The 144179-nt window shown below is 37.7% G+C and overlaps 1 long non-coding RNA gene across 1 annotated transcript; it reads left to right on the top strand.

The window, feature by feature from the left end:
• Positions 1-31735: 31735 nt before the first annotated feature.
• On the top strand, positions 31736-92279 carry LOC124505749 (uncharacterized). The gene is made up of 3 exons (XR_006960706.1): positions 31736-31906; positions 32232-32333; positions 92058-92279. It is a non-coding gene; the product is annotated as an uncharacterized LOC124505749 (long non-coding RNA).
• The last annotated feature ends 51900 nt before the right edge of the window (positions 92280-144179 follow it).

The following is a 144179-nucleotide window of genomic DNA, read 5'->3' as shown; positions in this document are numbered from 1 at the left end:
GTTGCACTATATGCTAACTAATTTGGATGTAAATTTCAAAAAAAAAATAATAATAATAAAATTTAAAAAAAAGAAATATGCTTTGTAACAGAAAATTTGCAACAGAATTTTATGTTGGTTACCTGACCTTCATTCTGTCAGCATTTCCAATATTTGTGTAAACCACTAACTCCCTGAAGAAAAATTCTCCATTTTTTAAAAAAGACTTTTGTTTTCCTGACTGAAGCTAACTGATACATTATCATTCCACCATTCCTTCCCCACCCACCAATTTCAACAATGCACAATGAGTCATCTCATTTCCCATTTACCAGAAAAAAAAAAAAAAAGGCTACATGGAAAAATTCCTGGCCTTGTACTGATTATATGTGTGTTTGTATTTCGTTGTAGCTCGTTCTCTTCTATTTCAAAGGATGAGGTATTTCTCCCCCTGTTGAAGGCTAATTCTTCTATTATTAGTAATCATTCAGCTACTCTTTCTCTCTTCTCTATCTACATTGTTTGTTTTTCTGCCTGGAATGTTCTACCTCTGCCTTTTAAGTTGCTTTTTTGTTAATATCATATGAACATAAAATATCACCCATACTAAACACAAGCACACAGACAACGCACCACATTCATCAGGATGGTTAAATTACACATAAAAGCATTAAAAAAAAAAGCTTTGAAAGTAGTTCAAAAACTTTAATGGCTTAAACAAGACTTACCTCCTCCCCACTCCACAGGTCCATTGTTAATGGCCCAAGACCTCTACCCCTCCTAGTCCTTCAGAGACTGAGGATGACAGAGGCTCCCCCATTTTAACTCAAGGATTCAGGGTTTAAAGTCGCGGACAGAGTTCTACTAGGAGTCACATGTCACTTCTTTTGTGATTTTATGGCCAAAGAAATCACCTGGCCATGGTCTAAATTCAGAGACGGGGGGATCAGAAAGTGCAAACGGATTGAGAGGGGTTCTCAAAATATTGTTGAGCACAACTCGCCTCCCACAAACACACACCCCTTTCTCAACCCTGCACAGCTGTCTCCCACACTGCACACTCAAACCACCTTCTTCATCAGCGGTCTGCATTTTACCACCTGCATTTCCTGCTCAACAAAGTACTGCCTAGTTTTTTCTGGAAAGAGAAATCTAGTGGGCCATAAATTCCCTGGGAGTGACTAAAGCATTGCTTCACTGTGTTCTAGAATCTAATGATGCTATGGAGAAATCGAATGCTATGCTGATTCTCAATCTGTTGTATATCATTTTTTTCTCTCCAATTTTTTGAAGGGTTATTATCTTTGTACCTAGTGTCCTAATATTTTGTGATATAGGCTTTTCTTTTATAGCTTTTCGTTTTTCATGATGTGAGTTTTTGGTTTTTTTTTAAATTTATTGTTCTGGGTACTTGGTGGGCCCTTCCAAGTTGGATTTTTTAAAAAATTATTGGATGATTTTCTTCTGCTTCCTCAATTCTCTGGTTTTCTGCAATTCCTATTAATCTTAGATTGATGCTTTAATTTAATTCTTTTTCCTCTTTTATAACTTCAACGCTGCTTTCTTATTCAGTGCTCTCAGAAAGCTGCCTTTATCTTGTAATTCTCTGTGAAGATTTAATATCTTTCATATTCTTCATTTTTAAGATTATTTATCCTATTAATGCTCCTTTTTATAGCATTTGTTCTGATTTTATGACTGCACTCTCTTCTTTTACATTTTTGAGTGCATTCATGAGTGCATTAGTGATTCTAGTGGAGTTTTCTTTTGCTTTCTATACTCTTTCATCTAATTTCTTTTTTTCTGTACATTTCCTTTTGCTTTTTGACCTTTATATTAGAAGCTTTCTTTAAAATTTCAGTTTAATCTTGGGTTTCAATTCTTTTAAATGTGTTTAGGAAGCTCTGTATGTACAGGCAGGTCTTGACAAGAAGTAGACTTCATCGTGGAATGCTTGGGTAGGGATCTTAGAATTTTCTCAGGAAACCCACTGACTGTAAAAAATGATAAATCCTTTTTTGTTTATTTGTTTCATGGTCATCATTTTACCAGAGAAAAGTCATCAGATATCCTGCCTTGCTGGTGTAATGAGCTGTCAGAATTCTGGGAGTCTATTTTAGTTATCTTGCTGCGTAACAAATTAGTCCCCAAATTAATGGCTTAAAATAATGTTTATTATCTCATGGTTTCTGGGTGCAGTTTACCTGGTACTTTTGGCTCTGTCTTATAAATAGGGTGAACAATATCCCAATTTGTCCAGCACCTTTCTAGCCTTAGCCATCAAAGTGTTGTTCCCCAAGAAACTGCTGAGACCTGAGAAAACAAGGGCATCTGGTCAACCCACAAGCTTGCGGTCATCTTTGTGCTCCACTGGGAAGGCTCTGTTTCTAGCTCAATCACACAATTGTTAGGAATATTCCGCTCTTGAGCTGTTGCATGGAGCCCTCCCTTGGTTTCTTTCTAAGTGGACCTCTTCATAGATCTTGCTTTATCAGACTGAGCAAGCAAGAAGTCAAGAAAGTGCCAGCAAGAGGGCTAACAAGACAGAGATCAAAGTTTTTGTCACTTAATCGTGGAGATGACATCCTATCAGTTTGCCATATTCTGTCAGAAGCAAGTCCTCAGGCCCAGCCCACACACTAGGGAGGGAGGGAGACAAAGACTTGGATACAAGGAAGGGAGGAACATTGAGTGCCATGTCAGAAGCTGCCCTCTGCAGTTGCAGTCTAATAAGGGAATGGGCCATGCAGAAAAGGGATCTAAGGGAGACTGTTAATTAGTTCACATGATTTCAATATTACCTTTCACTTGTAGCTATATTCAGTGTCCCTCTAACAAAAATCTAATTCAGCTCTTCCTGAGAGTTACGCTGTTCTCCAGAGTACAGGAAGGTGGTGTCACCTGTAGTGTGGGGTGGAAGATGGGATCTGGGAGTAAAACGGATCTGATACAGAATTTCAACCAACCCTCGTGTCACTATCACACCCCACACACCCTGTCTTCTGACCTGTTTCAGCCTTCAACTCAAATCTTCCTGGGGTTCTGAAACCCAGATTGCCCTGCTCACTGCCATCACCCAGCTACTGAGGCACTGGGCTTTCGGCTCCCCCATGTAAGATGTGTAGCTATCACCCATCTAGCCATTTTCTGTCTGCATACAAGTAATGTCATCCTTTTTCTCTTATTTTTTTTCTATCTTACTAACTTTGTCCTTGTGACCTCACGCTTTTTATAGCCCTTTTGTTTCAAAATAGCGATGTTTAAAAGGAAAGCGTGGTAAACACTTGTTTAATCCACCAGGTTAAATTAGAATCCCTATTGTTTCCTGAAACTCTCATAAAGTGCCCTCTTTTCAGCTCCCACCGTCATTGTTTTATTTATGAGTCAGCAGTGCCCGGTCTAGTCACTAACACATAATAGGTATTGAAAAATAAATACTTGGATGAAACCAAATCAACCTGATTCTCTTAAGCATAATGTGATAGAGTCCCCAAGAAATCTTGACACAGGAAGCAAGCAAGCAAGCAAACTAAAAAGCACCCCTGACCTACTGTTCTCAGATGTTAGGAAGCAAGATAAACAGCACGAGGAATTTTGTAGAATGGTAGAGCCCTGAAACCAGGGATGTTTGTCCTATCCACTGTCATATCCTCTCTATCAAGAACACTGAACGCCCTATAATGGGTCATCGATGAATATCTGTTTCATGCATGGTGTGTACAGACAGAAGTGCATTGTAAAATGAGAATACTTGGACGTGAACGGACAATCACTGGATTACTTCCAGTAAGGTAGCTATCCCCCACCGAGCTTCCACTTCTTTAGCTCTAAAACATCTACTACGATATTCGCCCAAGGATGTTGGCTCCGCGGACATTCTGGCATAATGTATGTCAATGCACGTGGACAAATTCTGGTGCCTCGTACTTTCTTAAAATAATATATATTTTTTCTACTTCTAGTGCATGAACATGACATTCAACACATAACCCGATACTATTCCACACTATGTTACTAAGTATAAATTCCAAACCTCAGATTATGCCATATTTTACGTCAGGCACGAACAACAAACCTTTTCTTCCTTTTAAGGGTTTGGTATGTGTGCAGAAGGGGAAATAGAGTAGTCAGTCGTGAGGATTTTAATGGCAAACCTGACATGCCATGAGGTATCAGTTGGAGATTCCCTCATGCTGGCTAGAGGGTTGCAGAGAAATTTATCCTCTCCCTGGTGATTTTTCCTGTCATTACCGCCAATTGTCTCCTTTAGCAGACGTGGCGCTCCCTGTATCCAAGACCCTGATGCAATTCCTTTACCCTCCCTACATGCCTCCACACTGACCACTTGCTGACCTCAGCCCTATAAGTCAAAGTTGGAGCTAATAAAAGCTGGCAGATACCTAAACTCCTAATTGAATCTCTAGGTCTTTATTGACTTTTCCCCCCTCCTCCCTCCTTCCTCCTTCTTTCTATCCCTTTTATTTTAGAAAGAAGTTTTTCATTAGTGAATACAAAATATTTAGGTGTCTGGCATCTCCAGAGTGGTAGTGATTGCATTGTGCATTAGCTCGAAAGTTCATTCCCAGCTTAATAGGCTTAAAGCGGAATGGATGCACTTTGGCTAAACCAGGAAGGCTGATTGCTACCTAAATAACTAATTCATCTTCCTAGCAGATGGATGTCAAGGATATTCAAGAGCAGATACACCCAAGGTCACGCCAATTAGTTGTGGAGAAGAGCTTGACTAGAAGGTAATTTGGGATACAAACAGCCTTCATTTCCCAAACCTAGACCCATAATGAACACCTCACATGGTTGAAAGGCTTTGGAAAGACATCCAACCTCTCCCAGGCATGTGGGAACCTGGGGATGAATTCTTCACAAAATGAATTCATAAAAAGAATTTCCACACATCTGGAAGAATCATCAGCACACAAGGGAATTATGGACGTGACACCCTCTCTTTAACTTTTTTGCTGCTGGCCTTTCTCCTTTAGACTTTCTTTGCCGGTCTCACCTTCATGCCGATAGATCAATAGTGATTCTTCACAAGGCTCGAAAAGGAAACCATGGATGATAAAATGAGAGGCCTTAAACATTCATGATATTATTTAGTACCAAGACTGGGATGATGCTCTAGAGGAGGCTGTGCATACTACCTCTTTTAATTTAATTCAATTTATTTTTTTTTATATGAAGTTTATTGACAAATTGGTTTCCATACAACACCCAGTGCTCATCCCAAAAAGTACCCTCCTCAATACCCATCACCCACCCGCCCCTCCCTCCCAATTTAATTCAATTTAAAATGGAATACCACCATTCATAATCCACAGGCAGCATCCCACGTATATGAATTTTTATCTCACAGGAGAAGGCAGCTACGCAGATCAATTAGCTCCTACTCTCCAATTCCTGGAAACTACTGATCCAACACCATCAGCCAGTTGCCAACCATTAATGGTGACTAGTATTATATGTAAGACAGCAGGGTATGTGATTGCTTCTACCTAAAACTTTCCTTTACTTCTCTGGTGTAAATAGGCTAATAACGTCATCTGGTGATGCTTTCTTTTTTTTTTTTTTTTTAATTTTTTTTTTCAACGTTTATTTATTTTCGGGACAGAGAGAGACAGAGCATGAACGGCCGAGGGGCAGAGAGAGAGGGAGACACAGAATCGGAAACAGGCTCCAGGCTCTGAGCCATCAGCCCAGAGCCTGACGCGGGGCTCGAACTCACGGACCGCGAGATCGTGACCTGGCTGAAGTCGGACGCTTAACCGACTGCGCCACCCAGGCGCCCCTGGTGATGCTTTCAAATGACTTTACCGGCAGCCAAGATTGGGCGCCTTTCTAGTTTCCCAACAGCCAAGACTATGTCAGGAGCATCTTCTGGACCAGGTGTAAGGTCCTCAGGGTTCTTGATTTCCCTGGTTCTATCTCAGATCTAACGGGCAAATCTGCCTAAGAGAGACGATCACAGAAAGCAGACAAAGCCAGAGCAACCGTTTAAGCCCAAGAGTATAAAATGTCTTGCAGACGCAATTGATGTTCACCGGAACCTTTGTTATTTCCACCTGTCATAGATGGTCTCCTGCTGCGTCTGTAGCCCGACTTGTGCTTAGGTTTTTCCATTTTGCTGGGAGCTCTGTTAGGCTAATTTGATATTTTAAAACTCTGTCACTGCTGTTTGCATTTAATATGTAACTAATCAGTCCTGCAGTCTGTTGTGCCCTGCTGTTGCTAGCAAAGCTAAAATAGGACGTTTTGATTAATTTTTTTCTGTTTTTTAGCAATATGTTCTGATAACTTCTAATATATTGACTCTGGGATATTTGAATGTATGTTCTGAGTCTGATGTTGTATCTTGTGGCTGGTGTTCAGTTATGGAGACAATGCATTTCCAGGATGAAAATGAATTCAGTGTATAACATGCACATATAGAACCTTGGAAAACCCAGAGTATGGCTATCCAAAGCATAGAATATTGGAAATATTGTCCTGAATACACATCTCAACAGTAAAATACACTATGGAATTTCTGGAGATCCTGAAGGGAAACCATTTTAAAATGTATTCATATTCCTTTTATGGCCATAATGACTGCTCATATTCTCTACAAAATCCTGTCACTTTAGAATCCCTTAACCATTGACTCATTTCCCATTTTGAACATTATAAACCACATACGGACGCCCCATTACAATTCTGTTATACCTTTACCTTCAGAATACTCACAGTAATAGAAACATACATTTGATTGGTGTGGGAGTTATAATTATATTGCAAGCAATAATCGATTTCACTTCTGCGAAATTTTAGCCATAGTTTCCTTAAGGGTCCAATTGTGCCATGGTCTTCAAACATACTTTATGGAAATATATACTCAAAGTTCAAAATTCCTGCATTGCATAAAATTAGGTTAACATTTTTATAATTATAATAGTGTGTACATAATAATAATAATAATAATATCTATTTAACACTTACTGTGCAGAAGTTTGTTCTGCAATGTTGTACAATATTCAATGGCTCATTGGTTTACTCAAATACGTGGCTGTTACATTGCCTATTTACTGTCACAGAGTTAACACTTTAATGAGGTGAAAACACATGATAATATGTTTATTTAAAATGTGGAACACGGGGCGCCTGGGTGGCGCAGTCGGTTAAGCGTCCGACTTCAGCCAGGTCACGATCTTGCGGTCTGTGAGTTCGAGCCCCGCGTCGGGCTCTGTGCTGACGGCTCAGAGCCTGGAGCCTGTTTCCGATTCTGTGTCTCCCTCTCTCTCTGCCCCTCCCCCGTTCATGCTCTGTCTCTCTCTGTCCCAAAAATAAATAAACGTTGAAAAAAAAATTAAAAAAAAAATAAAAAAATAAAATGTGGAACACGTTTTAAAAAGGAGAATGCGAATTCTGGCTTGGGCTGCCCTCTCCAGAAGAAAGATCACTGTTAGAAACGATTTCACTCTCTCAGCTTTGGTGAATTTCAGTGAAGAGACACTAAAATGGGGAGGAGACGCATCTTGGGTAATGGAAGTACATGGGCCATGGAAGGGTTCAGGAAAATAATCTGAAATACAGTATGGTACCAACTTTCAAGTAGTGTATTCTTCAGTTATTATAAATAATTCATGAGCCCCTATAGAGGTGACATACATGTCTAGGCTGACACGTACACCCAACCAAGAAAGTAAGTTTAAGAAGCAATGCATCATAAATGGAAGAAAATAAATATAAACATTAAAAAAAATAAAGTCCATTAAAAACAAAACAAAACAAACAAACAAACAAAAACTCCTGGGCACAGAGACTCTAACGAGCTTGCCTTTTCCCTTTTCTGATTTTGTCCTGTATTCTTTATTATAATAAATCATAGCCATGAAAAACAAAAACAAAAACAAAAATGAAATACTGGATGAAATAAATAGATTTATACTCCAAAGCTTCTCTTTTATACTACTATGAATCTTCAAAACTTTAACAGGCAATTAGCTTTTGTTTTAAACCAGATCTTCTCCCTCCCTCCCTTTCTCTCACTCGCTCTCACTTTTGCTCTGTCTCTCTCTCTGTCCCCCCCCCACCCCCAAACTCTCTTTCTGCAAGGGTTGGATGACTAAATCTTCTTTGGAACATTACTCTGGGAAATACTACTTTATACCATTTGAGTATTATTCAGAATTAAACATACAACAGTACTTATAAACACCTACTTATTTAGAATGGTGTTGCATCTTGTTAAAAAAAAAAAACAGTAACCAAGTAGCTGAAAAATAAATGACAATATGAAAAAGATTCTCCCTAATGAAATAAGGCACTGCGCACAGAAAAGAACATCACAGCAACATGAACCTTACCATGATGTTGCTCATAGAGATGATCTCCGGACTATTATCTTGCTGATTATTATGAAGACCACATGTGATGGATTATATAAGAGATTTATAAATTTGTACACAATATAAAGGTATTGCTTATTCTAAGAAAAACAGTATGATATTATTAGTGAAATTTGAAGTTATAAGATCAGAGCTGAAACGCCAGTAATATAATACCAGTGATCACACAGGCATTCTGGAAAGATAATACTTCATATAACACAGGACTGAAGCAAGAATTGGAGGACAGATATGTGAATGTACTTGGGAAATCTTAAAGCACTACAGTAAGATTACTCACACTGAGGTTCATGGATATGAACTTGAGGAGTCGCTCTAAGTTTGTTTGTTTTTGTTTTTGTTTTTTTTGAAATTTATTTCAGTGATCATCTTACAAAATTTACTTTTTATAGAATTGACAGGATTTGTTTTTACTCCATGAAACTATTTTACAATGATAGTCTCCTATCAAAAGGCATTTTCAAAATATAAGAAGACCTTGTTTTCTTAAGTCAATGCTTCTCAGACTGAGATCCATGACTGCATTCGTGAGGTCTGTGTGAAACAATTTTCCTTAAAATGGGTCTTGGCAGACAGTTTTGAGAATCACTACCCTATAATTACTACAGATATTACAATATCAATAACCTTTTTTTAGTGTTTATTTATTTTTGAGAGAGAGAGACAGAGGGCGAGTGGGGGAGGGGTAGAAAGAGAAGGAGACACAGAATCCGAAGCAGGCTCCAGGCTCTGAGCTGTCAGCACAGAGCCTGACATGGGGCTCGAACCCACAGACTGCGAGATCATGAGATCATGACCTGAGCCGAAGTCGGACACTCAACCGACTGAGTCATCCAAGGTACCCACTGTAAGTTAACTTAAAAGCAGTAAGGAAGAAGTTAAGTATAATGACTTTATATCATTATCAATGAGAGTTAACTTTTTTTTTTCCCCTGTTAAACTTTTTTTTTTTTTTTTTTTTTTTCCGATGTTAAATCTGTTGCCACACTGTTAAATGTCTGGGATTTCTCTGGTCTCAAAGTTCTGGTAAATACCAATGGTTTGTCTGCCCTGAGATGGGATTTTTCTCTTCCTGAAGGACACAGGCAATGTTCCAGTTATGATGGTCACCAAGGTACTCAGAGTCTCTGCCACGGAGACACCAGTGAAGCAAAGCCTTCTCCAGGTAGGTGTCTGTGTTTCCTCAGATCTGCTACTCCAGGCCTCTCTACACAAGATGTGCTCCCTAGAGCACACAAGTATTCTCAGTAAGAGAGATGGGGATTCACAAAAGGCCCATGTCAACACCTTCCATAGATCTGTATGCTCTGGAGATCGGCCAGTGACGTGCAGAACTTTCCAGAAGCTTCGATGTTTCTGGCAGTAAAGGAGGGGATTCTTACACTGTTAGTATTTAAAAGTGAATTTATCAGTCACCACTCGTGATCTGCAGCTTTAGATACCTGGTGAATGGGCTCTTATTTTATTTATATACAAATATATTTATTTATATATATACATATATATGATTATATATGTGTGTGTGTGTGTGTGTGTGTGTGTGTGTGTGTGTGTATGATATGGAATTTACAGAATTTATTTTTTATAGAATTTCCCAAATTTACTTTAACAAAAGATATAAAAATCTTTTTTTTTCTCTTTCTCACTGACAAAACAGGGCATAGTTCCTCTGAATTGCATAAGAACAAGTTATGAAAGATTAATAGAGCTAAAGATTTCTAGTTAATGAGAATTCTTTTCTCTGAAAGTCAAATATATATCTTTGAAATATAAAATACATGTATATTTGACATGCACTCAGAGCAGGTAAAACATTTGAACAGATACAAATATTAGTGAGAATTAAATACTTCTCTTGCTTCCCTGTATGACTGTTATAATTTTTCCATTACAAGTTGAGTGAGCCCATTGGGTTTATTTTGGGTCTGAAGGTGTACAGATTAAAAGACCTCAATAAGAGAAGAACAATGGCACCATAACCGATTTTAGACTCAGTTCATTTAAAAAAGTTTCATCTTGATGAATGTAGTATCAGGACCATAAAATAAAAAAAAATACATTATGGTTAAAAATTTATTGAACACTTACTACAAGGCAGGTTCCCATCCCTGTGCTTTGAATTTTACTCCTACAATAAATTCAACTTGCAGCTAAAGAAACTGTGGCAGTATTAGGTAAGAAAGTGTCAGAACTGGGGTTCCAGCTTGAGCAATGTGTTTCCATTGTTTTTAAGCACAACTGACCACACATAACAGGAAAGACTGGATTTTAAAGCCAGTCTACTCCTGCTCTTACGTTAGTATTTTAAAACATGATGGATCAGAAGAGAATTAGCATCGTACTGAGAAACTGAGGACACGGATGCAAATTTTACCAGTTACAACCATGACTATGATGTGGAGAAATCATTTAACCCATGGGACTCCATTTTCCTCATTTGAAAGTTGAAAGGGTTGGGTTAACTCCCACTGATAGTAAATGCATGGCAAACACGATGCTAATCCTTTAGTCTATATTCTTGTTATGAATCATTACACACTCATTTCCACCAACTTGGCACACAGAATTACAACCTTCTCCACCCAGCTTTGCCTCATAATCTCTTTTGATTGACTGGAGTTTGTGTGTGAGATAAAGCCAAGCCTGCATCCCTGGACAATGTGACATAGAAGCTCTCTTCCAGCTCTAATATTAAACAGTTCTATGTGTTTAATAACATAATTATACAGCTGGGGCATATCAGAGTATGCGCTTTGAAGTTGGAGAAAATGGAGAGATTCAAAGATGGGCTGTGAGGAGAGGGAACTGAACACTAAGAAATATGAAGACGCTGTATGAATCTCGAGAAATATTTTCAAGGCTGACTCATGCCTATGCCTTGAGAAGTAGGAAGCCTTCCCCAGTGAGAAAATTTACTTCCCCATCTAGGCTCTACTCCGTTTCTCAGCATGAAGCCAGAACACTGAATTTATTAGCAGTACAATGAATTATTTCATTTAATCACAGGCTTGGATCATGCTGTCGAATCTTCTCTGTAATTGTTCCATTTCCTACAAATGTGGATGGGTTCTCATCTACAATCTCATTTTTGCTTTCAGACCACATGCTACCAAAAAGCAGGAATGTTATCCTGAATTATATTTAAACAGCCCCATGTACTTGGACTCTTAATAAAAATTATTCAATGATAATATAAGGAAGAAAGAAAAGGTTAAGAGAGAAAGGAGAAGAGGAGTTTTGACAGGCACATGATTCAAGACACCCTTGAGTTTTATCCAATGGAGGTCTTACATATGAGAAGCGTAATGGGTTTAAAGTTCTAAAATAAATCATGTGTGCTCTAATTATTTTCCCTTTATTAGAACACTTATTTCTATGAATAGTCCATCTAGATTCCTTGCAGCTGTTTTTAAAAGCTAATGTGCCTTTATCTTGGGTGGATCTTTCTCTGCCGAGAAAGCCAAGGGATAGTCAGGATAAGGAATAGGAAAAAAGAGGATTATACAAGACTGTTTGGGCATGCTTTGAATCTTCTGGAGGCTGGAGTTTTTAGAGTTTTGGAAATCGCTTTTTCTGAATGCATCATCTTCCAGGTCCCCAAACTGTAGGCAGCTGGATAAAGACTCAGAGATTCAAGGTTCTGGCCTAACTCAATATACCAATCCAATTTAAAAAAGAACAATATATGGGTTCTTTCAGGAAAACTAAGAGCAAATTGTATAAAAGAAAGGGTAACAGGGGCGCCTGGGTGGCTCAGTCGGTTGAGCGTCTGACTTCGGCTCAGGTCATGATCTTGTGGTCCATGAGTTCAAGCCCTGCATCGGGCTCTGTGATGACAGCACAGAGCCTGGAGCCTGTCTCAGATTCTGTGTCTCCCTCTCTCTCTGCCCCTCCCCCGCTCATGCTCTGTCTCTCTCTCTCTGTCAAAAATAAATAAACATTAAAAAATAATAAATACAAAAATAAAAAAGAAAGGGCAACAGATTTGTGCTCTTGCGTACAGGGGAGTCATCTGTATAAGGTAAATCCTTCAGCTGAGAATGACTTTATAAAAGCTAGATTAGAAGGACCCTGAAGAGAGGGGAACAGATTAAGTCTAGGAAAAAAGTTCTTCACTGATCCTTTCATTCAGGGATTTTCCAATGCATAGCATAAGGCATAGAAGGGAAACAGAACATAGCACACAAAACCTTTTGGAAATAGCATGAGATCGAGAAAACAAACTGTTAAGCATCATGACTAATTAGTTACTCAGGACGTGCATGGCCAAGAACATGGAGAAAAGGTCACCACAAAGATGTGATGTAAACAATCTGTGCAACTTTTGTTCTCAAAACTGTATTGTATCCTACGAAACATAAGAATAAGAGAAAACAAAAAGAAAGCGGTATCCAAGAAGCTTTAGGTAGTGTAATAGGGTACGGGAATTTAGACAAAAGAAAAAATGTCCTTCATGGATAGAGGTCCCTGGAAATATCCCCAACTTGCATTTTTGAAGTGTGAAGTGTCAAGTTTTAAAATAAAACTAGAAAGAAGTCCAATCAAAAGCCTGAAATTCAGCATTATCATCTGTCCCTCAGTACATAAGTGTGATGTGCTCTCTCTCAAGGTGCTAATCAGAAGGAAATTAAATCCACTCTGGAGGAAGAAATATCATCTGAAGCCTACACAATTTCCTATGCATGATTTTTGCATCCAGATAAAAATTATCAGGAATACCAGGATGCAGGAACAAGTGACTAAGAATGAATAGAAAGGAAAAAAAAGTTACTTGAAGAAAATCATAAGCATTCCTAAATACAGGAGTTATTTGGCACAGAATTTAAAATAACTACCTTTAAGGGGCACCTGGGTGGCTCAGCTGGTTAAGCATCAGTTTCGGCTCAGGTCATGATCTCACAGTTTGTGAGTTCTAGCCCCGCATAGGGCTCTGTGCTGATGGCTCAGAGCCTGGAGGCTACTTCAGATTCTGTGCCCCCTTCTCTCTCTCTGCCCCTCCCCACTCGCACTTTGTCTCTTTCTCTCTCTCTCTCTCTCTCTCAAAAATAAACATTAAAAAAACTACATTTTAAATGTTCAACAAATCAATGAAAAGATACAGAATTCCTCAAGAAAGCTAAATAAAATTTGTAAATAACATAGTGAAAGAAAAAAATAAAAATAAATATATAATTATTAAATAAGACATCAATAGATACTCGTATCAGTAGATTAGAGAGAAGGCTGTTTAAGCGGGAGACAGGTAAGTCAAAAATATCAACAAAAGCACACAGAATAGCAGAATCTTACAGGGCACATCAAAAATTTAACATACTGCCATTGGGACACTGAAAGGAGAAAAAGCACAATATTTAAGAAACTGCGGCTGAGAATTTTCCAAAACTGATGAGGGAAATAAAGACACATATTTAAAAATTTTTTTTAAATGTTTATTTATTTTTGAGAGAGAGAGACAGAGGATGAGTGGGGAGGGGCAGAGAGAGAGACACACACACACAGAATCCGAAGCAGGCTCCAGGCTTTGAGCTGTCAGCACAGAGCCTGATGTGGGGCTCAAACCCACGAACTGTGAGATCATGACCTGAGCCGAAGTTAGACGCTTAACCGACTGAGCCACCCAGGTGCCCAATAAAGACACATATTTAAGGAGCATTATGCATTCCATGCATAAAAATTACAAATAAAACCACACCTGGGCATTTTGTTGTTAAACTGATGAATATCAAAGGCAAATAAAATATACATAAAACAGAGTAAAAGAGAGAGATCACCCTCAATAAGACCAACATCCATCACTTGGCCAGACATAAGTCATAATTGTATTCTTTTTTTTTTTTAAACGTTTATTTATTTTTGAGACAGAGAGAGACAGAGCATGAACGGGGGAGGGGCAGAGAGAGAGGGAGACACAGAATCGGAAACAGGCTCCAGGCTCTGAGCCATCAGCCCAGAGCCTGACGCGGGGCTTGAACTCACGGACCGCGAGATCGTGACCTGGCTGAAGTCGGACGCTCAACCGACTGCGCCACCCAGGCGCGCCAGTCATAATTGTATTCTTAAAGTGCTAAAAATATAATGTCTGATCTACAAGTGTATACCAAGCAAGAATACCCTTCAGTACTTAAAGATAAGTTTCTGCTACTTGATATGGTGGAAAACTGGCATAAAAGACTGGTTCTCCTGTTGTCAACTGCTATAAATTGAACAAAATATATGAGGGCTGCTAGAAATTCTTTGACAACACCAGGCATATGAATTTAAACTTTGAAAAAAAGGAAATTTATGGGTTGAGCTCCATGATTGCAATGTCTCTTTACCTGAGATCCCATTTTCCAACTATAGCAAAGTAAGCTGGAATGAAACACGGTGCCTCTTAAGAGTCGAGGAAGCACAAATCTGAACTCGAGGGAGTTGAAGAGTTTGGAATATTTGCATTGGCTCACTAAAAACTAGGGAGCTAGATGGAGAAAAGTTTATCCAAGAAAAGAATCAAAAATAAATCTAATTCCCCACAGTTATAAAGAGGAATATCAAATAATCATATCAATAGATGCAAAAAAGTCATGACAAAATTCAATGCACACTTGAACTCTCAGTAAACTAAAAATAAAATGGAATTTTCTCAAATGACAAAGAATTACACTGACAAATTTTCAACTGACATACTTAGTAATGAATGACTGAATAATTTCTAGCTAAAATCAAAGAGAAAAAGAAGCATGAATGCCTGCTTCAATACTTCTGTTAAGTGGTGGAGGTTTTAGATAATGCAACAAAGCAAGAAAAATAAATAAAGGCATAAACACCTGGAAAGAAGTAAAACTGTTTCTGTATGTAGATACTGAAAATTTTCCTTTTGAAAATGGAATCAAGGGAAGCCTGTCCATTAACCCCACTTTTAATCATCACTGTAAGGGAATTTTTATTGAACACATAAAGTATGAAAAGGAAAAAAGACTGTAACTAAAAATATTTAGAGGAGTGTTCTTCATAGATGTCATAGTTGCGGATGTAATAAATTGCAAAAAGAGTATAGAAATCAACAGCTACAATCAATGCAATCAATAAGTAAAATTATCAAGGGCTGGCTATAAAGTCAATATATAAAAGCATTTATATTTATATACATAGAAAAAAAAACAAATGAAAAATCAAATTAAACAATTTATACAATTTACAAATCACTGAAGACTGAAATAATGGAGGATTGTAGAACGCGCAATACCTACTGTCAAGACATTCTACAGACCTAAGAATTGACAATGCAGTATTTCCCAATTACAGAAATATATGCTAACAGATAAGAATATAAAGTCCAGAAACACACACACATACATGCACACATATGCACATCCTCATAACATACATAATAATGTGGATTACAGCAAAGTTGCCATTGTAGAACAATTTGGAAGGGATGATATTTTTGATAAGTGATGCTAGATCAACTAGACATCTATTTGGGGAAAAGCTATTCCACATGAATTATAAAGCAAAAAAATATATAAACTACAAAACAATAAACCTTCTTTATTCCAAAATAAAGATAAATTACATACCAAATACTAAGTGATAACCAAAATATGAAATAAAAACCAACGAAACTCATAAGAATTCATGAAGTTCATGAATTCACAATTGGTGGCAAAAGATTTCATCAACAGGACCCAAAGTGTACTAACAATAAATCACAAGATTATCAAATTATACTACACTGAAAGAAAATCAGGTCGTCTGGTCATCAAAATAGCTGTTAACAGAGTGTCGTGAAAGCCAAAATGTGGAAGAAGGCGTTTGCAAAACAAGTCTGACAAAGGATTCACATTCAGAGTTTATATACAAAAAGTCAATAAAAGAAATAAAAAGGGACGCCTAGGTGGTTCAGTAGGTTAAGTGTCTGACTTCGGCTCAGGTCGTGATCTCACGGTTTGTGGGTTCGAGCCCCGTGTCGGGCTCTGTACTGAACTCTTGCTCACAGCCTGGAGCCTGCTTTGGATTCTGTGTCTCCTTCTCTCTCTGCCCCTCCCCGCTCGTGCTCTGTCTCATTCTGTCTCTCAAAAATAAATGTAATGAAAAAAATTTTTAAAAAGAAATAAAAAGATAACCTCATAGAAAAATGAGCAAAGATGTTAACTGATCATTCATGAAAGAGTAAATTTAATTGCTAATTAATATATGAAAAGATAATCTACTTTATAAATCATCAAAGAAATGTAAATTCCCACACTGAAACCATTATATCTCACCAGAATGGCTAAAATGACAAACAAAAAATATTATGTTTCAGGGAATGTGTGAGACAGCCAGAATTCTTATACACTGTTGCTTATGGTACAAATTGGTATCACTATTTTGAGATTTCTCTGGTACATACCATTTATATATATCCTTCCAAAATACTATATGAACTAAAAGAACTAAATAAACAACCAAAAGCAAACAAACAAAAACACAAACATGTATCAATTTGAGTGATTTTTAAATGTAATATACTCATATACCTGAATACGAGCAATAATGAAAATTACTAAGTAATCTCGGATATAATATTGAGAGAAAGAAGTCAAATACAGAAGAGAAAAATATACCAGTGATCTTAAAGGATACCTTTATATAAAGTTCAAAAATAATACAAGTCTACTATGACAAAATGAGGAGTTCTATGGATCTAGTTCCCAATGACATTGGTGAATATTTTAAAGATAATAACCCCTGGGGCACCTGGGTGACCCAGTCGGTTAAGCATCTGACTTCGGCTCAGGTCATGATCTCATGATTCGAGGTCAAGCCCCGTGTAGGGCTATGCGCTGACAGCTCAGAGCCTGGAGCTTGCTTCAGACTCTGTGTCTCCTTCTCTTTACTCTGCCCCTCCCAGCTTGAGCTCTCTCAAAAGTAAATAAGCATTAAAAAGAATAAAATAATAATATTATTTATTATATATTTATTTATTATATATATAATATAATAAAAATAATAAAATAATAAAAGATAAAATAATAACCACTTACAGTCTCTGGAAATGACTCTAAAGGCATATCACACATGAAAAAAACATTTATTCAAGAAAATCTACTACAATTCAGTATATTCTTATTGAATATAATAATAATCTGATAATCTGTGTTATTTAAACTGAAACCCATTCCCTTCCTTCCCCCTGCCAACTCAGCAAGATGGAAGTGTCATCGCATACGTTGTCAGACAAGAACACACAGCCCTTCCCACAAGCTCCGATTTGGAAGCCTATCTTCCTGGAACCTGCAGGACGTCAGTATTTCTCATCCTCTTCCCAGCTGGCTGTTCTAGGTGAGTGAATCCAAGACTTGAAGGCTCTCTTCTTACATCTAGCCTTACTCAATCGATGGAAGCTCCACCCTGGGCATAGAGCCAGTGGTAATACTGGAACTCTCATCACCCCTGCCCCTACTCCTGAGATACTGATTTCACACCAAGAGCGACAAGTTGAGACCTGAGGCCACTAACCTACTCCTCCACCAAACAATTATATCCTAAAGCTGGAATGTCACTCAGAGAGAAGTGTACCATTGTTCCCAGTCCCAGTCCCAGAACCCTGGCTCACAAAAATCACCTGAGAGAGGAAGCAGGATGTAAAACAGATAGCTCCTAATCTCTTCCCAAAGGATCTATCTTAATTTGCACCACAATATAGAGAAGCGCAAGCCTAAGAGCATACATATATCAACAGAAGATATTATGGTCAAGGACACTTGGAAGGAAATGAAACAAAACACTATGAAATAACCAACAGTCAACAGAAAATCAAAAGGGAAATTGTGAAATATTTTATATTTCCAAGTGAGTGGAAATGAAGATACAGTATGCCAAAACTTAAACCAATTTATATTTTAAATGCCTATATTAAAAAAGCAGAAATAAATCCAATCAATAACTTTACCTACCACCTTGGGACAATAGGAAAAAAAGCAAACTAATCTTATAGCAAACAGGAAAAACAGAATCAAGATTAGAATAGAAGTAAATGAAATAAAAATAGACACAATAGAGAAAATCAATAGAACAAAATATTCTATAAATAAAATCAACAAAATTAAAAAATCTTTAACTAGATCAAGAAAAACAAAGACTCAAGATGTATGCATTAAATGTGTGTACTTTCTGCATCATATCAATCATACCTCATTTTTGTATCAAATTAATTATACCTCAGTATATCAATAAAACTTTTAAAACTAAGACTCAAATTACTATAATCAAATGTGAAAGAGGGGACACTCTTACCAACCTTAGAAAAACAAAAAGAGCCATAAAGAAACACTGTGAACAGTTGTATGCCAGTAAATTAGATAAATTGAATGAAATGGAGAGATTTCCAGTAAGATATACCAAAACTCATTTAAGAAGAAATAGGCTATCTGAATAGACCTATATTGAAGTTATAATAAGAAACCCGCCCACAAAGGAAAGCCCAGGCCCAGATGGTTTTACTGGTGAATTCTATAAAACATTTAGAGGAGAATTAATACCAATTCTTCATAAGCTCTTCCAAAAACTAGGAAAAGATGGTTCACTTCCCAACTCATTCTATTACCCTGATGCCAAACCAGACAAAAATATCAGAAGAAAATAAAACTACAGACCAAATCTCTTATAAATATATATGCAAAAAGTCTTTTTAAAAAGAATTTTCTTAATGTTTATTTATTTTTGACACAGAGAGGCAGTGTGTGAGTGGGGAAGGGGCAGAGAGAGGAGACAGAATCTGAAGCAGGCTCAAGGCTCTGACCTGTCAGCACAGAACCTGATGCAGGGCTCAAACTCATGAACTGTGAGATCATGACCTGAGCTGAAGTCAGATGCCCAACTGACAGAGCCACCCAGGCACCCCTATATGCAAAAAGTCTTAACAAAACACTCACAAATGAAATCCAGCAACATATGCAAAGGATTACAGACTATGAGAAAGTGGAACTTATTCCACATATGCTTAAGCTTGGTTTAACATCTGAAAACCAGTAATATGCCATATTAATACAATAAAAAATAAAAGTAATATTAGCATAAAGAAGAAGGGGCACCTGGGTAGTTCAGTTGGTAGAACATCTTACTCTTGATTTTGGCTCAGGTTATGATCCTAGGGTCATAGGATCAAGCCCCACATCAGGTTCTGCGCTGAGTGTGGAGTATGCTTAAAATTCTTTCTTTCTTTCTTTCTTTCTTTCTTTCTTTCTTTCTTTCTTTCTCTCTCTCTCTCTTTCTTTCTTTCTTTCTTTCTTTCTTTCTTTCTTTTTTCTTTTCTCTCTCTCTCTCTCTCTCTTTCTCCCTCTGTCCCTCTCTGCTGCTTGCATGTGTTCTCTCTCTCTCTCAAATAAGAAATTAAATAAAAAATTTTAAAAAAACATAAAGAAGGATAAAAATCTTATGATCATCTAAATACATATTGGAAGACCATTTGATAAGATACAACATCCTTTAGTGACAAAGAACAGAAAGAAACGTCCTCTAATTGAGAAAAGCACCTACAAAAACCCCTCACAGTTAATATCGAACTTACTGGTGAAAGACTGGATGTGTTTCTCCAAAGATTAGCCAGGGGAACTAAGCAAGAAACATAAATAAAAGGCATTCATATCTGAAAGGAAGACATAAAACTATCTCTAGTCTCAGATGGCATGATTTTGTATGCAGACAACCCTAAGGAGTCCTCTCAAAAGCTATTAGAAGTAATAAAATGGTTCAGCAAAGCTGTAGGGCACATTAGTAATATATGAAAGTCAATCTGATTGCTCTACACTAGCAATAAACAATATGAAAACAAAATATAGCAAACAATTCCATTCATAATAACATCAAAATTAATAAAATACTTAAAAATAAATGTAACAAGGCAGTATAAATTTATATTCCAAAAAATACAAAAAGTCACTGAAAGAAACTGAAGATCGAGTAAATGGGGAGAAATCCCATGTTCATAAATCAAAAGAGTTAATACTGTGAAGATGCAGTGCTCCCCATTTTGGTTTATATATTAAATGCAATGTCTGTCAGAATCCCAGTAGATTGCTTTGTAGAAATTGACTAGCTGATTTCAAAATTTTTATGGGATTACAAAAGACCCAGAGTATCCAAAACAGTCTTAAAAAAAAAAAGAAAAGGAAGATTCGCATTTCCCAATTTCAAAACTAACCAGAAACTAATGCTAAGAAAAACTTACTGGCAGAAAATATATAGATACATGGGATAAACTGAGCGTCCATAAGTAAAACAAGACATCTATGGCCAAATGATTTTCAGTAAGGGTATTAAGAGGGTATCCTTCAATCAGGAAAGAATATCCTTTTCAACAAACGGTCAACTGAAGGGGCACATACAAAAGAATAAAAATTGAATCTTTCTTTATACTATGTATAAAAATTTACTCAAAATGGGTCAAAACATAACGGCTAAAGCTAAAATGATAAAACTCTTACAAGAAGATATGAAGATAAACCTGTATGAACTCAAATTCAGCAAACATATTCTTAAATATGATACCAAAGAATAAATAACAAAAGAGAAAAACTGATAAATTGGACTTCAAAGACATTGAAACATTTTCCTTCAAAAGGCACGATGAAATAGTGAAAAGATAACCCATAGAATGGAAGAAAAATATTTGCAAACCATATATCTGTTAAGGAACTTTTTTACTGGAATATATGGAGAACTTTTACAACTCAATAATAAAAATACAAATAATTCAATAAAAATGGGAAAACCAGATAGATAGATATTTCTCCAAACAAGATATACAATTAGCCAGTAAGTACATGAAAACATGCATGACATCTTTAATCATCAGGGAAACGGATATCAAAACCACAGTGAGATACCATTTTATACCTACTACGATGATGAGGGGGAAAAAAAACAGAAAATAATAAGTTATAGAAAGGATATGAAAGAATAGGAACCCTCGTACACTGATGGTGGGAATGTAAAATGTTACAGATACTCTGCAAAAAATGTCTGGCAGTTCCTCAAATAACTAAACATACAGTTACTGTATGACTCAGCGATTTCACTCCTTTGTTTATACCCAAGTGAAATGAAAACATATGTCTATACAATAACTTGTATACAAATGTTTACAACAGCATTATTCACAATATCCAAAGGGTGGAAACAACCCAAATGTTCATCAATTGATAAATGTTAAACAAAAAGTGATACAGCCATCCAATAAAATATTATTCATCTTGTATTATTATTCATATTAAAACTGAATAATAAAAATACTATTCATTCATTAAAAAGAAATAAAGTATAGATACAGGCTACAACATGTATGAATCTTGAAAACATCACGGTCAGTGCAAGATGTGATTCCACTTATAGGACACATCCAGAATATGCAAATCTATAGATCCAGAAAGTACATTAGTGCTTGCTTAGGGCTATCATTCCCTATCCCCCTATATATAGGGGAGATGATAGCTTTTAAAAAATATGGAGTTTCTTTTTGAGCTGATGAAAAGGTTTTAAAATTGTGCTGATGGTTGCATATATCTCTGAATATATTAAAATACATTAACTTCTATACTTTGAATAGATGGATCATACAGTATATGAATTATATAATAATAACACTTTTTAAATTAGAATTACTTTATGTAGTGAGAATCAAAATGGTGGTCCTCTTCATTGGAAGTAATGATTGGCAACGATAGCAATAAATGTTTCTCGATTGCTTAGACTATAATATTAAGTTGATCTGGGTGGTTCACTCTAGTGCATCCAAGTAAAAAAAAAAAGTGATGATTTATATATGTATTTATACCAATGTTACTCTTATGTTTAAGAAAAAAAGATGACAACAAAACTCCACTGAAATAACCTTCAGCCTTTAGACTAGATGAAGTTAGGGATTGTTTCCCAATGGAAATGATTAAAAAACTGAATAAATATAACACTGCATGTCGACTATACTTCAATAATAAACATGCAAACAAAGACATAAATAAACAAATGCATAAACAAATTAATAAAATGCAAGCCGGATCATTTCCTTAGGGAAAATAATCAAGTAAAAATATGTGGACCAACATCTCACAGGATATTGGAAGCCCAGCAGCAAAGCATGGTGATCCCTGAAAGATTAAACAAAAAAAATGTTAGCATTAGGATTGGCCGTAGTGTGCTGCCTGGAGAGAGTTTTCAGGCCATAGGACAGTAAGAAGGAACCCACGCAGAGCCTGGTGGCCTTTCTGAGCTGAGGAGATGAAAAATGAGAGTTCTGGGAAATACAGGAGGCAAGAATATGTAGGGCAAAATTTCAAAGGGAAGAGTTATGCACAGATCCAGGTTTTCCCAGGATCCCTCTTAGGAATTCAGCTGACTACTGATGTGTGCAGGAGGCTGGGGAAAACTATCAGAGACTAATGAAAGAATCACCTGACTTAATGAGTACAACAATCTGTAGGGCTCACACTGGGCTGAAAATAGTGTCTGTTCACACTAAGCAGAGTGCAAAATCCAGTAACTCATGAGACATTATGTAGAGTGCACAGAAGGGTCACGCCTCAGTAGTGGGAAATAATTAGCCCACTCTGATCCCATGTAAAAAACTTTTTTTTTTTCAACGTTTATTTATTTTTGGGACAGAGAGAGACAGAGCATGAATGGGGGAGGGGCAGAGAGAGAGGGAGACACAGAATCGGAAACAGGCTCCAGGCTCTGAGCCATCAGCCCAGAGCCTGACGCGGGGCTCGAACTCACGGACCGCGAGATCGTGACCTGGCTGAAGTCGGACGCTTAACTGACTGCGCCACCCAGGCGCCCCATGTAAAAAACTTTTAAAACATTCCAAAGGATCAAACTGTTGCCAAGTTATTTAACTGTGTCCAAAAACAAATCTCACAGATATTTATAAGACTACAAAAATGTCCAGCATCTAATAAGGTACAATTTATCCTATCAAGCATTATTAGGCATCAAAATAAGCAAGAAAATGATCGATAAAGAGGAGAAAAACATTCAATTAAAACTGAACCAGATGGCTAGAGAAGCTAGAATCAGTAGTAAGGATCTTGAAACAGTAGTTATAACTATATTCTCTACGTTAATGAAGTTAAATAGAAATGTGGGAGACATAAAAAACTAAGTCAAAATTTTATTTTGTTAAATTTTTTAAGTGAAACTTAAATTTTTAAAGCAAAAACTATGTAAAGTCTGAAATGAAATATACACAAGATTAAAAACAGATTAGATATTGTAGAAGAAAGAATCAATTAACTTGACATGGAAGTAATGTCCATCGAAAATGGACACATCCATCCAAAACAAAACCATCCAAATAAAACACAGAGATGAAAAAATCTGAAGAAATGAGAGTGTCAATGATCGGTGAGCCAAATCCATTCAGCCTAATTATATGTGTAATTGCAGTCCCTTAAAGATAAAGGAGGAGATATCTGAAGAAATAATATCTAAACATTTCCAAACTTCATAAGCAGAAATACACAGAATCAGGATGTCTAGTGAAAGTCATATATAAGAAATCTGAAAAAAACTACATTAAGCATATAAGAATAAGACTGTAAACACAAATCATAAAGAAAAAATCTTAAAAGTAGCCAGGAAAGAAGAAAAAAACCAGAATAAATGGATTGTAACAGATTTCTCCTAAGAAATAATGCAAATGAGAAAACAGTGGAACAATTTCTTTCAAGTGCTGATAGAAAAACAAATATGTCAATCTGTAGTTCTATACCCAGTGAAAATATCCTTCAAAAGTAAATGCAAAATAAGGACTTTTTCAGATATTCAAAAGCTAAAAAAATTCTTCACCATAAGAGTACCACTACAAGAAACATTAAGGAAAGTACTATATGCAGAAAGAATCTAATACCAGACAGGAATATAATAACAAAAAGCTCCAAAAAGCACATGGGTACATACATGATTTTTCCCACATTATTTAAGTACTTATAATACTTTAAAAAATACTTAAAAAAGTACAATTGACTGTTTAAATAATGATAATAACAATATGGAGTGTATAGCATACAGATAAGTAATATATATACATATAAACATAAAGGTTAAAGGGGAGAAATGAAAGTATACTGCTGTAAAGTTCTGATACTAATGTAGCATGGCATAATACCATTTGAAGGTGAACTTTCATAAGTTAAAGATATATGCAAAAAAAATTAAAACAAAACAAATAATCTATGTATATATATATTTATAGTTTTGCATTTTACATTTGAGGCTTTGATTAATTTTTATTTTATTTTTGTGAAGTGTGTAAGGTCTAGATTATTTTTCTTACATGTAGACATCCAGTTATTCCAGCATCAGGTTGATGCTGGAATATATATATAAATATATGAAATATACGTATATATATGTATATGAAATATACATATATATATGAAATATATGTATATATATATATATATATGCTAGAAACTCCAAAGAAACCACTAAAATGATAAAGTGGTTATAGCTAATAAACAAAGGAAATAAAATTGAGTCATAAAAATATTCAATTAATCCAAAGAAGGCAGAAAAATAGGAAAAGAGAAGCAACAGTAAACAATTAGCAAAATAATAGTCATAAACCTAACCACATTGTAATCACATTAAATATAAATAGACTACCCCAATTAAAAGACAAGGATTATCATTTTGGTTTTAAAAAGTAAAATCTAATTATATGCTATCTACAAATACACTTTAAATATAAAGAAACTAATTAGAGTAAAAGGATCTTTAAAAATCAAAAGAAAGCGGGGGTGGCTACATTAATATGAGGTTAAGTAGATTTCAGAGCAAAAAACGTAGCAGGGATTAAGATTGTCTAATAATAGAAAGGGTCAATTCATCAAGAGGTAATAAAAAATTTAAGCGTTGATATACGTAATAATAGTTTCAAAATATATGAAGCAAAAACTAACAGGAGTCTCTCAGCAAACTAGAAATAGAAGAGAACATCCCCAACTTGGTAAAGAACATCTCTCAAAACCCTACAACTAATATCATATTTAATGGTGGGAAACGAGAAGCTTTCATGTGAAAATTCAGACTAGATGTCCCCTCTCACAAATCCTTTTCAACATCACACTGGAAGTCCTGGCTAATTCAGTAAGACAAGAAAAGGAAATAATAGGTATTGAGATTACGAAGGAATAAATAAAAATATATTTATTCGCAGATGACATTATTGTCTATGTAAAAAATTCCAAAGATTCAATTAAAAATTATTTCTAAGAATAAGCAACAATATCAGGGTTGTAAGCTGTACAGTCAACTCATCAAGAGGTCATAAGGTTAATACACGAAATTCAAAATTCAATTACTTTCCTATAGACCAGCAATGAACAAATAGAATTTGAAATTTAAAACACAATACCAAAATGGAATTCATAGGTACAAATCTAACAAAATATGTACAAGATCTATATGAGAAAAACGATAAAATTCTGATCAAAGAAGTAAAAAAAATGAAGATATACTTTATGTTCATGAAAGAAAGACTCAATATTGTCAAAATGTCAGTTCTTCTAAACTTGAACCATAGATTAGATCCTAGGCAATCAATATCCCAGCAACCGATTTGGTGGATACAGACAAACTGATGATAAAGGTTACACGGAGAGACAAAATACTTAGAATAGCCAACACAAAATTGAAGGAAAAGAACAAAGATGGAAGGCTGATTCTACCTGATTTCAAGGCTTACCAAAAAGGCACAGTAATGAAGACAGTATGGTGCGAGCATATGAACAGATCAATGGAAGAGAGCCTAGAGATACACCCACATAAATGTGGTCAATTGATCTTTGTCATGAAAGTAAATGTAATGCAATAGAGGAAAGATAGTCTTTTCAACCCGATGCTGGAATGACTGGATGTCTACATGTAAGAAAAATAATCTAGACACTACCTTACACCCTTCACAAAAATCAAATAAAAATTAATCAAAGCCTTAAATGTAAAGTGCAAAACTATAAACCTCCTAGAGGATAGCATAGGAAAAAAAATCTAGATGCCCTTGGGTCTGATAATGCCTTTTTTAGATATAATACAAATGTCACAATCCAGAAAAGAAATATTTGATTAGCTGGACTGCATTCAAACTAAAAAAATAAACTGCATTGTGAAAGACACTGCCAAGAGAAGGAGAAGACAAGCTACAGACTAGAATCAAGTATTTTCAAGGATATTTCTGATAAAGTTCTCATCCAAACAACTCTTAAAACCCAGCAATAAGATAACAAACATCCCAATTAAAAAAATTAAAAGATTTGTACAGACACTCCACTGAAAAAGACACAGATATGGCAAACAGACATATAAAAAGATGCGCCACGTTATTTGTCATTAGGGAATTGCAAATTAAAACAACAATGAGATACCCCTAACACATCTATTGGATTTTTGGCGAAAATCCAAAACAATGATAACACCAAATGCTGGCAAGCAGGTTTAGTAATAGGAATTCTCATTCTATTCTGGTGTGAATGAGAAAATGGTACGGCCACTTTGGAAGACAGTTTTTCAGTTTCTTCCAAAATGAAACATACTGTTACCATAGGATATAGCATTTGCATTCTTTGGTATTTATCCAAAGGAATTGAAAATTTGTGTCCAAATAAAAACCTGCACACAGATGTTTATAGCAGTTTTATTCATAATTGCAAAAACTTGGAAGCAACCAAAATATCACTCAGTGACTGAATGGATAAACTGTGGTACATCCATATAATGAAATATTATTCAGAGTTAAAAAGAAATAAGCTATCAAGCCATGATAAGACATGAAGGAACTTTAAAGTCATATTACTAAGTGGAATAAGCCAATCTGTAAAGGTTAAAAAACTATGCGATTCTGAGGGCATCTGGGTGGTTCAGACGGCTAAGCGTCTGACTTCAGCTCAGGTCATGATCTCACGGTTTGTGAGTTCAAGCCCCACTTTGGGCTCTGTGCTGACAGCTCAGAGCCAGGAGCCTGCTTCGGATTCTGTGTCTCCCTCTCTCTCTGCCCCTACCCGGCTCATGCTCTGTCGCTCTCTCTCACAAAAATAAATAAACATTTGGGGCGCCTGGGTGGCGCAGTCGGTTAAGCGTCCGACTTCAGCCAGGTCACGATCTCGCGGTCCGTGAGTTCGAGCCCCATGTCGGGCTCTGGGCTGATGGCTCGGAGCCTGGAGCCTGTTTCCGATTCTGTGTCTCCCTCTGTCTCTGCCCCTCGCCCGTTCATGCTCTGTCTCTCTCTGTCCCAAAAATAAATAAACGTTGAAAAAAAAAATAAAAAATAAATAAATAAATAAATAAATAAATAAATAAACATTAGAAAAAAATGTTTAAAAAAATTATATGATTCTATCTCTATGACACTCTGGAGAAGGCAAAACTATGAAGACAGCATAAAAGATCGGTGGTTGTCAGGGATTAATGGGGAGGGAGAGATAAACAGGTGAAGCACAAGTATTTTTAGGACATTGGAACTCTTCTGTATTACACTCCAATGGTGGATACATGTCATACATTTGCCCAAACCCACAGAATGTACAACGCCAAGAGCGAACCCTTTCATAAATTATGGATCTGGGGTGATAATGACATGCCAATTTAGTTCACAGATTTTTAACAAATGTACCATTCTTGTGTGGGTTGTTGATAATAGGGGAGGCTACACATGATGGGGGGATACAGGGAGTATGAGAACTTTTTGATGTTCTGCTCAACTTTGTGGTGAACCTAAAACTGCTCCTTAGAAAAAAGTCAAATTAAGGATTGGAGCGCTTGAATATGAACCAATTTAACCTGACATCCCACCCAAGAAAGAAAAATACATCTTTTTATACAAGTATACACTGAACATTTTCCAAAATGAACCGTATTTTAATCCATAAAATAATTAAGTTTAAAATATTTCAAGTCATACAAAATATTTTCTCTGGCCATAATGGAATAAAATTAGAAACTGAAGCAGAAAGATCTTTGAAAAATCTCCAAATATTTGGAAACTAAATAATATAATTCTAAATAACCAATGGATCAAAGAAGAAATCAAAAGGGAAATTAGAAAGTGTTTTAAAATGAATGAAGATACAAGATATCAATTATATCTCTGCATACTGGCAATGAACAATCAAAAATGTTAATTAAAGCAATAACTACCATTTATAATATCATCAAAAATATAAATCCTGAGAAATCTGATAGGAGATAAGTAAGACTTGTACACTGTAGACCCAAATAGATGGAGAGATATACAATGTTCATGGGTCAGAAAACTCAATATTTTTAGGATGTGAATTGTCCCCAGATTGAGTCTATACATTCAATACCATTTTAATCAAAATGCTACCAGGCTTTCTTGGAAATTGAGAAGCTAATTTCTAAAATAATTGTGCAAATAGAATATCCAAAACAACTTTGAAAAAGGGCAAAGTTGTAAGATTTAGACTACCTGGCCTAAAGGCACTATGATATTGGCATACCAATAACACAGCGTTAAAAGTTTGGAGATAGACAACACATATGTGAACAACTGATCTTTGACAAGATGCAATTTAAATTATTAGTCAAGAAATGACAGTCTTCTCAAAAAATATGCTGGAATAATTATGTATCCATATGCCAAAGTCTGAGGTTTGATCCTTAACTCACACCACAAAAATTAAATCCATGGGGCTCCTAGGTGGCTCAGTCGGTTGAGCCACTGACTTGATTTTGGCTCAGCTCACGATCTCACAAGCTCATGAGCCCTGCATTGGCTCCACAATGACCATGGAGCCTGCTTGGGCTTCTCTCTCCCTCTTTCTCTCTGCCCTTACCCCACTCGTGTTCTGTCTCTCCCAAAAATAAATAAATAAACACTTTCAAAAATTTTACTCAAAATAGATTATAGATCTAAATGTAAAACCTAAAACTCTCAAGCTATTATAAAAAAAATAAAAAGTCATTATGACTTTGGGGAAGTCCAAGAATTCCTCTAGAAAGCATTAAAAGCACAATCCACAAAGGAAATACATAAATACACAGAGGTTGGATTTTATCAAAATTAAGAACTTGCCTCTTTGAAACACATTAAGACAATGAAAAGAAACGCTACCAGCCAGGGGAGGATATTTGTGTATTACACACACAGTAAAGGTTTTGTGTCCAAATTATGTAAAGACTTCTCAAAATTTAATAAGAAAACAAGCAACCCAATAAAAAAATGGCCAAGTATTTGAGCATTTTAGCAAAGGTATGTCTTTCATAAATAAGCACGTGTAAATATGCTCAATGTCAACAGTCCACAGAGAAATGTTTATTATAAACACAATGACATGCCCCTTACACATCACTTAGATGCATGAGCATGAAGTATCAGTTTTATGATTCTGACACCAAAGAATAGATCCCATAGCACATTTTTCCTCATTTTTAATAGTTCTTTTAATAATTAATAACGGTTTTAAAAGCTTTCAGTAAAACTTGGGGGCACCATAAAGGGCGGTTGGGAAAAAGTGGGACTTTATTTCTGATCCCACCCTTTTAAAATTTCTGTTATCAAGCTACCATATTGATTCACACATTTTGTTTGCCACTTTTAATTATGCAGCAAATGTGAGAAAGTACTCGAGGGATATAGTTTCTCCTTCAGCTTCAGTATCATCCATATATTAGATTAGCCAAATGTAAGCAAGGAAAATCTAGCTGGCTGATAGGAGAATAACACGTGGATAAATTGAGGCAGCATTTTGAATGAACCCAAATCAAACCAATTGTGTTTGGTTACACAGACGTCCCTTGCCCTAGGTACAGATGCGCAAATAAAATGATATTGAGAATTTTTAACTAATTGGATTAATACAACAAGAAGTAAAACAAACTGGAGGCATTTTGAGGTCTGAACACACGAAGTGTCAGGTGGCTGCTGTTGCCATCTGATGAATATCCACTTACAGCCTAATTCTTAGGAGCAATTCCCAGCACTCCACGGGGCTGGCTGCTAAATGCATGTTCTTGGGTTCTGTGCTGACAGCTCAGAGCCTGGAGCCTGCTTCAGATTCTGTCTCCCTCTTCCTCTGCCCCTCTACTGATTTCTCTTTCTCTCTTTCTCTGTCTCTCTCTCCCTCAAAAATGAATAAACGTTAAAAAAAAAACTTTTTAAAATCCATGTTCCTCCTTGTCCTGGGTAAACACAGTGTATTGGAAAAATCCCTGGCCCCCACTCAACATGATCACTCCTGTATTCTCTTAGCCCCTTAAAACCTCAACACAAATCGCTGCTTGTATAACAGAAATTAATGGGGAAAAAGAGTTGCCCAGGTTTATGATGATGACATAGCCATTCCCAAAGGTACAGAATGCTCATATCATCTCAGAACGCAGGAGGGAACTGAGTGCCTTTCTTTTTCTACTGTAAGTTTCCTATCAGTAAATAAACAGGAATATAAGCCACAGAACAGAAAGTTCCTCCCTGAGGCAGGTGTTAGACCTGAAAAGAAACATGAAACCTGCACCTGTTTCTGGCCCCTTTCCAATCACTGACCTTTCAGTGCTTCCTCATCCTCAACTGTGGAAGGTACCCAGCTCTCTCCTAGAGAGGAAACTAATGATCTTCTTTTATTTATTTATTTTTTGAAGTGCCTTAAGGGAATTGAAAGCACATGCAAAATGGTTAACTCCTACTGAGACAAAAATACCATTTCCATAGTTTACGAAGCATGAGAGTATCACACAGATTCGACTCTTAATTTATTTGAAGAGAGATTTTATCCTCTCCCACCTCATCACACGTGCATGTGCGCGTGCGCGCGCGCGCGCGCACACACACACACACACACACACACACACACACATTTTCTCCTTACAGTGCATGGGTATCCCTGTTATATCATTCTTAAGGGAGGGAAATAGTACAAATACGACTCACAGTCAAGTTAGAAACTTAAAAATGGCATAGATAATGAAATAATTATAAGAACAATTCCTTTTAGGGGCGCCTGGGTGGTTCAGTCGGTTAGGCGTCTTGACTTTGACTCAGGTCATGATCTTGCAGTTTGTGGGTTCAAGCCCCGTGAAGAGCTCTCGGTGCTGACAGCTCAGAGTCTGAAGCCTGCTTTGGATTCTGTGTGTGTGTGTGTCTCTCTGCCCCTCCCCCACTTGTTCTCTCTCTCTCTCTCTCTCTCTCAAAAATAAATAAACATTAAATTTTTTTTAAAAAAAGAGCAATGCCTCTTAACACAGATTTCCCCATTTCCCTTTCTCTCTTACACAAGTCTTGCACAAGTGAATTCATGCAGGTGAAACATGTAAAACTTAAAGCATTAAACCAACTCTCACGATCACATAGGAAGCTTGCTTAAAGCTGGTGTTTCAGTATGACATTTATGAATTGACTGCCAGTCATGGGGCAAACTGCCAGTCAAGCAAAACTGAGCTGGTCGAGTCCACTCACAGTGCGTGGAACCATCATTCATCTGGGAAGACAACCCCAATCCGGGCACCGGTTTTCCACCTCAGAGAGAGGATCTCCAGCTTCTTTCTCATGTGGCTCGTCAGTAAGTTTATCAGGTGCCAATTTCAATTCAGCTTTCTTAAATATTGAACCATGTTATTTTGCATGGGTTTTTTTGTTTGTTTGGTTTCCCTTCTCGAACTAAAAGGCAGATGTCCACCATTTTTTGTATACTATGCTGCTTGACACTCTGAAGCATATGGTTAAGGTGCCTTTCAATTTTTCTGGATGAAGTAATCAAAGTAGCTCTCTCTGATGCTTAACAGTCCCTGTATGATCACCTCTTTCATCTTCTCCCACGGGTGGGAAGTGCCTAGGGGAAGGGTATGCTTTCAGACTTGGAAGAGTTGGGTTTTCTTTTCTTTCAGATCCCCTTGGTAATGAAGATCATTCATTGCCATCTGCTCAAGAAACACAGAGGTTATAAAATGTTGGAAATCTAGATTCCTGTAGAAGAAACTTATGGAAGGGTAAGACAAGGAGCCATTCAATTCCCTAGGCCTTGAGAGTTTAGCACATCAGATGGTATCTTTCTTACTGTCCCAGAGAGAAAGAAACCTTCTGTGTCTCTGGACCATTGGTTCTGACGCTCCCAATCTCAGCTCTGCAGCAACCACAGATCACAGGGAACACCAGGTGTTTTCCACTCGGGGAACTTGGAAGTAGAAGGCAGAACTCACCAAGGAATGTGTTTATGAATATTCCCACCCAGGGATGTTCTTCTTCAGTGGAAAACCTGAGACGGTGTATCAGCAAAGTGAGAGAGAGAGAGAGAGAGAGATACTCTGGGCTCAAGAGTCAGAGACCACTAAATTCAAACTACTATGCTTACGCTAGATTCTGTCTCTGATCTGGAGCTGATAAGTCTACCTCTCTGAGTCTCTCTTTTTTCCTCGGTAACACCAGTAGGACAATAACTTGGTCGTTGGTTATGGGGTGAAATGAGCTAATACAGAAAAAAAAAAAAGTTCCTTCTTAGAATGCCTGCCATTCCTAGTAGGTCCTCAGTAAACGTTAACTCTCCACCCTCCTGAACAAGCCGCTCGTCATTTCTTTTTTAAAATTAAGGCCTGGGGGGCGCCTGGGGGGCGCAGTCGGTTAAGCGTCCGACTTCAGCCAGGTCACGATCTCGCGGTCCGTGAGTTCGAGCCCCGCGTCAGGCTCTGGGCTGATGGCTCAGAGCCTGGAGCCTGTTTCCGATTCTGTGTCTCCCTCTCTCTCTGCCCCTCCCCCGTTCATGCTCTGTCTCTCTCTGTCCCAAAAATAAATAAACGTTGAAAAAAAAATTTTTTTTAATTAAGGCCTGGGCATTACTTGTAACTCGGAGCTTTTCTGGTTCTCATACCACGCAAAAGTGTAAACCCCTTTGTCCTCCGTCTCATTCTCAGATGCCAGGCTCTTCCCAGAGTGTCTAACTAGAGTAGAGGTCTGAAGTTAGGACACTCTCCCAAGGAGAAATTAAACACTGCATTCATTATGGCAGCTGGAAGGCCGCATTATTGCTCTTCCAAGAGGGAGAGATTTATGGCTCTACTTAATGAATGCTAATAGTTTTCTTATCAGTGGGTAGCAATACAAACATTTTTGTGTATGGTAAGGTTAAAGTAAACCTTCACAGTAGCTTTACAAAACTTGAAAGCTAGTGATTAGTTCTTGACAAGCCTGGCTAATAACAGGAGCTCCTGGAAGGCTATATAGGTCTCGCTTAGCCAGAATACATTATTCTTCAGTGTTTTACGATTTCACATCTGTCCTCTCAGAACTGGGCTGTCACATCAAGGCATGCGGCTTTTGTGCATTTCTGAAACCTCAAGGCAGTTGTACTCCAACCAATGTAATCTGGTTGCCGAGGAAAGGAAAGCCAAAAAAGCTTTCCTAATCAGTTTGCTTTGCAAATAAATTCGGAGTCAACTAACATTTTTTGGCCACCTACTATTTACGGAGAATGTTGTTAGGCTCTTTCGCATACATTTGCCATTTCATCTTGATAGTGCCTTTTTTAAGGTTCGGCTTCTGAGAAAACTGGAACTTTGAGAGGGTATGTGAGTTCCCAAGGTCATGCTTTTGAACTTGTATCTGCCTCTAAGCCCAATGCATTCAGCCCACGCAGTTCACAGTACATTTCAAGGGCAGGCAGCCCTTCTCCTTCAAGCCATCCATGATGAGGACATGATAAAATAAGGCTGGTGAACTCAAATTGAAACAGTTGTAGGAGTTGAGAGTTTCGAAGAGTCGATATTCTTCAGGTGTCTAAAAATGAAAGAGTGCGAGTCTTAAAGCTAAAATGGAGTGTTTTTATATTGATAAACAATAAAGTAAATTTACGCAAATTATACACTGACACAGATTTTAAATAATATTCTCTGACATGTAGTTAGAATAATAGCGGCTCAACAAAATAATTACATCCAAGAGCCAGCCTCATTCTTGTTCAGTCTCTCTGACACCTCCTACAGAGGTTATGATTCAGCCCAATAAAAGTCAGATATTTCATGTCAAAAAACCCATTACTCCAAAAATCACCCTGAACTTAATTCACTCCAAATTTTATAGCTTTTTCCCCTCCTCTTTCAAGAAATTAATAGATGATAAAATACCATACTAGTGTGAAGAATCTTAGCTTTGGTTTTACAAAGTGTTTCCACTTTTAGAAATGGTCTAACTTTGGGGAAGTTACTCAGTGTCTCTGAACAAAGTTTCCTTTATTTGTTAAAATTAGATTGATTGGTTATCTACTTCCTAAGGATCCTGGAAGAACAAAGGTCAAATTTCAGTTTATGGGCTGAAAAACCTCTGGCAACACCACACAACTAAAGATTTTTCCTTTTTTTTTCTTTGCAAAGAAACAAATGAAATTAACAAATCATGACTGATTTCTATTGCATTAAGGTGATATTCACGCCAAGAACCCAGTCCTTTTTCCCAGAAGGTAAATTCCACACCTTGCAACAAATGGAATACACAGTCCCTGCTTAGTGCTTAATGTTATTACTTAGTAATCAAGGTATCTACTGATTGACTTCCCTAAGATAAAAGTGAAGAAGTAACAAAGGAGCCTCAAGGCCACCAATTATATTTGCATCCAAGCTGGTAGGGACAAAACTCTGGGTCCGCACTTCCCATGCCCCAGTGGTGGGTGGTCTAAAACTGCTTGGATGTTTGAAAAAGAACAAATATCACAAGAAGCATGGCTGAAATCAGTGTGGGTAAAATATAAATATTAATCCTATTTTGTATAGATAAAAAAGATCCCAAGAAAATTACTTTGACTTGTCCAGATTCGTGGAGTCCTGAAACATCTGCCCTATTGTTTAGTTTAAAATATCAAGAATACAAGAATCATCCCGAATCACAGCATAAACTGAAAACAGAAGACATGTGCAAAGCCTCTAGTTCAGTGAAAGCCCATAATTAGGTATTAAGTGCAAGGTAGCTGCATTCCATTTCCTGGATGGGGGTGAGTGAGTAATTCTCAGCACAGCCATGAACAATCTGAACCACCAGCCATTCCTGTTCAAAGGGGCTCTCACTGTGCGAGTCCTCAGCAGGAAGGGAATTTCAGCTTGCTCTAACCTAGCCCAGCAGATCCAATACCAACTGTCACATGGACAAGGGAGGGATCAACAGAAGAGCCCAGATGTGTGGGGTCAAGACCTACTAAAACTGCATTTTTCCTGGAGACCACTAGGGGTCTCTACTATGACCTCTGTAACTTTTAGATCAAAAAAGCATCTGAAAGTACCTCAGCTATCTCAGGGCAACACTGGCCCCGAGAGGATGTGACAGGACCATCTGATTTATCGAATTACTTTCTTCTCACTATTCTTTCGAAGAGATCCAAATATAGTGTCACATGGCTTTTCATGACCACACGCAAAGATCATCAATGTCTATTTATGTCGCGGAACATACGTCCGCCGACAAAACCTTGCCTTGGGGAATGCCAGTAGTTGTCAACAGCTGCCTCCAGCTGGCTTTGCCACTTTAAATAGTTCCCTCGCCTCCTCTGTGCTGTTGTTAGAGGCAGTTTAGCTAAATTCATAGGACAGGTGAGGCTTCCTAGGATATAATCTGCCCTGCAAACCAACAGATTTAGAAAAAAATGTAGCTTCCACCGGCAGATGATAGAGTCAAGGTGTCAACTCAATCCGTTAGAAAAGTTTGTGTTTTGAAATCCTACCATTCTATTTAAATCACATGAAGTTGTCACATCTTGAACTCAACTCCAGTCACAGTCTTTTCTCTTAATGAGTCAACCACTGTATTATTCTTGGAGGTGGAGTCATTTTGGAAGTGGAGGAATATTACCCTTGCATGTGTCACAAGTTTGTCAAATTTCTCAAAGTCTCTGGGAACGAGGATGGCAGACACATTAAATTCAAGGCAAATATAGAAACTTGACAATAAAGTTGAGTTGCACATCTTTCACCTTCATAAACTGCCAAGCCTCAAATTTTGGAAGCCTGAAATACTAAGGACACTGCCATGAGAAACAGCTGACTTGCAAGAGAAACATCAGCTTCACTACCACTATCCCACTCCTGTCCTTAACCACCAGCCTCCCACCCCACCCCACCCCACCCCAGCCTTCCCTTGCCCCACTTAAACCTCAGGAAAACAATTCAGGGTCCACAGAATATGCTTGGGGTGAGATTGCCCAATTTGCCGGAGCGTCTAAAGCAGAAATTGTGTCCAGATTAGAATCTCCACCCCGGATTCTCCATCTTACTGTCAAGGTGCTTCCTGTCTTTGTCCAGCAGCACTCACGGAGCCCCCTTTGAAGAAGGCAGCATCTTGAGGCTGTTGAGAGCAGATAAACGCCTGTTGTTTTACACAGGCTGGGTGGGGGAATGGGTGTAAACCTCTTTGCTCTGCACAAAGGCAGCCTGATAATAACAAATTGCCTTGTCAGCCACAAGAGATACTTAGTTATTAATGGAAATAATAACAGATTATATCAGCTTTGCACACTATAATCAAAAGGATGATCAAAGGGAACTAATATTACAAACAGATACCAGGAAAGACATGCTAATGAGATAAAAACCACTTTTATCTCCCCCTTCCCAAATGCAACCGTGGAACGATCGTTGATAATAAATGACGTCATTTAAACTTGGACACTATTCTTAATACCTAATGTCCAGGCACACCACCGTGGCTTTTTTCCTGTTGCATAAAATTGTTTTCAATGTTAAAAAAAAGAAGACCTAATTGCATTCCGTTCACGTTATAGGCACACAGGATTTTGAACTAACTGATCCTAGCTGGTTCAGGCTAAAACTCCCATTGCCTCAGGTTGTGACTGCAAACATTTGCGCACAATTATTTGAGTTCGGTAATAATCAGGCCGGGATACAGGGCCTGATGAATCCCTCTCTGACTTGTCATTTAGGAGAATATTGCTATCACAATACAGAGTACTTTTCATATGTACCCAACCTTCCCCACCATTAAGTCAGCCCTTTGTTTATTCGAAGCACTTTACAAATATTAGTGTGCGCTAAGGCCATTCTCAGGAGGTACACAGACGTTTCTATCACCTCTACTTCTATAGAGAAAATGACAAAAGAGATTGTTGACCTTGGGTCATTTTATTCTTAGAAAATTTTGATTTGAAGTTTCACACTCAAATCACTGAATCTGCATTCTAAAACATGCACACAATATCTGGGTAATAATCTGTATGTTTTGCCAAGAATATTTAATTATCCTGACTTTATAAAAAAAATGAGGTTAAGAATTCCTAACATAGGTGGAAAATAGCTAAGAACTCGTTTCCTTGTAACATCTGAAAGAGGAGACCACATACTGATCTCTCCTTCCAACAAATAAAGAAGATGAAGGCCAGAGAGGTCGAGGTGAGAAGATATGGATTTTAGCCCCTGACTGCATCCTTAGGTTATTTTATGAAGTTGGAAATACAATAAATGCATTTAATCTTAAGAATATTCATTTTTTTTACAACGTAAGGATAATAATGCTTCTCCTTCCTCTGAGCATAAAGACAGATTAGAAGATTTCCCCTCATAATCTGTAAAACATACTATGTAAATATAAAGTCATGATGCAATATTGTATACCATCATCATAGTAACCATGTTTCAAAAGTATGTTATTTTTACTTTCAATAAAAAGTAGGGTAGGAGAAAACCTGAAATATTTCTGGAAGATAGAGGCAAAAGGATTCTCAATGAGGAACAAAATCAGAGTGGAAGAAAGAAATCTCGGTGGAAAAGAAAAACAGATGGCGACAGAGGTGAAAGTTATTCTTCCAGGCAGAGTTCCAGGGATGCTCCAAGACCCACACTGGCAGGTGTGGGGACCATGACTGGGATCTGGGTCAGAAAAAGATTAATTATAAAGATTACACTATATGAAATATCTGGGCCACATTCCCTACCTTCTCCTTCCCCCTCAATTTCTGTCCATACAGTGAGGCAAGCAACGATCCATTTGCCCCCATAGAAGAAAGTAGATGTATCAAAAGGACATGGGAACCTGTTTGAAAGCCATAGACAGAGCCACCTGAGAATCAAAATAAATAATTGTTGAAACACATTATAGTATATTGAATAAAGCAGGACTGCATGAACCCACACAATGTATGTAAGTAAATAAATAAATCTACCATATGTCAAAATATCAAATAATATTAACTACTAAATAAAATACTTACCAATAACATTAGAGAAAGAAAACCTTACAGACACCGTCTAAAACATGTGACAAAACCTAAGATCACCAGTAATGAGACAGATTGCATTGGCATCTTCCAATGAGCGTGCTAAGAGGAACCAGCTCACTGTCCTGGTGTTTCAATGGTGAAAGGAGATTCTAAACGGAAATAAGCATTGCTAAGAGAGCCTTTCCAAATAGGGTTGGGAAGGATTTTGAGGAAGGAGGGCCTGTGTTCCTCTCCTGTTTCAATTCTCCCAACATCCTGAACTATTATTGACTTTTGTCCATTGCAACTTGTGAGTTGCGAGCGGACCACCTCCTGGAACACATCCTTCTACTTTGGACTGAAATAGAGATGATGTAACACCTGTTAGCTAAATAGCCAATCCTGCATTAGGTAGTCAGTTTAACTGCCAGCAACAATCAAGATTGTTCCAAAATAACTCATGTCACCTTGTGGTTTTTGCGTTTATAGTAAGCCTGCACTCCTCAACTCTCTCAATTAGGAGCACACTTTCAATGTCAGTGGACTCTGTGTCTCCCGGATTGCAATTCCTAAAACCGCAAATAAGCTCTTTTGGTTGCTTTACAGCCTGGTAGTCTTCTTGGTCATTACTAAATTTACATAATCTGAATCTGATCATGAGTAACTTCACACAAACTTAAATTGAGAGACATTCTGTAAAAAAAAAAAAAATCCTGCCCTATTCAAAAATGTCAAGGTCATAGAAAATAAACGACTGAACATGTTTTCCAAATTGAAGCCTATTAAAGACATTTGACAACTAACCACTTCATATGATTTTGGATAGAATCATCAACCTGTAAAGGATATTTTGGGGACAAAGAGCAAAATTTGAATGGGTCTTTGAATTACAAGGTAGTTTTATCTCCATGCTGCTTTTCTGATTTTGAGAGTTAGTTTGTGGATTTCTAAGAGGTTATCTTTATTTTAAGGAAATGTGCACTGCAATACCAAGAAAGAATGAGGGCCCACATCTGCAACTTATGCCCAAATGGTCAGGAATTTTAAAAAATGCAATATGAAAAAATAAATTCAGTAATAAGATAAATAAAGATGGCACTATGTTAGCACTGGTAAGCCTGGGCATCAGGGGCTGAAGTGTGTGCTAACCTCCACTACCTCAGAATGTGGTTATATTTAGAGATCGCCCTTTAAAGACATCAATAACGTTGTATGAGGCAATATGGACCCTAATCCAGGGTGACTTGGGTCCTTATGAGAAGAGGAAATTTGAGGGGCACCTAAGTGGTTCTGTCCATTGATCCGGTGACTTCAGCTCAGGTCACGATCTCATGGTTCATGGATTCGAGCCCTGCATCGGGCTCTGTGCTGACAGCTTTCTCAGACTCTGGAGACTGCTTCAGATTCTGTGTCTCCTTCTCTCTCTGCCCCTCCCCTGCTTGCACTCTGTCTCTGTCTTTCAAAAAATAAATAAATGTAAAAAAAATTAAAAATTAAAAAAAAGTAGAAGAAATTTGAATGCATATAGATGCACCGGGGGGGCGTGTGCATAGAGGAAAAACCATGTGAGGACACCTAGAGAAAGCCACCAACTGCAGGCCTAGGACAGAAGGCTCAGAAGAAACCAAACCTGCTGACCCTGGAGATGGGACTTCCAGCCTCCAGAACTGTGAGAAAATGGATTTTGGTTATTTAAGCTGCCCAGTCTGTGGTTTTTGTGATGGCGGCCCTAGCGGTCTAATGAATTCGTATGTGTAGAGTACGCAGGCATTGTTTGTGCCCTTCTTGCAACTTTTATAAACAAAAGTTTGAAATTGCTTTTTAATTTCAAAATAAAAATCTGAAAATTAAAAAAAAAAAAAATGAACCCAGGGGCAGCTGGGTGGCTCAGTTGGTTAAACGTCCAGTTTCGGCTCAGGTCACGATCTCACGGTTTGTGAGTTCCACACTGACCTTGAAGAGCCTGCTTGAGGTTCTGTCTGTCTTCCTCTTTCTCTCTCTGCTCCTCCCCCCACTTGTGTGCGCATATGCATGCACACTTGCTCTCTCTCTCTCAAATTAAATAAATAAACTTTTAAAAAAGAACCAACTTCTGTATATTCTAACAGATAAACAAAAATCATTCAAGGAGTGTTGTTAAACTGTTTAAATCCAAGTCACAGAAACCATGTGTTTTAATTATTTCTTGGGACATAAAATGACATATGAGTATCTGCATAGAAAATGCCCAAGTGAAACAATGATCACGTCTGTCGAATGGAGTTAAATGAGAGAGAAAAAGAGGGCATGAACTTTATCCCTTATGTGATTTTATACTTTTCAAATGTTTCCTTTAAAAGAAAAGGTGTTACTTAAAAATACGATTAATAAACTACTCAAAAGAAAAATAATTCCTGTCTGAAGGTGAGCAGTCCAGGAAAAAAAAAAAAAAAAAAAACCTTCTCATCTTGGTATTTGAGGTAAAGGTGGGGCACAGCTGAGGGGGAAGGGTTAGCATTAGGCAGAGAGAGATAAGAGAGGCTCAAAGAGACAGACTGCAGCTGCACATGGGAGGCTGAAGAAGCAGTGGGGGGTTGGGGAAAAGATAAATAAATAAATAAATAAATAAATAAATAAATAAGTAAATAAAGGATAAAGGTATTCCAGACCCGCCTGGGCTAGGTGCCATGCATGGAGCCTCACAAACTTTCTGGCAAGGTCCCAATAAAAAAGTGAGGGGCAAAAATCCTCAGTGGTTACCCACTCAGGACACCTCTCACTCTTGAGAGCTTTATACTTTCTCTCGATAAACTCTATCGCTTTGCTCACTCTCTGTTACCCACAAGATTCATTCTTCAACTCCGTGAGACAAGGACCAGTATGTCTCCCACCCTCCTGTAACACAACCAGCCCACCTTCCCTCTGTCCACATACTCAAATATGCTAGAAAACATAGCTGCCCACATTCACGGAGCACTGGAGCACATAGCTGCATCTATATTATGTTATATAGTTATATAGTTACTAATAGTTTTTACATATAGATAGTTATATAAAATATATATGTCTCTGAAGTTAATAATACATACTTACCACTTTTGAGATATTTTTAAGAATACTATACCCAAGGGGCACCTGGGTGGCTCAGTCGGTTGAGTGTCCGACTTCGGCTCAGGTCATGATCTCACAGCTCATGAGTTTGAGCCCCACATCGGGCTCTGTGCTGACAGCTCAGAGCCTGGAGCCTGCTTCATATTCTGGGTCTCCCTCTCTCTCTCTCTGTCCTCCCCTGCTCATGCTGTCTCTCTCTGTCTCTCAAAAATTAATAAACATTAAAAAAATATTAAAAAAGAATATTATACCCATAATATAAGAACAGGTTACTATGAAAAAGGAACACTGGAGAAAATAAAGTGTTGAAAATGTGAAGTATGATTGCTTAAATTAAAAACAAAACAAAACAAAAATCAGTAGAAGAGCTGTAAGTTTAAGAAGTAAACTCTCCAAGGGGAAGACCTAAAAGGGGACCCAAAAGTGAAAAAATGTTAGGGATAGTTGGGTGGCTCAGTCAGTTAAGCATCTGACTTCGGCTCACTCAGGTCATAATCTTAAGGTTTGTGAGTTCAATGGTATCTACCAGAAAAGAGCTCACACACTTGTCTAGGGCCCAAGCTTTTGCAATTGGTCCCTGAGGACACCGCCAGATTACCTGCCCCAGGTGCTCAGTGCAGTGGTGCTTCTAGTCCTGCAGATCTGGACACATTCATGTATTTTTAAAAGCTGGTATCTGAGGGACTGTCTGCAAATCAGCCTGAATCTAGATGCTGAGATCTTCCCCTTTGGGACACTGCCAGCTCTTGGCACAAACTTAAGCACTGGGAGCTATTAAAAATGTAAGCATCTGCTTGAACAGGCACGAAGTTTTGAGAGACAGCCAAGTCCTAGGTCAGGGTTGACAACAAGGTTCACCTCCTACATGAGGCCACTCCTTCAAGACTGGAAGAGGTGGTTGCCTCCTCTACTATGTGGAAACCAACACAGAGTCAAGAAAAATGAAGAAACAGAGGAGTATGTTCCAAATGGAAGAAGATAAAATCTCAGGGAGGGACGCCTGGGTGGCTCAGTTGGTTAAACATCCAACTCTTAGTTTTGACCCAGGTCATGATCTTATGCTTCACGGGATTGAGACCCATGTTGGGCTCCATGCTGACAGCTCAGAGCCTGCTTGCGATTCTCCCTCTCTCTCTCTCTCTCTTTTTCTCTCTCTCTCTCTGCCCTTTCACCACTCAAGCTGTCTCTCTCTCTCTCAAAATAAATAAATATATATATTTTTAAAAAGATAAAATCTCAGGGGAAAAAATGAATAACTTTAATGAAATGGAGATACATAATTTACCTGATAAAGAATACCTGACAAAGTTGTCCTTTAGAATTAAAGTACAAATAAAGAGTTTTTGAGACAAGCAGAAGCTGCAGGAATTGATCACTAGACTGGCCTTACAAGGAATCTTAACAAAACTTCTTCAAGCTGAAACAAAGCGATACTAAGTAGTAACAAGAAAACACAAAAATATAAATCCAAGGGGTGAAGACACATGCATACTTAATTTCAGAATATTGGAATACTGTAATTTGTGATACATAAATCACCCATAAATCTAGTATAGAGATTGGAAGATAAAAACAGTCAAAGTAACTATGGCTACAACAATTTGTTAAAGGAAATACAAGGTAAAAAGATGTAAATTATGACATCATGAACATAAAATGTGGGCAGCAGGGAGACTAAAAATATAGAGCTTTAGTATGCATTAGAACTTAAGTTGCTATGAGTTTAAAATAGACTGTTTTAAATGTAAGCTGTTTTATTTAAGCTTACTGGTAACCACAAAGCAAACACTGATGATAGATACACAAGAGGTAAAGAAGAAGGACACACCTACCGCTACAGAAAATCATCCAATCACAAAGAAAGAGGCAAAGACAAGATGAAAGGAGCAAAGGAATTATAAAACAGCCAGAAAACAATTAAATAAAATGAAACAATAGGAAATCCATACCTATCATTAATTACTTTACATGTTAATATCCTAAATGCTCTAATCCATAGACATGGTGGCTAACTGGATATAAAACCAAGACCCAACCACATGCTGCCTACAAGAGACTCACTTCAGCTTTAAGGACATATGCAGACCCAAAGGGAAGGGATGGAAAAAGATATTCCATGCACCTGAGGATCAAAAGAAAGTAGAGGTACCTATACTTATACTAGGAAAAACAAAAACAAAAACAAAAACAGATGTTAAGTCAAAGACAGTAAGAGACAAAGAAGCTCATTATATAATAAAAAGAAGCTTCAATACAACAGGAGGGCATAACATTTGTGAATACCTATGCCCCCCAGCATCGGAACACCTAAATTTATAAAGTAAATATGAATAGTCCTGAAGGGAGAAGTGGAAAGTAACACAATAATAGTAGGGGACTTGGATACCCCTCTTTTCACAATGGATACGTCATTCAAATAAACAAACAAAAATAACAAAAAATCATTGGACTTAAGCTACATGTTAAACCAGATGGACTTACCAGACATTTGCATGTTACTTCCAACAACAGCAGAATATATTCTTCACAAGTGTACATGAAACACCCTCTAGGATGTATATGTTAAGCTATAAAGCCAGTCTTAATATATTTAATAGGATTAAAATCATATCGAGTGTCTTCTCTGACCACAGTGGTATAAAAGTAGAAATCAATTACATGGAGAAAACTGGAAACTTCACAAATACGTGAAAAATGCGCAATATGCATGAACAGTTAAAGGGTCAAACAAAAAATAAAAGGGGGGGGATCTTGAAAGAAATGAAAATGGAAATAACTTACTTAACACAACAAAAGCAGTTCTAAGAAAGTTTACAATGATAAATGTTAACACTAAAGAAAGAAAAAAAGAGCTCCAATAAATAATCCAGGTCTAAAACTCAAGGAACTAAAAAAAAAAAAAAATCCCCAAGTTAGCATATAAAAGGGAATAACAAAGATCATACATAGTGGAAATAAGTGAGATACAGTCTGAAAGGCAACTGAAAAGATGCATCGAGACAGATGGTGTGTTTTTGCTTTTTTCTTTCTTTTTTTTTTTTTTTTGGAAAAGATAAATGCAATAGGAAAACCTTCAGGTAGACTTTACAATAAAAAGGAGAGAACTCAAATAAAATTACAAAGAAGGCTTTACGATTGATATCACAGCAATATGAAGGATCATTAGAGACTACTATGAACAATTATTACCAACAATTTGGAAACCTAGAGGAAACAGATAAATTCCTGTAAACATAAAACCTACCAAGACTGAATCATGAATAAATAGAAAATCTGAACAAAGCAACTACCGCTGAGAAGACTGATTCAGTAATCAAAAACCTTCCAAAAGAGAAGAGTCAAGGACCATATGGCTTCACTGGTGAATTCTACCAAATATTTAAAGAATAATTAATTCTAATCCTTCTCAAACTCTTCCAATAAATGAAAGAGAAAGAAACACTTCGAAACTCATTTTATGAGGCCAGCATTACCCTCATACCAAAACCAGACAAGGATACTAAAGAAAAAAGAAATTACAGGTCAATAGTTTTGTTGAACATAGATGTAAAAATCTTCAACAAAATATTAGCAAACCAAATTCAACAGTATATGAAAATATTAAAAGTGTCATAGGCCATGCTCAAGTGGGATTTATTCCAAGGATTCAAGGGTGGCTCAACATTCAAAACTTAAGGAAAATATGATACTACATTAATAAAACAAAGGATAAAACTCATATAATCATCTCAATAGATGCAGGAAAAGTATTTGATAATACTCAACACCATTCGTGATAAAAACTCTTTAAACATCAGTAATATAAGCCTATCTACACACAATAAAGTCTATATACGACAAGTCCTCAGCTCATATCATACTCAATGGTGAAAAGGTGAAAGCTTTTTCTCTAACATAAGGAAGAGGACAAGGATGCCCATTCTCAGCACCTTTATTCAATATAGTGCTGGAAACCCAGTCAGAGCAATAGGCAAGAAAAAGAAATCAAAGGCACTCAAATTGAAACAGAAGTAAAACTCTTTCTATTTGCAGATGACATGGTATTATATACGGAAGACCCTAGACTTCATCAAAAAATTGGTAGAATAAATTAATTTACTAAAGTAAATTATTCAATATACAAATATACAAAATATATGCAAATACACAAAATCAATATACAAAATCAGTTGTACTTTTATATTCTAACAGCAAACTATCAGAAAGAGAAACTGAGTAAACATTCCCATTTACAACTGCATCAACAAATGGATTATTTAACAATAATTCTAAGCAAGCAGGTGAAAGATCTGTACACTGAAAACCATAAGACATCGATGAAAGAAATCGAGGAAGACACATAAATGGAAAGATATTCCATGGATTAGAAGAATTAATATTGTTAAAATATCCATACAACCCAAAGTCACCTGCAGATTCAGTGAAATCTGTATCAAAATTACAATGGCATTGTTCATAGCACACAGAATTCCAAAATTTGTATGAAATCACAACAAACCCCAGATATCCAAAAAAGAACAAAAATGAAAGCATCCTGCTCCCTTCTTTCAAGCTGTATTGTAAAACAATAGTAATCAAAACAGCATGATATTGGCATAAAAAACTGACCCATAAATCAATGGAACAGAATAGAGATCCCAGAAACAAACCTATGGATGAATATATATACCTACGTGTCTATCTATCTATATATGTATATATGTGTATATATATATATATATATATAGCTTATTATACATATATCACATATATAATATAATATATATAATATATATCACATATATAATATAATGTATATAATATATATATATCACATATATAATATAATATATATAATATATATATCATATATATATATTGATGTTTATTTATTTTGAGAGAGAGAGAGACAGAGCCAGAGACAGAGAATCCCAAGCAGGATCCACAGTCAGTGTAGATGGGATTTGAGCTAGGGCTCAATCCCATGACCGTGAGATCATCACCTGAGCCAAAATCAGGAGTCTGACACTTAACCCCCTAAGCCACCCAGGCACCCTCAATGCTTATATCAATGTACAACAAAGCAGCCATGAATATACAGTTGGGAAAGGACAGTCTCTTTAATTAACCTATTGGGAAAATTGGACAGCCACATGCAAAAGAATGAAACAGGACTACAATCTTCCACCATACACAAAACCAATTAAAACGGATTAAAGATTTGAACATAAGACTTGAAACCATAAAATCTTAGAAGGAAACATAGAAGGTGAGTTTCTTGACATTGGTCTTGGCAATTATTTTTTGGCTCTAACACGAAAAGCAAATGCAACAAAAGCCAAAATAAAATAAGTGGAACCACATCATACTATAAATCTTCTTCATAGCAAGGAAAACCATCAATAAATTGATCAAGCAACCGGGGGAATGGGGAAAATATTTGCAAAATATTATCTGACAATGGGTTAATATCCAAAATCCATTAGAAACTCATATACCTCAACAACAAAAAAGCACACAATCAGATTTGAAAGTACATGGAGAAACTGAGTATACATTTTTTTCCAAAGAGGACAAATACATACAAAGATGCCTGATATTAGTAATCATTAGGCAAATGTAAATCAAAACCACAATGACCTATCACCTCATACCTGAGAGAATGGTTATCAACAAAAAAGACAAGAGATAACAAATGTTGGTTGATAAGGATGTGGAGAAAAATGAATCCTTGTGCTCTGCTGGTAGTAATGTAAATAAATTTGTTCATCTGCCATAAAAGGTATTATGGAATTTTCCCACAGTATTTAAAATAGAACTACCATATGATCCAGCAATCCTACTTCTGGGTATACATATAAAGCAATCCTACTTCTGGGTATACATATAAAGAAATTGAAAACAGGATATTAAAGAGATGTCTAATTTCCCATGTTCATTGTAGAATTATTCACAATTGCCAAGATATGGAAAGTACCTAAGTGTCCATCAATAAATGAATGGATAAAGTAGCTGTGGTATATATATGTGTGTGTGTGTGTGTGTGTGTGTGTGTGTGCGTATACATATATATACATATATATATGTGTGTATGTATGTATATATATGTATACGCACACACACACACACAGTGGAATATTATTCAACCATGAGAAAGAAGGAAATCCTGCCATTTGCAACATTATGGATGGTCCTTAATGACATTATGCTAAGTAAAATAAGCCAGAGAGAGACGATAAAGCTAGACAGGGTATCACTTGTCAGCAGAAACTTAAAAAAAAAAAAGCCAAACTCTTCGAAACAGCAATAGAAAAGTGGTTGCCAGCAGCTGAGGTGTGGCAGAAATAGAAAGAGGTTCATAAAAGATACGAAATTTCAACTATGAGTAAGTTCCGAGAATCTAAGGCAAAACATGGTAGCTAGAGTTGATTACACTGAATTATATACTTTTATTTTTTTAAGTGTATTTATTTATTTTGAGAGAGAGCAAGCAAGAACAGGGGAGGGGCAGAGAGAGAGGGTGGCAGAATCCCAAGCGGGCTCCGCACTATCAGCTCAGAGCTCGAACCGCAGAACCGCGAGATCATGACCCGAGGCGAAATCAAGAGTCAGATGCTTAACTGACTGAGCCACCCTGACACCCCAAATTTTGATTTGCAAAAAGAGTAGAACTTAAATGTTCTCACCAGAAAAAGAGGTATGTAATCCAATGTACACTTTATATATCTCCCAGTTTTATTTGTCAATTATACCTCAATGAAGCTAAGAAAGAGATTCTATACAATAGAAAAATCCGAAAGAATTATAGCAATAGGTAACCACCTAGGTGGATCTCAGAGACAAAAATAAAGCAGAAAAAGCAAGTTGCAGAGAAATATAGTCAGTATGTAAAGACAATAGCATGACAAAAATTATATTACTTAGAAGTACACATATTTGATAGGATTAGAAACCAAGCAGAGGATGATACACTTATAATGCACAGTAGTTGGTACTTATGAAGGGACCTCACTCCTTATTCGGGAGGGAGTAGGGTTGGTAATGGACATGAAAGATACCTAGAAGTTATACACATATTTGGTCCATTTCATACATTTTCATGCATTTTCTTTAGGTTTTATTCATTATTCAGTAAAGAAAAGATTTTAATGAAAATGTTAAGGTGGTTATTAACATAAAAATTAAGTATAATAACTAAAATTGGCAAAAGAAAGGAGAGATGAGTGGCGGAGACTAATGTACATATGCTAATATTCTCATCTTTTATGCCAGTGAATCAGTAGATATTCTCTAAATCTGATGAATTAAAAACGGAGGAATAGTCTATTTCAGATGTGGTGACAAGTTTCAGAACCAAAAACAGAAGGAATTAAAAATGATGGACTCAGAGGTATTAAACTACAATGGAGAAATTGGGGTATGAGAATTTTCTTTTCATTGTATACTTATTATTATCATTATTTATTATTATTATTATTATTATTATTATTTAAAGTTTATTTATTTACTGAGAGAGAGAGAGAGAATGCAAGTTGGGGAGGGGCAAAGAGAGAGGAAGAGAGAGAATCCCAAGCAGACTGGGCACTGTTAGTGCAGAGCCCGATGCGTGGCTCAAACTCAGGAACTATGAGATCATGACCTGAACCAAAGTCAGACACTTAACCGACTGAGCCACCCAGGTGTGTGTGTGTGTGTGTGTGTGTGTGTGTACACACACATACACATATACACACACATATATATACACACACATATATACATATGTAAAGATTTTTATCACTATTAAAAGTTCAAAAGTGGGGCACCTGGGTGGCTCAGTCGGTTGAGCATCTGACTTCGGCTCAGGTCATGATCTTGCAGTTTATGAGTTCGAGCCCCGCATCAGGCTCTGTGCTGACAGCTCAGAGCCTGGAGCCTTCTTGGGATTCTGTCTCTCTCTCTCTCTCTCTGTTCCTCCCCCACTCACACTGTCTCTCTCTCCTTAGAAAATAAATATTTAAAAAATTTTTTAAAAAGTTCAAAAGTAAAGGCAGTATCTCTGCAAGTGCTTAGATTTAAAATGAACTTACTACCTTAAATACTGAATATTAACATTAAATCTTATACTTCCGGTAGTTGACCTTTACCTGATGAAAGCCCCTGCAGATGTAATTTTTCCCCTGTATCAACCCTCAGCCTATTGCACTCCTCTCTTTATCCTTCTTGACATGAATCCCCTTCTCCCTGCCCGGAGGCCTCCTGCCCAGCTCCCCGTCTCTGCGTGACCAAACATTAAGGCACAAATGTGACTTCATCCACATAGGCTTCCCTGCTGTCCCCCAGCTCAGATAAACACCCCCTCCCTCAAACTACTGAAGTCCTTTCTTCTTCTTTTAGGAAATATTACACTTTCAATCTCATAAATAAAAACGAAACCATCTTTATGTAAATGTTTCATCTTGGTTATTCGATGTCAAAAGACTTGAAGATCGCGATGATTAGTTTTATGTGTCATCTTGACAAGGTCACTAGGTGCCCAGATATTGGGCTAAACATTTGTGGGTATGTCCGGGAGAGGGTTTCCCTATGAGGTTAAGCATTTGAACCTGTGGACTCAGTAAAGCTGGTGGCCGTCCCCAGTGGGGGGTCACATCACCCTAATCCACTGAGGGCCTGAACAGACAAAAAGTGGAGGGAGGAAGAACTCAGGCTATGTTTGCTTATCTGCTTCAAGTAGGATAGGGGTCTTCTGCACTAGGACTGGGATGCATACCATCAACACTCTGGTTCTCAGGTCCTCAGACACAGGCTGAACTGCACCACTTATTTCCTGGGTCATCAATTTCCAGAAGGTAGATCTGTTACTTCTTTTTTTTTTATGTTTATTTATTTTTGACAGAGAGAGAGAGAGAGCATGAGCAGGTGAGGGGCAGAGAGAGAGGGAGACACAGGATCCAGGCTCCGAGCTGTCAGCACAGAGCCCGATGTGGGGCTTGAACTCACAGACCGTGAGATCATGACCCGAGCTGAAGTCGGACGCTTAACCGACTGAGCCACCCAGGAGCCCTGTAGGTCTGTTACTTCTTGGTCTCCATAGGCGCTTGAGTCAATTCCTTATTCTTTCTCTGTGTCTGTCTCTGAGTCAATTCCTTATCATGTTTTTCCCTCCCTCTCCCTCCCCTTTCCCCCCTCTTCACTGTGCTTTAATAAGGAACTTTTCCATGAGTAGAAGATGCTTAATGACTCTTTCCCTACCAGAAAAAACACAGAAAGATTGAGTAAATGAAGATGAATGTGACTTGAACAAGCTATCTGTGGCCAGCCCTTCCTTGGATGACTAATCAGGATTCTGTATGAGTTTTCCTTTGGCAGCAGTATCCAGTTTACTGTTTTAAAACAGTATTTACATCTTAAGTGGGAAAAAATAAGGTACAACAGAGTTCTCTTCCTTTAGAAATATTTTCAGGTGGTTTCCTACCATTTCGGATAGGAATCTTATATGTGAACACACAAACAATATGGTCCGTAAAGAAAATACAGTGCTGTTTTCAAAAGGAAGAAAAATGATTTCTCATCTTTGGAAACAAGCTACAAAGAGAATTCCCAAGTATCTATTTTTTCAAGAGTCCAAAAGATGTTATGTAACACATTTTGATCATTCACATCCATGTATACAGATGCTGTAATATCTTCGTTCTTAAAAACGGACAAAAACACAAAAAAGAGAGCTTTTCTTTTCTTCTCCACATTTTCATCCAGCCTTTGCCACTGCTCCCCTGTGCCCAGTAAAAGAACACTCCTCCAGAGAAAATTTTCCCCCCACCGTCTTCCATGTATTCCCCCCCCACATTTCACCCCACCCCTCCACAGAAACAGCCCCTTTAAAGTCATCAAGGACCTTAGCTAGATGAATGCCTCCCTGACCAGCCAGCAGCCTTTGACACAGCTGGTGATGCCCAACACAGACAGCTTCTTCACTTTGCTTCCGGAGCTGTCCTCTGTCTTAGTTGTTCTCCTTCTCCCTCTCCCCCAACCTCCAGCCTAGAGGCCCTCAGAGCCCATCCTTTATCTCTTCTTCATTCACAAGAACACCCAGGTCATCTAGTCCTGTCTCACCAGTCCTGGTGAAGGGGGATTTTTACACCAATTTACAAATGGTATAATTTGGAGCTTTTGTTTTTCAAGAGCATATATTGGCCGGCACACCACTGGAGGAAGGAGAGTGAGGTGAAGGAGTCTCTTTGGGGGTGCTGCTTCCCTGATCTGGAGGTCATAGATCCAGCCAGCTGGCCCTCCTCATACGGTTGCCCTCTACGGGTTGTAGCAAATGCTTTTCTCCCTCATTTCTTTGGGTCTAAGGGAGATTTTGGAGCATCCATTACTAGCCTTAGTGTAACACACGTCCAGTTCACACTTTGCAAGTACAGTGAAACCTTGGTTTGCGAGCATAATTCGTTCTGGAAACACGCTTGTGATCCAGAGCACTCGTATATCAAAGAAAATTTCAAGAACCATCGGCTCAGTTGTGCTCATGTGACGTTTGACGTCATGTACTACTCGTATTGCACGACATCGCCCCTTTATCAAGTTAAAATTTATTAGAAATGTTTCCTCGTCTTGCGGAACACTCACAGAACAAGTTACTCGCAATCCAAGGTATTACCTTACCCTACTTTAAATGCTTTCTGTATTATTCTGCACTATCTTCACATTACCAGATTGAGGGTGCTCAAGTGTTAATGCATGTATGTTGGGACTATAAGTACTGCTTTTCAGTGTTGGAGCATATTTCTGTCACATGAAGACTCCGAAATTAATACTTAATAATACCCAACAGTTAATTGTTAAAGTCAGTGAACATTTTATTATCTTTTTAATTTTTGATTGTAGATAATGCTGCTGTGGCTATCCTTGTACATTGTTCCTATACACATGCAAGGTTTTCTCAAAGGTATGCATCGGTGTGTGCAATTGCTAGATTATAGAATATATATAATCATCTTTCAAGATGATTGATTCAAACTGCCTTTTCAACAGTGGTGACTATTTGCAATTCTGCTAGCAATGCAACAGATTCCATTGTTCAGCAAGGTCACCAATACCACAACTGGGAGACTTGAGTTTTGGTGAATATTTGATTTCAATATGATATCTCATTATGATTTTAATCTGTATGTCCTTATTTTACTAATGCGGTTCGGCAATTTTTATAAGTTTTATTTATTTATTTTGAGAGAGAGAGAGAGAGAGAGAGAGGGTGAGCAAGTGGGAAAGGAGCAGAGAAAGAGGGAAAGAGAGAGAAGCCCAAGCAGGCTCTGCACTGACAGTGCCATGTGTGACTTGAAACCACAAACCGTGACATCATGACCTGAGACAAAGTTGGACACAACTGATTGAGCCACCCGGGTACTCCATTCGGCAATTTTTTGCTACATATACCGACTATATGAGTTTCATCTCCTAAGAATAGCCTTTTATATTCTTAGCTCGCTTTTTTGTTGGGTTGCTTCCTTTTAAAAAACTTACCATGAGAAATTATTTACCAGTTCTAGACATGAACCATTTGTCACTGACACGTGTGGCAAATAGTTTCTCCTAGCATTTGACTTGCCTTTTCACTCTCTTTCTGGTGTCTCTTGATGAAAAGGAGTGCTTACCTTTACTGTAGTTAATTTATCAAGTTTTTTAAATGTTTAGTGTTTTGAGGAATTGTTGACAATATCCTGTCTATATGCCATCATTAAAATATCATCCTGTATTTGTCTTCTAAATTTTTATAAGCCTTGCTTTTCACATTGCAGTCACTGATTCATCTGGATTTTAAAATAATAATTAAATACTCCCTCTCTGGATGTAATCTCATCAAATTTTAAGTTCTGCATTGTCATTTCTGTCATATTTTAAGTTTTCATGTAAATACGGGTCTGTTTCTCTATTCTCTTCCATTGGCTAACTTGTCTATGACTCTTAATAGCTCATGATAAATTGTAGGGGAAAAAACCCACTATTTTTCAGAATTAGGTCTTGGCACTTCATTTTTCAAATAAATTCTAGAATCACCATGTAGGTTTTTTGGGTGGAACGGAATTTATTTATTTTTAACATTTACTTTATTTTGGAGAGATAGAGAGAGTGAGCAGGGGAGGCACAGAGAGTGAGGGAGACAGAAGATCTGACGTGGGCTCTGCACTGAGAGCAGAGAGCCCAACACGGGGCTCGAACTCACAAACTGTAAGATCATGACCTAAGCGGAAGTCAGACACCTAACCGACCGAGCCACCCAGGTGCCCCTGGTGGAACTGAATTTAATCTGTGGCTCAGTTTGGGGTAAAGTGATATTTTTTGACATTCGTTCTTTCTATTTATCAACGTATCTTTCCCCTTTAAAGATCTTTCACTAAGATTTGTAATTTTTTACATCACATTAATCTCAAACATATTTATTAGATTTATTCTTTGGATCCTTACCTTTTTATTACCTTTTGTAATTTTTTTCCTAGTATAAAATATATATGCATCATTATTTTGTTATTAAATATGTCAAAATTGCTAAATTTTATTTTATTAACTCAAATTATTTGTTTCCTGTGTTTTTGTTCTGTTTTGTTTTAGTTTCCTTTGAGGACAATCATAACATCTGCAAATAATGGCAGTTTTTTTTCCTCTTGCTAATTTCTAGCTTTTTAAATGACTTTTTAATATATTAGCACCATTTTTACAGTGTTAAATTTTAATGTTTGTTTATTTTTGAGAGAGAGTGAGAGAGTGCACAAGCAGGGGAGGGGCAGAGAGAGACAGGCACAGAATCCAAAGCAGGGCCCAGGCTCTGAGCTGTCAGCACAGAGCCTGACGCAGGGTTCGAACCCATGACCATGAGATCATGACCTGAGCCAAAGTCGGACGCTTAACCAACTAAGCCACCCAGGTAACCCAGTTTTACAGTGTTAAATAGAAGTGATAACATTGGGCACTCTTAACTTTCTGCATCCTGAGAGAATGCTTTCAGTGTTTCACCACCGAATGCAATTAATTTTGTTAAAAAATTCTCAAATGAATGTCTTTAACCTAGTTAAAGCTCTTAGTCGCAATTTTTTTAAGTCATGAATTAATGTTGATTTTATCTTTTCTTTCTTCATCTTTTGAAATCATCATGCACTTTTCCCCCGACTATGTGAATATGGTGAATTGTATTGATGAAATGTCTAAATTTGAGCCATCACTGTGTTGCTCATATAAAGTCAACTTATCTTTTTTAATATATAGTGATGGAATAGGTTTGCTAATATTTTGCTGAGGATATTTGAATCTGTGTTACTGAATGACAGTGGTCTGTAAGGTGTTTTTTTCTTTTTTCATGGTGTCTTTTACGGTTTTGAAATTGATCTTAGAAATAAGTGTTCTCCTTTTACCCATTCTTTATGGACTTGAAAATGATCAGAATCATCTGTCTTTTCTTTTTGCAGGAAGATTTTTTGTTGTTGTTTTTACCACTAATCAATTTATTTGCATTCACATGTTTTATTTAGTCTTATTTTGGTAATTTTCCATTAAGAACTTTCCCACTTTACCCACACTTTCTATTTTTTGCATGTATCTCTGTATATTATTTATGTATAACCTCTGCTATATCTGTCCTTAGGACCGTTTTTAGAATTTCTACTCCTGGTCAATGGTACCTTTTTTCTTTCTTTAATTTCAATTTTTTTTTGATCACCTTTCTGGACATTTGTCTACTTTATTGGATTTTGTAAAGGACCCAGTTTGGGCCTTATAAGCTTATTTATTTTATCTTTTTTTTTAAGTGTAATTCTTTACTTTGAGAGAGAGAGAGAGAGAGAGAGAGCGAGCTTGTGCTCACATGAGCAGGAGAGGGGTAGAGACAGAGGGAGAGAGAAAATCCCAAGCAGGCCCTGTACCCGATGTGGGGCTCAAACTCACGAACCATGAAATCATGACCAGAGACTAAATCAAGAGTCAGACTCTCTAAGAACTGAGCCACCCAGGTGCCTCTATTTTATCCTTATTTTAAATTCTACTTGTTTCTGTTTTTAGCTTTAATTTTACCTTTCTTATTTCTTTGGGTTTATCTTATGTTGTTATATATTTCTATCTTCTTAAGGTGATCTCTTTGTCCAATACATTTTAGACTTTATTTCTAATAGAAACATTTAAATGTATACATTTCTGGGGAACCTGGGAGACTCGGTCAGTTGACTGTTCAACTATTGATTTTGGCTCAAGTCATGATCCCAGGGTCATGGGACTGAGCCCCACTTTGGGCTCCATGCTGAGCGTGGAGCCTGCTTGAGATTCTCTCTGTCTCCTTCTGTCACTCTCCCCCCTTGCTCTCTCTCTTTCTCTCTAAAATAAAAAGATAATAATAATAAAAAAAACAAACACACTTTTCCAGTTACCATTTTAAAGAAATGTTTACATTTTATAGGTAGGATTTTTATAATCTTTTTGTTCAATGTTTCCAGATTCCCAAAGGTTTTAAACTTTGAATCATTACTTTTTAAATGTTTACAAATATGCAATTCTGTATTTTTGAAGTTATCTCCTTATCACAGTTATCTAAAGTATGAGATGATCAAATAATGCATTTATGTCCAATAATGATTCTTTAATTTAAAAAAAAAATTGTTCTGAGGCGCCTGGGTGGCTCAGTCGGGTAACTGTCCGACTTCAGCTCAGGTCATGATCTTGCAGTTGGTGGGTTTGAGTCCCACGTCGGGCTCTGTGATGACAGCTCGGAGCCTGGAGCCTACTTCAGATCCTGTGTCTCCCTCTCTCTCTGCTCTTTCCCCACTGGCTCTCTCTCTCTCTCTGAAAATAATAAACGTTAAAAAAAATGATCCATGTATACTAGAAAAGAAAATACAGTTCACTGGTTGTTGGATGCACTTTTCTATACAATTGTTTTTTTTTCCCTCACATATTCTATATACTTCCTACTTTTTGTTTGCTCATTTTATTGATTACTGAGAAAGGTATGTTAAAATCTATTCAACAATGCTCAATTTATCACCTTCTCCTGGCAGTTGGACCAAGTGGTATTTTGAAGTTATAAAACTATGCTATTGTATAGAAGTTTAGAATTTCCATGGTGAATTTAAACCTTAATCAATATAAGTACTCTACCTAAAGCAAAGCTTTTTGCTACAAACTCTCTTTTGTTTGGTATTTATATAGCAGGAGCATCTTTCCTTTCGTTAGTATTTTCCTGTATATCTCTTTTCCATTTTTTTTATGTTCAACATGTATGGGAGTGGAAGTTTGTGACATGTGACTTTAAATTGCAGAAAACTGGATTTTTTTAAAACAAGTCTAATAATCATTGTCTTTTAACAGAAGAGTTATGTTCATATACATTAACATGATTTCAAGTAGATTAGGAACAATTTTTACCCTCTATTTTTGTTCTTTATATTAATACGTAACTTTTCTTTGTTCTTTTCTCTTCCTCAATTTTCATCTAGATGGATTGTGTGTGTGTGTGTGTGTGTGTGTGTGTGTGTGTGTGTGAGTGTATGTGTGCTTTAGTTTTTTCTTTTTTTCTCTTTTTCTGGTTTGGAAATTATACTCTTGAATTTTACTCTTTCAGAGGTTACCCTAGAAATTTTAACAAACATAATTACCTTAACCAAATATGTATTTTCTGTCTGGTACATTGGTTTTATTTTACCCCTATGATTACAATATAATTATTATTTCGTATATCAGTGTATATATTCACTATTTCCTTACTTACCATGCTGTTTGTTTCTATACCTACCTTCTATAATCCTATTTTTTTTCTGAAGTGAATTCTTTAAAGTCCTTAAAGTCTGCTCTTGACAAACTCAGTTTTTATCTTAAAATATCTTTACTTGCCTTATTTTTCTCCCCAGACTTTGAAGATAACATCTCATTCTTTCTTTTCTGGCTCCCACTGTTGCCAGGAAAGTGTCAGCCATCAGTATATTCTTATGTCTTTGGAGAAAATCTGGTTTTTCTTACAAATGTATTTCAGATTTTGATGATTTATTTTTCTTTGCTGTATTTTCACATTAATCCACTAGTAGTGGATTTCTGTACAACTTTTTTGGGTGTGATCCAGTAGTCTACCCAAATCTGAAGACCTATATTTTTCATCAATTATGGAAAACTTTCTGTTTTCTCTCCAGATCTTTTTTTCCATGTTTTGTTATTTCCTAATACTTTAGCGCCCTATCCTCACCATCTCAACCTGTCACATGTTCCATTGCTTTTTTTCTCTTTGCTGTATTTCGAATTCTTTCTTTTGCTCCCTTTTCCAGTTTACCAACTCACTAGTTTACTATGTAGCCAAGTCAGTAAATTTTTATTCCAGTAATTATATTTTCCTCTCTAGTTGTTAAGTTGGGTATCAACTATTCCATCTTAATAGTCCATTGTTCTTTTAATAAAACATATTTAAATAGATGCAACTTCTGTTAACATACATGTAGCATATTTTATAGCTCCTTTGTAAACCATTTTGTAAATACCTGTTTTGTAAATAGTCTGGCACATGTGATTTTGTGTCCTGTTGTCATCAAAGACTCTTTTCCGTGATCGCTTGTATTTTATAATTGCATCATTTTTTATGGTAGCCCTTTTTCTGAAACTTCATTTATTTGGAGATTTGAAGTCCGTATTTAAAGGACAGTTTCTCTAGAGATAATTTGTCTTCATTTCTTCCAGAAACAGAGACCATTCACAATCTAGAATGATTTCAGATTAAAATTTTGGTTAGAAATTTTTGGAATTCTGGAACTGACTTACAAAAGAGCTAGTGATTAGGAAGTCTTGGGCCACCCCACCCCTCATCACAGTTGCTGCCTTCTGTCCTAACCCAAGACCAACATAGAAAGGCATCCCCACCATCTCCCTCTACTGGTCAGGTTTGTTTTCACATATGCTGAATGAAACTGAAGAGTTCCTATCAGTCAACTTCTGCAGGTTTGTCTCCTGTTCACTGGGCATGTGGTCCATTAAATCCAAAGCTCTAAGTGATCAGGAATTGCAAGATACACTCAGAACACACGCCGTGTAAAGACGGGGCTTACTTCTTTGAATTTCCATTTGATAAGACAATAATGACTCCTTTAAAGGTTTCCTTTAAACACACACACACATGCACACAAACACACACAAACACATCATAATCATTTTTCATATTTTCTCTAGAGAAGTTTCTCTGAATATGAGTCCATCATATTGCAGGGAATAGAAACCAACGATTTGACTCTTAAGAATTTTTTTTTTAATTTTTTTTTCAACGTTTTTATTTATTTTTGGGACAGAGAGAGACAGAGCATGAATGGGGGGAGGGGCAGAGAGAGAGGGAGACACAGAATCAGAAACAGGCTCCAGGCTCCGAGCCATCAGCCCAGAGCCTGACGCGGGGCTCGAACTCACGGACCGCGAGATCGTGACCTGGCTGAAGTCGGACGCTTAACCGACTGCGCCACCCAGGCGCCCCTGACTCTTAAGAATTTTAAGTACATTTTAGTATTGCATTAAGAACAGGCTTGTAACATGATTCATGATCTTTCTGCATTTAATAATTGCTTTTTAATTTTGTTTAATGTTTATTTAGTTTTGAGAGACAGAGCACGAGTAGGGGAGGGGCAGAGAGAGAGACACACACACAGAATCTGAAGCAGGCTCCAGGCTCCGAGCTTTCAGCACAGAGCCCAATGCGGGTCTCAGACTCACGAGCCATGAGGTCATGACTTGAGCTGAAGTCAGATACCCAACCGACGAAGCCACCTAGCGCCTCAGTAATTACTTTTTAAAATACATTTTTATGTTTTTCTGAGACACGGTGAAATGAAAATAATACTGGGTCTAGTGGCCAGTGTCTTTCTCAGTTTGCTTTAATCTTGTTTTTTTTCATTTGGTTTGAATTTTTAATATATAAAATCCAAGAGTAAAAAAAATATATTTTTCCAATCTCATCTCATTAACAGGGCTGGTGATTGGCCCCAGGAGATTTGGTCAGCCTGGATGATGGAAAAGATCCCTCTTGAGAGCTGTGGGAACTCAGAATTCAGAGAAATTCAGAGTTACAAGGTTGAACCCAGAACAGAGTTGAATTCAAAAGGGCAAAATTAGATGGTGAAAGTCAGGATAAGAAAAGAGATACAGAAGATTAGGAAGACAGAAAGTGCTTCAATTTGAAATAAGTTGGTCCATTAAGTCAGATTCTCTTATCTGAGGCTGGTTTATAGGTATCAGACCTACCAGAATATGTAAAAGGGTCAACTAGACTCAGAGTGTCAGAAGTAAGAGCAGACCCAAATGATCTCCAAGGTTTTGAGCAACCCCATTGCTTTACTTTCACTTTTAAGTATTTATGAGATTGAGATTAAAAATGCTTTGACAGTCCCATGCAAAATAATGAAACTGGACAGCAATTTACAACATACACCAAAAGTTAACTCAAAATGGCTTAAAGATCTAAGTGTAATACCTGAAACCATAAGCGTAAGTAGTAAGCTCCCTGATATTTGTCTTGGTGATGTTTTTTTTTTGTATCAGACTCCAAAAGCACAAGCAACAAAAGTAAAGATAAACACGTGTGACTGTATCAAACTAAACATCTTCTGCAAAGCAATGAAAATCATCAACAGAATGAAAAGGCAACCTATTGAATGGGAGAAACATTTGCAAGTCATATAGCTGATAAGGGGTCAATATCCAAAATATGCAAAGAACTCGTGAAACTCAATGAAAACTACACATTCTGATTAAAAATGGGCAGATGACCTAAATACACATTTTTCCAAGGAAGACATACAAAAGAGCCAATAGGCACATGAAAAGATGCTCAACATCACTACACATCAGGGGAATGCAAATCAAAACTATAATTAGCTATCATCTCACACCTGTCAGAATGGCTATTATCAAAAAGACAAGAAGTAAGAAATGTTGGCAAAGATGTGAAGAAAAGGGAACGCTTGCACACTGTTGGTGGGAATGTAAATTGGTGCAGCCATACTGTGGAAAACAGCATGGAGGTTCCTCAAAAAATAAAATTAAAAAAAAATAGAACTACCCTGTGATCTAGTGATTCCGCTTCTAGGTATTTACCTAAGAAAATGAAAACACTAACTTAGAAAAATATATGCACTTCCATGTTCACTGAAGCATTCTTTCTTTTTTAATAAATGTTTAGTTTTGAGAGAAAGAGAGCAATCAGAGGAGGTGCAGCAAGAGGGGAGACAGAGGATCTGAAGTAGGCTCTGAACTGACAGCACAGAACCCAAGGAGGGGCTTGAACCCATGTACTGTGAGATCATGACCTGAGCCCAAGTCAGACGCTCAACCGACTGAGCCACCCTGCAGCATTATTTCTAGTAACCAAGATGTGGAAACAACCCAAGTGGCCATAAATGGATGAACAGATAAAAAGAATATGGGATATATACACAAAAGAATATTATTCATCCATTAAAAAAATGAAATCTTGCCATTTGTGGCAACATGGATGGACCTTGCAGGCATTATACTAAATAAAATAACTCAGACAGAGAAAGACAAATACCATACGCTCTTACTTGTACATGGAATCTAAAAACAAACAACAATAGCAAAATGAGTTCAGAAGCACAGAAAACAGATTGGTGATTGCCACGCGATGGGGGGGATGGGAGGTGGGTGAAATAGGTGAATGTGGTCAAAAAGTACACGTTCCCAGGTATAAAATAAATAAGTCCTGGGGAATGTACATGTCATGTACATGTCATGTACAACATGGTGACTACACTTAATAATGCCATATTGCATATTTGAAAGTTGCTAAGACAGATCATGAAATTTGCAAGAAAGAAAATTGTGACTATGTATAGTGACAGATGTTAACCAGACTAATTATAATTGTTTCACAATATACACAAATATTGAACCATTATGTTGTATATCTGAAACAGATATCATGTTAAATGTCAATTATACTTTAAACAGTTTTATTTAAAAAAAAAAGAATCCTTTAGGGGCACCTGGGTGGCTCAGTCGGTTAAGCATCTGACTTCGGCTCAGGTCATGATCTCGCGGTCCGTGAGTTCAAGCCCCGCGTCGGGCTCTTTGCTGACAGCTCAGAGCCTGGAGCCTGTTTCGGATTCTGTGTCTCCCTCTCTCTCTGCCCCCCTCCCACTCCCACTCTCTCTCTCTCAAAAATAAATAAACATTAACAAAAACTAAAGAAAAAAAAAGAATGGTCATTCAGTACTGCAGAAGACAAACAGATGGCTGGTGATTCTTTTTCTATGTTGACGTCTTTGTTTTACGGAGCACCCCAGAGGTGAGCAAAAAACACTACATGAAGGTATGGAAGAAAATATTAAAATGTTTGATTTATTTTATGGAAACTTTTAAAAGAATTTCTATTTTGTATGAGTTTTCTATTTTGTTACAAAATGAAAACATTCGTTCATTTACTCATTGTTTTGCGTAACAATATTAAGTTCCTCCTAGGTGTCAAACACTACTTCACTATTTTAGTACTTTACTATTTTAGCCCTGAGGATACTTGTATGAACAAAAATAACTACTCTCATGGAGGCTACACGAGACGGAAAATAAGCAAACATACAAATATACACCAGATGATGATAAGTGATATAAAGTAAAACAAACAAACAAAAAACAAAACAAACACACACACACACAGATAACCCATCATACAAAATACAAACACAACAGGGCTAGAGCCTGACAGAAGGGGAGGGCACTGTGTTAGGAAGGGAGGTCGGGGAAGGCCTTTTTAAGGCCTTTAGACCTGGACAGGATGATGTGAAGGAGGTAATCAAGCAAAGACCTCTGCAGAGACCGCAGTGAACACATAGGCCTTGAGGCAGGACCTGCTTGGGCATTTGAGGAACAGTAAGGGAACATGTGTCCAGAACAGAGTAATCAGTTGGCAAACCATAGAAGAAGAGTTCAGAGAGGCAGACAGAAGCCAGGTTATATAAGCCCTGGTAAGGAATTTGTTTTTATCCTGAGTAAAGAGAGGCCATCTGAGAGACTTGACTAAAAAATGAATCAAAAGTTCATTTTTTTAATGTTTATTTATTTATTTTGAGAGAGAGAGAGAGAGAAACTAAGAGTGAGCGAGTGGGGAAGGGACAGAGAGAGGGAGAGAGAGAGAGAAAGATAGCGAGAGAGATCCCAAGCAGGCTCTGTGCTGTCAGCGCAAGGCCCAATGGGGGACTCGATCTCACGAACTGTGAAATCATGACCTGAGTTGAGATCAACAGTCAGACACTCAGCCAACTGAGCCATCCCGGAGCCTCAGAATCAACAGTTCATTTTGAAATTTTTTTTTTTTAACATGTATTTATTTTTGAGACAGAGAGAGACACAGCATGAACGGGGGAGGGGCAGAGAGAGAGGGAGACACAGAATCGGAAGCAGGATCCAGGCTCTGAGCCATCAACCCAGAGCCTGACGTGGGGCTCGAACCCGTGGACCGCGAGATCGTGACCTGAGCTGAAGTCGGATGCTTAACCGACTGAGCCACCCAGGCGCCCCTCAACAGTTCATTTTGAAGCTGTGTGTGTGTGTGTGTGTGTGTGTGTGTGTGTGTGTTTTAGAGAGTTGTACAATCAAAATGCCTGGAATCTAAAAAAAGATTCTCAGAGCAGGAAGGTGACTGCAATACAAACTCTAGGTCACATTTCCTAATATTTTATGGAATATCTTGGTTCCTTTGCAACTCCCAATTCATTGTTATTAGTGATTATTTTTTAGAAAGATGTGTTTTTAAAAATATGTACAAAAACAAAAAGATTAACAGAAAAAAATGCAACCATTAGTAGGCAAGTAAGGTCCATTTTTATCTCAGAAGTTTAGCTTCATCCTGTTTAAATGTATCAACATCTTTTTGGGACGCAGTCCATGATCACAAAAGGTTTGTAGGCAATCAGGATTAAGTAAAGGGAAATCGCTGTGTTCCAAGTACAATATAAAAGGAATAAGATATGAGTTTTATTTATTTTTAAATCAATGGACATGTGTGGGAAAAATGTACTTTGTCTCTTAAGGATCCAGGTAGCCAGTTGTACATCCTGGGCTTTGACCCCAGTCAGATCTGGATTTGTTTTACATGTCAATACTTACGAGGCATTTGGTCTTGGGCAAATTGTTTAACCATGCTGAGCCTCATGTTTTGTTTTGTTTTACTTTTATTTTAAAGGCTTAATTTTTTTTAGAGCAGTTTTAGCTCCACGGCAAAACTCAGGGGAAAGTACAGAGATGTCTCCCATATCCTCTTCTCCCACATATGCAGAGCCTCCCCCATTGTCAACACGCCCCACCTCCACCGAACTGGGACACTTGTTACAAGTGATGAACATCATTATCATTCAAAGTCCATAGTTTACATTAAGGTCCACTCTTAATGTAATACCTTCCATGGGTTTGGACAAACATATAATGATATGTAACCATCATTGCAGTACCATAAACAGTATTATAGTTCATTTCTTCTTAGTACTAAATAATTTTCCATTGTGTGGATATATACCACTGTTGATTTATCCATTCACCCACTGAAAGACAAGTTTTGGCAATTATGAATAAAGCCATTAAGACATCTCTGGGCGGGTTTTCATGTGGACATACATTTGCAACTCCTTTGGATAAATACCAAGAAGTATGATTGCTGGGTTGTATGCTAAGTATGTTCAGTTTCATAAGAAACTGTCCAACCATCCTCCAAAGCAGGTGCATTTTGCATTCCCACCATCAATAAATGAGAATTCCTCCTGCTCTAAGCCTTCACCAACCATTGGTATTATCAGCATTCTGGCAAAAACATTTCACTGTTGTTTTAATTTGCACTTTCCTGATGACATATAATATTGAACATCTTTCCATATGTTTATTTGTGATCTATATGTCTTTGGTGAGATGTCTGTACCACCTTTGTCCATCTTTTAAAACCAAGGTGTTTGTTTTCTTACTGTTGAATTTTAAGTGTTTTTTGTTCTGTTTTCTTGTTGTTGTTGTTTTTTTGGTGGGGGGGGTTTGTTTTGTTTTGTTTTGTTTTGTTTGGCTAACAGTCTTGTATCAAATATGTCTTCTGCAAATACGTTCTTCCAGTCTGCCTTTCATTCTCTCGACAGTGTCTTTTGTGGAGCAGAACTTTTTCATTTTAATAAAGTCCAGCTCAACATTTTTTTCATGAATCCTATTTTTAACATATCAAAACAGTCATTGCGAAACCCAAAGTCATCTAGATTTTCTCCCATGGTATCTTCTAGGAATTTCATCCTTGTACATTTTGCATTTAGGGATGTGATCCATTTTGTGTTAAATTTTGTGAAGGGTGTAAGGTCTCTGTTTAGATTGATTTTTCTCACACGGGCTCTTCAGTTGTTCCAGTATCATTTGTTACAATGGCTGTCTTTTCTCCTTTGGGTTGCCTTTATCCCATTCTTCAAATCAGTTGATTACATTTACGTGGGTCTATGTCTGGGCTTTCTATTCTGTTTCCTTGATCTATTGGTTTATTCTTCCACAAGTACCATACTATTTTGATTGCCGTGGCTTTATAGTAAGTCCTAAAGTCAGGTAGTGTCAGTCTTCCAACTTCATTTTTTCTTCTCCCTCAATTTTGTGTTGGCTCTTCTGGTTCTTTTGCTTCTCCACATAAACTTTAGAATCAGTTCACCAATATCCACCAAATAACTTGCCGGACTTTTGAGTGGGACTTCGTTGAATCTATAGATCAAGTTGGGAATAACTGATTTTTGACAATACTGAGTCTTCCATGAACATGGAATCTCTCTCTATTTATTTAGTTTTCTTTGATTCCTTTCATCAGAATTTTGTAGTCTTCCTGTCTTGATCTGATACATATTTTATTTGATTATACTTAGGTATTTAATGTTTTAGAGCGCTAATGTAAAAGGCACTGGGATTTTAATTTTAAATTCTACTTGTTCATTGCTGGCTTCATTCTGTATCATCCATAAAACTGTGTTGTTTTATATAAAGTTTCTGTAAAGAGTGCTATTCCTATATGGAAATCATGCAACATATTGTGTGGCAAAAAATAAACCTTCAGTAAGAGGTGGCTATATTATTAGCATCGCTGTATTAGTATTATTGTTAATATGACTCAGCTATTAGACCTGCAATTCTCAGGGAGTCAAAACAAATGAGGAGACTCAGTTTTTCCTGAGTTATACCTGCAAATAAAGAAATGTAAATATTCTCAGCCCTCTGCTTTCTTGAAGAGGGATTGTACCACCTCTTGCTTACAGAACATTTATAGAACATTTGCCCCATGCAGACGTGTTATGGACTGAATGTGCCCCCCCACCATGCATAGGTTAAGGCCCCAACCCCAAGTGTGCCTGTATTTAGAGATATGGCCTTTAAGGAGGTTTGGGGTGCCTGGATGGCTCAGTCGGTTAAGCGGCCAACTTCAGCTCAGGTCATGATCTCGTGGTTGGAGGGTTCCGGTCCTGCGATGGGCCCTGTGATGACAGCTCAGAGCCCAGAACCTGCTTCAGATTCTGTGTCTCCCTCTCTTTCTGCCCCTCCCCCACTCACAATCTGTCTCTGAAAATAATAAATAAACATTAAAACATTTAAAGGAGGTAATTAAGGTTAAATAAGGTCATAAGGGTGGGTCCTTAATTGAAGGGTGGTGTCCTTATAAGAGGAAAAGATAACACAAGTGCACACAGAAAAAGAAAAGGCCATGTGAGGATAGGACCAGAAGACAGACATTTGAAAAATAAAGAGAGAGGATTCACAAGAAAACAACCTTCCTGGGACCTTGATAGGTGAGAAAATATGTTTGTGTTTTTTAAGCCCCCCTGTCTATGGTATTTTGCTATGAATTGTGGTGCTGAGTGACTGTAGAGGAACAGAATCTTAAGGATGAATTTTCTGAGTTGGCTCTGGGATTTCTGGAACGGTTCTTTAAGTATAACCTGCATCATGAAAGCAGAGAGTCGCAGCCCTTCAACCAATTCCCAGACTTGAAATAGTTTATAAACCCAGAACCCCTTAAATACAGGGGAGGCCGGGACCTGTCGAGGAAGGACCCCTGTAGATTTCAAAAATATTTATTGTTAATCTTGCCCGCCAGACTTCTTCAAAGGAACTCATGGCCCTTTACCAGGGTAACTATGCCCTGGGGTAAAGGCAATAAGGAGACCCTTCAATAATTACCGGACACTGGCTTCGAACCTACACTAATTCCAGGTGACCTAAAATGCCACCGCTGTCCACCAGCCAGAGTAAGGGCTTAGGGAAGTCAGGTGGTCAATGGAGTTTGGCTCAGGTCTGTCTCACAGTGAACCCAGTGGGTCCCTGGACACTCCTGTGTTTATTTTCCCAGTTCCAGAAGGCAGAATCGGAATAGATATCCTCAGGAAATGGCAGAATTCCCACCCTCGTTCCTGACTTGTGGAGGGAGGGATATTATGATGGGAAAGGCCAAGTAGAAGCCATTATGACTACCTCTACCCAGAAAAACAGTAAACCAAAAGCAATGCGGCGTTCTTGGAGGGATTGCAGAGATCAGTGCCACCATGAAGAATTAAAAGACACAGGGGTGGTGATTTCTACCACATTCCAATTCAACTTGTCTATATGACCTGTGTTGAAGGCAGACGGAGAATGGCAGTGGATTATTGAATGATATTTTGAGAAATATTTATTTATTTTTAGAGGGAGGGAGAAAGAGAATCCCAAGCAGGCTTCGTGCTGTCAGCACGGAGCCTGATGTGGGGATCGATCCCACGAACATGAGCCAACATTAACAGGTGGACCCTTAAAGACTGAGTCACCCAGGTGCCCCAGAAGTGGATTATTATAAGTTTAGTCAGGTGATCGCTCCAATTGCAGATGCAATTGTGGTTTCATCGCTTGAGGAAATCAACATATCCTCTGATACCTAGTATGCAGCTTTTCATCTGGCAATTTTTTCCCCCACCCTTGTTAATAAGGGCCATCAGAAGAGGTTTGCTTTCAGCTGACAAGCCCAGTGATACATCTGTACTCTCTTACTTCAGGGATACATCAACTCTCCGATTGTGTGTTATAATTTAGTTTGCAGGGGTCTTGATCGCCTTTCCCTGCTACAAGATATCACACTGGTCTGTTACATTAACGACACTGTGGTAATTGGACCTAGTGAGCAGGGGGCAGCAACTACTCTGGACTTACTGGTAACACATTTATTCAAAAGTTCAACACAAATTCAGAGGTCTTTTATCTCAGTGAAATTTCTAAGGGTCTAGTGGAATGAGGCATGCCGACTTTCCTTTCTAAGGAGAAAGATAAGTTGCAGCTAGTCCCTCTTACAACCCAAACAGGCACAATGCCTAGCGGGCCTCTTTGGATTTTAGAAGCAACACAGCCTTCATCTGGGTATGTTACTCTGGCCCATTTGGTGAGTGACCCCAAAAGATACTTGTTTTGACTGGGACTCAGAATAAGAGAAGGCTTTGCAACAAGGCCAAGCTGCCATGGAAACCTCTCTGCCACTTGGGCCACAAGATCCGATGGTGCCTGAAGTTTCAGTGGCGGACAGGGATGCTGTTTGGAGTCTCTGGCAGCCCCCTGTAGGTAATTCACAGAGCAGCCCTTAGGATTTTGGAGCAAGTCCCTGCCCTCGTCGTAGATAACTACTCTCCATTTGAGAATACTAGCTATGACGACATGAGAGTTACAGAAACGAGAACTGTAATTATCATCAATATCTCATCCCTATTTTGTTATGAATATTTGTGTATGTGTTTTAAATATATTTTTTATTTAAAAAAATTTTTTTAACATTTATTCATTTTTGAGAGACAGAGAGAGACAGAGCATGAGCGGCAGAGGGGCAGAGAGAGGGAGACACAGAATCTGAAGCAGGCTCCAGGCTCCGCACTGTCAGCACAGGGCCTGACGCGGGGCTCCAACTCACGAACTGCGAGATCATGACCTGAGCTGAAGTTGGACCCTCAAACGACTGAGCCACCCAGGCACCCATCAAATATATTTTCCCTCCTTTATTCCCTTATCATGTAACGTAAGATGTATTGACATACTATAGTATTTAATATTGTTAACTTTACATCATAGTGTTTAAGTTATGAGATATCAAGAAAAATAGTAAGTATCAACCAAGGATTCTGCATCCTCTTCTAGACAAAGAGATAGTGTGGTTTTCAGTTGTATGCAGGATAGTTTTATCATGTTAGGTGGAAGCATGGCCTTGTTATTATCTTTATATGCAGAATACATATGGTTCAAAGAGTCGTATGTGGTAAGTCGACAAAGGGTGGACTCTTGGTGGTTAATTCTATGTGTTAACATGGAGGGTGTTTGGGGATGAGTTTAACATTTAAATTGGTGAAATTTGGGTAAAGCAGGTTGCCATCCATAATACGGGTGGGGCTTCATCCAATCAAAGGCCTGAATTCCGTCAAAAAGATGGCTTCTTTGAGCAAGAGGGAATTGTCCAGTACACTGACTTTAGACTTCATCTGCCTTTGGCTCTCCTGGATCTCTAGGGTCCTGCTTTCAGACTGGAACTATATCATTGGGTGTTCTGGTCTCAAGCCTACTGGCTCACAGTGCAGATTTGGACTTGCCCAGCCTCCACGATCACATGAGCTCACTCCGTATCTCTTTCTATGTAAACACAGATCCTATTGGTTTTGTTTCTTTGGATGACTCTGACCAACAAACAATATCATATCTTCTAGGCAAGGGGAAAATATTTATGTCAGCAAAATTAAATGCAGTAATATATATCTTTCATTTCAAGAGTTTTACCACACTCTTTAAGAAGCCCTTAATAGTGGGGTGCCTGGGTAGCTCAGTTGGTTAAGCATCCAACTTCAGCTCATGTCATGATCTCATGGCTCCTGGGTTTGAGCTCCGCATCGGGCCCTGTGCTGACATCTCGGAGCCTGGAGCCTGCTTCAGATTCCGTGTCTCCTTCTCTCTCAGCCCTTCCCCTGCTTGAGCCCTGTCTCTCTCTGTCTCTCAAAAATGAATAACCATTAAACAAATTTTAAGAAAAAAAAAAGAAGCTCTATGTCTGAGAAAGAAAGGAGGATTTGAATCTAAGGACTGAATTTGGAAACAGGGTTCTCTCCTCATTACTATCTTATGTGACTGGGGAAGTCACTTCACTTCTCTGAGATTTACTTTCTAAAATGAAAATAATAATATTTACCTAGAAATGCTATTGAAAGAATTAAATATACTAAAACTTTACATATATACATATAACATATATGTGTGTGTGTGTGTGTGTGCGTGTGTGTGTGTATGATATGTATGTTTAAAAGCTTAACCAAATGATACCACGGTATTTTATAGTCAGAATGGCTGGATAACAGCAAAGTTATGTATTTCAATCTAAACTACATTTAAAAGAAACTGTTACCCAAATTTCAAATCAAGCAAAACAAAGTATAAAAGTTTTGTTACTGACACCAAGTCATGCCTGTTGGTATTGTTTTTTTGAGCACCGATTAGGTGTTGGATACTGAAACTCGCTATTTCAGTGAATCCCCCCAAGAACCTTGTAAATCCAAGATGGTGACTTATCTTACATCACAAAAGAGAAAACTGAGGAGCAAAGATATAAAACAAAACACTGAAGGCCACAATTTGAAAACGGTCAAGTCAGAATCTTAAAGCTCAGTAATCGGACACCATGACCAAAACTCTAAGTGATGATACCTCACTGCCTCTTCAGCAAGTTCAACTAGAAGGACAAAGATGATTTGTTTTTAGCTGTGTACAGTCTGAGTCATCAGTGAGTGTTCAATCTGGTTTCCTGCTGTGTGTTTTTTTTTTTTTTTCTGAACTGTGCCTAGAATTGTCTCACACCCAACTCCTCTCATTCCCGCCTCTATCAATAGAGAAAATGGCCTCACCTGTCATCCATCCCCACCCCTCCTTCTGTCCGCACCGCAGGAGAGTTTTGGTATTCCTCACACAAATGTAAAAAGTCATTTTGGTTCCTTAACAATAGCACGGCCTGTCCATTTTAAAATTTCATTAGGAAATAGGCCCCAAGGCTAAGATGTGATGAACTCAGGTGATACATAAATTCAGGGAGGCAGGAAAGTGTTGGGAAGAGAATGGACATCACTTGCTCCAGCCACTTGAGGAACAGGGTTTAGTGAGCGCAGATGTGTATACGAGCAGCATGAAGAGACTCTCAGGGAAGCCTTAAAGCTTTCATGGCTTCAGAAGGCTGTAATTCATGAGTTCAGTAACAAAGGCCACAAGGCTAAAGATAAAAATAAGAAGAGGAAAAGTAAAGTTCTTTGAGGAAAATTAAATCAAGTTCAAGGATGTTGTTTGTTGGGGATGGGAGGTAGAGAGTAAGGAGGAAGCAACATATTTTCTCATGTTTCTTGACAACTTGAAGTCTTTAATGTAACCGGAGAATGGGAAATGCAAACATATTTGTATTTCACAAAGTCCTTCCTGATTGCTACTGAATACAATTATACAGGCTAACTTGAGACTAATTCTGCCATCTCTAGTCTAAACCAAGTCAAAATCAATGGTCCACTGCAGATTCCCTCATGGGGAAATGCAAAGGTAAGACAGACTGGCATGGCAAAGTAGGTCATGGGTGTCTGTGCTCCTGAGCCTACTTCTCTATCCATCAAGCTGATAGACATAAATAAATAAATAAATAAATAAATAAATAAATAAAAAAACAGAAGGAACAGTCCGGTGAATGGTTCCTGATTACAGCAGAAGCCATTGTTGAGAAAGGAAATGAGGCCTGAATAGGGAAGAGATTACAGTTCATCTACCAGATGCACTACAGGGCTTTGCATGTTTCTTTTTTCACATTCTCAGGATTTCTTCACTTCAGCAAATAGAACAATTCTATTGATGAGCTCACCCGTCCTCCTCTGTCCTATCCCACAGGTGGTTTCCAAATGTTATTGTACATAAGAACCAGCCAGGGCTGTTGTCTAAGTGCAGATTGATTCCTTGGCCTCAGTCTCAGAGATTCTGATTGGGTCAGTTGGGGGTCAAGCCTAAGAATCAGTATTTATCAAGCATTTCACCTATTTTGATGGAGGTCATTTGTGGACCACACTTTTAGAAATGCCACTAAAGATAGTATATGTGTGTGCACATATGTATGTAAAACTTATACTACTTGTATTTGTATTCATGAAATAGTGCTGTTCAGTGTTTGACAAAAATAATATCACCAGAAATCTAATCTTGGGCTCCCAATCTTCACCTCCATACTCTATCAGCACTGTCCCCAGGGTGGGGACAGGATTTACTATGTCAATCACAAATGATAAATCTATATTATCAAAGGTAATTTGTTTCTTCATTTAAGTACAGTAAAACCTTGGTTTGTGAGCATAATTCATTCCAGGAACACGCTTGTAATCCAGAGCACTTGTATATCCAAGTGAATTTCAAAAACCATTGGCTCATTGTGATCATGTGATGTTTGGCATCACGTACAACTTGTATTGCAACACACACTCATTTATCAAGTTAATATTTATTAAAAATGTTTGCCCGTCTTGTGGAACACTCGCAGAACAAGTTACTTGCAATCCAAGGTTTTACCATATTTAGATTTTTCTTCTAGTTTTATTGAGATACAACTGATATATGTCGTCGTGTAAGTGTAAGGTCTATAGCATGATGCTTTTATTTTATATATAGAGAAATGATTACCACAACAGGTTTAGTTAATATCCATTATCTCATATAGATACAATAAGAGAAAAGAAAAAAATTCCTTGTGATGAGAATACAGCATTTATTCTCTTAACACCTTTTCTATATGTCCTATATAGAGCTACAGTCATTATGTTGACATGACATCCCCAGTAGTTATTCATTTTATAACTGAAAGTTGTACCTTTTGCCTACCTTCCTCCAATCCCTCTCCCCAATTCCCAGATTTTAAAATGTAATTTACAACCGAGCATTTACCATGCTGCCCAGATTAATTTATCTATTAGCCAACTTCTGAATATTAATTGCTGATGTAATTGTTGACAGTCAAATTTAATATAAGACTTTTATTTTGGAACAAAATTTTTATATAGTTTATTGGATTAATAAGGTGACAGTTCTTATGTTTACTATTCCCTCTTCTCTGTTTATTTATTAAAAGTAATTACTCTTTCATTGCAGAAATACTTTTAATTAAAATGCTTTCTTACTCCTAACCTTAGAAATATGTGAAACACAAACAAAGCAAATTGAGAAGGAAAACTAAAAGTTTTGACAACTCAAGTAGCTATTGCTCATGTTGTATTAGTTTATGAATCACTGCATGAAAATAAAGTTATATGAGTAATGAATATGAAGTAGGTCAATAAACAGAACAATCTTATAATCTCCTTAGGAAAAGTGTTCAGTGAGCTCCCATTGTTTTGTTTGAAATTTTAGAAAAAAAATAGTTTCAAATCAGTATATACATATATATTTTTTAAGTTTATTTATTTATTTTGAGAGAGAGAGAGAGAGAGAGTTGAGGAGGAGCAGTGAGAGCAAGAGTGAGAGTGAGAGAGAGAGAGAGAGAGAGAGAGAGAGAATCCCAAGCAGGCCCCACATTGGCAGTGCAGAGGTCAATGTGGGGCTCGATCTAATGAACTATGAGAACATGACCTGAGCTGAAATCAAGAGTTGAAGGCTTAACTGACTAAGCCACACAGGTGCCCCAGCATATAAAAATTTAATATAAATATAAATATAAATATAAATATAAATCTCCACCAATGCCACTCAATAGAATGGCAACAATCATGCCTGCTTTTCCCCCCTTTCTTGTACATTCAGTGCCCACCACATGAAAAGGGCCCAGTATATATGTGTGTATATATATATATATATATATATATATATATATGCATATACAACCAAATTGTATATATAATATGATAAATATATATATATGTATGGTTACTGAAGAAATTCACTAATTTGGCTAAGTAGAGGAGATGCAGTTTGAATCTATAAAAAATTTTTACCTTTTATTATATTTGGTATCATAAATTTGTAAATATCAAATACAAGTCCCACTAGACATGATTAATAATATAGTTAAAATGTTGATGTTAAAAGATTTATGCTTATAGAGTCTCTGACCTTCAAGGGTTCTCAAACTGTCTGATGTGAAAAAGCAACCTCAGATCTACCCCCTTCTCTCAGCTGGGGTCTTTGTTCAGTAGGCAGAACTAGAGAGAAGATAGAACTGGAAAAGCTGAGGACACAGGGAGAGGCAAGGCATTGGGTGTCTGTGGGGTTGGATGGGTGTGGTACTACCAGTTTAAATGTGCCTTGCTCCAATTTGATTATAGGAAAGCAATATCTCCAAAGACCCTGATTCCAAATACTGGAAATTTCTTACACTCCTGTACAGATGGAATCATGATAAATGACTTAGCAGAGTGAAGGAAGATCAAACTTAAGTGCCTACAAAGATGTATACTAACAATAGCAAGTCTGTTTTCCCTTTAGAACCCATTATGGGATCAAGAATTACAGGCGTTATTAACCAAGGAAAGTGGGGGTGAGATACAGTAGAGGTGGAAAGGGGACTCGGTTAAAAATCCATAAAAGGTGCTTGAAAGCTCCCAGGTGACTATCTACATGCAGCGAAGAGAGACAGCTACCCTTTTATCAATGATGTAGGAGTTTGGAAGTATTTATTATAGAGCAATTAAGCCACAAAGGCTTGGACGAAAGCAGGTGTGAGGTCCTGGAAAAAAATAGAGTCATTAAATTAAAATTAAATTCTAAATGGAGATAATGCCAATCCTCTCCTTCAACCTGCTCCAGAATACTAATCAGGAAGTCTGTACAACCTCTTTACCTTGGCAAGAGAAACAAGAGGATATGTTCAGGAAAACTGAAAATCTCTAAGAAATGCGTTCTAGATACTGCTGTGTGAAAGCCTTTGAGCAGAAAAAAAGTTGGACACCCAAATGCCACTCTGCAATGATGCTCACGGGTCCACAAGACATGCTGTGTGTCTTAAGCTTCCAGTTTACATTTGGGTGTCTCCCTCTTAAATATCTACATATGTTTGCATATAAGCATCTATCCATCCATCCATCCATCCATCCACCACCAGTCACCAGTTAGTGGATTAAAACTTCTTTTTTTTTTAAATTTTTTTTAACGTTTTATTTATTTTTGAGACAGGGAGAGACAGAGCATGAACAGGGGAGGGTCAGAGAGAGGGAGACACAGAATCTGAAACAGGCTCCAGGCTCTGAGCTGTCAGCACAGAGCCCGACGCGGGGCTTGAACTCACGGACCGTGAGATCATGACCTGAGCCGAAGACGGCTGCTTAACCGACTGAGCCACCCAGGTGCCCCATTGGATTAAAACTTCTAACAAGAAAAAGAGGGCAAAATAAGCAAATGGAAAACAAATGAGAAAAAATAAACTTGAAGGTAGGAAAAATGAGACATGGAACAGAAGAAAATTACTGAAAAAAAAAAGAAAAAAATTCTCACAGAGATAAGAGAATAAATTATTTCATTTTTTAATGACAAAAGGATAGAAAAAGAGTGAAAAATAAAAAGTACAGAAAACAGCGAAAGAACCAAATGAGATACAATGAAAAAGTCTAGCACATGTAATTCTGAGTATCAGATTGAAAGCAGACAGTAAAAGGAGAGGAGGCAATATTTTAATAGATTCTGATCTAAACTTTTTTTTAAGTCTGATTTGTAAAATATCAACCAACAGATTCAAGAAGATCTACAGAACCTCAGAGGTAGAAGTACAAAGAATACCCCATGTAGGCATATTATGGTAAAAGTTTTGAGAACCAAAGGAAAAAGAAAAACTGGTTAAAAACAAACAAACAAACAAAACCAGAGGGGAAGCTTGGGAAGATGGCAGAGTAGGAGGGCCCAGAGCTCACCCTGTCCCATGTTGACAACTAGGTGTCATCCAAACCCACCTTAACAAACTGGACAGCAATCTGAAGATTGGCAGAATGAACCCCACAGCTAAATATAGAGAAGAAGCTGCCTCTGAAAGGTTAGGAAGGTCAGAAAGGCAGAGGGAGGCTGCCCCAGAGGAAGGGAGCTGAGTGCGGGGACAGGGCAGAGAAACAGGCCTGAGCACCAGGGAGCTCACACAGGGAAGACTTCGTTTCTTTTCTTTTTTTTATTTATTTTTTATTTTTTTTAACGTTTATTTATTTTTGAGACAGGGAGAGACAGAGCATGAACAGGGGAGGGGCAGAGAGAGGGAGACACAGAATCTGAAACGGGCTCCAGGCTCCGAGCTGTCAGCACAGAGCCCGACGCGGGGCTCGAACTCACGGACCGTGAGATCATGACCTGAGCCGAAGTCTGACGCTTAACCGACTGAGCCACCCAGGCGCCCCGGGCAGATTTATTTTCACAGTGATTTTGGAGCCTGTTGCTGTGCTGGTGGACTTCTCACAAAACTAGGGGACTGACAGGCACCATTTTCTTTCTTTGTCCCCCAGCATCAACACAGCGCCACCTGCGGGAAGAGGGGCTGTACGGACACTTGCTACCTAACCTGCTAGCCGTGAGCCCTGCGCAGGAGTTTTCCTGAGAACTGGCCCATCCTCAATGGGGAAGAACTGAGAGTTCTATAACTACAAGTTATGTTACAAAGTTGCAGCCAGCAAAATAGTACGGTACTGGCACAAAAATAAACACATAGATCAATAGAACAGAATAGATAAGCCGGAAATAAACCCACAACTATATGGTCAATTAATCTTGGACAAAGCACAAAAGAATATCCAATAAGAAAAATCCATTCTCTTCAACAAATGGTGCTGGGAAAACTGGACAGCATCATGCAAAAGAAAGAAACTGAGCCAGTATGTCACACCATACACAAAAATAAATTCAAAATGAATTAAAGACCTAAATGTGAGACCTGAAGCCATAAAAATCCTAGAGGAGAACACAGGCATTCACCTCTTTGACATCAGCCATAGCAACTTTTTTCTAGATCTGTCTCCTGAGGCAAGTGAAACAAAAGCGAAATAACACTATTAGGACTACATCAAAATGCAGTCTTCTGCACAGTGAAGGAAGCAATCCACAAAACTAAAAGGCAACGGAAGGAACAGGAGAAGATACTTGCAAATGGCATATCCAATGAAGGGTTATCCTCCAACATATATGAAGAACTTATAAAATTCAATACCCAAAAAATAAATAATCCAACTAAAAATGGGCAGAAGATATGAACAGTCATTTCTCCAAAAAAGACCTACAGATGGCCAACAGACACATAAAAAGATGTTCATCATCCCTTACCATCAGGGAAATGCAAATCAAAACTACAGGGAGATATCACCTTACACCTGTCAGACTGGCTAAAATCAACAACACAAGAAACAACAGGTGCTGGGAGGATATGGAGGAAAATGAACGCTTTTGCACTGTTAGTGGGAGTGCAGCCACTGTAGATACACACACACACACACACACTGAAATACTATTCAGCAATAAAAAAGAAGAAATCTTGCCATTTGTCATGATATGGATGGGAATGGAGCTGGATACTATTATGCTAAGTGAAATAAGTCACCAGAGACAGACAAATAACCATATGATTTCACTCATATGGCGAAATTTAAGAAACAAAACAAACAAGCAAAGGGAAAGAAAGAGACAAATCAATAAAAAGACTCTTAATTATAGAGAACAAACTGATGGTTGCCAGAGGGGAGGTGGGTGGAGGGATGGCTGAAATAGGTGGTGGGGATTAAGGAGTACACCTGTCATGATGAGCACCGGCTGATGTATGGAAGTGTTGAATCACTACACTGCACCCTGAAACTAACATTACACTGCATGCTAACCAGCTTGAATTAAAACAGAAACTTAAAAGAGCCAAAAGAAAAGGACAAAGTACCTTCAAAGCGTAAGAACGACAGCTCCTTTTAAATAGATATAATAGAAATCAGGGAACAACATCATGATGTTATAAATACCAAAAATATTACCAAAAATATAATTCTCAACTTGGAATTCTGTACCCGGTGAAAATAAACCTCAGAAATAAAGGCAAAATAATGGCCTTCTAGAACATTAAAAACTTAGAGATTTCATCACTTGCATATCTACAGAGAAATGAATTCCACAAGGGGGGTTTTCATGTAGAAGAAAAATTATCTTGGATGGATAGGATGAACAAAGAGGAAAAAGTGGTGGATATCTGGGTAAGACTAAATGGCTATCAACCCTTTAAAACCATAACAAAAAATATTCTGTGAGGTTTAACATATGTAAGAATTAAAACACACAAAACAAAGCATAAAACTCCTGGTGAGCATCGTGCAATGTATAGAATTACCAAATCGCTATGTTGTACACAAGAAACTAACCCAACACGGTATGTCTACTACACTTTAATAAAAATTACTTAACTGGGGCATCTGGGTGGCTCAGTTGGTTAAGCGCCCAACTCTTGATTTCAGCTCCGGTCACGATTTCATGGTTTGCGAAATCGAATCCCCATGCTTGGAATTCTCTCTCTCTCCCTCTCTCTCTCTGCCCCTTCTCTGCTCACACTCTCTGTCTCTCTCAAAATAAACAAACTTAAAACAAAATTAATTGTGGGACATGATACTGGGAAATAAAGTGTTTCATATTATTTGCAATATAAGCAGTAAAAAAATAAATACTAGACAGATCTTAATACGTTAAAGATAAAGATTGTAATCTTTGGAGTAATAAATATCAGAAAAAAGTTAATAAAATGAGGTGAGCAGAATAACACAACTTACTTGAAAATTCTAAAATCATGCAATGATAGAGAAAAAAGGCCAGAAAACAAATTAGACAAATACAAAACAAATAATGCCACTGTAGGTATAAAACCAAATATATTAGGAATAATTAAATGTCATGGACTAAATACCATAATATTTTAACATATAAAGATGATCACATTGAGCAACATAACAAAATACAATCTGTTATTTTTACAAATGACACACTTTAAAGATAAAAACACAAAAAGGTTGTAGATAAAAGGATGGAAAAAATGTTCTATGCAATCACTAATGAGAAAAAAACTCCCAGAAAAACAGAAAACACAAGTATAACTAATCTAATATCTGAAAATTAGTCTGTAAGGAAAGAAGTATTACTAAAGAGAAAGACATTTCATAACCATAAAGGGTTCACTCTACATTAAAATATAACAATTCCAAACTTGTGTGTGTCTAAGAATGCAGCCTGAAAATGTATAAAGCAAGAGAGACTGAACAGAAAGAGAAAATAAACAAATCAAAAATCATAGTTGGAGATTTTTAACTCCTTTCTCTTGCTACCTAGTAAAAAGCAGATATAAAAATCAGCAAGCATATGGGGCGCCTGAGTGGCTCAGTCAGTTGGGCATCGGACTTTGGCTCAGGTGACGATCTAATGGCTCAAGAGTTCCAGCTCTGCATAGGGCTCTGTGCTGACAGCTCAGAGCCTGGATCCTGCTTCAGATTCTGTGTCTCCCTCTCTCTCTACCGCTCCCCCACTCGTGCTCTGTCTCTCTCTCTCTCTCTCTCTCAAAAACAAACATTAAAAAAATCAGTAAGCATAAATGAGATTTGCACTCATGATTAACGAAATTACCCTAATTGATATACATAGAACACTGCAACCATCAACTGAAGAATCAATATTTTTCAAACGCATACAGAATGTGTCCCAAAGTAGACCATAGATCGAGCCATAAAGCATGTCTGAAAAAATTTCAAAGGATTGATATCATACAAAGCATCTTGTCACAGTGGAATGAAGCTAGGAATCATTAGCAAAAAGTTCATCAAAAAATCCCCAAATGCTTGAAAATTAAGCAATGCATTTCCATATCATAATAAAAATTAGAATGTAGTTTGAACTGAGTTATAATGAAAATTAAATATAGCATGACTTTCAGAATTCAACTAAAGCTGTACTTAAAGAAAAATTTACAGCCTTAAATATCTGTCATAAAATAGAAAACCTGTAAAAATAAGGTGGGCATCATGTAAAGAAAGTGGAAATAAAAGAGCAAAATAAAATGGAAGAAAGGAAATAATAAAGAGCAAAAAAATCTATTAAATGAAAAAATCATATAGAATAAAAAACATCAAGGGGCGCCTGGGTGGCGCAGTCGGTTAAGCGTCCGACTTCAGCCAGGTCACGATCTCGCGGTCTGTGAGTTCGAGCCCCGCGTCAGGCTCTGGGCTGATGGCTCAGAGCCTGGAGCCTGTTTCCGGTTCTGTGTCTCCCTCTCTCTCTGCCCCTCCCCCGTTCATGCTCTGTCTCTCTCTGTCCCAAAAATAAATAAACGTTGAAAAAAAAATTTAAAAAAAAATAAAAAAAGAATAAAAAACATCAAGAAAGTTGAAAGTTGATTCTTTGAAAAGACTAATGAAAATAATAAAACTCTTAGATTGATCAAGGAAAAGAAATAAAACCTATAGCAGGATCACTACTGACCTGCAGACATCACAAAGTAAGAAGATATTATGAACATATTTATGTCAATAAATTTGAAAATGTAAAAGAAATGAGTAAATTCCTTATAAAGAACAACTTGCCAAAACGGACATAAGAATTAGAAAACTAGAATATTCCTACATGCATTATTGAAATTGATCCCTAATTAAATACTTTCCTACAAGAACAGTTTCAGACCCAGATGACTTCACTAGTAAACACTTTCATATTTTATTGTAGGAAATAAAACCCACCTTTTATAAAGTCTTCCGGAGAATAGATTGAAAACATTTCCCAACACAATTTTTAAAAGTCACTTTAAAGGATATCAAAACACTTTAAAGGACGCCAAGTGACAGAAATATTTTTAAAAGGAAAAATTGAGAGGCAATTTCTCTTATGAATATAGTTGAAAAATTCTAAACAGGATATTAAATCAAATTCAGACCTAAAACATCATTTCCAAGCATACTTTATTCCAGAGAAGCCAAATCATCTCAATATTAGAAAATCAGTGTAATTCACCACATTAATAAAATACTGAAGAAAACCACGTGGCCATCTTAATAAATGCTAAGAAAATATTTAATAGAATTCAACATCAAGTAGTGATACTGAAAAAAATACATTCTTTGCATTCTTAAGAAAATAGGGAGAGGTATTTCTTAATATGCTAGAGAGAATTTTAAAAACCCTACAACAAATACTAAACTTAAAATTTATTAAAAATATACTTTCTTCTGAGACTACAAGAAGATAAGGATTCAATCCCCAATTCTATTCTTCATTGTAGCAATGGTTCTAGACAGTATACGTCACAAAAATAAATAAAAAGTGTAAGTATTAGAAAAGAGGAATAACTCTCATTATGGGTAGATAACATGATTATGTACTGGACAATCAAAAATAATATACATACAGATTTGGAATTAAAATGTGAACTAAAAAGGTAATCAGATACAAGGTCAAAATATAAAGTATCAACTGTATTCTTTATTCATATCAGCAAAAATCAATTAGAACATAAAACAGAAGCTATACTACTTATAAAGGCATGAAAGAAACATCAAACACTTAGTAATAAATGTAAGGAAAATTATTGAACAAATGTATACATAAAACTAAAAACATTACAGAAAGAAATTAAAGATGACCTAAGTGAATGCTGGAATAAAGTGCTTATAGATTGGAAGAAACAATATTGTAAAAGATGTCAATTCTTCCCAAATTGATCTATATATCCAAAGATGTTTCAATTAAAATCTCCAGAAGCCAGTTTGTTCTCTTTTTTTTAAAAGGAAAGCGGAAAATTTTTCCAAAATTTGTATCAGCAATATATGGAATTAATATATAAATTCTTAAAGAGAAAGAACTAAGTTGAAATACTTGTATTAACAGATATCGAGATATTATTTCTTAATAAAGCTATAGTATAGGCACAAGTCTAAACAACTAATCCAATGGAAAGGAAGATTGAGAATAGACTCTTACATACGTCAAGCAGATTTATGGCAAAATGCCAAAAAATGTGAGAAAATATAATCTAGTTAATGAAAAATTTTGGATTAATTATATTTCCATATAAAAAGAACTACAAACTTGCTCCTCTCTGATATCACACAAAAGTAAATTTCAGATACTATACAGACCTAAATAGGAAAGATAATAATGCAAAGTTTCTAAAAAAAAAAAAATAGCTATTATCTTCATGATTATGACTAAGCAGATTTCTTAAATAGGACCTCGAAAAGCATTAGCTCTTTAAGAAATAATAGATATAATAGACTCGATTATGGTTGGGAACTTTTATTCATCAAAAATCACCAGAAAAAGAGCCTGAACATAAGCTATTAATGGAAGGCATTTGGAATTCATGTATCCATCAAGGGATTATATGCAGAATATATAGGGACAGAATGCTTAAGAATCAATAAGAAAACTATAGAATATCCAACCAACTGGGCAAAATCTTGAACATCCGTTCACAAAAGAAACAACCATACCGTCAGTAAACATTGGAAAAGGTGTTTGATTTCATTAGATATTGGCCAAAAGCAAATTAAGGTCACAGTTAAGTAATCACATACAAATTCATGGACCTCAAATGGCTAATACTGAGAACAAACACACATTTTGGCCATACCAATTGATGAGAATGTGCACCGACTGAAATTCTGACAACTAATGAAAAGGTAAACAAGTTCAATGACTTCGGAATTGTTTGATAGTATTTACTGAATCTGAACATAAATGCATCCTATTAACCAGCAATTCAGCTTATAGGTTTATTCCAAGCAGAAATGCATACATATGTTGATTCAATGCCATACGCATATCATGCATAGTGAAATTACTGATGGCACTGCCGAAGTGGAAACAGCCCAAGTGCCTATAAATAAGAGAATAGATATCTGTGAGATAAATACTATCCCAAGTACAAAAAAAAAACAAAAAACAAAAAACAAAAAAACTACTGGAGAGACAATGACTACATAAGTCTCAGAAACATTAAATACTGAGTGACAGAAGTGAGATATAGTGGTGCCTGGGTGACTCAGTCACTTAAGTGTCTGACTCGGCACAGGTCATGATTTCACAGTTTGTGGGTTCCAGTTCCACACTGGGCTCTGTGCTGACAGCTCAGAGCCTGGAACCTCCCTCTCTCTCTGCCCCACCCCACTCACACTCTGTCTCTGTCTCTCCAAAATGAATAAACGTTAAAAAGAAAAAAAGAAAGACGTGAAATATAAAAGACTTCAAACTGCATGATTCTATTTATGTAGGTCCAGGGCAAGCCAAATAATCCATGGTGATATGGATCAGAATAAGGGTTACCTTTGCAGGTGGCTTAAGATTTGCGCACTTAATTTTATGTATATAATCCTCAATTATAGACATTGGCAAAGTTTAAAAATGTTACATTGTTAAAATTGAAAAATACACACTCAATACAATAGTTAAAATAAAAAAAAAAACAACTCTATGGGGGGGGAAGAGAAGCAAACCAAGAAAGAGACTTTTTTTTTAATGTTTATTTATTTTTGAGAGAGACAGAGACAGAATGAGAGTGGGTTAAGGGCAGAGAGAGAGGGAGACACAGAATCCGAGGCAGGCTCCAGGCTCTGAGCACAGAGTCCGACGCGGGGCTCCAACTCATGAGCTGTGAGATCATGACCTGAGCTGAAGTCGGACGCTCAACAGACTGAGCCACGCAGGTGCCCCGAAAGAGACTCTTTTAAAGAGTTTATTTATTTATTTTGAGAGAGAGTGTGCATGCACACAAGCAGGTTAGGGACACAGAGAAAAGGAGAGGGAGAGAATCCCAAGCCGGTTCCACACTGTCAGCGCAGAAACTGATTCAGGGCTCTATCCCAGGACCTTGGGATCGTGACCTGAGCCTACATCAAGAGTCAGATGCTTAACCAAATGAGCCACTCAGGTACTCCTACACATGCAAAATTAAAAAAATCTAAGAGGATGTATGGTCCAGGGTGTGATACACACTGTGACAAAAGTATCTAATTGTATTACAAATGTATGACAGAACCCCACAAAGGGAGTGGGCAAAAAAAGCTGCTAACCTAAGTAACCATGGAAATCACTGGAAGCTGTAAGACTGAAGACAAAAAGAACTACACAATTCCAGACGTCAAGTTTTATTACAAAGGTGTTGTAATGAAAACAATATGGTACTGGCACAAAAACAGACACTGAGATCAATAGAACAGAATAGAAACCCACAGAAGTAAACCCACAATTATATGGCCCATTAGTCTTTGACAAATGAGGAAAGAATATACAGTAGGAGTCAGTCCCTGTAACAACTGGTGCTGGGAAAACTGGACAGCAACATGCAAAAGAATGAAACTACACCACTTCCTTGCACCAGACACAAACATAAACTCGAAATGGAAAAAAACATAAATGTAAGACCTAGCACTATAAAAATACCAGAAGAGAACATAGCCAGCAATTTCTCTGACATTGGCCATAACGATATCTTTCTAGATATGCCTCCTGAGGCAAGGGAAACAAAAGCAAAAATAAACTATTGGGACTACATCAGAATAAAAATCTTCTTCACAGTAAAGGAAACAACTAACAAAGCTAAAAGACAGCCTACTGAATAGGAGAAGATATTTGCAAATGACATATCTGAAAAATATATGAACAACTTCTACAACTCAACAGCAAAAACAAAACAAAAACCGGAATCCAATTATAAATGGGCAGAAGACCTGAACAGACATTTCTCCAAAGAAGACAGATGGATAGATGGCTCAGAGACATCACTCATTATCAGGGAAATACAGATCAAAACCACAATGAGATACCACCTCACACCTATCAGAGCAGCTAAAATCTAAAACACCAGAAACACAAAGTATTGGTGAGAATGTGAAAAATAGGAACCCTCTTGCACTGTTGCTGGAAATGCAAACTGGCACAGCCATTGTGGAAGACAGCATGGAGTTGCCATGTTCTAAAAATAGAACTGCCCTATGATCCACTAATTGCACTACTGGGTATTTACCCATAAAACACAAAAACAGTAATTCAAAGGGATACATGTACCCCTATGTTTACTGCAGCATTATTTACAATAGACAAATTATGGACGCAACCTGTATCCATCCATAGGTAATGGATAAAGAAGGTGTGGTTCACACACACACACACACACACACACACACACACACGGGAATATTACTCAGCGATAAAAAAGAATGAATGTTGTTGCCATTCGCAACAACATGGATGGATCTAGAGAGTTTGGTGCTTAGTGACATAAGTCAGAGTAAGACAAATACCATATGATTTCATTCATATGAGGAATTTAAGAAACAAAGCAAATGAACAAAGAAAAAAAGAGACAAATACAAAAAACCAACTCTGAACTATAGACAACAAACAAATGGCTACCAGAAGGGAGGTGCATAGGGAGATGAGTTAAAAAAACAAACTACACATTAGCATTGTATTCTAGCTGATACAGTTATTTCTCACAAAGATGTGGATTAACAGTTCTTATACTGCTATAAATCTATACAGGAATTGAACAATAAATAAATGAATGGCAGATGGTGAAAGCCTGGGTTCTTAATGCTGGAGGAAGAATTTACAGAGAGACAAGGAGGAGAGGAGGCGTCTACAATGAACCATGTGGTACTGAATAAGAGACAGAGTTATCAGTATGATTTCATGTTTAGCCTAAAATGGACATGATGTCTAAATGTAGAAATAATTATAAATATGTGTATATAGACAGTCAGTATACAGACATATAGTTCCTAGCTCTGCCCACCAAGACGATCTAGAAGCCATGATCCCCCATAGCAATGGATACACCCAGTGCCTAGGTCCTGTATTCTAATGCTATTCTCCAATAAAAGAATATGGACTTCTTGGAGAAACTGAAGATTCTAGGGCAAGGGAAGCAATATGCAAGATGAACCTGAAGTATCCTATAGTGCCAGAAAGTAAAGAAGTGCTAAAATAAACAAACAAGAACCACAAAAACAAAAAGCACAATGATAGGTATCTCAAAGGACACAAAGCCAACTGAGAGATCTCCCCCTTTCCAAAGTTGGAATAATTTGAGTGACACAATAAATAGCATGCTATTAGATCACAACTCAAGTATAAAATAAATGTCCATCTGTCCATACTGATATAAATAAATGAACACTTAACTAAGTAGGGGAGAAGAAACAAATCTCTCATGCAGAATTCCAAACTATGTATATAGATATTACTTTCTCAAAGAGGTAAAACGTAATTCCCACCTTTTGAGTGTAGATTTTGCCTAGAGACTTACTTGCTAAGAGCGCAATATGGAAAAGGGAAAAAAAAAAGGAAACTTAATAGCAGGAAAATCTGGTAAACTTCCTTGGCCAGGTGATCTGGGTTAAGATCATCAGGAAGCAGTCATAGTAATTACATACAACTAGGAAATAATGTGTACTTCACCTCCATAATCCTCTTGTCAAAAATCTATAGCTTCAGTTTAACTGTGAGATAAAACAATAGACAAAGCCAAATTGAGGGACATTCTACAAAACACCTGATTGGTACTCATCAAGGTCATCACCAATACTGTCAAGGTCATCTAAAACAAAGAAAATCTGAGAAACTCACAGCCTAGAAAAGCCTAAAAAGTATCTGATCATTAAATATAATATGGTAGCCCAGCTGAAATTCTGGAATACAAAAACCACGCTAGGGAAGAAACTAATTATGAATAAGTGCGTGTCCTTTGTTTTTTAAAAGTTTTTATTCATTTTATTTTCAGAGAGAGAGAGAGAGTGAGCAAGCCTGGGAGGGGCAGAGAGAGACTCCTAAGCTCTGGGCTGTCATCACAGAGCCTGATGCAGGACTCAAAATCATGAACACTGGGATAATGACCTAAGGTAAAATCAAGAGTTGGATGCTTAACTGACTGAGCCACCCAGGCGCCCTTCCTAGCACAGTAGGCAACACATCAGTTTCATAAACATGAACAAAATATGGGGCTTATTTAATAATAATATGTCAATATTGGTCATCTGTAATAAATGTACCATATTAATATACTATGTTAACAGTAAAGGAAATTGCATGTGGGCATTTGAGAGTTTTCTATACCATGTTTGCTTTGTTTCTGTAAGTCTAAAAACACTCTAACATAAAAAATTTATTTAAATAAAAATATCATTAAAAGCATTTGATAAGTACAGAAAATCTCCAAGGAAGTAGAATTGTTTAAATGTAAAATGAAAGATAAAAATAAGAAAACTACAGGACTAATTCAGAAGTTGTTACATACAACTTAAAAGGAGTTTCCACTTACTCTCCATCTCATAAACAACAACAACAACAACAATAACAAAGAGAGAAAGAAAATCATGGGAGGAAATTATCAAACAAGGCAATATAAAAATTCCTTGAACTGAAGAATATTATTTCAAATCAAAAGAGAACAAGTGAAAAGAAAAATGAAAGGGGAGAAAAGAGAACCCCTTTGGGGAAAATTCAAAATACACAATGAGAGAGGAGCAAGAAGACTATTACGCTTGCCCACTGGAGGATAGATGGTGATGGAAGAGTATGGGCAAAATGTTGAGGAAAAGTGTGCTCAGCCTTGAATTCTATACCCAGCCAAACTAAGTCTAATTGAAAGACAGGATAAAACCATTTTCTGTTACACCAGCCTCAACATGTTTTCTTCTTTGAACTCTGTCTCTGGGCTCCACCGAACCTGGGGGAAAGAAGGGTGAAACAGGGGATCTAACATAGAAAGATATTGAAAGAAATTCTCAAGGTTGATCGTAGAGACAAGCCCTGGAAATAAAAACCTCTACTGCAGATCTTCAGAGAAACCAAGATGGAAGCAGCAGATGGCAGGATTCCAGGGGAGTATTTCCAGAGAAATAAAGAATAGTAAATGAACTAACGGATTTCGCTAAATGGAAAATTGTATCAATTGATATTTTACAAAGATTTTAGTGGGGAAGAAAAAGTTTGACAAGAGAGTCAAAGAGAAATGAAGGTAAAAAACCAAATGTTAACTTTTTTGGGGAATGGGGGAGAGGAAGTTGTTGTATGAGAAAGGGATTTATGTTAACAGTAATGTTCAACACCACTCCATTGTAAATAACATTTCCATGGTCATGAAAACTAATATAATCAATATGTAATTAACCAAAAGTTGAAACAGTATTATGTTTTCATGATTGGGGAAATGGAAGGAAGATTTAATAGAACCAGCACAATAGACAGTTTATTGATAATGTCAAAATTTGATGAATAAAATGATTGCAGTATAAACATAGTAAGTACAAATATTAAGTTGAAATTAGTTTTCTGTAGGACACAAGAAATTGGTGAGGAGTGATAAGGACAGAGGATTGTTGGTACTGTTGTTGCTATTATTGCGATAAACTTAGCATCTTTTGGGTTTTTTTTCTTTTAATTCACACTGGGCATGGAGCCCAACTTGGGCTTGAACTCATGACACTAAGATCAAGACCTGACCTGAGATCAAGAGTCCAATGCTTAGCTGACTCAGCCACCCAGACAACCCTGATTTAAAAACAAACAAACAAACAAACAAACAAAACAACTATGCCCATGTGTTTACTTAGATACAAAATAAACAGTAAAGGCAATAAAAACAATAATAAGAATTCATTTAGTAATTAACCTATGAAAAGCTCATGTATCACGAACATGCCATGACACATCAATTGAGAAACAAGTGGAACTGTTTTACATTTATTCACAGTAATCCAGAATGTTTCTTCAGGGATCAGATGAACATAGTTTCATATGATCACTCTGGTTTATAAACTAGTATATATTCAACGGTCATATTGGAAACCATCATATTTGTTACTTAAAACATTTTTTTTAATTTTTATTTTTGAGGGAGACAGAGAGACAGAGTGTGAGTGGGAGAGGGGCAGAAAGAGAGGGAGACACAGGATCTGAAGCAGGTTCCAGGCTCCAAGCTGTCAGGACAGAGCCCGAGGTGGGGCTCGAACTCATGAACTGAGACGTTGTGACCTGAGCCGAAGTTGGAAACTTAACAGACTAAGCCACCTAGGTGCCTCCATCTTATTTATTACTTTTTAATTGATGAGACTGTCAGGTGATATGTGAGTATTAATAATTCTTTGTACTTTCGGTCATTTATTTACCTAATCTTTTAAAAATTAGCCTCAGCATTTCTACAGAATAATGGTAAACCCTCTTATTGAACATAATGTTGTGTATGAAATTTGTTATTATTATAGCACATCTATGTCTGATCGAGACAAACGTTTGATAGAATCTACTTATTTCTCTGAAATCTGCGTTTAATCATGGAAACTCTATTTTTCCCCCTCAGGAATTAGATACTTGGACTCATTAAATGGTGTATCAGAGAAGAACAAGATTTTTAATTGTGTTTATAATGAAACATATGAGTTAATAAATAAAGGGTGGTAATAGTCTATTAAAATGATTAAGAACTTCTAGAATAGAGTATGGTATATCTGGTATATTAGAATATATTTATACACATAAATATTTCTGTATGTACTGTGTTAAAACCCATCTTTGGGATTAAAACTGATAGCCAATGGGCCCAGTAAAATATAAATGTTACAATATATTAAAGACAGGAAAGCCCAAAGATTGATTGATCCAAACTTTAAGATGTAACATTTTCTCAGGCCACCTGGGTGGCTCAGTTGGTTAAGTGTCCGACTTTGGCTCAGATCATGATCTCGTGGTTCATGTGTTGGAGCCCCACATCTAGCCCCACATTGGGCTCACTGCTGTCAGCCTGTCAACCCAGAGCCGACATCAGATCCTCTGTCACCCTCTCTCTGCCCCTCCCCTCCTTGCACTCTCCCCAAAATAAATACATTTTTTTAAAAAAGATGTAACATTTTCTCAACTCTGAGTTTAACATTCATACAGAGCAGACTTCCATGCATTGTTTTTTAACACCACATAAGACATCCTACATATGTAGAGTCTACTTGAGGGATGGTCTCTTACGCTCTCCTGGTTGGACCTGCTTGCCAGAAGGGGTCAGGCTATGGCCGAGGTAGAGAGTTTCTGTTTCCATGTGTGGTCATTTAGGAAAAAGCATTGCCCTTTCCCTTCTAACTTGTTAAATCTTACTTCAAGGTCATGCTTTCTCCAGAGATATGATGTCCCAGATTTGGAGGCCTGGGGTTCAATGTGTTTGTTTATAGGCTAAATAAATCAGCTAAAGTGGTTATCATCTGGGCATGGGGTTTCTTTCTTTCTTTACTTTATATAACTTACCTGGACAACTTAAAAAAAAAATCTTAATGATATTGACCTTTCTTTGTATTTAGCAGCATCTGTTGGCATGGTTGCAGATAATATTCCAGTTGAAATACTCTGAATTTCAACTTTAAATGTATTCATCATATGTACATTTACACACATATGTTAGAAAAGAATATAAGAATTATTACCTGAGGACTTGAGCTTGAATCTCAACCTGCCATCTTTGACTATATGACCTTGGGAAAATCACTTAAACTTTTAAGTAGGTATAAAGATATTGGTTTACCAACATGGCACAAGAATTGAACATTTCCAAAGAGAGAACATATTTTAGAGCATTTATAAACTCTAAAGCATGTTAAATATTAGTTATTTTTAATCTTTCACTGGTTAGCTCTTTTTCAGCTTTGGTTTACCTTCCCTCCTTCTCTGGAGCAATTCATATTCTTTAGAGCTGTCCCCCAAGGCTCATTACTGATGGAGGCCATGTCAATGTAGTTTCAGCTATGGGACTCCCAACAATGCTTTTTACTTCCCATTTGTCCTTTCTCCTATTTTCTTGACTCATATGCGTTCCCTTCCCTCTGATGGACTTATTTTCACCTATTTCTTGTCTCCCATCCACTGCTAAAAATACTCACCATTCCACCTAGATCTTTGACACATGTGTTTTATTTCCCCCTACATTTCCCCAGCAGGGCAATGAATAGAAACTTTGAAAGCCTAACTTGTAAAAGAATGGCTTGTGTTCAGTTAAAGTTTTGCAGTGTGATACTTAAAAAGAATTCTACATTTTTCCCGGGGACTCTAAAATGTCTAACCTGCTCTGCTCATGTATCATTGGCCCAGTGCTCACTCACAGATGTCACCCAAGCTCCTTTTCTGGCTCTTTCTGCTCTTGGTCACCTTGCACAAACTATCCCACTGTCTCTAACTCCAGCTTATTGGATTTAAGCCCAGACTTTGGGCCTCTGTAGTAGCACCCTGTTTACATACACGCACATGGGCACACGCATGCACACACACACACACACACACACACACACGCACGCACACACACACGTTTATATAAATATATGTATACAAAGTGAATAAAATTTATGTCAAGTGGCCAATACCTTATCAAATTTAACAAGTAAATAGCCTCAGAGACTTGAAAATCTTTCTATTCTAGACACCCACCTGAATCACATTGCAAATTTGTGAGGTCAGTGAGAATTCATCAATGCCTACTGGCCTCCTGAAGAGATTCCACAGCCACCTCTATAATGTGTTCCAATGTTTAACAACTTTCATTCCTTAGAATTTTTTTTTAAGAAAAAAGGAAACCTGCAGAGTGTGTGAATAATTCATTTGCTTTTGCATTTGCATACTTTCCCATTTGGTTACATTTTCCTGGTTTTGACTTTTCAGCATTTTCAGCGTTAGTTGTTCTTGAATTAATGCTGAAAATAAATATGGGTGGTGATACGCTAAGAAAAAAAAGGCAGGTAATCCATGCTTCTGAATGAGCTTTCCAATACTAGAAACTCAGCCAGAGACATTTCTCCCCCTATGAAGATAAAATACACACTGGCAAGACTTATTAACTTAGTATTAAGTTGACCAATAGCCACACATGACTACTCACATTTTACTTCTTTTTTTCACACTTTTTTTTTACTTTTTTTTAACCTATACAGAGTATGCAATGCTATGTGCAGTTCTCTATGTGGCAGGAAAAACTTCAAGAATGGAAATGTAAATACAAACAGGAAACAAGAGAAACTGGTCTCTGAGGCCAACTTCAACTTTGCCTTCTAATTTGGATTCGTCACTAGGAACTAATATTGGTTGGCACGGCGGGGAGGGACTCAGTATGATTTGCCTAGACAAGAATAAAAAGTCATATTATAGGGCACCCATATTAGGGAAAGAAACAGACATTCCTAATTGTAGATAGTCAAGACATTCAAATATATCTTAGGTAAATGTCTTCAGCCATCCCATTTTCCTTGCATTGATGGAGAACTCTCAGTAGAAAGGGACATAACTTCTATCCCAAAACATCAGACACCTTGGAAAAACCCAATGCAGGCTCTCCCCTTCAAGGGAAATGGTGGTGTGGAACTTGCAAGTAGGCTTGCATAGATACAATTCACTCTTCAATGAGCCAATGCCCCAAGTATTTCTGATTTTACCTCTTTGTCTCTACTTTCTGACATGATTCAAGCAGAGCCCATCAAAACCAGGAAGATCAGAGCCCTGACCTGCAAGTACTTTGGTGGGACGGCTGCCGTTTTGCTTTCTCCTTTAAGAAGCAAACTCAAAATTCTCAACTTGCCTGAGCAAACGAATAAGAAATGGGAAGATTTAGGGCATGCTGTGTGACACGTATATGCTGAGATGGCCCTGAATTTCCTTGTGCAAATGAATCTACTGAGTCAAATCATGAACCCAGCTTCCGAAGAAGGAGCACAAGCATTTTTCCTCCAAATAAAAATCCGTTTTGCTTTAATCAATTCTTGATTATCATGTGATACCTTTTCTACATTGTAGGTTATCTATCACAAAATTTTAATACTGAACTACTTTTTTTTTCATGACACCCAATCAGTTATGTGTTCCTGGGAACACAAACTCATTTTAATATTATGTTAAATACAACCACATAAAAAAGGGGGGGGGATTGAGAAGTTATCATTATACTCGAAAGCCAAACATAAATGACTTTGGGATCTCTCTGCATCCCTATTCCCTTCTGTTAGGGCAGATAATCAAATATGTGCACCAATTTCAGGGAAAGCTTGGAAATGATATAAAAATATATTTGCATTTCTAGAGTTTCTTATCCAATTCAGTGTCACAGAACTAGAAATACCTATGGTACAAATCCTTCTGAATGAAACGTCTGTTACAAAACTAACAAGAGGGTTTCCAGTCACCCCTGTGAAAGAACCTAGCAGGGCAAAGAGCAAAGATTAGCATGTAAAACCACATTTAGAATCCTGGTGTCATTATAAATTGCCCATTCCTTTCCATCATACTTATTATTATTATCATTTTAGTGACTGATTTAGAATTTGTACCAATAACCATTGACGTGGTTAGGTGTACTACATCGTGATTTTTCAATGTTGTCAAGGTGTTTCTGTGTATGTCTGCATATGTGTGGGTGCGGTGTTTTTGTTTTTGTTTTTTTTTAACGTTTATTTAATTTTGAGACAGAGAGAGACAGAGCATGAACGGGGGAGGGTCAGAGAGAGAGGGAGACACAGAATCGGAAACAGGCTCCAGGCTCCGAGCCATCAGCCCAGAGCCTGACGCGGGGCTCGAACTCACGGACCGCGAGATCGTGACCTGGCTGAAGTCAGACGCTTAACCGACTGCGCCACCCAGGCGCCCCTGGGGTGTGGTGTTTAATATAAATTTAAAAAGTGACTTGTCCTAATGGAGTATTCCTCATTGTGGTCTGGGAATCTATTGGTTTCCTGGTTATAGTCACATTTCAAATGTCAAAATACCCAGATTTTTTACTCTGGCATCAAATTAGAAGTAGTATGATATTAAATTTTTAAAAAAGTCCTCTACTTCTAAAATGTCTGCCCTGAAGGAATTCATCACTGCTATGGTTCGGTGACTGCTCTGTGTCTCCTATTCCTTCCTCTAAAAAAGGAAAATTTTATTTCATTTTATTAGTCCTAGTCCGTGTTTTTATATTAGGAGCTATTTAGGGGGCAGATAATGTACTTTGGTTGATAAGATAAATCATATATGTACCTGATTGAGCGGTGCTGGACTTTGAACAGGATGAAGAAATTTGGGTTTGATTTTGGGTTGGTCCCTTCTGTGAATTATATATTCTATGTGTGGGGGGAAAAGGTATACATGTATACTTGGTGGCCAAAGAAATGAACTGTGGTAGAGACAAAGAGCGGTCAACCAAAGAGTCATGTTTTTAAAAAGTATATATATATTTTTATTGCTGGGACGTGTCTGCCCACCCAGGGAATATATCTCCCAGCCTTCTTTGCATAAATTGGGCCGTGAAACTAGTTCTTTCTGACAAAACATGAGCAAAAGTGAAAGATGCCAATGACAGGTTGAGGTGACCAAGCAGGTGTGACTTCTCCACTCTCTCTTCTCCCATTTGTCACCTGGAGAGAAAGACTCAGCAGAGAACCCAAGGTATAAAAGACGTCAAAACTAAATAGTCAAAGAAGACTGGGTCCGTGAGTAACAACCATGAAGAAAGCTGCTCACCAATAAGAAACACCTGTTTTACACCCAACTAAAGTTTTATGTAAGTGATGAAGTGCTGAATATACTCCTAAAACCAATATTGCCGATTAACTAAAATATTTTTTAAAAAGTTTTATGAGTTTAACCACCTCAAATTTGGAGGTTTGCTGTCTATAGCAGCAAATATTACCTTAACTAATACATCATACCATTTACCTTAGAAAATTCATTCTGAATATCTTCTGTAGCGTCTTCTAACACTAAGTAAGATAAAAATATTCTATAAATTTCATTCAAGCAGCAAGGATTTATTGAGTGCTAATTACGTGGCAGATTATTAAAATATCAATTTTCCATAGGAAAATAAGATTTAATATGCCAGATCAGGGGCGCTTGAGTGACTCAGTCGGTTAAGCATCTGACTTCGGCTCAGGTCATGATCTCGTGGTTCGTGAGTTTGAGCCCCTTGATGGGCTCTGTGCTGACGGCTCAGAAGCCTGGAGCCTGCTTCGGATTCTGTGTTTTCTCTCTGCCCCTCCCCCACTCATGCTCTGTCTCTCTCTTTCTCTCTCAAAAATAAATAAACATTAAAAAAAAACTTTTTAAATGCCAGATCAGATTATGGTCCTAATGACACATATATATTTTGAGGAATCAAGAGAAAGTAAAGCTCATACTACAATATTTATTTTTTCTATTTCTCAAATTCCACCCTTACCTCTACTTCCCTCTTGCTACCCTTCTACCGCTGAAATGACATTTCCCACATCTTCTTATATCAGAAACTAATTTTGCCATTTTATAAGACTGGAAGGTAATGACATCTGTTCCTTGATACTTACCATTTCTAATCTGCACAAATCCTGCTAAATCCTTTCAATGTCAATGGGATGGGGTTTATCCTCCATGTGGTTTTCCATTATTAGCAAATTAAGATGCCCTTTGGGATCTGATTTCATCACATAAGTCATTTAAATACTATATAGAGAATAGGTTTAACCTCAATACTAATCTCTATGTCTGAGTTGAAAATCGCCAATGTGTACCCTCAATCTCCTCAAATTCTCTGCAGTCCTGCCTTTGAAATGGGAAAATATATGTTTCTTGATCAGAGTCATATTCAAATCCAATTAGATAAAGCCTCACAACCTCATGAGGGTAATATCTTTCACTCGCAAGCAAAAACTCAAATCAACTTAGGAAACAAAATAAAAACATTGATTTCAAACTCCATTCCCGTCTGGAAAACGAGTGACAAAATTGCAGGGTCTCTAAGTAAGTCTCCTATGCTGGCTGTAGAAATAATTTCGAAAGTGTCTAAGACACCAATTTGAAATTAACTGAACTGTTACTAATTCTCTGGATCTTCAGGAGGCTGAAATGAAGACTGGGCCCCCTCATATTTTATTACAATAATGCCATTACTAAAAGCTTGTAATTTCCATAGCTCTGTTCAAAACATGTTTCCCACAAGATTGCAATATAACTAACAATTCTATTTTGTCACATTCCTGCCAGCCAAAAAAGAATAGCTATCTCCTGAATAAGCCTCTCGATCAGAGAATTGAATAAAAGACACATAGCCAAGTAAATCTCTTCCACCTCCCTCTCTCCTCTGCCAGCACCTTGCCTTCTCCTTCAGCATCGCTCCAGGTGATTTGTGCCTCAGAGTGTATTTCAAGGGTTCTGGTCCAGTAGAATTGCAAAATGGGTTTTGCCAGGAGCACTTTTTCTTATGCATTTGAAAGAAAATTGCAACCACACATTTCTGACTCATTTATGCTTAAATCATCAACATTTTGGCTTCTGGGAGTGTTCCAATGTCCAGCTAGACTGGGTTACCTTTTAATGAGCTTTTAAAATATGTTTTCCTTAAAAAAAGAAACTCGCAGAGTGCTTACCGTCTCATTTATTATGCAAAGTAAGCATGGTTCAAGCCTAGAGTAATGGTTTTAAATCATATTCAATGCCTTTTTTTTTCCCTATGAAATCTATCCCTTCAAATTTTTAAAGCATTTGCTGTTATGTTTCCCCTCATGATTTTCATCTAGCCTCCTTCTGGCATCCTGACAAATATGGAACTCACCCTTATGGGTCATGTCAGATATCTCCATAGTTTCCACATCAAATACAAAATGTCACGGTTCCTTCAAACATGGAGTTGACATTTGAGTAAGGTTGCCTATGACCTTCACGTTTTCTAGATCACATCACTTAGCCTCATTCAGCCTGCCTTCTTTTCATTCTTTACCCCAGCCAGGGTTCCTCTCCTGGCCCCTGGCAAGATGACTGCTCTCTCGGCATCACCAGGTCTGAAACACCGTGTCATTGATGAGGCAAGTAAGAAAGGACAGAAATGAGATGAGGTGAATTGAAATTAAAATGATCCAGGGTCACCACAGGCATCTATAGACGGTAGAATCTCTGTTCAATCAATGATCCCATTCCCTGGTTATCAAAGAGGACTTGTTTCAATCCATCTCAGTAAATACCCACTCAACCCAACTGAAACACTTTTTTTTTTTCTCATAAAGAAATACTGTTTTTAAAAGCTATTTGAAATGTGTATGGAATGAGAATGAGAAGACCTGAAATCTAGTTCAATTCTTGACACTGATTATCATTGTGATGTAAGAGCAACAGATAACATTTAATGAGTGTTTATTATATTCTAGGCATTGAACAAGTGCTCGTACTATTTTGCAAAATAGATACTATTACTATATTCATTTTGCAGATTGAAAAGCTGAGTCTCCAAGAGGTTAAATAGGTGGCAACTTCACAATTTGAACTTGGGCATTCGAAGTCAAGAGTGCATGAATTAACCATTATGCTCTCATCTCCCATAATCTCCCTTATGTTAGAACATTAGCATACACACAAAGAAATGGGGGCATTAGGTCGGTTGCATTAATTCTTTCCCTCAGCAAGTATTTATTAGGCACCTCACACATCCAGGTATAGTTCTTAAAAATGGGAATAAAATAGCAAACAATACAGAGTTTATGGGGCTCACATTTCAGAGAATCACTGAAGATCTTTGTCACTTTAATATTATCTGCTTAATGATTTTATGTAAATCCCACTTGTCCCACCATGCAGAACTCAAGTTCTATCTCCTATATGAAAACTTATTCTGACTATGCTCAGTCTCGCTGATCTATTTTGAACAATTACCGTCTGTTTTCCATTATACTGCCAGTTAATAGTTATATTTAAATCACGTCACCATGGGGGCGCCTGGGTGGCGCAGCCGGTTAAGCGTCCGACTTCAGCCAGGTCACGATCTCGCGGTCCGTGAGTTCGAGCCCCGCGTCAGGCTCTGGGCTGATGGCTCAGAGCCTGGAGCCTGTTTCCGATTCTGTGTCTCCCTCTCTCTCTGCCCCTCCCCCGTTCATGCTCTGTCTCTCTCTGTCCCAAAAATAAATAAACGTTGAAAAAAAAAATTAAAAAAAAAATTAAAAAAAAATAAATCACGTCACCATGATGAAATTTAAAAGTGATCAAAGAATGAATACTTCAGGAAAAATAAAAATGCCTTGCACACAGCAGGTTCTCAATAACTACTGTTTTGGATTCGTTTGATGACAGGAGTTTCCGGAATATTTAAGCTTGTTCTTTGTTCTCTTTGTCCTCCATTGTCTCCCTCTATTTTAGTTTCATCTCAGCTTCTGTGTGGCTCGCCATACCCCTTGACTCCTTTCCAAAATGCTATGTTCTCTACAAATTCTTAAATTCATTCATTCAGCAAATCCTTATCAAGAGTCTCTTAAGGGTCAGATATCACAGTAGGATGCTAAGACCAAAAATCCTGCAGACATTGAGGAAATCACAGCTTAGGGGTAGACAGATATGTAAATAAATAAACTAAGTAAATAGGTAAATAAATAATTTGCAATGTAATGTGGACTGGGCCACAGAAGATACAAGTAGTGTTCTAAATCAGGACCTAATACTAACTGGAAAGGGAAGGATGACTTCACTCGAGAGGTGCCATTTAAGTTGTCTTCTGAACGATAACTAGAAATTTTCTTGGTAGAGAAACGAGGCCAAGAGAATTTTAGGTAGTGAGAATAGAATGTGAGAGAGACTGATGTGGCAAAAAAACAAAAAGTGTTTGGCAGGGATATAACATTTGTGGGTGGCTGGAAATGAGACTGCAATTATATGTTGGGGCATAGTTAACAGACTTTGTACGACAAATTGAATGCAGTAAGCAGTGGGAAGCTAACAGAGGTTATTAAACAGAAAAGTGCCATTGAAAAGGGCACTGGAATTTTCTAGTTTGGAGCATTATGTAAATGGTAATGCTGCTAATCATCTGAAGGAGTCACTGCCATAAATCCCAGCACAGCATCCTGCTTTTGTACCTCAACACCAAGAGCCCTGGCAACAAGGTCTGCAGAGAGTTCTGGAGTGTCAGGGATCAGCAGCTGGGAACATAGAGACCCATTCTGGACCAGAGGTAAGGGGGAAACACTTGAGAAAATTCCCATGCCTTCCAACCAAATCATGTACCCATATATCATAGAGGATTTCAAAGGCTTAACATCAGAGTTTTAAAGACAAGATTTTAGAGATTCTCTTCCCTAACTCAGATAATGCATCAAGGATTTTGGAAGATTCCTCTTTGATGAATCCAGGTTCCAGTTCATAGACATACATAACAAAGACAGGAAAATACTTGGCATAACAAATGCATTGTCTTTATAAGCATTTTCTTGATTTCTGAGAAGATATTTGATCCAGTCTTTGATCTATAAAGGTTTGTTTTTTTTTTTTTTTTGAGAGATCAGATTGCTCATCTGCTTTCCATATCTATAGTAGATTCTGGAGAAAGTAGCTTTCTCTGACCCACCTCTTTTACATATCCATCAAAGAGCCATATTTAAAGATATTAATTGTTCAAGTTCACTAATGGATGAATTTGGGGTTATAAATAGCTTACAGAGAGGAAAATCCTTCTCTTCACGTTTATTTAACTTTGTTTGATGGATATTCATTGAATTTGGTCTTTCTGGAAATCAGAGTGCCAAGATCGGGTGCCTATATTTGACAGCGGAAGGTAAGAGACATAAACTCCCTTTTCTAAAAAGTATTTATTTATTTATTTATTTATTTATTTATTTATTTATTTGGGGGTGGGGTAGAGACAGAGAGAGGAAGAGACAGAGAATCCTAAGAAGGCTCTGCACTATCAGTGCGGAGCCTGATACAGGGCTCAAACTCATGAACTGTGAGATCTTGACCTGAGACAAAATCGAGAGTCAGACACCTAACCAACTAAGCCACCCAGGTGCCAGAAATTCCCTTTTTACCTAATTATCATAGGAAACATGATCCTCCATTTAATATACTCCAGTTCACTAAAGTTGTTGACTTGAGTTTGAAAGATAAAATTTCAGCCAATAAAATATTATTTGGTCTTCCATTTATCATTCTACCATTATTTTGACATTTCCCGCCATATTTTATTCAGATGTGTATTAGTCAAGCCTGTTTTTGTTTTTTAAGTTAGAAAAACCCACCAAGAATAGTTTAGGCCAACAATGGACTTGTTGTCTCATACAGTTAGAGACCATTAGGCATGGATGGATACAGAAGCTCAAACAATGTCATGATGTTTATTTCTCTTTCTCTCTCTTGGCTGTGCTTCTTTCTATGATGTTGGATTTATTCTCAGGCTGTTTCTCTCCATATGGTAGAAAACATGGCCGTTAAAAACTACAAGCCTATATCCATATTGTCTGCTGGTTGAAACAAATAGACCCTCTGTCTTCAAATGCCTGTATCTTCTCAAATAAGGACTATGACTGGAACTCCTTTGGATATTTCCTCGCCTCTATTCATGGAACAATGTGTTGCACACTTCCTCTAGGTACCATGGTTGGTCTGGCTTAGGCTACATGCCTGTCGTTAGTGATGGTGGGAGAGAGGAGTGGGGCTGAGACAGACAGTCCTGCAGGGTGGGGAATGGTTGTTTGCCCTAGGATTGGAGTTTGGCAGACTTTAATGTCATCTGTATAAAACCTAATTCCAAATAGTTCCTCTTCTGACTATCTTTCATAGCATAAACAACCACCACCATACAAAAAAAAAAAATTGCTCCCTTTCCATTCCCAAACAGAAATGAAAGACATACTCTTTTATTCTATTCAAGTTCATATATAGACTCCCAGAGTGTGATGCACTGTACTTCTGAAGCCTAGAGGTAGTTCCTTAGCATCTAGCTATGGATGGATGGATAAATGGAAACATTACTTGTTCCCACAACTCACAATAAATAATGATGGAGAGAAAATAATTATGGTTAACCTATCACCTAGGCAAATGGCAACAGTATGTAGAATGTATTGCCCCTTAGTAGAGAGGGAAAACGAAGATTCTTTCCCTTGGAAGTGCAGTGGATTCCTTGGCAATCTATCAGCTAGGAAGAATTCAGCAATAAATAAAAGAAAGCCCTACTGAAACCAGTTGAAACAATAAGGGATTTATTTTTTAATAAAAATAAAGAGAACTGTAAGTTGTCGCAGTATCTCAGGGATCCAGAAGCCATTGTCTTGTCGTTGCCCTCCTCAGTGCAATGTCTTCATCCTCAGGTGTGTAGAAAGATGGTTCCTGTGATCCCAGGTGTCACATTCAGGTATATGTTGAGATTTTATGTGTTTGAAACTCCAGAGGAGTCACCTCTTTTCATGTATTTCTCTTAATAAAAATTTTCCCCCAAATTTTCCAGCCCAACTTTTACTCTTCCCCCATTTCTTAAATTCAGTTTCCAATAATTGGTCGTATGCATATACCCAACTAAGTCGCAGTCAGTGATATTAATTACTATGGTAATTAAAGCTAAATCCACTAAAGCTGGAGGGGTGTTCAGTATCTTCTGATGTATGTACTATGTGAAGAAAGCAGGAATACTTGAACACACTCAAGATTTTGCTACGAAGAAGATGGGGGAGTGGAATGGATGTCTGATACACAATCTAGAGTGTCAGCCAGTTAGTCAATCTGGCTGACCCTAGTCCTACGCTTTAAGAGGCTCTCCAGAGTTTATTGTTCTTCATAACAAAACCTGGTGATGAGCTGGTGATTTGTGGGTTTTCAGATTGCAGTCGCACATCCTTGTTTATCAGACGTGGGGAGAGATCTTGCAGTATGCCTGCTTGGAAACTGTACAGGTAAATACTTCACCAGAGTTCTGCTGAAGTATGTCTAATCCCAACCTTTTGGCAAGAAGTCTTTGGGCTCCCATTAATGGTTTCCATCTTGGAACCACCTCAGTGTTTAAAGCAGAGATTATTTCTCCTCGTCTCAGCTGATTGGATTACAGAGGAGAATGCTCTGCAGGGGAATCCTGCAGACTATGAGTTCATGCACACAGAAAGTTTGAGGAAGGTAGTGTGTATTTGGCTTTCATTGATATCTCATTTATCTTCTGGTTCAAAAGCTTATCCCCTGGCTTGTTTTCCGTCTTCCCACCTTTGCTTATATCAACTACAGTGTGGGACACAAATTTTGGTGCTTCCCAATTATGATCCAGCTAAGTAATGTTTCATTAGTTACAAAGAGAAAGGGCCATTCTGATACATTCTATTCCTTTTCAAGCAGGCAATTGAAACCAATAATTCTTTTTTTTTTCCTGCACCCTACCAAAGGCCATGACAGGTTTTAACATTGCAATACTTTTTAAACAAATAACTCGGTGATCAAGCCCAAGTAGCACTTAGTACAAGTAAGATAAAATAGTCAGAAATGTAACAAATTGCTCCACTCCCACGTCAAAAAGAACGTCTCTTTTCCAGCTAAGAATCGGGGACATCACACTGACCTTCATCTGATCTCAACCTAGTTCCTATTTTAGGCTCTGTCATTTGCAACATCTTACATGGAAGTACCAATTTCTATATGAACGAGAACTCTTTAGTTGTAGTTTTTAAAAGCTTATCAAAACTGGTTTTCCAAAAATCAAAGTTTATTCTCCTATTTGACCAGATGCCTAAGGATTGTTCAGACTTTGGGCACAGTTGGATAGGAGGATGCAAAGGCTATCACCGGGATGCTAACTTTCTCTATCTCTTGGCTCTGTTCCTCTCCACATGATGGAATCATTCTCAGTCAGGTTCTTTCCCTGTGTCAGGAAAGATGGTTTCTGGCAGCCCCAAGTCTACATTTTTAGGATTTGCAATCCAACAGGAAGAGAGACCATCTGTCTTCCATATCCATATATCAAATCTATCCAAATCTCCATTCTACTGAATTCGCTGGGGTCATGTGACTCCACCTGGACAACTCGTGTTGATCAAAGGGAAGGACACACATGATTAGATCATTTGGGTCATTTTGGGTACCATATGGCAAGCAAGGGTGGTGGGGACACCTTGACAGACACATCAATATCACACGGAGGTTGGTAGTAGGTTCATAAGGCAGAAGCACTGGGACAAAAAAAAAAAAAAAAAAAGGAATGTTCTCAGTACAGGTAGGAAAGAAGGGAGCTTGGTCAAGGCCAGGTTGGGCTGCTGCATTATCCCCCATCCATGGTATCATTTAAGCACCCAACGTCATTCTACTCGCTCACATTCAACAGCAAATTTATGTTATGTGGGAAGATGCATTTGCCCAGTAAGTGAAAACAATCATATGGATGTATTTTAAAGAGTTTTGCAGATGAATGCTGCTTTCCAAGTGTGAAATGTTGTTATAAGAAAACCTCTGCAATTCACAGCTAATTTATGCAAAGGGTAGGTGGGGGTTAAAAGCAGCAATACATAGCCATTTCTCAAGCTGTCTTTTTCACAGCTTACATTAAAAGACCCTCCCTCGCTCCCCACCCCACAAATAAAAAAAAATCCACCACAGAATAACCTCACTACTGTTTTCTTTCCCACCAAGATTACTTTCCATCTTTCTGATTTTTCCAGTGAACAGATCATGTGAAAGCATTAATGATTACACAATGCACGGAGTTAGTAAGGTAAGTGAAGCTCATAATTACCTCATTTACATTCTTTTATTCACTGAAACAGAATTCTTAATGACTTTTATGTGAAATGCAGGGTAATCAGCCCAAATGAAGCTCTCGGGTGCAGGGCAGAGAAGGGAGCCAAGTCACTGGCTCTCCGCAGAAAACGCCTGATGAATGGTCAAACAGAAGAACCCAGCACGGGGGCCTGGAAGTTATGACTTAACAGACAAAACAAGAGGCTAGCACAACTAGGCTGAGATCTAAGGAGCAGAGCTTAAAGGCAGAAAGAACCAGTGTATTCTCACCACCTCTGCGACTTTCTCTAGGAGAAATAACCAGCTGTCTTCGCTCAAGTATTGGGGGATAAATAACACTAGTCAATGAATGGCAAGACCCGCATTCGAGTCCTGGTCTGTGCACAAGCTAGCAATGAAATATTAAACAAATTACCTCTCCCCTCTGGATTGCAGGTTATCTACTTGTAAAACAAAAGGTGCACACTTGAGAATCACTAGAGAAACTTCCTTAAAACAGCTTCATTTGGCATTTTCTAGTAGTTCATTCTCGCCTGGGAAACGGTTACAATTGCATTTTGAACAAAATCCCCAGGTGATCCTTAAACAACCAGTATGCAAAATGACAACCTTAGAAAAAAAAATTTATGTGTGCAAGAAGCTTTTTAGGTGAACCATTCTTGACGTTCGGAAAAAAAAAATCTCCAAATATGAGGAGGATAAAAACAGTATCCAATTAACAAGTAAGCTTATGATAGCATAGGAATTGAAAAGACAAAATGAAATATTTCAAATGTGTTGGCAATCATACTGAATTATAATGACAGCATCAGCCACACAGTGTGGAAGACAGAGACCATTTTCTAACATTAAGAAACCCTAACTCCGGAGAGATGCTCCATAGGAAACAATTATCTGGGTGGGCTAAGGTGGGTAGTCGTCTGTACTGACACTTCAGGAACCAGAACTTTCTTAAGGCGCTTAAAGCTAACAGTCTTATATTATAGATTTTAACATCATTAAGTGTTTGGATCTCAACCTACCCATCTTCTGCCAATGTTTGTAGATTGTATAAATTAATTTGTGTCATTTCTAAATACTTTCCATCTCTAATATATAGTGATACATTATCATGTTGGAACAGGAGTGCAGTTTTGACAGATAGTCCAATTATCTAGAGATATTCTAGATGTTTCATAAATATGATGATTTTTTAAAATTTTTTTCATGTTTATTTTGGAGACAGAGAGACAGTGTGCAAGTGGGGGAAGGGGCAGAAAGAGAGGGAGACACAGAATCTGAAGGAGGCTCCAGGCTCTGAGCTGTCAGCACACAGCCCATCATGGGGCTCGAACCCAGGAACCGCGAGATCATGAGTCGAAGTTGGACACTTAACCGACTGAGCCACCAGGTGCCCCGACACGATGCTGATTTTTAAATGGTAGGAGGTAATTTAAGATTATTTTAGGACACTGAAATGTAAGGGCCTTCAAACTTTGTGAGCCAAATTTTAATTCTATGCATCACCTCATATTTCTACAAGAATAATACGCACTAAGAAAACCTATCTTGACATTTTAATAAATAATCTCTGACAGTTCATTTTATCTGCATACCTTTAAGAGCTCTGAGAGGTAGGATGTGACTAGTGTATCTTCTTAATATCCCTAGCCTCTAAGGTTTTATCTGAAACGCCCATGAGCTAAATTATGGGCATCTATTGTCATTGCGGGAGATGGTATCATTCACGTGCAGAGGAAGGTGCACCAGTACAGTAACTAAAATGGTTAATGGTTCGGTCTTTCTCTCATGGGGTGAAGGGTCGGTGTTCCAGTCTGAATAGCAGGATTCAGATTTCATTCACCACATGTTAAGTGAGTATGTGTTCCTCCCCACAAATCTATTGCAGATAGCTTGCTTCATCATCAAAGTTTGTATGAATGACTGTCGTTATTTCTATTTATTTCCCTCTGATCCTTATTTGCCTCCTATTTAAAAACCCCATCATGTCTTCAGAGGTACATAATTTAACTCTCCATGTAGGCTGAGACTCCCTCGCTTCCTGTATCTACCAGGACTGCGATCCTGAAGCAGACGGAGATGAGACTTGGAAGCCGCTGCTGTGGGCCCACTGTGACCCGCAGAGCGTGCCTGGCTTCTGCAAATCGGTTTTAGGAAGAAATTCTCTTTCCCTCGTTAATGGCGGTCAAACTTTTTATGAAGGCAAACGTGTGCCCTCCCTCTCTGCCAAGCATGCACGTTCACCAAGTGGGACAAGCATGAGTAGGACCTTTGTCTATAGTAAGCAGCTTACCAACAGGTCAAGGAGCCACAAGGGGGTGCCTGGGTGGCTCCAGTTGGTTGAGCGTCAGACTTCGGCTCAGGTCATAATCTCCCGGTTAGTGGGTTCGAGCCCCGCGTTGGGCTCTGTGCTGACAGCTCAGAGCCTGGAGCCTGTTTTCAGATTCTGTGTCTCCCTACACCCCCCCCTCTCTCTCTCTGCCCCTCTCCTGCTTGCATGCTGTCTCTCTCTGTCTCTCTCTCTCTCTGCCCTTCTCCTGCTCGCGCACTGCCTCTCTCTCTCTCTCAGAAATAAATAACCATTAAAAAAATTTAAAAAGCATCCTGTGCTTACTACCTTCCTGAGGCTTATTACTGCATGGATTATGGGTGGGGCTACCGGGACACAGACCATGGCTACTCTGCAGTCCAAATACCCCAACTGTCACATAGCACAAACTGTCTCTGGTCTTGGCTACTGGCTGAGTCCCTTGCAAATATTTCTAGAAGTTAGTAGGTAAAGCCTCCCTCCATGGCATCTATACCACTTTTGCAGGTGTTGCTTCTGCTGTGGATGACATTTCGGGGCATCTCAGTTCCCCTGGGCTATTCTGTCCGAATCAGTGTGTCCATTGGTGTTTGCCACTATGTCACCAAGTCACGCAATCCCCACTAGGCATGGCTGCTACCAGCTTACTACCACACCACCCCCTGCTGTCCCTGAAGTCTCCTAGTCCGTGTACTGCAGTCACCCCCATTCCTAAAACATAACGGCTCCCCGGAGACTCAGGACACCACAATTTCATGTTGGACTCTGTTCCCAAGTAGGGAGAATGTTCTTTTTCCATTTGTGGTACGTTCTTTTTAAAAGATCCTAAACAACTGTTCCTCTGGCCTCATTGGATTATAGAATTCAGTGAAACAGATCTTCAAGTTTCTAAAATCTTTCCTCCCAGCACTTAATGTAATGAGCTGCTGGTGCGTTCAAGTAGCAACCGCTCTTTGGTTATAAGAATCCCCGCTTTCCAAGCTCCGGGTTTGGAATTCCTTTGTCAAGTTCCTTGTGTGCATGGCTCCGTATCTCCTCAGGTTTATCTCCTCAAATGATCCCCTCTCAGGTTGTATACAAATAGCCCACTTTTCTTACACGTTTTTCTCTTTTGAGCAAAGCACACCAAGGTATATTCTGAACCCACCCTGAACAACAGCAGAAAGTCTCAGAAATTGAAGGCATTATGCACCTCTAAAAATAAGGATAAAATATACGTGTGAATAAACAAGTGTCTGTTTTACCTCTTTAGAGGACAGAGGTAGACTTCTAGATGTCTTTCATTTCCTGAGCTGCCAGTAACGATCCCCATCTTGCAGCAGACACAAGATTTTGTCTCTAGAGAAACAAGAAGGGTCAGTGACAGCAGGCATAGCACAGGAAGTAGACTCCCTAACAGAAAGGATTAAGTAGATATCTATATAACAAGTCAGGAGACTCCCCTCCAAACCAGCCACTGCTTGTCCCTTTCCTTTTATCCCTGGACAAATTCTAGCCAGGTACAATCCTCACTCCCACCATCGGCGGGACTTGTAGGCTTTTGCCAATTAACTTTTTAATGGCTTACTCTTAAGAAAATGTAACCTGTATTTTAGCACATTTGAAGGAAACCACTAACAGGAAAAACAGAAACCAAAATAACAGAGGGGAAAACAAACAAACAAACAAACAAACAAACAAACAAACTTTGAAGACAGAGACACATCTTGGAGCCGAAGAAAATAAATCAAAGAAAATCTGCTCATTAGGGCAATCAGGTAATTTATGGCAACTATAAAAGAAGAAGAGAATGCTATGAAAAGAGAAACACAGAAAGTACGTTTCTAAAAATTGTTTCGGGAAGGAAATATTTAACAGGAGGGCCGGCTAATTGGGAGGCCCTATCAAAAACCAAACAGACAAAGGAAAACGAGTAAGAAAAGACATGGAAGTCCGGAATCAATGAAGTGGGTCATATGTACAATTTAAAGAAGTCTTAAAAACAGAGCAGGGAGGAAATTAGCAAAGCAACTTTTGAAAATTGCAAGTCCTGAAGGACATGATTCTGGTTTGAAAGGACCCACTGAGTTATTTAGCTCAGCACTGATTTTTTTTTTTTAATGTGCCGCTCCAAGTCACATCATCCAGCTATATCAAGAAAAGGGAGAAAAATTAAAATATTAGAACTTTTCAGAGATAGTGAGCAAAAAGTTTATCACATACAGAAAAAGAATTAAGTACTGGACTTGTCATTCGCAATAATGGAAATGAAAGAACAATGGAGAAGTGCCCTCAAAATTCAAAGGGAACTCTATTCCACCCAAACTATCAGTTTAAGGAAACTGAAGACAGCGTTAGACATGTAAAATCCTTAACATTTATAAATTAAATGTTCCTTAGCAGAAAATTACTCGAATTTGTGTGTGCAATTAAAACTAGGGGGTAGATGGGGCGCCTGGGTGGCGCAGTCGGTTAAGCGTCCGACTTCAGCCAGGTCACGATCTCGCAGTCCGTGAGTTCGAGCCCCGCGTCAGGCTCTGGGCTGATGGCTCGGAGCCTGGAGCCTGTTTCCGATTCTGTGTCTCCCTCTCTCTCTGCCCCTCCCCCGTTCATGCTCTGTCTCTCTCTGTCCCAAAAATAAATAAACGTTGAAAAAAAAATTAAAAAAAAAAAAAAAAAACTAGGGGGTAGAGTGGCTCAGTTGGTTAAGCGTCTAACTCCTGATTTCGACCCAGGTCATGATCTCACAGTTTGTGGGATCGAGCCTCATGTGGGCTCTGCACTGACAGTGTGGATCCTGCTTGGATTCTCGATTTCTCTCTGCTCTACCCTATGTGTGCACGTGCTCTCTCTCCCTCAAGATAAATCCATAAACATTAAAAAAAAAAGCATAACAAGGGGATAAATCATGTAGGGATCAAGAAATGAGCTGCTGAAGGTGATGGGGGGAGGGAGAACCTAAAATGACAGTTGTCTAGTAACCAGTCTGGATTATGAAGGACAAATGGAAAAGAGGAGAGAAATTTCTTACCATTTTTAGGGGACAGTAAAACCTTGGATTCTGAGTAACTTGTTCTGTGAGTGTTCTGCAAGATGAGCAAACATTTTTAATAAATTTTAACTTGATAAATGAGTGATGTCTTGCAGTATGAGTAGTATGTGACACCAAACATCACATGATCACAACTGAGCCAATGGTTCTCTCTCTCTCTCTCTCTCTCTCTCTCACTGTGGGATTGTGGGTGATCATCAATGCAATGTCACATTTCTGTGAAATCCTCGAAAGGAGGCAAAAGCAAGTGTCATGGGATAGGTTCCTAGTTAAAGTTGTACGAAAAGAAAAAGCTTCCATTGAGCCAATAGATAGCTGTTATTCTGTTACTGATAGTGAAAGCCTTCCTACACAATAACCCTCCTCTCTCTTATCTCCCTCGCACTGGCCATGAAGGTGTTCAAAGGTAAGTGCAGGTTAATTTATTTGTCTTTATATTTTGTATTTTCTTTATTATTTTGTATTACAGTATTGTAATCATTTTTATAGGAATATTTTTGGATGGTGGAACAAATAATCTGAGTTTCCATTATTTCTTGTGGGGAAATTTGCTTTGATATACAAGTGCTTTGGATTACAAGAATGTTTCTGGAATGAATTACGCTCGCAAACCAAGGTTTTACTGTATATGATATCTATACACCCGAAAATCTCAAGAAAGCCAACCAGAACACTGTTAGAAATTTTAACAAGATACAAAAGGTGATTGGCTACAATTTTATAATACAAAGTACAAAGAGCTTTCTTAACGTCAAAAGAAACTTCTGTCAGAAATAAATGCAAGATTAGATACTGTGGACAATGTCAGTCAAAATAGATAAAACACTTAGCAAAATACCCAGTAAATACACAGAATCTATATGATTAAAACTTTAAAACTCTACTGAAGATTACAAATCAGGACTTGTACAAATAGACATATATATCCTCTTACTACATAGGAAGAATCAATATTCAGGGGATTTCATTTCTTTCTAGGTTAATACACAATTTTAATGGATTCCATTAAAAATACTGATGGGTTATATATTTGCAAAACTAGTCAAGTTGATTAAAATTAAAATTCAAATAGAGAAAGAAACAAGTGAGAATAACCAAGGAATTTCTTGAAAACAAGAATACTTACGAGGTGCTCACTTTAAGATACTAATATTATTATAAAAGTACAGCGAATAGTTTATTACTGAGACAAACAGATAAATGGAACAGAAAATCCACACAGACACAAATACACAGGGGTTTTAGAGAATTATAAAGGCTATATTTGAAAGTAATGAAGAAAAGACAGAATACTGTTTTCATAGGACAAAACGAGTTTTCTTGTACCCCACCACTAATTTCCTCGGTTATTAACATATCTGTATGGTACATTTGCTATAATTAATGAACCAATATCAATAAATTATTATTAATGTTCACACTTTATTCTGATTTCCTTAGTTTCTACCTATTTTTTTTTCCATTCTAGGATACCACATTTCTATTAGTCATCAGGTATGTATAGGCTCTGTATGGCTGTAACAGTTTCTCAGTTTTTCATTGTAATGAACTTGACAGTTTTGAGTACTAGTCAGGTATTTTGCAGAATATCCCTCAATTTGGATGTTACTGAGGATCTTCTGATATGGGTGGGATTACGGCTTTTAGGGAGAAAGAATTGTTTGATAGATTTCAAGAGTGAAGCCCTCTGGTCCCGTACTTTTCTGTGTTGGGAGTTATTAAATTACTGATTCAATCTTTTACTTATTATAGGTCTGTCCAAAATTTCTATTTCTTCCTAATTCACGTTTGGTAGGTTGTATGTTTCTAGGAAAGAATCTATTTCTTCTAGGTTATCCAGTTTGTTGGCATGTAATTGTTCATAGCAGTCTTTTATGAACCTTTGTATTTCTGTGGCATCAGCTGTAATGTCTGTGCTTTCATTTCTGATGTTATTTGAGTCTTCTCTTTTTTCGTAGTAGTCCACGTAAAGGTTTGTCATTTCATCTGTCTTAAAAAAAAAAACGCTCAGTTTTGTTGATTGTTTCTATTGTTTTTCCGTTCTCCATTTCACTTATTTCTACTCTGATCTTTGCTATGTCTTTCCTTATGCTAAATTTTCTTTTTCTAGCTCCTTGAGGTGTAAGGTTGTTTTATTGCTTTCTTTTTGCCTGTAGAAATAAAATACGTTCACTAAAGAAAATTTGGGGAGGGGAACCTGGGTGGCTGAGTCACTTAAGCATCTGACTCTGTATTTCAACTCAGGTCATGTGCTCAAGATTTGTGTGTTTGAGCCCCATGTCTGGGCTCTGCGCTGCAGTGTGGAGCCTGCTTGGGATTCTCTCTCTGCCCCTCCCCCCATCAAAAATAAACATTTTTTAATAAAAAAATTCCTTTTAAATACAAAATTGGGGGGAAAAGAAAGGTAACATGACTAAAAAAAACAACCATTACCCTACCATGCAGAATCATTACTCATATTATGATGCATTTCATTCTATATACTTATAATTACTTTTTACTTTGCAAAAATATAAGTACTTCAGACATATAGTTTCGTATTGATTTCAGATTTTATTTATTATGTCTTAAGAAATAATTGACATATAACATTGTACTGGTTTTAAGTATATAACATGGTGATTTGGAGTATGTATATATTGCAAAATGATTACCAAAATAAGTTAAAACAGTCCATTTTGAGTTGATAGGAGCTTAACTTCAACCACCTACAAAAGCTTCACCTTTTAGTTGAAATTATAGTAGCTATAATATTTTAATACTCTTTTCTTTTGACTTTTATATTAAAGTTAAGTGTCTCTCATATGCCATTCTATTACAGAATTAGAATTTTCCAAGTCTGACTGTATATTTACCTTTACCAGTGTGTTGTTAACTTTTGTATGATTTCACGTCGCTAATTAGTGTCTTTTCATTTCAGCTCGAAGGACTCCTTTCATCATTCTTGCAAGGCAGGTGTAGCAGTGACGAACTCACTCAGCTTCTCTTCGTCTGGGAAAATCTTGACTTCTCCTTCATATCTGAAGGATAACTTTGCCAGACTGAATATTTGGCTGGCAATGTTTTTTCTTTCATCAATTTCACTGTCCTTCCACTCTTGCCAGCATATAGGGTTTCTGCTGAGAAATCTGCTGATAGACTAATGAAGGTTCCTTTGTAGGTTATCATCGTTGCCTTGGATGGTTACAGGATTCTCTCTTTATCTTTAATTTTTGACAGCTTCATTATAATGTGTTTTGGGAAAGTTTTTTGCATTGAGATAATACAATGACTTATTAGCTTCATGAATTTGGATGTCCAAATCTCTCCTCAAGTTTGAAAAATCTTTAGTTATTATTTATTTAAATAAACTTCCTGCTCCCTTCTCTCTTTCTCCCCTTTCTCCTATGTAGGAATCCAGATAATCCTAATATTTTTTTTCCCTTTTGACGGAATCTCCTATATCACATGTGCTTTCTTCATTCTTTTCCATGCTTTTTCTTACTTATCCTCAAACAGGGTTATTCCAAAGTTTTTATCCTCTAAATTATGTGGTCTTCCATTTGCTTTACTCTACTGCTGATGCTCTGTTACATTTTTTGTTTTATTTATTGAGTTCTTCAGGTCCAGCATTTCTGTTAAGTTCTTTTTGTTTTATGTTTTCTATCTCTTTTGAAAAAGCCTCACTTTGAACATACATTTCTTGCATGATTTTACTGAATTGTCTTTTTTGAGTTTTCTTATAGTTTGTTGAGCTCCTTCATAAAAGATATTTTGAATTCTTTATCAGCTAGATTATACAATTCCATGCCTTTGAGCTCAGTTATTGGATAATTATTATTATCTTTTGGTGATTACATTTAAATTTTTTCCCACAATCCTTGTAGTTTTGCATTGCTGCTTTTGCATTTGAAGGTGCAGACATCTCCTTATATCTTTTCTTATTGTCTTCAGATTGGATATTCTGTTTGTTGGTGCTGTTATTATCTAGGGCTCTCTCTGCCTTTGTATGGGTACACCTGTTCCATTTTTCTCGTTTCTTCTTGTGGCTGATTTCTTAAGCTTTTTTTTTTTTTTAATTTTTTTTTTTTCCAAACGTTTATTTATTTTTGGGACAGAGAGAGACAGAGCACGAGCAGGGGAGGGGCAGAGAGAGAGGGAGACACAGCATGTGAAACAGGCTCCAGGCTCTGAGCCATCAGCCCAGAGCCCGACGCGGGGCTCGAACTCTCGGACCGCGAGATCGTGACCTGGCTGAAGTCGGACGCTCAACCGACTGCGCCACCCAGGCGCCCCTGATTTCTTAAGCTTTAACGTCTTCTCCCACGCTTACAATTCAGTAGGCTGGCTATTGGAAACCTTTCTTTTGTTACAGAAGGTGGCGCTATAGCTCAAGTTTGTGGTTTCTTCTTTGCCCACAGACCCAGGTTTGTTTTCTGAGCACACTCCCTGTCTACCAGAACTTGCTCTCACCTCTGTTCTTGGCAACATGCACGAGGAGCTGGCTGCAGAAGGGGGGAGGTGTGGGTTTAGCTCTTGGGGTGTTGGGGTGCTGTAGACCTGGTAGGGAGATCCCCAGGATGTAGTACTTACAGAGACTCATGAATGGACTTCTAGCTGAACACAGTGCTCTTTGATATTCTTACCTGCCTCTTTCCCAATCTCTTCCTTCCTCCCTGTCATAGAGGTACCTTCTCAGTACTCCATGTGATGCTGGAGGAAAAAGAGTTTCTCCAGCTGCTTTCCATGCCAGTGAAGTAGCTGGATGCTCACTCATTGCTTTCCTTTTCCCCTGGGGGAGAGGTCACCAAGCCTGATAGTTCAGCCCCATACAATGTTGCCTTGGTGGTGGGGACAGGATAGTACTGGTAAAGTTCTTTTTATTCCCACGGCATCCAAATTCTCTCTCTCTCTCTCTCTCTCTCTCTCTCTCTCTCTCTCTCTGTCTCTTGCTCCAGTGTCATTGTTCTGGAATCTCCCTTGCAGAAGGCTGGACTTCAGCAATTTACTTTTTGTCTGGACATCTGCCCAGGTCAGCACTCTCTGGGTTTTTTTTTCTGACCATGGCAAGAGTAGTTAGGGCAGGCCAGTTGTTGCTGTTGGTTCCACAGCTAATATTTAGGTCTGTCTGCCTATTATCAGATACATACATGGGCAAAACTCCTACTGGCTCCTTTCATGTATGCCATTGGATCCCGTAACTCCCACAGAGGCACTTCTGTTCTTAGATGGATGTCTAATTTCTTGTTAGAAAGAGTGGGGGCAAAAAAGGAGAAACATCTTACACCACCATGATGCTGATGTCATTGTCTCTCCCCATGTAATTTTTATTCAGTCATCTATTTATATCAGTGTAGACACAGGGATTATTTTATATGGGTTATAATCCAATAGTACATTATTTGTTTTGTTGCTAAACCTGTTCCTGCTCTGGCCATTGGGAGCTCTCTTTCATTTGGCCCCTGTGACTCTGTGACCTTCCTTATAACTGTGTTTCATTGTTACTGTTGTTTGCTTATTTGTTTGGAACACTTGCTTACTGGCACTGGCACATGCTCCAGGCTAATCTTGAATATTTCCTGCCCAGTCTACAATCACTCATTTACCCAAAAGCCCTGTTCCTGTTGTTGAAGACTGGTAGTAGAAAACAAGATCTAGACACGGAGTTCGCTCAGTGTCACTGGGACATCATTGTTTTTAGGCTCTGCTGACAGAGCAGGGAAATATATATATGTATTTACGTATATACACGTATATATACGTATATATGTATATATATACGTATATATACGTGTATATATATGTATACTAAGCCCTCCATATATACATAATTATAAATATTTTGATATGTATTTTCACCTGTATCCATCTGTATCTTTAATAAGTTAAACATTATTTGACATTGATGTCTGTAACTGTAATCCGTTATCACAAGGATTATTCCAGACTTCTCCCTTTATTTATCTGTAACTTCCAACTCCAAGAGTGAGAAAACTAGATCCCACCAATCTGGATCCATTTAATTAAGTATTCAATTACAGCATACTGTTCGGTAATGGTAAGCTGCACCCTCATGGGGGGAAAACTTTATTAACTAGAAGACATTACTATATCGTCCTTTTGGTCGATGGTCTTAGAGACCCCATTCATTTTCAAAGTTACTTAAGTCAGTTTCCTTCCCCACCACTCCATTCAGTACAGTCGTTTCATACATTTGTAATATAGTTTGACTCTTTTATCACAGTCTGCATCATATCCTGGGATCCTCTATTCTTCTAAGTGATCTTTTTATTTGCACACATTGAGGTTTACCCCTTGTAGTATGAGGTTCCATAGGCTTGAACAAATACATATAGTCATGTATCCACCATTAGAGTATTGTACGGAATAGTTGTACCACCCTAAAAAAATCTCCTGTGCTTCATCTACTCAACCCTACCCATACTCTAAATACGTGGCAACCACTATTTTACCATTTCAATATTTTTGCCTGTTATATATTATCATATAAATGGAATCATGCAGTATGTAGACTTTTCAAACTGACATTTCACTTAACAATCTGCATTTAAGATTCATTCGTGTCTTTACGTACTTTACCTGGCTTGTTAGTCCATTTCTTTTTATCACTGAATAGTATTCCATTGGAAAATGTATCACAATTTGTTTATACATGCACCTAGTCAAGAACATCTTGGTTGGGGCACCTGGGTGGCTCAATCAGTTAAGTGTCTGACTTCTGCTCAAGTCATGATCTCATGGTTCATGGGTTCGATCCCAGTGTTGGGCTCTTGCTGACAGCTCAGAGCCTGGAGCCTGCTTCAGATTCTGTGTCTCCCTCTGTGCATGAGTCTCTCTCCCACTTGTGTGCTCTCTCTCTGTCTCTCTCTATCTCAAAAATAAATAAATAAACTTGAAGAAAAAGGAACCAGATTTCTTAGGTTGGACTCCCAAATCCGCTTTAAAAAAAAGAACATCTTGGCTTCTTCCAATTTGGGGAAATTATGGATAGAGCTGCTATAAACATTAATCCGCAGGTTTTCATATGTATATACCTTTTCTTTTTTAAACATTTTTTTAAGCTTATTTATTTATTTACTTTTGAGACAGAGAGTGCAAACAAAAGAGGGACAGAGAGAGGGAGAGACAGAGAATCCCAAACAGGCTCCACACTGTCAGCGCAGAGCTTGACCTGGGGCTGGAACCCATGAACTGTGAGATTATGACCTGAGAAGAAATCAAGAGTCGGATACTTAACCGACTGAACCACCCAGGTGCCCCGTATGTATATACATTTTCAAAACAGTTGGGTAAGTAACTAGAAGATCAATTCATGGATTATATAGTAAGCTTATATTTAGCTTTATGAAATATTTCCAGTTTTCCATACTTCTATATCATTTTGTATTTCCTTCAGCAAAGAATGAAAGTTCCTGGGATGCCTGGGTGGCTCAGTCAGTTGAACGGCTGACTTCGGCTCAGGTCATGATCTCACAGCTCATGAGTTCGAGCCCAGCGTTGGGCTCTGTGCTGACAGCTCAGCTCGGAGCCTGGAGCCTGCTTCGGATCTGTGTCTCCCTCTCTCTCTGCCCTTAGCCCACTTGCATTCTGTCTCTCTCTCTCTCTGTCAAAAGTATATAAACATTAAAAAAGAATGAAAGTTCCTGTGCTCGACATTCTTGGCAGCAATTTGTATTGTCAGGTTTTTATTTATTTTTATTTTTAGTAATATTGTGGTTTTAGTTTGCACTTTGCTAATGACAAATGATATAGAGCATCTTTTTATATACTTATTTGCCATTTGCAGATATTCTTTTTTTTTTTCAATCTTTATTTTTGAGAGAGAGAGAGAGACAGAGCATGAGCAGAGGAGGGGCAGAGAGAGAGGGAGACACAGAATCCGAAGCAGGCTCCAGGCTCTGAGCTGTTAGCACAGAGCCTGACGCGGGGCTCGAACCCACGAGCTGCAAGATCATGACCTGAGCCAAAGACGGACGCTTAACCGACTGAGCCACTCAGGCGCCCCATTTGCAGATCTTTGATGAGGTGCCTGTTCAGATCCTCTGCCCATTTTCTGTTTAGGTTTGATTTCTTATCGAGTGTTAAGCCTGCTTTGGAAACATTTCACCCAGTCTATGGCTTGTCTTTATTCCCTTAGCAGTGCCTTTCACAGAGGAAAAGCTTTAAATTTTAATAAAGATCAACTTAATTTCTTTTTCCTGCTTTTGGTGTGGTATATAAAAGACCCATCATTGGGGCGCCTGGATGGCTCTGTCATTTGAGCGTCCGACTTCGGCTCAGGTCATGATCTCACAGTTTGTGAGTTCCAGCCCCGCATCAGGCTCTGTGCTGACAGCTCAGAGCCTGGAGCCTGCTTCAGATTCTGTGTCTCCTTCTCTCTCTGCCCCTCCCCCGCTCACGCTTTGTCTCACTCTCTTTCTCAAAAATAAATCAATGTAAAAAAGACTTAAAAAAAAAAAAAAGACCCATCATCAAACCCAAAGTCTACATGGATTTTCTCTATTTTTTTTTTTTTTTAGGGCTTCTATAGTTGCACATTTTGCCTTTAGGTCTATAATCAATTTTGTTTTAATTTTTTTGTGCAAGGTGTAAGGTCCATGATTGGGTGCTTTTCTTTTTTGGCATATAAACATTAGATCGTTACAGAATCATTTGCTGAGAAGACTATCCTTTCTTCATTGGATTGCCATCGTACTTTTATCAAAAATTAGTTGATGGTACGTGTGCAAGTCAATTTCTGGGCTTCTTAATCTGTGTATCTAAATTTATTACCAATAGGACACTGTCATGATTACTTTAATTTTATAGTAAGCTTTGAAATCGGGCAGTGAGGCTCTAATTTTGCTCTTCTTGTGTTACCTATTCTAGGTCTTTTAGCTTTGCATGTAAATTCTAGAACCTGCTAATGCCTACAAACTGGCTTGCAAGAATTTTGACTAATTTCAGTGAACCCATATATTCAATTGGGCAGAATTGACAACTTAATATTTTTTTGAATTAGTGAACATGAAACATCTTCCCGTATGTTTTAGATCTTTGGTTTCTTTCATCAGTGTTTTGCAGTTGGCTGAATAATACTCTGTACATATTTATGATCCCTAAGTATTTCATTTTTATGCTATTGTAAATAGTATTTTTCAATTCTAAGTCAAATTGATCATCTTGATATATATAAAAGCAATTGACTTTTGTGTATTAACCTTGTGTCCTGTGACTTTTCTATAGTAGCTTATTAGTTTTGGGGCTTGGGGAGGAAGAATTCTATATAGACAATCATATTATCTGTGAATAAAGAATTATATATTCTTTGATTCTCAATCTGTATACATTTTATTTCTTTCGCTATTCTTATTGATCTAGCTAGGACTTCCTGAACAATGTTGACTATTTTGTCAAAGCATTTTAGATCTATGTTCATAAGTGATATGTTCTCAAATTTTTCTTTCTTCTAATGTCATTAGATGGGAAAGATGGGATTCATACATTAACAGAAAGTTAGGAGATATTCTCTCAGGACAAAATTGTGGAGAATTGGTATAATTTCTTCCTTAAGTGTTTGAATTTATCCATGAATCCTTTGGATTTGATGACTATTTTGGAAAGCTATTTCTAAATAATTCATTTTTTAATTTTTTATAAACGCAGGGCTATTCACTTTACCCATTTCTTGTGACAGTTGTGATAGTGTTTTTATAGTTCAAAGAATTGGTCTGTTTTTTTTTTTTTAATTTTTTTTTTCAACGTTTTTTATTTATTTTTGGGACAGAGAGAGACAGAGCATGAACGGGGGAGGGGCAGAGAGAGAGGGAGACACAGACTCGGAACCAGGCTCCAGGCTCCGAGCCATCAGCCCAGAGCCTGACACTGGGCTCGAACTCCGGGACCGCGAGATCGTGACCTGGCTGAAGTCGGACGCTTAACCGACTGCGCCACCCAGGCGCCCCGGTCTGTTTTTTTTTTTAATGTTTCTTTTTTTTTTGAGAGAGAGAGCATGAGTGGAAGAGGAGCAGAGAGAGAGGGAGAGAGAGAATCCCAAGCATGCTCCATGCTTAGCCTGGAGCCCAACCCAGGCTCCATCCCATGACCATGAGATCATGACCTGAGCCGAAATCAAGAGTCAGACGCTCAACTGACTGAGCCACGCAGATACCCATTTCAGCTAAGTTACCAAATTCGTAGGCATAGAACTGTTGATAGCATTCCTTTATTTCATTCTAATGCCCATGTGGGGGAAATCAAATAGCTATATCCTGGGTTAAGAGATAACGCATTGCAAAGTAGACACTGCTTTCTGGTCTTGCTGAAAATAGCAGGCCATGCTTCGCTTATCTAGTGAATGTATATCTCGGGGTTAGGTCCTGCCTGTACTCATAAATTACTTAGACCATGTTATCGCATGGAATATTTTATCCTGTCTTAATTTGTTTTTCCGCACGTTTTCAATTCATTCTTACTGGCATGTAGCCCATTGACATATTGCATAATGTTACTCTAAATGTATGCTTAATAAATATGGGAGCTTGGGAGCAGCTCAGAGAGACTTCCCTTGGCCTCCCTCTCACCTCTCTTGACTTGCATGGAGTCTTGAATAATCTCCTCTGCCTTCCACGGCTTTGCTGGACAAAGCCAGGAGCCAAACCCACACCCATAAGATCATTAATGATTACCCTCTTTCTTTTCTACTGTTGTGAATCTGTGTCCTCTCTTCTTCCCTTGTGTAGCCTGGCTAGAGTTTTACAAATTGAATTCATCTTTTCAAAGGACCGAACTTTGGTTTTATTGATTTTCTCTATTATTTTCTTGATTATAATTTAATTGATCTCTTCTCTAATTTTCATTTTGTGCTTTAGATTTAAATTTCACTTTTTTTCTAGTTTCCCACAAACTCAGGTTATTGATTTTAGTTCTTTATTTTTTGTTAATATGTGCTTTTAATGGCATAAACTTCCCTCTGTCATTTTCACTGCATCCCACAAACTTTGATGTTATATTTCATTTTCACTTAGTTCCAAGTATTTTTAAATCTCCCATGAGACTTCTTTGATCTATATGTTTCTTCCACTCTCTCTCACGCTCTCTCTCTATACACACACACACACACACACACACACACGTATACACACACATACATACACATACACTTATATGGAGTTGAATACATTTATAAAGTTGAATTTCTAAATATTTGATAATTTTCCAGCTGTCCCTTATTGATTTCTGATTAATTCCATTGTGATCTTAGAGTATACTGTGTGTGACATCTAGTCATTTAAAGTTGTTAAGATATGGATTACAGTCCAGAGTATGGTCTATTTTGGTGAATGTTCCATTGGAACTTAAGAAGAATGTTAATTCTGTTATTGCTGGATGAAATACTCTATAAATGTCACTTAAGGCCAGTTGATTTATAATGCTAGTTAGATCATCTCTATCCTTACTGATACTCTGCCTGTTTGATCAATACCTGATGGAGGAATATTAAAGTCTCCAAATAGAATAGTGATGATAGGGAAAAGATAGGATATAATAGGCAGAGAGGGAAAGATTAGGACCTGAGGTTCCTGGATGGGGAAAAACATATATTTTGGAACAATGCTGGGAGGGTCTGATGCCAGCAAACCCCCTCAGGCATAAGATTCCTCTTAAGAATGTAACAGATACCACCCCCTCCCCATCAAGTTCCCCTCAGGAATTTGACAAAAGACCTGACTAAAAATAATTAGACCATAAAACTTATGACCCATAAGAAATGGTATGGCCGTAGACTACCTGTCATAGAATGGAAACGAGTCAATCAGGAATGGACAACCCAGCACCTAGGTTAATCAAGCCAATAAGGCTAAAACCTGTGAAGGAACAAGAGGGAAGTGAAGGGTGGGGGGTGACCAACACCTTATAAAACAAAGACCCTTGCCTACAGTCCACAGGCAGTCACTTGCAAATGTCCCCTCTCTGTAAAGACAGCTTTCATACTATTTTTGCTTTCTAATCTATACTTTCACAAACATTTGTCTGCTGCTCATTTTGTGTCCCCCTCTTCAATCTTCGAAGCGGTGAGACCACAAATCCCAGGTTTTGAAGTAAAGAATCCTGCAACAGTAAATCCATATCCCCTTTCATTTCTGTCAGATTTTGCCTCATATATTTTTATGTTCTGTTGTTAGGTGTGTTAATGTTCAGGATTATCATGTATTCTTAGAGAAATCACCTCTGTATCATTATGTGATTCACCTCTTTATCCCTGATGATCTTTTTACTGAAGTCTGAATTCTATGAAATTACTAGAGTAATTTCCAGCTTCCTTTTGATGAATGTTAGCATGGTATATTTATATTTTCACTTTTAACCTATTAGAGTTTTTATATTCAAAGTGAATTTCTTATAGAAAACATGCAGTTACATCTTGTATTTTTATCCACTCTGGAAATATCTGCCTTTAATTGGCATATTTAGACCATTCACATTTAAAGTAACTATTGACATAGTCTGATTAGTATCTGCCATTGTTACAACTGTTTCTTATTTGTATGTGATTCTATATCCTCTGTTGGCATATCAATTAACTACTTTTTAAACAAAACTAGGAGTTGCCTTAGAATTTACAACATACATTTTTAACTAATATAAATTTACCTTTAAATAACATTATGCTACACATGTATGGTGTAGATTCCTTATCACAGAGTATCCCTAATTTCTTCTGCTCATCTCTTGTGACATTGCTTCATTTATTTCATTTATCCATATGCTATAATCACCAAATACATTGTTTTTGCTATCACATTAAGCAGCCAGTTTGTGTGTGTGTGTGTGTGTGTGTGTGTGTGTGTGTGTGTGTGTGATAAATACATGTAACACACAATTTATCACCTTAACCATTTTTAAGTTTATGACCGACAAGGAATGGTATGGCCATAGACCACCCCTCATACAATGGAAATGAGTCAATCATAAATATATTCACAATGTTGTACAACTATCACCACCATAACACTTTTCATCTTGTAAAACTAAAACTCTATACCCATTAAACAATTAATTCCCCCCTCTTCTGTCCCCCACCTCTGTGGCAACCACCATTATACTGCCTTTATGATTTCAACTACTCTAAGTACTTCATATAGGTGGAATCATACAGTATGTGTCTTTTTGTTACTGACTTAATTCACTTAGCATAATGTCCTCAAGTTTCATCCATTTGTAGCATGCTGCAGAATTTCCTTTTAAGGCTGATTAATATTCCACTGTACGTATATACCACATTTTGCTTATCCATTTCTCTGTTGATAGACCGTTGGTTTCTTTCATGTTTCAGCTCGAAAACATGGATTTACTAGTATCTCTAGGAGACCTTGCTTTAAATTCTTTTGGATATATACCCAGAAGTGGAATTTCTGGATTATACTGTGATTCTACTTCTAATTTTTTGCAGACTTACCAAAACGTTTTCTAGAGCAGGTGTACCGTTTCACATTCCCATCAGTAGTGCACAAGAGTTTCAGTTTCTCAACATCCTTCCCAGCACTTGTTTTCTGTTTTCTGTTATGTTTTTGTTTTTGTTTTCATAGTAGCCATCGCAGTGGGTGTGAGGTGGCATTTCACTATAGTTTTGATTTGAATTTCCCTAATGATTAGTGAATCTGAGCATCTGTACACGTGTTTATTGGCCATTTGTATATCTTCTTTAGAAAAGCCCTTTATCATTTATGAATCAGGTTGTTTTTGTGGTTATATTTTAGGAGTTCTCTATATATTCTGAATGTTGAGTATCACATATAGGTTTTATAAATTTTTTCTCCTATTCTTTGGGTTGCCTTTTTACTTTGTTGGTACTGTTTTTTGGTGCACAAAATTTAAAAACTATTTTTATGAAGTCCAATTTGTCTTTTTTTATTGTTGTTTTTATTTCTTTTTATCTGTGCCTTTGGTGTCATACCCAAGAAATCATGGCAAATAACAAGGACATAAGGTTTTATCTTATGTTTTCTTCTAAGAGTTTTGCTGTCTTAAGTCTTACATTTTGGCCCTTACTCCATTGTGAGTTAATTTTTGTAGAAGGTGTTAGGTAAGCATCTAACAACATTCTTCCGCATATGGATAGTTTTTCTCAGGACCCTTTGTTGGAAAGACTGTACTTTTCACATTGAATGGCCTTGTAAATCTTGTCAAAACTACATGATCATACATGTAAGTGTTTGTCTCTGGGTTCTCTATTCTTTTCCATTGGTTTTCATGTCAATCTTTATACCAATTTCACCCTGATTTTATCACTTTAGCTTTGTAGTAAATTTTGAAATCCAGAAGTGAGAGCCTTCCACGTTTGTTCTTTTTCAAGATTATTTTGATTATTCAGGTTCTCTGAAATTCCACTTGAATTTTAGATGGGTTTTCTATTCCTCCAAAGCATGTTGTTGGAATTTTAATAGGAATTGCATTGAATCTGTAGATAGCTTTGGGTAGTATTGAAATGTTAACAACTGGTTCTTCCCATCCATGAACATAGAATATCTTTCCACTTGTTTCTTCAATTTCTTTTATCAGTGTCTTATCATTTTCACTGTACAGGTCTTTTATCTCCTTTGTTAAGTTAATGCCTAAGCATTTTATTCTTTTTCAATGTTAGTAGAAACTGAATTGTTTTTGTAATTTCCTTTTCAGATTGTTTATTGTTCCTGCAATGAAATACAACTTATTTCTACATGTTGACCTTGTTGCTATTTTGCTGAATTTATTTATTAGTTCTACCAGGTGTTTTGGTTTACTCCATATAAGGTCATACCACTTGCAAACAGAGGTAATTTTACTTCCTCCTTTCAAATTTGGATGCCTTTTATTTCTTTTTCCTGCCAAACTGCTTTGGCTAGAACTTCCAGTACTATGTCGAAATAGAAGTTGTGAAGATGGACACCTTTGTCTTGTTCTTGACCTTAACGCTTTCGGTGTTTCACCACTGAGTATGATGTTGCTATGTATTTTTTAATATATGACTTTTATTAGGTTGAAGTAGTATCCTTCTCTTTCTGGTTTATCCATTATTATGGTCATGAAAAGGTGTCAGATTTTGTCAAATGCTTTCCATTCATCAGTTTTCTTCCCTCATTCTGTTGATGTGGTGTATTACACTGGTCAATTTTCATATGTCAAACCATTCTTACATTCCAGGAATAAATTCCACTTGGTCATGGTGTATAGGCCTTTTAGTATGCACCTTAACTCTGTTTGCTAGTAACTTTTGAGGATTTTTACATCAATGTTCAGAAGGAACATTTGTCTGTGGTTTTCTTTTTTTTTTATTTATTATGAAATTTATTGTTAAATTGGTTTCCATAGAACACCCAGTGCTCATCCCAACAGGTGCCCTCAATACCCATCACCCACCCACCCCTCCCTCCCACCGCCCATAAACCCTCAGTTTGTTCTCAGTTTTTAGGAGTCTCTTATGTTTTGGCTCCCTCCCTCTCTAACCATTTTTTTTCTTCCCCTCCCCATGGTCTTCTGTTAAGTTTCTCAGGATCCACATAGGAGTGAAAACATATGGAGTCTGTCCTTCTCTGCATGACTTATTTCACTTAGCATAACACTTTCCAGTTCCATCCATGTTGCTACAAAAGGCCATAGTTTTCTTATAGTGTCTCTTTTTGGCTTTGGTATCAAGATAAGGCTAGCCTCATAGACTTGGTTAGGAACTGTTCCCTTCTCAATTTTTGGTAAAAGTTTAGGAAGGATTAGTATTAATTCTTCTTTAAATGTTTGGTAGAATTCACCAGTGAAGCCATCTGGTCCAAAGTTTTCCTCTGTTAGGCAGTTTTTGATTACTGACTCAATCTCCCTGCTAGTTATAGATCATGTATTACAATTTATCATAAGAAATATATAGTTGGTCTTTGTCCCCATTACTAGCTCTCTATTTAGGAACACACGAAATTCCTAAAACGCTTGGAGTTCTTAAGTGATGAGAACAACACACGTGTCTTGTTATGTCAATGAGATGACTTTTGGAAAACCTCCAAGTATCCAAAAATGGGTGCTGGTTGCCAGGGGAAACAACCATGTGATTAGAGAGTCGGAACTTTTAGCCCCACCCCCTTCCCAACCTCTGGGAAAGAGAGATGAGGTGTGGTAGAGATGATGTTCAATTACCAGTGGCCAATGACTGACTCAACCATGCCTATGTAGTGAAGTCCTTATACAAAAACAAAATGCACAGGGTTCTGAGAGTTTCCAGATTGGTGAAAAGATGAAGATTCAGGGAAAGTTGCATGTTCAGAGCATGGAAGCCCCACACTCCTTCCCATACCCCTTGCTCTATGCATCTCTTCCCTCTGGTTGTTAATCTGTATCCTTTATCAATCATATCCTTGTATAACAAACTGGTAAATATCATGTAAACTGCTTTTCTGAGCTTTGTGAGCCACTCTAGCAAATCAGTCAAACCCAAGGAGAAACTTGTTGGAACCTCTGATAGTCAGAAGACAACCTGGGCTTGCAAAGGGTTTCTCAAAGGGGAGAGGAAGAGCAGTCTCATGGGACTGAGCCCTTAACTTGTGGGATCTGATGCTGTCTTCAGGTAGACAATGTTAGAATTGAGTTAACTGTGTAGTGGTATATAAAACACACACACACACACACACACACACACACACACACACACATCTATTCAGATTTTCTATTTCTTTGTCATTTCTTCTTGGTAGATTTTGTTTGTTTGTTTCCATAGTTTTACCCATTTCTTCTAGGCTATCCAGTTGGTTGGCTTACAGTTGTTCATAGTACTCCTTATAATCTTTTATTTCTGTAGAATTGGTAGTAATGCCCCAACTTTCATTTATGATTTTAATAATTTGAGTCTTCTCTCTTTCTTAGTGTACTAACTAACCAAAGGTTTGGCAATTTTGTTAATTTTTTCAAAGAACTAAATTTTGGTTCCAGTAATCTTTCAGATCAATTAATAAAACCAAAAGATTCTATTTTGCCTTTATTTACTCATTCTTCATTCATTCACCTTTTGTTTAGATTCATGTTTCTGAAGTATATAATTTTTCTTTTGCCTAAAAAATTTATTTTAACATTTCTTGCAGGGAAAGTGTTCTGGTGATGAATTTCCCTTATTTTTTTTTTGTTTGTTTGAGAAAGTAGTTCTCCTTCAATGTCAGAGGATTATTCTAAGTTTGTGGTTTCTTCTTCCAACATTCAAAAAAAAATCATTGTACACTGTTGTTGCTTGCATGGTCTATTGAGAAGTTCACAGTAATTCTTATCCTTTTACCTCTATAAGTAAAAAACTTTTTTGACTCTGGAAGTTTTCAAGATTTTCTCTTTGTACTTGTCTTTCTACAATTTGGATATATTATGTTTAAGTGTGTGTATATGTGTGTATGTGTGTGTGTGTGTGTGTGTGTGTGTGTGTGTGTGTTTATATTAATCCTGCGTGGTTCTCTGAGCTTCCTGGATCTAAGGCTTTGTGTTTGTCATTAATTTTGGAAAGTTTTCTCTTATTACATGTGTGTGTATGCACACGCACACATATGTATGTGTATATATATAATTTTTTATATATATAAATTCTTCTTCTTGAATTCTAATTATTCATATGGTACCTTTTGATACTGTTTTGCTGTTACATGTTCTGTTCCATTTGTTTTGTTATATACTCATTTTTTTTTTCTCTTCGCATTTTAGTTTAGGAAGAGTCTATTGGCATGTATTCAAGGTCATTGATTATTTTCTTAAATATATCAAGACTATTGATGAGCCCAATGTTTATTTCCACCATTTTGTTAGAAAGGAGGCTCTGGGTGTATTTCATAATGATTACCCTTCCACTCCTCTTGCTAGAGTTTGGGGATATTTCTCAGGATCTTTACCCTGAGAATCTAATGGGATTTCTGAAGATAAATGCTCACAAAAATATGGGGTTCCCTTAAGACTGTGGACCCCAGGATTTCTTATTCCAAGGATGGTCTACATTCAGCTTCCAGCAATTCACTGTAATTATCATTTAAATATTCCCATTCATTAATAGATCTAGTGGCTTCTGCAGGTAAGCAGATCTTTCTGTGTCTCTCTGGATATTCCTCTCGCTCTAGATTTTGGGGTGGCTATTTACCTGATTAGTCTAAGCAAAGTCACTGCTTCTTAGTTTGCCCAGCTTTTTCTTAATTTCCAAGATCCATAAATATTGAAATTAAAGCCGGAAGTTTTATTATGATTTTTCTTTAACTTTTGCTCTTTTCCCAAGATCAAATAATATGCTATTTCTTTTACCCTTTGGTTTGGGTGGATTTGCTTTCTAGCAATAAGGAGTTCTGTTCTGTTCAACTTTGCTAACAATGCCTCAATAAAGTTGAAATCCCCTGCTAGAAAAATCACTAAAATAAAAAGGCCATTTCGTCCTTCTCACATGCAGAGCAAAATAGAGAAAATAAGTTTTACTTTCATTGCCAAAATGTTGTAGTTAAGATTTTCTGCATCTTAAAAATTTCAGTTGAATAAATGGAATAAAGGGCCTTTTTCCTTAAATTGGGAAAGGTTAATAATAATTGTAATAATAATAATACATAATTTACCTGTCATCCAGTGCCCCTTTTTTATATCTCCCATCTAGCACCTATGCTTAAAACCAGAACTAAACGGTTTATACCAATTGTGTAAAGCAATGCATAAAAATGACTTGGGAAATTTACAAAATGAAATCTCTATTTCTTGTCTCTATTTTTGTCTCTATCCTTATTTCTATGCACACTTTTCTTTTCTTTTCTTATTGTGGATATTACCCCACTAGATGATAAGCCCTATGAGAACATGTATTATACTTTCCTACAATGTGTCCAGGGTGCAGAAGATGCACATTTATTTAATGCATTAGTAAATTAGTAGATGAATGAGTCAATGAATGAATCAGTGGTGATATTTCTGGGTGGCCATGGGTGATATGATTTACTTTCACTTATACAGTTTTCATCCAAAGTTTTTGTAATGCATGTGTGATATTGTTATGAAAAGTGTACTTTATTTTAAGTCAAACTAATCAATAGGCAAAAAGAACTATAGCTGGACAAAACAGTTATAATAAAATACATTATGAGATATTTCAAATATATTGAAAGGTACATAAACTATATTACAGATGCATATGCACCTACCATGCAGATTTGTTATGTGGTAACGTTGTTTGCCATTTTAATGTTGACACTTTTGTAAGAAATAAAACATTAGATAGAGCCATATCCTCACTCATATACTCCATCCAGAGCCATATATTTAATCCTGAGAAAAGTGCTATTCTAAAGGTTGGTATGTACTCTTCTTATCCATGGATTGTATAATATTTTCCAGTTTTAAATGCTATGTGAATGTTCTAAAATGCAGAATTTTGTAAACAGAGTTTTTTACCTTAGAACTTTTGATATTTATTCATGTTTATAAACACATATTTAGCTTTTTAAAGCATTAATTGCTACTTAGTGTTCCTTTGATTAAACACACTACACTTTATTCCTGTTTTTGGACACCTAAGTTATTTCTAATAGTTCCCTTTATAAACAACGCTGAAATATACTTATTTAATCTCATTGTGCATGTTTAGAAAAGTCTCTTTGGTGTATAGATCAGTGAGTCAAGTTATTGAGTTGTAGGGTATGCGTGGCTTCACTTTACTAGATAGTGACCAACTCATTTCAAAATAGTTGATTGATTTATGCTTTATTGGCAGTATTTAAGAATTCTTTTATTATTTAAAAAAAATTAAGGTTTACTTCTTTATTTTGAGAGAGAGAGAGAGAGAGAGAAGGGGGAAGGGCAGAGAGAGGGGAAGAGAGAATCCCAAGCAGGCTCTGTGCTGGAGCCAGCACTGAGCCAGATGCAGGGCTCAATCTCATGGACTGTGAGATCGTGTCCTGAACTGAAATCAAGAGCCACCCAGGCGCCCTGCCCCCCATCATTTTTAAAAAGAGTAGTTTGATCTCAGGGATCCTGAGATTGAACCCTTCATCAGGCTCTGCACTGACAGCATGGAACCTGCTTGGGATTTTGTCTCTCCTTCTCTACCCCTCCCTGGCTCACAGGGACATGCCCTCTGTCTCTGTCTCTGTCTCTGTCTCTGTCTCTGTCTCTCTTTCTCTCTCTCTGTGTGTGTCTCAAAATAAATCAGTAAAGATTTTTAAAAATTTAAAAAAGGGGCACCTGGGTGGCTCAGTTGGTTAAGCAGCCGACTTCAGCTCAGGTCATGATCTCGCGGTCTGTGAGTTCGAGCCCCGCGTCGGGCTCTGTGCTGACAGCTCAGAGCCTGGAGCCGGTTTCAGATTCTGTATCTCCCTCTCTCTCTGACCCTCCCCCATTCATGCTTTGTCTCTCTCTGTCTCAAAAATAAATAAATGTTTAAAAAAATTAAATTAAAAATTACAAAAAAAAGAGTGGTTTACATAGTGCTTGCCTTCTTGTTGCTGTATAGCAGGACATAGAGAAAGTGTTGTTTCTATGCCTTACTTAACGGATCACCCTACTCCTTTCCAAGTTCAACATTTTAGTTCAACACTTAAAAGTTAGTAAAACTTTTACCCTTTACACTTTCCTTACATACAAGGTCTAAGTACTCTTGAGTGTCCCCTTTATTATAAAGTTTTCTTGGCAGGCAAGACTTCCTCCTATTCACTATGCCATTTCCTCATCTGCTTGGGTGAGTTCGCCCTCACTAAGTTCCATAGTGTCCTCCCAAGTGGTGGGTGACAGTGTATCCGGGGTCAGTTAGTTCCTTTACAACCTCATTTACATTTGATTCAAATTGCACTTCCAGTGTAATTACTTTTCATTTCTTCGCTGCACTTTCATCTTTGTTGGCCCGTTTCCCCTTTCAAGTATTCATTCTTACAAAACGGTACATGGTGCTATTTCTAGGAGACAAAGAAGCGATGCAATTACGTGCACTGCTGTCTCTGTGTGAACTAAAGAACGGATGAGCGATGACCAACGACTCACAGATTGAAAGAGGAGACATAGCTGGTCACTGATCATGATAAGCAAGTTATTTGCATAGCAATTTGCAAACTTAGAAGCCAGCAGCAAAGTTTGTATTTTATGCAATCGGTCACCAATAATATGCCATGGTACCTGAAATTTAAACTGTATTGTTGGGGCACTTGTGTTGTTTAACTATTAAAACTAAAGCTTGTGCATATGAAAACAGTGCAAAGAAAAGACTGCCTCAAATACAGAGCATTTCTTAATAAATATATTGATCTTTCAGATCACCTGACCTCAAATCTGCTAGTGCAAAACTTCTGATATTTTTTACTATTTGGTACGTTATATTTTTCTTATTCATCTTAAATGAGCTCTTTATATATTCAAAATACTTATATTTACTAGTAATATGCAAAATAAATGCATTTTTTAAGTTGTAAGTTCTTAAGACTTTATACTGTTACTAAGAAGGGGTGTTTTTCCTTTTCATGTGTCTATCTTTCCCTTTATTATGTGTTATTTAGGTCTTTTGTCAGAAATATTTTCTTACTCTGATACTGTAAATATACACTCTTATTTTCTAAAAAAAATATTATATTTTGCTCTTTACATTTAGGTCTCTAATGAATATGGAATTGTTTTGTGTTTAGGATGAGGTAGGGATATAATTTTACTTTTATTTTCTTTTTACATAGTTAATTGGCTCAGGAAAATATTAAACAATTCCTTCTCTATTAAATAATTCCTTCTCTCCCCATTAATCTGTACTGTAACCTCTTCCTTATACAAATCCCCATCTGTCCAAGAGCTAAGTCCCAGACTTCTGTTCTCTTGACCTAAAGGAGTATGAACTTGGATTACTGTATTTTAGCTATTTACAGTTTCCTTGTAGGTTTGGTAGAATGAGTTTGGTAGAGAGTTTTAGTGCTACTGAAAATTGATGCCACTGTTTTCCTATTATTATTTCTAATTGGTTGCTTTCAATGTATTTTCAATGTTGATAGGTTTGAAATTAATGTAGCAATTTTACTGAATTATCTTAATAATTCAAATATTTTATAAATTATCTTGGTATCCATCTATTAAAAATAATAATTCAGTTTCTTTCCTTCTTTATACCATTTGCTTTTCTTGTTGTATTACACTGCATATGATTTCTAGCATAATGTTGGATAGGGGTGAATAGATAAATGTAGTAAATATCCCTGGCTTTTCCTGACTTTGGCAGGAATGCTTATATTTGAGAAACGAATGTGGTGTTTGTGGTAAGAATTTTATAAGAATAAGGATGCTTTCTTCTTTGCCTGACTTTTAAAACCTCTTATTATGAATAAGTATTGTACTTTCTCAACCTATTTTTCTTTTTGTTGTAATCATATGATTTTTCTCTTTAATCTTTAATGTGATACATTAAAAAGGTATTCTGGAAGCATATCATGGCAATGACAATACACGAGAATCAACAACTTTCTTAAGTAGTTACATTTAACCTCTATTAGCTGACATCATTAGACAAGCTTTTCTATGTAATGGATCTACCATGGGAAGCCTTCTTCTAAGGTAACTGTCCAGACAACTGTCAACTCTGGTCGACTCCGCAGTTCAAAGGATAAGCAGGCTCGTTCTTCTTCCTTCCTTCCTTCCTTCCTTCCTTCCTTCCTTCCTTCCTCTCTTTTTCTTTCTTTCTTTCCTTTGATTTTGCCTAGATGTTTTGCCTTTCTCTACCATCAAACATAGGTTGAAATGAGGAGTAGTCATTCTCTTGAGTCACGGAATCAAACAAAGCAACTAGAACAAGTTGCATTCACTCCATACTTTTACATTAAACTTTGAATTTATAGATCGTTACTGAATATGGCTGAAGTCCCAGGAACCTTCATTCATTTACAAGCAAGAACAGGTTTTCGGCTAACCTAACCAGTTGGGTTCCAACTGTAGTTGACCATCTTCAGTCCATGCTCACTTCTCTTCATCACCTTCTGTCTCAGCCTCCAGGTAGGTTTATGAAGCACTTTCCTGGATGCTAAAGGCTCCACTAGAGGTGACTGGGCAGGCACGATAACGTCATATGAAAGCTTACCTGCTCTGCAAGTCAGCTCCACTCGAAAGGAGAGAAAACACGGATTGATTCTCTCCCTCTGTGGGGAGTCTGCAGGCTCTCGCCAGAGACAACTATGCCTCTACAACAAAAATAGACCCAACAAAGAGGACAGTATCATGAGCAGCTCGGAGCACAGCTTTCTTGGCAGCCTTCACTGAAATCCAGCTGACTTTCATTTGGTTTTCATTGTACCTACAAACAGGACAGGCAGGATTCACAGCCTGCCAAACAGCCATACTTCCCCTTTGAAGCAACCTTATCAGAGAGGTGCAGCCCCTGGAAGGAAAGGAAGAGACAGTGCCCAACATCAGTCCCCCAAACTGCCACCCGCACAGCACCAACACACCTGCCAAACATTCCTTTGAATGTAATCTGTGTCCCTGGTCTAATGCAAGAGAACTGAACATGTTTCAAAGGCGCTACCCAGAACTCTCTCTAGCCCCCTGCTCTAATACATTCCTTATCATCTGCAGTGTGTGGGAGGGAGATACAAAGTCTTGTTTATTTTAAATTCTTCTTTTTAAATTTATTTTCTGTCAATTAAATGTAAGTTCAGTGTCTTTCAGAGGATTTTTTTTTTGGCTTTTTTTTTTTTTAAGTAGGCTTCACGCCCAGTGCAAAGCCCAACGTGGGGCTTGAACTCACGATCCTGAGATCAAGAACTGAGCAGAGACCCAGAGTTGAGTGTTTAGCCAATGAAGCCATGCAGGCACCCCTTAGTGGCATTTTAAAATACAGAGTTGTTACTCTATTCATAGAACTTAGAAGAGGTTGGTATATAGTAAGTGCTCAATAAACACTTTCTAAATAAAGAAAGAATAAAATGTGACTTCCACAGTACCATTTGGTGCTTTAGTCAAGTACTTGCTGTAAAGAACTAGGTAAAAGTGGGCTAATTCATGAAGTTCTGTGGTCTCCTGTCGTAGGTCTGTTCTCAAGACTCATCTGACAAATATAATAATCCAAGCTACAGGGTTTATTGGCTGGCGTTCCTTCATATTGTAGTCCTGAAGTGAGGTGAAAATATCACTGGGTGGGTGTGAAGGACAGAGCATTTCAGTTCTACTTAGCTCCCTTCCTCTTTCCATACCCCTTCCCCAGTGTCCTAATTCCAGAAATGCTTCTAAATCCAGAATTACAAGGATGGGGGGGGGGAGTTGTCTGACAGACCTGAGGATCCCATAAAAGAGTACAGAGTTGCTAGTCCTTATCTATCAGTAAAGAGAAACCTAACAGGATCAGATCTGTTCCAGACCTAATTTTTCAGTGAGGCATTGGGCTACCACAATTTCCTCAAGGTTTCAAGATGGTTAAACAATGCCTACTACAAATATTTGGGTGATTCAGTTAAGCTTCCCTATAGCAAGTAATCCATCAACCTGCCAATTGATCAGATTCAATATTTCACAAAGAAGAAAAACGAATTGGCATTATTTTCCCCTTCTTGGGATTTTTCATAAAGGCAAAATATACACAGTGCGAAGAATGATATATAAAAGTGTTTTTTTCCCCAAACTTCAAGAAATGATTGTATTTGTGTGTGTGTGTATGTGTGTGTGTGCGCGCGTGTGCACACGCAAGGACAGCAAATGTATGTCCTGTAGTGAATGTATAGGATTATGGCTCTATGTGTGGCATGTGAGTGAATGTTCAATATGTGTATGCGTGTGTGTGTGCAAATGTTCCCAATTTATAATTCAACAGATAACCATCTATGATCTGCCTACTGTCTTTTCAGACGTGAAGGTGAACCACTGAGTACATGTGGACACAGTCTTTCTTGTTCAGTTAAATTGGGACTATTGTCATCACAATGAATTATAATTACTCGAATGTTCCTTTAAATACCTTAAAGCTGACGAGCATGGATCTTTCTCGACTCAGACCAAAATGTCGTTGCAGAAAATAAAATTACAGAAGGACACTTAGAAGGTAACCTAAAGTTTTGAGCTTCAACCTTGGTTTCTCCTGGCCTTGAGAAAGCAAGACGTTTTTGCAGCGCTTCTGCCCCCCCCCCCCCCAAACCATGACTTACTGGTACTGGTCTAGAACAATGTTAGGTCACTGAGAGAAACGGGACCTAAGCAATGTGAGCAGAGGGGCATTGGGAATCGATTCACTTCTAAAAGTATTTCAATTCCTAAGCTTTCAGTTAATGCTAAGACTTCTGCCAGTTTCATTTTTTAAGTTTATCACCGCTCCTATAAAAACTATCTCCTACGTAATCTGGAGACAGTACGATTTTAAGCTGCTGTAAATTCATATCTTAATGTGACTTGTTTATTAAAATCTTTCCAGGAGACGGTTCACCCTGTACAAGGCTTGATGGGGAAGAAGGCCATACGAGGCTCTGGGATTCATTTGGCCAAAAAGCTGACCCTGGTAGAGGAAGGGGGGAGGGGCAACAGAAGACTGGAGGGAATGGGTTAAGGGAAGGGCAGGGCCTGCTTTGATGCAGAATAATGCTTATTAGCTATATGGGGATCTCATTTCTCATTTCTACAATCAGGAGCCTACCAACCTCATGGTAAACATTATAATTAAACCATGTGCATTTGTAATTATCATATTACACTAACAGAATCAGAAGGTACCATATGTTTAAGCATCAAATGAAGAAAATTCATTGATCTTTAAGTCTTCATATTAAAGTGACTACCGATTACTTGTGAGAATTTGTATTTTTCTGGAGTGTTTGACACTATCGGAGATGTAGGCAGGGCAAGTATAAAAGTCTCATTGTCAAATGAAAGAGACTCTGGAGGAGAAAACTGGGCTAGAAATCAAATTGTGTTTCAAAATGAAAATGCTGACCTGTTGATGTACAAGGGTAAATGTAACTTCCAAGCTAATTGGAAACCAGCTTGTCTGCCCATGAGAGGGTAACTAACGCCTGGGAAGTGGAAGGATCTGGGCCTGTAAGAATGGGTCCTCTGGCCTACAGCGTGGCGGGTAGGAGCCCTGACTCAGTCATGCGCCAGCCTGTGATCTGGAAAGGTTTTCTTGCCTCCGGAAACCTCAGCTACTGTATTTGCTTTACATTTCTGCAAAATGGAGGGAATAACACTTACCTTACAGGGTTATTAGCCTGTCATTGTGTAAAGAGAACAATATTGAAACACTTTAACACTCTGTAAATGGAAGTTTTTATCATTACTTGTGTAATTCAAATAGATGATGACATCAGTCTCTGACAGCCTGATGTGCCCATCAGATTGACAAGGTCCTCTTTCCCTGAAATAGTGTTTGGATAGAAATTTAATGATGTTTAATGAGTTCATAAGTAGTGCATTCTACATTTATATTTTGGTCTCCTTTAATTCAACACTTGGTTTAATGTTTGCTGTTGAAGGTTAAAGAACTGTGGAACAATTATAGCAACAGCCAGGGAAAAAATTAGATTTTGCTTTGCTAGGAAGCCCATACAACACTCATCTATGGGTACACAGCCCAGGTTCCAAGGTCTGTCCTCAGTTCTTTACTCATACAAAGTGCAGCCTGCCATTGTCCCAAGATGATCAGAATCATGGGGACATTTTAATGCGAACTAAACTTACATGAGATTTTTAAATTAATCTGAACGTCAGTGTGTTAATATCTGTGAGGGGTGAGTGTGGAAATACTTCCAGGAACTAGAATGTTCTAGTATTTTCTTAGGGGCAATTCCTTCCCCTTGAAGTCTATGTATTTGGTGGGCTATGAGCAGACTGGAGAGAAGGCCCTCTGAGCAATGGGAAGTTCATTGTCAAGAGAAAGGTTTCATGCTGCCCTCCACGAGGCCTAAAGAGATAAATCTCCTTACAAGAAGCAAGGATTTTGCTTTGACCTTTATAATCAACAAATAGTCATTATACACCTCTAAATCAGAATCTATTGTCACAATAATGCTGTAACAGCAAACTATCCTATGACTTGGCGGATTACTGTGATAAGGATTTATTTAGCTCATATATCTTTGGCTCAGAAATGTAGCCTGGACTGGCTAGGTGGCTTTGAGCTTAGCTGAGTTCACCCTCATGTCTGGTAGCTGGTTGTTGGTGAGCCGAGGTAACAAAGTTGACTGATACACATATTTCTCATCTCCAGCAGACAGATGGACTATGTGGTGTCACAGGGGGAAAACTGGTCCCAAAATACCAGCCCGCTTCAAACCCTGCTGACGTTTTATTTGCAAAGCCCTTGACTAAGGCAGACCACATGGCCAAGTCCGGAGTAATGGTGGAAGGGCACCAAAAGTTACATAGCAGGGGCATTAGATAAAGGGAAATACTAGGGATGAGGGCCAGTCAATCCAAAACATATCAAGAACTTACACAACCCAACACCCAACATAAGCAAATGTCCAATTAAAAATGGGCAGGCCTGAATAGACGTTTTTTCTCCAGAGGGCATACAGATAGCCTGAAGACACAGAAAGAGATGCTCCACATTATTATTCATCAGGGAAATGCAAATCACAGCCACATAACACATCACACCAGTCAGAATGGCTACTATCAAGAAGATAAGAAATAACAAGCGTTGGTGAGGATGTGGAGAAAAAGGAACCTTCACGCACTATTGGTGACAGTGTCAAGTGATGCAGCCACTGTGGAAAACAGTACGGATGTTCCTTTAAAAATTAAAAAGGGGGGGCGCCTGGGTGGCTCAGTCGGTTAAGCGTCCGACTTCGGCTCAGGTCATGATCTCGCGGTCCGTGGGTTCGAGCTCCTCGTCGGGCTCTGTGCTGACCGCTCAGAGCCTGGAGCCTGTTTCAGATTCTGTGTCTCCCTCTCTCTGACCCTCCCCCGTTCATGCTCTGTCTCTGTCTCAAAAATAAATAAACGTTAAAAAAAATTTAAAAAAAATTAAAAAGGGAAATATCAGATGATCCAGTAATTCTGCTACTAGGCATTTACCCAAAGAAAATGAAAACACTAAGATATAGGCACCCCTATGTTTACTGAAGCATAATCTATAATAGCTAAGATACGGAAGCCACCCAAGTGTCCATTGATAGATGAATGGATAAAAATTTGATTTATATATATAACTGGAATGCTACCCAGTCCAAAAAAAAAAAAATTAGATGTTGCCATTTTTGACACCATGGATGGGCCTAGAAGGTATTATGCTAAGTGAAATTAGTCAGAGAGAGAGAAATACCAAATGATTTCACTTACATGTAGGATCTAAAAAACATAAACCAAAACAAATGAACAAATGAAAAAAGCAGAAACAGACCTATAAACACAGAGACCAAACTGCTGGTGTCCAGAAAGGAGAGGCTGAAAGGATGGGCAAAGTGACTGAAGGAGAGCGGAAGGTACAGGCTTCCAGTTATGGAATAAATAAGTCACAGGGAGAAAAGGTACAGCATACGGAATATAGTCAATGGTATGATGATAGCATATGTGCACAGATAGTAGTTACATATAGCATACCATATAGACGTAATGGCATGTGTGGACAGGTGGTACTTATATACAGCATACCGTATAGATTTGTCAAATCACTATGATGTACACCTGAAACTAATGTACCATGGTGTGTCAACTACTTCAGTTACAAAAGAAAAAGAATTAGGGTCATTCAAGCAATCGATTGATCACACTCTGATCAAGGCCTCACCTTGCTGCACACCTATCCTATCTTGACTTTGTGACGTCCATTCTTTCTCAGTCTCACTGCTGGCCTGTACGTAGCATAGACTGATGATCTGTTTCTTTTTAATGTAACATTTTTTTTCTGAATAAAAATAATACAGGCTTATTATAAAGAACTGGCAAAAATTAAAAACCTCCCACCACCAAGAAATAAATCACTGCTGATTGTTTAACATGGATCTTTCCAGATTACCCTGTGTGTGTGTGTGTGTGTGTTTAATTAAATGTGACATATACTTTCTGTGAAGACTGAAAAATACAGAACAGTACTATCAAGAAAATGACAATAATCCATGACTCCAACTCCAGGAAATAACCAATATTAGCATTTTACCACATTCCTGTCTTCGTAAAAATGTTACGTCAATAGTGTTTTTTCACTTAAAATTCAAAGCATTGATTATAGTATATCCAAACAATATAATCATTACAAGGTACTTCCTCAACTGTTTTGTTGTAACCCATTGTTGATTCCACCAATCAACCAATTTTGGAAGACCCTGTTCTTGGCAAAGAAGAGTGACAGGATGGTTAGAACCATAAGGACTTCTGTTTTAATGTGTTTTCTTAAATAAGGTTGAAACTGATACTTCACGTGTACCCCTTTGTTCAAGTGGACTTCTTTGTTCACATTTCTAATTACTTTTGGGATAAATTACTAGAAGCGGCATTATTAGGTTAACGGATACGGATTGTTTTAGGGGCTATGAATATTTTGACATTGCTTATACATTCTACTCAATTGCATTCATCAAGGACTACATTATATGTGTATATGAATGACACCATATTACCTCATTGGACCTCTACAAACATTGCATATCTAATTTTTCAAAGTAACTTCTTGCTTAACATTTTTGATTAGTAGTTTAACACATTTTCACATATTTCTATCCCTCCTCTATTCTCTCTTATTAAATGTTTTTATGGTTGCTCATTGATCGGTACGGGCTTTTCCTATAACAAGGCTATAAAGCTTTTTCTGCCATACATGTTTCAAATATTTTTCCCTTTTTTATTTGCTGTTATGGTTGTGACACAAAGAAGTTTAAACTTTTATCTACCAGCTCTATTGATTGCTTCCTTTGAGATCTCTCTCATTAGTTTTAAGCGTGGAAATTGTGCCTTACCAAGGACTGGGCAATAATTCATTTTCATTTTCTTCCATTTTTATTTCTTTTTTAGGAGGAGTCTTTAATTAATCTAGATTTTATTTTGATGTTTAGTTTTATAGGAAGATCTAAATTGATTTCTTTTCCCTCATAAACCTAGCCTATTTTCCCAGCACCATTTGTTGAATAATTGACCCCTTCCTCATTGATTTGTGATGCTTCCTCTATCATATACTGACCATGAACATTGATGCCAAGGTCTGCCTGGGGGCTGTTTATTGGTAGATTTTAGTTAGCACTTGTTGGATATTTAGCGGCAGCATAGAATTGCTACATATAGTCTACTTTCAAAAGAATCCAGAATCCTATAGAGGGATAAAAAAATCATGGCTTTGGGTTTAAAAAAATCTGGGCTCCAATCCTGGCTCTGCAAACCACTGACTATACAAACCTTACAAGGCCATTCGACTTTTCAGAACCTCAGTTTCCTCATTTATAATGTAGTGGTAATACCAGCTTGACATGTTGTTCTATGAAGGTAATTCAATGTATGAAAACTTTGTGAAATGTAAAAAGAATTGAAAATGCTAATTTATAATTAGTATAGCTATAATCTGGGCTCTAAATTCATTAAAAAGCCCTACTGGGCATGGCTGGTCTTGTGTTTATAAAATTCAGTTAAAGGAAAGTGAAAACAGAAAATGAAGACAGCCAGAACCCTGCTCTATTACTCTAGAAAGAAGATTCCAAGGTTGTTCTGTGTAAGAACATTTCGCGTTTTGTTCTATGTAACTGGAAATCAATGCTGTAAATACCAAGCAGGGTGGGTATTAACTAATGAGATCATGTGTAAATGCCATTGGATATGGAAGAGAGACAGTAAAGCAGTTAATGGGGACTCTATAGAAAGTGGCTTAAGTAGGAGCCCAGGAAGATTCCAAACACACAAACGTAGCCTTGAGAGAATATTTCACCAGGAATAAAGAAGTGCATCTTTTGAAAGATAGGACTTTCCCTTTAAGCCTATGAACTCTACACGGAGCAGAGCCCTTCCTTGTTGGGGTGAGCACTGGGTGTTGTACGGAAACCAATTTGACAAGAAATTATTTTTTAAAAAAGCCTACGAACTCTACATTAGCTACATAGACAGTGCTACCCAGCAAAACATGGCTTCTCAACCAAACAATTACCCATAGACTTAAACTGGAGTTAATAAGTTTGGAGAATCAAGAAAAAACAGATTTATTTACGTTTCCCTGAAGATCTAGCTTAAGGAAAAAGTGTCTTGCATTGTCCAGAGGTTCTTGAAGGTCCAACCTTAAGAAAAGACCTCAGTGGCCTTTTTGATGGAGACATCACTGCTTGTACAATTTCCCAGAGTTCCCTCAACATTCACTGAAGAGTTAGCCCATGGGTAAAATCCAAAGGAACAATCGCCTCCACATGCTTGAAGTTGCTGTTTGGTGGTCAATAAAAAACTAATATTCACTCAGCACGGTAGGTTTATAGTAAATGTTAAATCTATGAGTGTTGAAAAACTTATGCAATCTCTAGATTTATATGATTATTTGTTGAAACTTTACTCATGTGATAACTCTTCTAGGCAGGATAGGGATTAGACTTACATTTTTGCCCCAAGGATCTAAAGGATATATATATATATACACACACACACACACACATATATACATATATATATATGTATGTGTATATATACATATACACATATATACATATATATATGTATGGATATATATATATATACACATATATATATCCATAAGTACAATAAAAGACACAGAGTTGTAGATAACATAACATGACATAGATGGTATTGTATGAATTCAATGGAAGGAAAAGTATACAGGTATGGGGAAAGCACTGAGGACTTTTTGGAGGAAAATACTTGTGAAATTAGGAGGGGGGTATTTGTGGTGGAAAATACATCATAAGTAATGGTGTGGTGGCACAGAGGTGAAGGGCATGTAAACAGGAAATTTAAAAGATACAATGTTAGTTTGTGACAGACCAATGAGTCTGAATATCAAGTAATGGAGTATAGCCAGGAGCTGAACCCCTGGTAGGAGAAATTCCAACAGCCCGGAAACAGGAGACATTAAATGGGTTCTGTTCCACCTTTCCATTAGATTGGATGCTCCTTGTGTATGGATACTGTACCTAGCACTGAGCTTTGTAAAGTGTGGCGGCTCCATAAATTGAGTGTTGTGTTGAATTTACTAGCAACCCAGAGAAAGCAAGGATTGATACACAACACGTACCCAAATGTGCACCTCTGAGCAAGGAAGAGAGTGTAACATAACGGATGAAGTACTAACCTGGGGTCCTAGATTTGCCATTACTAACTGTGTGAACTCTGGTAAGTCAAACAGCCTCTTTAGGTTCCAATATTCTGCTCGACAAAATGAGGAGGTTGAAGATCACTCCCTTCCTGTGCTGATAGTCTAGGACTTATGAAATCAGTACTTATTGCCATGAAATCACAGGCATTCTATTATACAAAACAACCTTTGCGTTTCCAGAGAAGGTTAATTGTCCTTAGAAGGTCTTAAATATATAAGAACCCATCAGGAGGAAGGTCAAGTCCACGTTTCGTCCCCACAAGAAGGAATTTCCTCTGTAAATCGGGTCAATGCCCAAGTTCCACTGGCAGAGGCAGCTTTAGAGATGGAGTAACCCTATTCCTGATCCCACCAGTGAATATTAAGCACTCCTTTCATAGCATCTGCTAGCCACAGAGTCTTTCCAGTGCTTTCTACTCCAAGCCCAAATGTAACTGGAGAAAACCAGGTAACGATACTCCTTGGTTCTTTCTCCTCCCCACCTCTCCCACCTTTTATTGGCTCAAATTATGCTTTTAGCCTGATTATCAAATGATTTGTGATTCTATCTTGTAGCATATGTTAAGACTTGAGTATTCAGCACAGGAAGAGCGAATATTTGCAAAATATCTTCTTTTAAAAAATTTTTTAATGTTTATTTATTTTTGAGAGAGGAGTGTAAGCCGGGGACGGGCAGAGAGAGAGGGAGACACAGAATCCAAAGCAGGCTCCAGGCTCTGAACTGTCAGCACAGAGCCTGACGTGGGGCTCAAAGTCACAAACTGTGAGATCATGACCTGAGCCGAAGTTGGATATTCAACCAACTGAGCCACCCAGGCGCCCCTGTAAAACATTTTTTTACAGCTTGTTTTCTTTTACATCATATCTGCTGTGTGCAGCCAACTAAGGATATGGGTCTCTTCTTGTCTGCTCAAGTTCCTTACTGACCTATACTAAAATAGAGAATTCCAGGGCTTCAAAAATGTACATAGTTGAGATTCTAAAATACAAATAAATTAAAAATATAGTTTAATGAGCAGCTTTTCAAAGCTTAGTAGATGGCCAGATAATATAGACCAGGATTTCACCCCTGAGCCTGTTCTTTGCCTTTTGTGTGACCTTGGGCAAATCAGGTAGCCACCCTAGACCTCAGTTTCCTCATCTGCAGGAAAGGAGAATAAAAATATCCATCTACTTATCACATCATTGGTAGATTAAATAAACAGCAAAAGTGTTTCATAATCTGTAAAGCACCATGGACAATGTCCCAAGTGGCAATAATACCAAACCTTCCCGGACATTCTTTGTTTCAATTTCCCTTCAATTGTTTTTTTCCTCCAGTTTTAGTGAGATGTAATTGACATATAACGTATACATTTAAGGTACACAACATAAAGAATTGATATGTGTGTGTATTGCAAAATGATTACCACATCCATCACCTCACACTGTTATAAGTTTTTTTTCTTTGCAATGAGAACTTTTAAGGTTTATTCCCTTAGCAACTATGATCCAACAATTCCACTCCTGGACACTTATCTGAAGGAGGTGAAATCACCATCCTGAAGAGAGATCTGCACCTCCACGTTCATGGTAGAATTACTTACAATAGCCCAGACATGAAAACAACCTAAGTGTTCATCAACACACGAATGAATAAAGAATCTAAAGAAATAAAACTCATGGGAACAGAGATCAGATTGGTGGTTGCCAGAGGTGAGGGGTGGGGGTGGGGCGAATTGGGTAAATGTGGTCAAAAGGTACAAACTTCCAGTAATAAGATAAAGAAGTTCTGGGGATATAATGTACATGATGACTACAGTTAACAATACTATATTATGTATTTGAAAGTTCCCTCAATTATTTCTTCTATTTTACGTTAGACACTTTCTGTCCAGTGCACCTTATACCTATTTTCCTGTCCTGGGCTAAACTCATGTCTTTAGACTTCATTTTAGAATATGGAAAATGAAATGCTATTTTGATGGGGGAGGTGGGAGTAAATTAAAGGATAGCTCTTTGCGGGTCACCTGGGTGGCTCAGTCAGTTAAGCATCTGACTTCGGCCCAGGTCATGATCTCATGGCTCTGGGTTCGAGTCCCACGTGGGGCTCTGTGCTGACAGCCCAGAGCCTGGAGCCTGCTCTGGATTCTGTGTCTCCCTCTCTTTATCTGCCCCTCCCCTGTTTGTGTTCCCTCTCTCTCTCTCTCAAAAATAAACATTAAAAAAAAAACATTAAAAAAAAAAAAAAAGGATAGCTCTTGGCTTTGGGCCCAAACTGCTCTAAGTACAGGCAGCTTTCTTGCCGTTTAACAGTGTACTCCTGGCCCTTCCTTTCTCCACCTGCCAGCCTCAGACATACACTCCGCTAAGTGCAGGTACCCTCCCAGGCCTTTGTGTATCTGGGTCAGTGCAAGTGGGCAGTGGTCTTTCAGCCCCACTTGGTGCTTGCTTGTATCTTTTTTTTTAATTTATTTTTTTTTACATTTATTTATTTTTGAGAGACAGAGAGAGACAGAGCACGAGTCGGGGAGGGGCAGAGATAGGAGGAGACACAGAATCAGAAGCAAGCTCCAGGCTCTGAACCGAAGGCACAGAGCCCGATGTGGGGCTCGAACTCACAGACTGTGAGATCACGACCTGAGCCAAAGTCTGACGCTTAATTGACTGAGCCACCCAGGTGTCCCAGTGCTTGCTTGTTGCAACGGGTAATTGCATGCTCTCTCAGTTTACTAACTAGTCAACTGCTCCCTGAGGCCTGATCATAATTGCCTTCTAGGGACAGCATCATACAAGATACTGACTCATATCAGTGATTATAATTAACATGGATAAGCATATTCGAAAAGGCTAGGCTTTAAAAATTATTACATTAACCAATAATTTTTTAGCTAACAATCACTGAGAGCTTACTGTATATCAGGTACTATGATCATTCTTGTTTCATTTATTATTAACAACAACTTTGAAAATTAGGTATTATTAACTCCATTGAAGAGAGGAGACATTTGAGATGCAGGGAAGTGAAAGGACTAGTTCAATATCACAATATACTACATGAAAAAGGTGGAATTTGAATTCCCATCGGATCCCAAAGCCTTTCTAACGGCATAGCTTGCTAGGCAAGTGCTTTCAGGGTCTGAGAAGACACAGAAGTTCCCACCCACGGTATAACGGCTAGGCCAGTCACCTGTACATTGGGAATTACTTTTGAGGGGCATTTGCTGTGCCATTTGGGACCAAAGGGCATAGAAATGGAAATGGACAGCTTGCTAATCACCCTCTGCTAAGGGCAGAGAGAAGAAATTTAGAAGCTCAGGACAAAGCAATCCTGGCAGGAAATGGAGTCAAGGCCCACAGGGCTTCTCTGTACAACGGTGATCAGTCCAGCCACAGCTTACCAGTGCCTGTGGCTTCTGGAAGGGGAGATTCCTTGCACAGCTCAGCATGTCAGAGCCAAGCATTGGGCAGTGCTCAGGAACTAACCAGCTGTGGCGATCAAGGGCTTACCTTAATCAGGTCCTATTTAGTCTGATTAGGGCCCTAATGGGGGCCAGCTGTTTCCCTGATACATCAGGCAGGGCTATGCCTAGGTCACATACACCGCTGCCCGCCAGGAAAG

Source organism: Lynx rufus, unplaced genomic scaffold, assembly GCF_022079265.1.
Source record: "Lynx rufus isolate CCGP_SWC_20201006 ecotype Redwood Valley unplaced genomic scaffold, mLynRuf1.p SCAF_9, whole genome shotgun sequence".
Classification (NCBI taxonomy): domain Eukaryota; kingdom Metazoa; phylum Chordata; class Mammalia; order Carnivora; family Felidae; genus Lynx; species Lynx rufus.
This window is presented reverse-complemented; position numbering and strand designations above follow the sequence as displayed.